The sequence below is a fragment of the Plecotus auritus genome, assembly GCF_963455305.1.
Source record: "Plecotus auritus genome assembly, chromosome: 7".
Taxonomy (NCBI): Eukaryota; Metazoa; Chordata; class Mammalia; order Chiroptera; family Vespertilionidae; genus Plecotus; species Plecotus auritus.
In genome coordinates this window covers 34,040,584-34,182,306 of record NC_137774.1, presented here as the reverse complement: position 1 = coordinate 34,182,306, position 141,723 = coordinate 34,040,584, and the positions used below count along the sequence as shown (strand labels likewise).

General features: G+C 45.0%; 5 protein-coding genes across 11 annotated transcripts in view; 4 read left to right on the top strand and 1 right to left on the bottom strand.

Moving 5' to 3' along the window:
* The window catches only part of PHF12 (PHD finger protein 12), a 42,918-nt gene extending 31,302 nt beyond the window's left edge, over positions 1-11,616 (top strand). For both annotated transcript variants that reach the window (XM_080679051.1, XM_080679052.1), the window contains 8 exons: positions 3,223-3,381; positions 3,989-4,787; positions 5,975-6,100; positions 6,763-6,906; positions 7,822-7,920; positions 8,872-8,954; positions 9,869-10,007; positions 10,356-11,616. In XM_080679051.1, coding sequence (XP_080535177.1) covers positions 3,223-3,381; positions 3,989-4,787; positions 5,975-6,100; positions 6,763-6,906; positions 7,822-7,920; positions 8,872-8,954; positions 9,869-10,007; positions 10,356-10,690 — 1,884 coding nt within the window. In that variant the 3' untranslated portion in view covers positions 10,691-11,616. The remainder of the gene's footprint in view (positions 1-3,222; positions 3,382-3,988; positions 4,788-5,974; positions 6,101-6,762; positions 6,907-7,821; positions 7,921-8,871; positions 8,955-9,868; positions 10,008-10,355) is intronic.
* A 3,172-nt stretch (positions 11,617-14,788) lies between these two features.
* DHRS13 (dehydrogenase/reductase 13) lies at positions 14,789-19,655 on the top strand. Its single transcript, XM_080682227.1, has 5 exons — positions 14,789-15,122; positions 15,213-15,331; positions 16,518-16,641; positions 16,836-17,147; positions 18,503-19,655. The coding sequence occupies exons 1-5, from the start codon at positions 14,804-14,806 to the stop codon at positions 18,952-18,954; spliced, it is 1,326 nt and encodes a 441-aa protein (XP_080538353.1). The 5' UTR covers positions 14,789-14,803; the 3' UTR covers positions 18,955-19,655.
* A 64-nt stretch (positions 19,656-19,719) lies between these two features.
* Positions 19,720-37,421, top strand: FLOT2 (flotillin 2). Of its 4 annotated transcripts, XM_080682230.1 has the most exons (12): positions 19,731-19,934; positions 26,061-26,142; positions 29,386-29,476; positions 31,419-31,509; positions 32,479-32,602; positions 33,037-33,155; positions 33,422-33,535; positions 33,637-33,756; positions 33,845-34,059; positions 34,462-34,645; positions 35,164-35,313; positions 35,427-37,421. In XM_080682230.1, the coding sequence occupies exons 4-12, from the start codon at positions 31,435-31,437 to the stop codon at positions 35,463-35,465; spliced, it is 1,140 nt and encodes a 379-aa protein (XP_080538356.1). In that variant the 5' UTR covers positions 19,731-19,934; positions 26,061-26,142; positions 29,386-29,476; positions 31,419-31,434; the 3' UTR covers positions 35,466-37,421. The 4 variants fall into 4 exon arrangements, with proteins under 4 accessions (XP_080538354.1, XP_080538355.1, XP_080538356.1 ...); XM_080682228.1 differs by lacking the exon at positions 29,386-29,476 and having other exon boundaries at positions 19,720-19,934; XM_080682229.1 differs by lacking the exon at positions 31,419-31,509 and having other exon boundaries at positions 19,720-19,934.
* A 17,218-nt stretch (positions 37,422-54,639) lies between these two features.
* ERAL1 (Era like 12S mitochondrial rRNA chaperone 1) lies at positions 54,640-58,803 on the bottom strand. Its single transcript, XM_080680892.1, has 10 exons — positions 58,495-58,803; positions 57,437-57,564; positions 57,244-57,321; positions 56,787-56,833; positions 56,564-56,625; positions 56,285-56,397; positions 55,945-56,193; positions 55,660-55,809; positions 55,462-55,542; positions 54,640-55,349 (listed from the first exon to the last, which is right to left on the bottom strand). Exons 1-10 carry the CDS (start codon positions 58,781-58,783, stop codon positions 55,182-55,184), a joined length of 1,365 nt encoding a protein of 454 aa, XP_080537018.1. The 5' UTR covers positions 58,784-58,803; the 3' UTR covers positions 54,640-55,181.
* Positions 58,804-66,947: 8,144 nt separating this feature from the next.
* On the top strand, positions 66,948-140,527 carry FAM222B (family with sequence similarity 222 member B). Of its 3 annotated transcripts, none has more exons than XM_080677618.1 (3): positions 66,948-67,071; positions 128,248-128,369; positions 136,085-140,527. In XM_080677618.1, exons 2-3 carry the CDS (start codon positions 128,288-128,290, stop codon positions 137,689-137,691), a joined length of 1,689 nt encoding a protein of 562 aa, XP_080533744.1. In that variant the 5' UTR covers positions 66,948-67,071; positions 128,248-128,287; the 3' UTR covers positions 137,692-140,527. The 3 variants fall into 3 exon arrangements, with proteins under 3 accessions (XP_080533744.1, XP_080533746.1, XP_080533745.1); XM_080677620.1 differs by having other exon boundaries at positions 67,057-67,071; positions 136,197-140,527; XM_080677619.1 differs by lacking the exon at positions 66,948-67,071 and adding an exon at positions 90,679-90,929.
* Positions 140,528-141,723: the final 1,196 nt, after the last annotated feature.

Below are 141,723 nucleotides of genomic sequence, written 5' to 3'. Positions count from 1 at the left end.
ATGGCCCCTTTCCTAGAGCTGTCATGAGGTGAAGGTGGGGTGATTAAGCAGAGGGCCATGTGGAAAGTGAGCACTCCCAACTGAGGAACTTAGGAGGGGAAAATGTCCAAAGGAAAGTTAAATCTCTTTTCCCAGGCTGCTGTTGTGCCTGTTAATATATTAGCAATACATTTTATGTACTTAACAATTATGAAAGTGTATCCACAGAGATTGACAGAAATTTTCTGTGTTGAAGAGTATTTGGTAGTGTTGAGGCCGGTTCTAATAAACCATTCAATCCCCTCATTCATTTAATTTAGAGAGCCCAACACTATATATAAACTGATGTTTCTCTTTTGAAATAATCCCAGACTGTCATATGTATCAATAGGAACCAGAAGTTCTCAAATATGGCCACTTGGGGGCAGCCATACTTTAAAATCACACCACTCCTGCCCTGGCTGATGGTGTAGCTCAGTTGGTTGTCCCATGGACTGAAAGGTTGCCGGTTCTATTCCTGGTCCAGGCACATAGCTAGATTGAGGGTACAGGAGGCAACCGATTGACGTTTCTCTCATACATATTCCACCCCCCCTTCCTGTCCCTCCCTTAACCTCGCTCTAAAATTAGTAAAAACAGCCCTAACCAGTTTTGCTCTGTGGATAGAGCGTCTGCCTGCGAACCAAAGGGTCCTAGGTTCAGTTCCAGTCAAGGGCACATACCTCCATTGCAGGCTTCTCCCTGGCCCAGGCCCTGGTCAGGGCTCGTGCAGGAGGCAACCAATAGATGTGTTTCTCACATTGATATTTCTGTCTTTCCCTCTCTCTTCCACTCTCTCTAAAAATCAATAGAAAAATATCCTCGGGTGAGGATTTAAAAATAATAATAATAAATAAAATAAAATTAGTAAAAACATATCCTCTGGTGAGGATTTTTTTTAAAAAATCATACCCATTTCCAGTAGATGTCAGCACCAGCAAGATGTTAATTGTTGCAAGTTGGATAACAAACTCTTAACTGTGTAAATATTTATACTTCAGTGGAAACACAAGTTTTCCAAAATTAAATTAGGTGTTTTCAGTTGAGGGTAAGATATATTACAGGTGACAAGCCTCATACCTTAGTTATACAGATCTAGGAAAAATCTGGACTATAATTCACCATATAGATATGGAAGAGAGCCTGGCTACCAAAATGAACAGGCCAAGAGGCCGTGATAAAACCCTGTCGTTTTATAATGTTCCCTTTTTAAAATGTTTCCCTATTCTTGAAGAAAATCCAAGGGTACAAATTTTCTGAAAAGCATTTTGTAATTGGACAATTTGAGAGTGAAATAAGGACAGGGAGCCCTAGCTGGGTGGCTCAGTTGGTTGGAGCTTCCTGCCATACATCAAAAGGTTGCAGTTTCAGTTCCATTCAGGCCACATTCCTAGCTTGTGGGCTCAATCTCTGGTTGGGGCACATACGGGAAGCTACTGATCAGTGTTTCTTTCTCTCTCTTTCTCTCTCTTTCTCTCTCTCTCTCTCTCTCTCTCTCTCTCTCTTTCTCTCTTTCTCTCTCTCTCTCCCTCTCTCTCTCTCTCTCTCTCTCTCTCTCTCTCCCCCTCCCTCTCTCTCCCTCTCCCTCTCTCCCCTCTTTCCCCTGCCTTCTCTAAAGTCAATAAAAACATATCCTCAAATGAGGGTTTATAATAGTAATAAAATAAGCCCTAGCTGGTTTGGCTCAGTGGATAGAGCATCAGCCTGTGGACTGAAGGGTCCCAGGTTTGATTCCAGTTGAGGGAACATGCCCAGGTTGTGGGCTCAATCCCCAGTAGGGGGCATGCAGAAGTCAGCCAATCAATGATTCTCTCTCATCGTTGATGTTTCTATCTCTCTCTCCCTCTTCATTCCTCTCTGAAATCAATAAAAATAAATAAATAAAATTAAAATAACAATAATAAGGACAGGCAACCATTTGGGGCTTTTCTTCCCTTATCCTCCCTTAGAACCTGCTCACGAAATCTCTTGGTTCTCCCAAAATATTTAACAAATCTACCAGATGCTTTTACATCTCTGCCTTAGGTACTACTTCGCTACCCTATTCCCCCTTGGTCTGCCTGGAAGTTCCTTCTTAACTGCCTTCCTATAAAATCTCTAATCCCAAGTTTCTGTCCCCCAGGTAGAAATAAGCACTCTTCTCCATGTTTTTTTTGTGGTTGTTTTTTGTTTTTTTTTTAATTTCTTTATTAATTAAGGTATTACATGTGTCCTTATTCCCCGATTATCCCCCCCAATCCCCCCACTCATGCCCTTACCCCCTGTTGTCTGTGTCCATTGGTTAGGCTTATATGCATGCATACAAGTCCTTTGGTTGATCTCTCCCCCTTACCCCCACCCTCCCCTACCTTCCCTTAGGTTTGACATTCTGATCAATGATTCTCTCCTTCTCCATGTTTTTAATAACTATTTAGACATGCCTTTATTCTAGGATCCATTACATTGTATTATAATGTTTCTGTGTTTATCTTCCCTACTAGACTGTGAGCTCCTTGAGGGCAAGTCTTAAGTTTTGTTCATCTGGATCTCTAGGAATTGGCACAGTGCCCAGACTCAGGAGATGCTCAATAAATGTTGGTTGAATGTATGAATGATTCTTTGCTTGTGTGGCTCTTTCATTCTTACATGGTGTGATTCAGAGTGTGTCTTCTGTTTGTGCAACAAAGAGGTCTTCAGTTGTTTTATGAGTCATGAATGAATGAAAAAAACTGACATTGATTGCTTATCTGGAGCCAGGCCTCATGCTGAGCATGTCTACTGTGAATGTGACCTCATTTTAACTTTTTATCTCTTCAGATATTGTTTACTTACTTTCCAAACTTTATCCTAAGCAATAAGAGCCAAGGGTACCACTCTGGAGCCCTGTTTGGTGTCAGTCTTCCACTTTTTAGACCAAAGCAGAAGGCAGTATGCAGTGATTTCTGGCTTCCTCAGTCCTTAGACCTTAATGAAGAAAAGTGGAGGGCATGCCTGCTGGTTCCAGTTTTGTGCCTTCTCAAGCTAGTGTGCATATGTGTTAGGCAAAGAGAGGGTGGCATAGAGCAGTTGCTGCCCACCAAGCCACCTTATCCTCAATGAACCCCAGAGTGGATGATGGTCCCCTGGGCATCAGCACCAAGGACAGAAGAGCATGGTCAGAGCAGAATCAACTGGTCATGTTGGCACCATCTCCCTCTCCTTCCTCCTTCTATCTGTTGTGAACAGGTTCCTGATGCTATAAAATCTCAATACCAGTTTCCACCCCCACTCATTGCACCCGCGGCCATTCGGGATGGGGAGCTGATCTGCAATGGGATCCCTGAGGAATCACAGATGCACCTTTTGAACTCTGAGCACTTAGCCACCCAGGCAGAGCAGCAAGAGGTGAGTGAAGGCAGGGCTGGGATTCCAAATCTAATCTTCCATCCCACTGCAGCTGTTATGGAAATAGCCTCAGTGTCATTCCCATCCCCGTCTTCTACAACCCCACCCACCCCTACTCTCACCCCCCAAGAGTTGAATATTTCAGGGAGAACCTCTGGCTCAGATCTTGAGGCAAGTAAGAGAACTACAGAGTCAACTGGTCTGCTTCTCTCCATCCGTCTCCCAAAGCACTATGAGATGGGCAAAACTGTCTTGTAGAAAGACCTCAGTAGACCCATAGAGAGGCTAGGTGATAGTGCTGGACACACAGCCGATGTTTAGGGTACTTGCTGAATATTGGTCACAAGGTGAGCCTTAGGGGCAAAACCAGAACGGGAATCCCAAGCTCTGCTGACCAGGGTGTTGTCTGCCGAGTGTACCAACAAGTCTTGCTTGGGAATGGAAATGGAATCCTATCAGGAGTCAAGCACACCCTTTCTGGGCATTCGCAATGGGACCTCGGAAACAGTGTTTATCAGCTCTGCTGTAGCCCTGGCCACTGTGGCAGGAAGGACCAGCGCCTCCCAGGCCTCTTACCCTCCTCTCCTCTCCTCTCCTTCCATTACAGTGGCTCTGTAGTGTTGTTGCGCTCCAGTGCAGCATATTGAAACATTTATCTGCTAAGCAGATGCCTTCGCATTGGGACTCTGAACAGACAGAGAAGGCTGATATTAAGCCTGTTATTGTGACTGACAGCTCAATCACCACCTCCCTGCAAACAGCTGACAAGGCACCTACTACACCTTCCCACTATCCCCTGTCGTGCCCCTCAGGGATTAGCACCCAGAATTCCCTGAGCTGCTCTCCACCCCACCAACCCCCGGCCCTAGAGGACATCAGCTGCAGTTCTTGTGCGGAAAAATCCAAGAAAGCCCCCTGTGGGACTGCCAACGGGCCAGTGAACACAGAGGTGAAAGCCAATGGCCCACACCTCTACAGCAGCCCCACTGATTCCACGGACCCCCGGCGACTTCCAGGCGCCAACACCCCCCTACCAGGCCTCTCACACCGGCAAGGCTGGCCCCGGCCCCTCACACCACCAGCGGCTGGGGGGCTTCAGAACCACACCGTCGGCATCATTGTGAAGACAGAGAATGCCACTGGCCCCAGCTCTTGCCCCCAGAGGAGTTTGGTTCCTGTCCCAAGCCTGCCCCCTTCCATTCCCAGCTCTTGTGCCAGCATCGAGAACACCAGCACTTTGCAAAGAAAGACTGTCCAATCACAGATAGGACCTCCGTTGACAGATTCAAGGCCACTGGGCTCACCCCCAAATGCCACCCGGGTGCTCACTCCCCCCCAAGCAGCAGGAGACAGTATCTTGGCCACAGGAGCCAGCCAAAGTTTCTGCTCACCAGCGCCATCTTCAGGTGAGTGCTACTCAGCCTTAGGGTGATTTGGAGAAATTTTATGCTCTTCCTGACAAATAAGCTTCAAAAAAAATCTGTGAATATTTCAGAGTGCTTTGATCTCTGTATTATTTGTCCTTCCCCCATTTCTGTGATGGAAGAGAAAGTACATGTTAACTTATCTTCATCTATTCAGTGGGACTGCTTAGGCTCTGAAAGCTTAAGTGATTTCTTTAAGGTGATCTAACAAGTCAGTGGCAGGATTGGAACTACAGCCTGGGTCTCCTGATTCCACCTTCCTACTGGTCTTCTGCCTGTTTTGTCCCATCACCCTAGAGGAAGGCAGCATGTGCTCCAAAACCATTGTGGTCAGCCTGAGGCTCTGAGTGATAGCCTCTGGTTCACAATCCACACCAGAGATTAGATTCTCAGAGCCAGGTTATTTTGAAGGAACTTCCATGTCAGGGAAAGCAGGGCTAGAAAGGAACACTGCCTTTAGAATTGCTGCAGAGTGGGATGGCCATAGAGGTAGTTCTGGCCCAAAAGCTTGCCCTCATGTCCATACTTGACCTAGTGTGGACCTGCACTCTCAGCTATCTCCAGTCAGCACTTGGGACCTCGAGGTTGCTGACCCCAGCATCTGAACCAGGTATCAGATGCTGCTGAAACCCCCTGTGGGCTCTCCTGTCTGAACTGAAGCTGGCCTCCGTAGTCAGCTGGAAGTCTTGGTAACAAGGTGTCTGTGACTTCTCTGCATGGGGCCTCTGATCCCAGGGTGGCCCCTCTTCTCAGGCTTTTTTCCTGGCTCTGTTTATTTCAGTACCAACCTGGATAGATTTTGCACCTGTGAGTCAGACTTCAGTAGGCAGGAGTTTTAGGCGCAGGCACCACTTATTTAAATGAGTAGAGGTAACAAGGAGGTAGTCATGGCTCAGAAAATGAAGTTACCCCACCACATTCCCCAGAGCAGTAAATTTCACTGGTTCTCAGTTCTCTGGAGCCTTCTGCATGCCTGGGTGCATTGTTGTTCCATCTGCCCTTCCTCACCACACGTTTTTAGCTCTAGGAGTTCCAGAGCCTATGGGGTGAGAATCGAGAAGGGAACATCACCTTGGGTCCGAAATCCAGACCTGTCTCGGCAGTGGGGGATTGTACCGGTGGGTTTCCCTCAGGCGACGTAAGTAACAGTCTTCCTGCTCCGTCCCCAGATGGCAAGGTCAGCCCCGGCACGTTATCCATAGGAAGCGCTTTAACCGTACCCTCTTTCCCAGCCAACTCTACTGCCATGGTGGACCTCACCAACTCACTTCGAGCATTTATGGATGTCAATGGAGGTGAGTGAAAAAGCTGCTGCTCTGCCACCAGCTGCCATGGTGAAAGTGCTGTCCCTACGCAGCATTCAGCTCATTTCAAAAAAGGGCAGAAGGGATGTCTGATCTCAGGGCTGGAGAGGGGAGTGGTGTAGGAAAGAAAGCCCCTTCTATCTCTGCCTTATGCATATACACATAATCAAAGGTGAAGAGAGAACAGAACCAAGCTGGCCAGTGAGAAAAGAAGAAAATCACTATAGGCAGATCACTGGACTTACAGAATAAAATCAGGAGGCATCTCGCTCCCAAAATCAAGGAGAAGCAGGGCAGACTCGATCTCTGTAAACAGAGAGTGGTAGAAATCCAAGCTCCAATATCAGACGTCCAGGCCCTTCCCCCTGCACAGGCAAATGGTTTATCTTGTTCTACCTTTCTAGGACCACTTTACCTAAAATCCAGCTACCCAGTGGCAGGAGGCATCTGTATAGTCTGCGCTGGGGCTCTCTCACTGCAAATGGCTAGTGAGGTGCCCAGCCAAGATCCTTGTATCACTTTGTGCTATTTTTTAAAAAAAAAGCTCTTGGCTGGATTTTAGAAATGCTGCACTATTTGCTCGGTAACCTTAGCCTACTTCTCATTCCATTTCCTCCTCAGCTGCTTTTTTAATCTTTCTCTTTGGTTAATAGAAATCGAGATAAATATGCTGGACGAGAAGCTGATCAAGTTTCTGGCCTTGCAGAGAATACATCAGCTTTTCCCCTCCCGGGTCCAAACTTCACCGGGCAGTGTCGGGGCACATCCACTGGCTTCTGGAGGGCACCACACAGAAGGTGCGCATGCACACCTGCCACCACACCACGCCGTCAGACCTCTCTGTGTGAATGGCCATCTCCCCTCCATGGAAATCTTCAGTGTGTGCCTTTAATAGGCTTAATAAAGCACCATGGTTGTTGTTTTTCTCAGAAAACATACAAAATGGCACCCACAGCTTTCAGCTCAGACTCCAGGAAGTACACTATAACTTTCTTTCATACATATCTACTCTGAGACTCAGAAAGCAGCTACAAGTGTCTTTGGGTGTATGTAGTGTTTTCTGCTCAATTGCTGTCAAATATTCAAGTTAGAAGAATTTCCCAAAAGGTGAGAAACAGAATAACAGTTGGGCTAGCCTCCTGGAAATCCTTCCCAAGAGGTTAACTCTGCTTAGGATACCCCTTTGAGCATTAGCTGTTAAAAGTTTGGTCCCCAGACAGCAGCAACAGCAGCATCTACGAACTTGTTAGAAATGCAGAGCTTTGGCGCCACCTTAGACCTACAAAATCATAATCTGCATTTTAACAAGATTCTAGGCAATTCATATGCACCTTAAAGTTTGAGAGATATTGGTCTGTGCCCTTTTTTGCACAACCTCCCTATAAGACCAGCTAGTTATCCCTGACAAACCAACCAGCAGCCAAGAGCTCATAAAGTACTATCATCCTTAAATTCTGTGACCATTGTCAAAGCTCTTGTCCTTCTTACCCCATGTGAGGACTGCTGTGTGTGGGACAGAGAGCCTCACCCTGAAGCAGCCCAGTGTTAGACGTGAATTTGTAAAGTTTACTCATCCAGTGGGATTATATTCTTCAGGCCATGCGCCAAAGGTCCAGGTTCTGTTAATGTTTGAGCCATAGGTTCTGTTGGTTTGCACTTGAGTGCCAGGTTCTGAGTTTCTGAATAACCCTATCCCTGTGTTTGTCTTGTAGTGCAAAGAAAGGAGGTACAGGCCCGAGCTGTGTTCTACCCTCTCTTAGGGTTGGGAGGAGCTGTGAACATGTGTTACCGAACCCTCTACATCGGGACAGGTGAGCCAGCTGGGAGGTGCTGAGTCTGTTCAGCCCTAAAGACTAACACTCTTACCCTCAAAGGCTAGAAAGGGGCAGACTGGTTTTAACTTGATGGATGTCCCAACCAGAGGGGCTAAGAAAGGAGACCATCAGCTGCTTGTCTTCCCTGTTCTCAGGCCCTTGTGCTTTGTGCCCAGTGTGACATCAGGAGAGGTAAAAGTTCTGACTGCTGCTCAGTGAGGCATTGAAACACTGAAAGAAAATACCCAAGGAGAGAGCAAATGCTTTCTCCCTGGAGGTCTTGGAAAAAGTTATGGGGCTCACATATACCTGAGCTTTAGTTAGCCCTCTATCTTATACAGAGGTACAGACAGATCAGCCCCCAGCCTAGACATTTCCCTTCTTTCAGGTGATATGATTTATAGGCCCTGCACCACATGTTGTGTTCTCATGAAAACATCCCATCCTCGCCCTAGCCAGTTTGGCTCAGTGGATAGAATGTTGGCCTGTGGACTGACACTCCAGTCAAGGGCACATGCCCAGGGTTGTGGGCTCAGTCCTCAGTAGGGGGCATGCAGGAGGCAGCCAATCAATGATTCTCTCTCATCATTGATGTTTCTATCTCTCCCTCTTCCTTTCTCTCTGAAATCAATAAAAAATACACTTTAAAAAATTAAAAGAAAATATTGCATCCTCTTCAGTAGCTCACTGTACCCATCTGGGCAGCAGCCATATGTTCTAAAACAGATCAGCTTGCAAAGACAACTGTTCTTTAGCAAGAGGTTGAAAAGACATCAGCTTTAGTTTAAAAATACAAGGAGAGGGCCCTGAGCTACCTGTCCCTCAGGGTCTCCTAGTGCCTGCCCAAAAGCTAACGCCCTCCCCCCATCACCACCACCACCTTCCCCACACATGCACCTAACAATTTGTTCTCTGCCCGCCTTTTCCTCTATTACTGTCACCTTGCAGGAGCTGACATGGACGTGTGCCTTACAAACTATGGTCACTGTAACTACGTGTCCGGGAAACACGCCTGCATATTCTACGATGAGGTGAGGGGTGTAGATGGGGTAGGAGGGAGCTCTCCCCACCTGAGGCATCTCCCAGGCACTGGGTTTTTGTTCAGTGCCCTGGGTGAAAAGAAGGGGATGGGGGTCTTCTTTTCCCTCCCCGTCATCTGGGGAGGAGAAGAGTCTTGGTGTGAAAAGGGCATTCTACCATGGCCATCTGCTCCCCAGGAGCAGGGCTACCATATCTCCTGAGGTTGATCACAGGCTCAGCTGAGGTGGGGGGAGGGGTGGGGCTAAGCAGGAAAAGGGAATAGTATAGAAAGAAGCCAAGCCCTCTCAGTGCAACCCTGTGAGTTTCATCATCTCATATGCCCGTGATTTCAACAGGAGCCAGTGCTGAGGAGGCAGAAAAAAGGAGTGAGGAGAGGGAGGGTCTAAGAAGGAAGGCTTCCCTGAAGGGGTGAATCTTTTTTGTTTGTGTTTATATGTTTTTGTTTTTTATTTTGAGAGTATATTAAAGCTGGGGACAGTGAAACAAGGAAGGGCTTAGGACAGAAGAAGCTACAGGAGAGAGCCTAGGCAAATCTGCTTTGGCTCTGGAAAGTCAGAGAAAAGGGGGTCTTAGAGGTTCAGGGGTTTAGTCTGGGACTAACTGACACTGCCCATTGCACCCCTGGTTGCAGGTCTCGTGGGGGTCCCTTAGAGTTTAGGAGATGCATGCTTGTGGGAGAAGGAGAGGAGAGAGGGAAAGGCAAGAGCTTGTTCCTGGGAGGGAGAGCACATAGGAGGTGAATTTTGAGCCCCAATCAAAAAGTGCAGGGAAGGGGGGGCACGATTGGGAAAGAAAGAGAGCTCCCCAGGTAGAGCAGCACAGCCTTCTCCATATGTCCTCTCTCCCCTTAGCCCCAGGCCCCACGCAGCAGACCACACATCTTATCTTCCCTCCTCCTCCTCAGAATACCAAACATTATGAGCTGTTAAACTACAGTGAGCACGGGACAACGGTGGACAATGTGCTGTATTCATGTGACTTCTCTGAGAAGACCCCGCCAACTCCCCCAAGCAGTATTGTTGCCAAAGTGCAGAGTGTCATCAGTAAGTTGGAGCAGAGGCCTGTGGCCATGAAGCCTGCCATTTTTGGACACATTTTCTAAGGCTCTGTCATGGTGGCTCAGGCTTGCTGCCAGTGATGTGCTGTCTCTTGCCTTCCTGGCTGCACTGGCCACGTGCTTACTCCTGGGCCCAGGGAGGGCCATGGAGAACCAAGTGCCGTGCACCCACTTATGTGTACAGCACTTCAGACTTGACCAGTCCTTTCTGAGCATCCCTCACCCCAGTCATGCAGCATTTAAAATGGGGAGGTACAGAGGTCCATCTGGCAAACAGCCCAGATGGTTGGACTGCTCACTGTTCCTCTCTGGTGACCATCCCCTTTTTCCCCAGGGCGCCGCCGGCACCAGAAACAGGATGAAGAGCCAAGTGAGGAGGCACCCATGATGAGTTCCCAGGCCCAGGGGCCACAACGGAGACCCTGCAACTGCAAAGCCAGCAGCTCGAGCTTGATTGGGGGCAGTGGAGCCGGCTGGGAAGGCACGGCCTTACTGCACCATGGCAGCTACATCAAGCTGGGGTGTCTGCAGTTTGTCTTCAGCATCACTGAGTTTGCGACCAAACAGCCCAAAGGCGATGCCAGTCTGTTGCAAGATGGGGTCTTGGCCGAGAAGCTCTCTCTCAAGCCCCACCAGGGCCCTGTGTTGCGCTCCAACTCCGTTCCCTAGGACTGGTGGCTACCCCATCACCCGCCTCACCCACCCCAAGACTCCTGCAATGCAAAAATGTACACAAACCAAGCCCGGGTTTTTTCTATACTCCACCAGAAACCCTTCAACTACAATCTTTGCATGACATGAAGAAAACCTTTTGACTGTTTTTTAAAATCCTTTTTCTTTTCTCAAGTTCTAGGGGGCATTTGCACATATATTTGTACTCAACATTTCATGGAAAAGCGGCAGACCCGAGCTGAGGAACAGCGTGGGCAGGGAGGGGAAGGCCAATGGTCTGGACACTTCCTCCAACACAAAACCGTTCCCCACCCACCTGCTCCCTCCCCCTCGCCCGCCGTTGTAAAATAATCAGAAACTTGTTCTATTTTGTGGCAGTGACAATAGTTTTATATTAAAAGAAAAAATACAGTTTTCATACAGCAAAATCTATACAATATCATTGTTTTATTTAATATAAAGATCGCTACCCACCCTCCTTCCATGGTTCCCACCCTCCAAGTTATTTTCCCTTTCTGCAGCGGTTGCACTACAGGTAGCTACTGTGTATTATGGACAAATGAGAAATGAATCCTTTTTCTGGCTGTCCATCTATTTTATTTCGAATAAGGAAAAGTGTATTTGGATTTTGTGTAAATACATCTAGTGATGACATTTTTTCAATGTTTTTAAAAACTGTGTACAGTACTACATGTGGTAGAGCGTTTTCTTCAAATTGTCTATTGTAGCAAAAACGTTTTTTGTCGTAAACCTGTTTTGTCTCCTTTTTTTGTTCTCTTGCCACTTCTCTCCTCTTCCTCCCACCCTTGGCTCCCTCCTCTTCTCCTACCCCACAACTAGTACCAATGTACATAGTAATTGTAATGTTTTAGACTTTACAGAAACTTTCCTGTATTCTGTATATAAAAAAACAAAAATACTTCAAATTATGTTTTCTGCCTGTCTGTCCTACCTGTCATCATACTTGGAAGGGACCCTCCCTGAGATCTTGGTCCCACAGTCTCATTGAACAAGTCACATTTCTCAAGGGAAATCAGGAGAGGGGAGGTGTTGTAGGAAAGTGAGCCTACGGTGCACAGGGAGCAGAAATGGAAGCTTAGGGGTGCATCCGCTAAGGGGAGCTGTTGTATGACTTTGTGGGTGACTCAGAGTTTAGAGGGTTTGATTATTTGACATGATCAGATTCTGCAAGATTCTAAGAATGTTCAGGCCCCTGCTCCTATTGGCTCCAAAACCAAGGCATTAAAACAAGCTGGCATGAGTGAGACCTCTGCATTCTGGTCTAGAAGCTTTAATCTAGAGAGTTGAGGCTGTCTTTAGTTCCAATTATTTGCTATCAAGCTTTATTCATCTATTCTGGGAGGTCATAACACCTGGTTTTGTCCTTTCCCTGTCACCTTAGCTGGGCATGGAGCAAGTCAAGTACCACTTGACCCTCTGTGCCTGAATCTTGGTCTAGCTGACTTACTATGAGCAGTTAAAGCAGATGTGGCCCCTGTGTCTTAGAATGTAGTGTGGAGCAGTTTGTTGATTCAAATGTCTCTGGGGAAACATGAAAAATGAGAAGCCCAGTCTCTAACCCCGGCTGTGCCACTGTTTATATGACTGCATTCACTACTTCTCCACAGCAGCAATTCCTCAGAAGAGTGCATTACCTTAATTCTAAGGCCCTGAGCCCCCTTATTAAACCAAATTCCATCCTTTCCTCTTTGAAGGCCTTACATGAGAAACTTTTATCAGGAAGTTTTTCCTAAAGACAGTCTCCCAGCCCTGGCCAGATGGCTCAGTTGGTTAGAGCTTTGTCCTGATACATCAAGATTGCAGGTTTGATCCCAGGTCAAGGCACATACAAGAATCAACCAATGAATGCATAAGTAAATGGGACAACAAATCAGTGTTTCTCTACCTCCCTCTGTCTCTCTCTAAATAGTCAATAAATAGCCTGGCCAGCATGGCTCAGTGGTTGAGTGTCAATCTATGAACCAGGAGATCACAGTCCAATTCCTGGTCAGGGCACATGCTAGTGTTGTGGGCTCGATCTCCAGTGTGGGGCATGTAGGAGGCAGCCAATTAATGATTCTCATCATTGATGTTTCTATCTCTCCCTCTCTGAAATCAATCAAAATATATGAAAAAGGAAAGTCAATAAATTAAAGACAGTCTCTGACTCAGCTGAAGAGCATCTATGTGTCTGTCCCAACACTATTCAAGTTAGGTGGCCTGTTGGCCTGTCAGGATCTTGCTTCGGGGTTGGAGAAGGCACTTGTGTCCTTAATATTCCATCCCCAGAAATGGAGCGGACTGACAATTCTTCGGGGCGGCGGGGAGGGGAGGGTTTGGGAAGAGATTGGACAAAGATCTGATATGCATGTATGCAGTACCTATGGATGCGACAGTGGGGTGGCGAGGGCCTGGGGTGGGGTGGGAACCGGGTGGAGGGAAGCTATGGGGGGAAAAAAGAGGGACATCTGTAATCTGAACAATAAAGATTTAAAAAAATATATTCCATCCCCAGCCTCATCCCACAGCATCTACAATTGAACCATGAATCCACAGTTTGGCTAAATAGGAAACTTGCCTGAATCTGAAGTCTGACCCAGGCTTCCACCTACCTGTCTAGCTTTGGCCCTGCCCTAATGGGCCTCCTGAACTCCGGCCTAAGGGAAGAAACATATCTTGTTCAACTCCATCTTTCCAAGGCTAACCATACTGCTGGCACACCGTAAGTGCCAAACAATGGATACTAAATTGTACTGGATTTCTCAGGCAATGTCCTTTCTCCTGGCAAGTCACCTGGCCAGGAGTACCCTTACCCTTGCCTCCCTAGCTGTTCCCACCCACCTTGCCGTCAAAGTCACTTCTTCCATTGAATGATGGAGTACCCATTTCTACCACCTGTGAGAACCATTCTATGGAGAATTTCCTCCTGGAAGTCAGATAAATACTACACTCTCTCTTCCTACTTCCCTTCAGAATTGGAGGGGGTGGGGAGCAGAGACAGAAAGATATAGACAGCTAAGGAAAGTGAATCCTGACAGCCCTTAACTGATGTGCCATGCTGAACACTGTATCACCTCCTTTGCCTTCTATGGGAAGAATCCGAGGAGCTGAGAATGGGTTATGAGGATATGAATGGAAGTACTTATTTATGGTGGATAAGGTATCCAGGATGGAACTTGCTTTCAGATATAAGAATATTCATGTACGAAGGCCTCTTCAGAGGGAACAATTCTTACACACTGCCACCCAGAGGGCTCACACACACCCTGTTAGCCTTCCTGCAAGCCTTCAGTTATAGGGCACCACACAAAGGACAGGTACATATGATATTCATTCAAGCACACACACACACACACAGAGAGAGACTACAGATGCATGCACATGCCTGGAGGGGCTCTCAGCAACATGGACACAAACACATAAAAGATGCACACACAAAGGATCCAGCCCTGGCCGGGTAGCTCAGTTGGTTAGAACGTGGTACCCATATGCCAAGGATATGGGTTCCATCACTGGTCAGAGGGGAGTCAACCAAAGAGTACATGAATGAGTGGAACAACAAATTGATGTTTTTCTCCCTCCCTCTCCTTCTAAAAGGAGGGCGGCCCTGGCAGGCTAGGCTCAGTGAATAGAGTGTAGGCCCACGGACTGAAGAATCCTGGGTTGGATTCCGGTCAAGGACACATATCTTGGTTGCAGGCTCCATTCCTGTCCCTGGTGGGGGTGTTTGGGGGAGACAACCAATTGATGTGTCTCTGTCACATCTATATTTCTCTCTGTGTCTCTCCCCTCCCTTCCACTCTCTAAAAAAATCAATGGAAAAAAAAATAGAAAAATTAACATAAATAATAAATAAAAGGAACTGGGGGGAAAATCACAGAGGATCCAGAGGTACAACTTGAAGAGTGTTTCCAGAGCCCATGGGTACATTATATAGCCAGAAAATTCATTCACACAGGGTATGTGGCTGCATGTACAGACCTAGAGGGCACCCACACCCGCATCTAGAACGAGTTCATGCAGGCACACACCTAGAGGGCGCTCCCAGGGCCCAAATGTACACAGGCACCTTGGTGTTCACACAAACACACATCCAGAGGACACAGACGCATGCCTAGGGGGCGCTCGCAGGGCCCACGCACGCACACACCCCTGCCCTGCCTGCCGCCAGTCTTCCCCTCCACCTCCGCCTTCCGGAGATCCTCGCGGCGCCCTTCCAAGCCAGTGCGGGCTGGTCGGCAGCTGCCAGGCGGCGATCCAGGGTGGCACGGGCCTGGGCGGGAGCCCGAAGGCGCGGCCGGCATGGAGGCGCTGCTGCTGGGCGCGGGATTGCTGCTGGGCGCCTACGTGCTTGTCTACTACAACCTGGTGAAGGCCCCGCCCTGCGGCGGCATCCTGAGCCTGCGGGGCCGCACCGCAGTGGTAACGGGTGAGTGCAGGCAGGCGGGTGGCGAGGGGCCGGAGCGGCAGGGGGCGATGGCCCGCCTGGCTCAGCTGGGCTCCCGCCCGCCCTCCGCAGGCGCCAACAGCGGCATCGGGAAGATGACGGCACTGGAGCTGGCGCGCCGAGGAGCTCGTGTGGTGCTGGCCTGCCGGAGCCGGGAGCGCGGCGAGGCGGCAGCCTTTGACCTTCGCCAGGTGCGGGAAGGAAGGGGTGGGTGGGACATCGAACAGAGGACCGAGACTTCGGGAGACAGTGGGGTGAGCAAAGTGGCTCCGGGGGATCCAGTCCAGAGAGGAGAGAGTTCGGCTCAGTTCTTTACGTGCGAAAGAGGGAGCGCACAGGTGCTCTAGTCACACAGGAAAGAGGCACAGACCCAAGCTAGAGAGTGGACTTCCTGAAGTAATTGCTGTTTTAAGACGTTTAAGGACTGGTAGAAGTTACATTAATGAAAAACAGTAGGGAAGGGAACTGCATATGCCAAGGCCCTGAGGCAAGAAAACGGGTCTAATTTAAGAAACTGGGCGGGGGGGGGGGGGCGGGAATGAGGCTGGAGCATCGGGAAGTACGGAAGAAAGAAGCAAAATGAAGGGGTTAGGGCCAGGTTTAGGAGGCCCTTATAGACCTTATTGAGGGGCTCAGATTTTATAGGATGGGCAGTAGAGATCCAATGAAGGGCCCTCAGCAGGCACCAACCTTTGGTGTCAGTGTGATGTCTAGACTGGAGCGGGCAAGAGGTTTGAAAGGAGAACAATAGGAAGTCTACTGTAGATTTTAGGGTAAGGTAGAGGGGACAATAATAATAACACAGTAATAGCAAGTACCTACATAGTGCTGTGTGCCAGGGACTATTCTACGTATTTTACATATATTAACTCATTTAATCCTCACAACTCTATGATACAGGCACTATTATTCTTCCCATTTCACGGTGAGAGAACTGAGACACAGAGAGATTATCTTGCCCAAGGTCACACTTGAGTAAAAAGCATAGTCAAGATTTACATCCTGACCTGGCCAGTTGTTCAGTGGTTAGAGTGTCGGCCCATGGTTTTGATTCCTGGTCAAGGGTATGTGCCTCAGTTGCAGGTTCAATCCTGGTCGGGGCAAGCAGGAGGCAGTGAATCAATGTGTCTCTCTTGCATCAAGGTTTCTCTCTCTCATCCCTCCCTTCCACTATCTCTAAAAATCAATGGAAAAAATATCCTCACCTCTTGGGTGAGGATTTAAAAAAAATTACATCCAGAGTCTACACTCTTATTCATATTACTCTAATGCATAGGGGCAGATCTTAGTAATAGTAGGAGGTAGACTCTCAGAATTTGGTGTCTGGGGAGAGGAGAGAGGTATCTGGTAACAAGCCCAGCCCTTGCCACTCCACAGGAGAGTGGGAACAATGAAGTCATCTTCATGGCCTTGGACTTGGCCAGTCTGGCCTCAGTGCGGGCCTTTGCTACTGCCTTCCTGAGGTCTGAGCCACGGCTGGACATCCTCATCCACAATGCTGGTGAGATGCAGGCCCTAAGGGGAGTGGGAGGTGAAGGGGGGTTGTTGGAGGGGCAGCCATCCCTTCCAGCCAGGCATTGCTGGGGGTCAATGGATATGTGGAAGGATGTCCCCTACCACCATCTCACAGATGGGGCCACCAAGGCCTATGGGGATCACTCCAGAGCAATTGCTCACACCTAGTCCCTACCCCAGGGATCAGTTCCTGCGGACAGACCCGTGAGCCCTTTAACCTGCTTCTGCGAGTAAACCACATCGGCCCCTTCCTGCTGACACACCTGCTGCTGCCCCGGCTGAAGACATGCACCCCTAGCCGCGTGGTGGTGGTAGCCTCAGCTGCCCACCGGCGAGGGCGCCTTGACTTCACACGCCTGGACCGCCCGGTGGTAGGCTGGCAGCAGGAGCTGCGAGCATATGCCGACAGTAAACTGGCCAATGTATTGTTTGCCAGGGAGCTCGCCACACAGCTTGAGGGCACTGGCGTCACCTGCTATGCAGCTCACCCAGGTAAGGCCTGGCTCTTTGGCTGTTTTGATTCCCTCTCCCCATCCCTGCTCCCCCAGCCTCTCTTTGAGCTACAGGATCTCAGAGCAGGACCCAAGCATGGTCCAAGGAGAGACTTGTTCTTTACTGATCTTGAAACCAGGCTCTTTTTGTCTGGGTTCTTGCTCTCCTACCACAGGTTGGATGCTGACTACTGGGTAGGGTGTGGCCATGAATAAGGCCCAGGTTCTCACCCCAAGGAGCCATCTATATGACTGAACTGACTATAATATGATGATAATAGCTAATGATCATTCTTTCAAGAAGCATTTACTGAGTACCTACTATGTTCCAGGCATTAATCTCAGTGCTGGGAATATAGCAGTGAACCGAACAAAGTAAACTCTATCATTGTAGAGTTTAGGGGAAGGAGAAACCACTAATAAATATATACAATGGCAGATGGTGATAAAGTGCTATGGAGAAAGATAAGACAGGTTAAGGGGAATATGAAATGACGGGGTGCTATTTTATCTATGGCAGTCAAGGAAAATATACCTGAGAAGGTAACACTTGAATAGAGGCCCAAAGGAGATGAGAGAATGAGCCATGTGGCTTTCTAGGGAGAAGAGTGTAAAGAACAGAGCAAATAGCAAGTAAATGGCCCGGGGGCAGAAGTGCCTGATGTGCTTGAGAAAGACCAGGGAGCCTGGTGTGGCTAGAACAGAGTGAGAAGGGGAAAGTGGCCAGCGATGTGGTACAGAGATGGGCTGGGCCATCTAGGGTCTGGAGGTCCCCTGTAAGCATTTTGGCTTTTACTCTGAATGAGTTAACTGGTGAATAAGACCTACCCTGCCTTTAGGGAGCAGGTTACTGGAGAACAAAATCTGCCCTACCCATATTACCATACTGCATTCTAGATAGTCATTGCCCGTGGCTAATTAGTAATTACAATCATGACAATAATAATCACAACTAGTAATTATAATAGTGAAAATAATAATCACAACTAATCTTTATCAAGCCTTGATTACACTCCATATCTCTAGTGTCCAAAAGTGTGGCTGGTCTACCATAGGTGTTAATAAATGTTTGCTGGTTAAACAAAGGAAGATGGAGACAGAGTTGTACCTCACAGGGGACACAACATGAGCTAAATCTGGGAGATGGGGATGTACAAGAAGTTTGGATGGAGGAGAGGCATGTTGCTGGAAATGAGTGAGGTCACCTTGTAAGGGCCCTGAATGCCCAGTAAATACTACCCTGGTTTCCCTGGAACTGGAGTCTGTTCCCCACTCCCTTCTAGCCCTTTTCTCACAGTTCTGACCCTGGGCCCTCACCCACTGTACTCCCCACTCCTTCCTTTCTCCTGTTCACAGGGCCTGTGAACTCAGATCTGTTCCTGCGTCATGTTCCTGGATGGCTGCGCCCACTTTTGCACCCACTGGCTTGGCTGGTGCTCCGGACACCAGGAGGGGGTGCCCAGACGCCCCTGTACTGCGCTCTACAGGAGGGCATTGAGCCCCTCAGTGGAAGATACTTTGCCAACTGCCATGTGGAGGAGGTGCCTCCAGCTGCCAGAGACGACCGAGCAGCTCACCGGCTGTGGGAGGCCAGCAAAAGGCTGGCAGGGCTTGGACTGGGAGAGGATGCTGAATCTGATGAAGACCCCCACCCTGAGGACTCAGGGACCCCATCTTCTCTGAGCAGCCCCCACCCTGAGGAGCCCACAGTTTCTGAACCCTATCCCAGCCCTCAGAACTCACCAGACTTGTCTAAGGTCACACACCGAATTTGGGTTAAAGCTGAACCTGAGCCCCAAGCTTCTTAATCCCCCGGCAGGGATGCTTGCTATGGCACTTGGTGGCCCTGAAAAACCTTAGCTGTGTCGGTCCTTGGCCTGGCCATTGAGGAGTTTGCAATTTTTACCTCCATGGTTACTTTCTGGGGCTTCAAGGTATGACCTGGACAGCTTTTTTCCTGGTAGAAGGAAATATAGGTGATTATTTCTTCCTGAGAATGACAGCCAAGTTTGAGAAGCTGTGTGTGTGTGTGTGTGTGTGTGTGTGCGCGCGCGCGCGCGCGCGTGCGCGCGCACATGTGTGTAGTGTGCCAGACAGACACTGCTTCTCAGGAATTTGAATGTCTTATTTGTAAGCCCCACCCTCAGTGACGCTGAGCAGCTCTGGATGAAGGCCAGGGAATTTGTCACTTGATGTGCTGCCAATATTGGGAATTACTGAACTGGTGGCAACCACATAGCTAGATGGTCAAATTATCCCCGTTTTTCAGAAACGAGGTTAGGGAGCAGAGGTAAGGGACTCGCCCAAGGTCTCACAGCTAGGAAGAATAAGGACTAAGATTTGAACCCAGGTCTGGCTCCAGGGCCAGCTGCTGTAAGGTGGTTCTGGAGAGGTGAGGCAGGGCAGGGCGATTGTTATCTGGGCACCTCGTGGGAGTAGAGGGACGCTTTCCGGGTGCGTTAGGGCTGGGCCCCGCCATCCCGACCCGCGTGCAATAAAGCGCGTTGCCTACCCAGGCTGAGCGCCTCGCCGCCTCCCACCGAGCCGGCCCCGCCCTCCGCCGCCCCACTTCCGGCGGGGCCGCGACCGCGGAGGGGCGCTGGTGGGCAGGCGGCGGCCGCTGTGGGTGGCGCGATTGGCTGGGCGCGGCCCGCGGTGCGGTGGGAGCGGAGTGCGGGCTGCCTACTGCTGTCCGTCCAGGTCTCTGCGGCCCCTGGGGGCCTTCGTCCCGTCGGTGCCATGGGCAATTGCCACACGGTGGGGCCCAACGAGGCGCTGGTGGTTTCAGGTGAGGGGACAGCGAGAGAGGTGGGGCTGGGGCGCCCAGTGCGGACGGTGTTGGGGCTGGGGCACCCAGTGCGGACGGTGTTGGGGGTCGAGTGGCGCTGTGCCTGAAAAGGTGGATGAGGAGGGGTCTCGGGCTGGGGAGCGACGGGGAAGAGTAGGCCAGGGAAGGCCCCCGAGGGTAGAGGGCAGTGCCGCGGGGAGACGAGGTCGGGACCCCGAGAATCGGGCCTGAGTCTACTGCGCTCCGGGCGGCACCCGAGACCTTCCCGGAGAATCCCCCATACACCTTCGGTGCTCGGCGCCCACCAGGGCTCCTCCCCTACAGCGTGTTGTTTCCATGTTTATCCCCTCCTTTCTCCGCCTCCTCTCTAGACACGTCCCCCCTCCGTGGCCTTGGGGGGAGGGGAGGCGGAGATCCCGAACTGAAGCTGTGGGGTTCCGAGAGGGAGAGGAACAGCGGTTTGGCTGAATTCCAGCGCCCGGGACTTGGGGTGGGTCGCGCAGCTCTGAAGAGCAGGTGCCTACGTGGGGAGAGAGGCCCTGGGACACATCATTTCTCCGGGCACTCGGAGACCCGTTAATCCCCAGCAGGCTGGGGCTTGCTGGGGTTTCCTGGCATTGAGCTGGGTGCGGCCTCTACAGGTTGAGAAATCGGGTTCTGGTTTGTGCTGTCCCTGTTGCAAAATGCTGCAAGCTCCAGAATTTCTGTGCGCTTAGGTGGGGCTTGGAGACTCCGCAGTATTAGGGGAGGGGAGAGGTATTTTGTCTTAAGGCTGCCTTTTAAATTGTATATTTGGGTTTCTTGGAAGGTGGCTGAAGCCTTTCAAGGCACTAGCTTGTACAGCAGCCCTCGATTGCAGGTGCTAGGGAGGGTCCGTTGTTCCTGACACCTTGGAGGCCTCATGTCTTACTTTCCACTCTCAATGCCGATTTTAAGCCTGTGCACAGAGTTTTACAGCTGTCTACAGGAGGTAGAAGCGGGTAGGCTAAGCCAGGTATTATAGCTGCCCACCTTTGGGAAAGATTGATAAATCCATTGAAAACTTTTACCCCAGAACATGGCTTCTGGCACAGTCTGGATCTTAAAATCAGTCTCTTCACTGGGTAGGAAATCCCCCCTCTCCCTGAGAGGGCTCTTACTCCTGTAGGGGGAGATAAGATTATTTTTATTAATTTCAGAGAAGCAGAGAGAAGAGAAGATAGAAATGTCAATGATGAGAGAGAATCATTAATTGGCTGCCTCCTGCACGCCCCCTACTGGACACGCCCCCTATTGGAGATGGGGCCTGCAACCCTGTGCATGTGCCCTTGACTGGAATCGAACCTAGGACTCTTTGGTTCGCAGGCCGACACTCTATCCACTGAGCCAAAGCAGCTAGGGCGACTGAGGCCAAATTTGCACCTACTTCTGTAAGACCTGGACTAGCCTCCCAGCCCCCACTCCTAAAGAAGGTTTTAGAACCCGAATCTGCATTATGGGTTTTTTTTTTCTTTTAAATATGTTTTTATTGGTTTTTAGAGAGGAAGGGAGGGAGAGGGATAGAGAGAAACATCGATGAGAGAGAAACAGAAACTTCATAGATCGTCTGCCTCCTACACACCCCCTACTGGATATCGAGCCTGCAACCTGGGTATGAGCCCTGACCGGAAGTCAGATTGGTGACCCCTTAGTTCATGGATGGATGCCCAACCACTGATCCACACCAGCCGGACTTCTTTTTTTTTTTTTCATAGATTTTTTTTTTAAGAGAGAAAAGTATTAACTTGTTGTTCCAGCCATTTATGCATACACTGGTTGATTCTTGTATGTACCATGACTGGGAACTGAACCCACAGCCTTGGCTTATCGGGACAATCCTTTAACCAACTGAGCTACTTCGTTTCTCTTGTGAGTTTCTTTCTGGAAGCCTGGTCTCTGAGCTAAGGAGATAAAAGCTCCAATCTTCTTTGGAGAGGGGTGAAAGGAACCCCTGAGATAGACTGCTCTGTACCTTCCAGTTGTCAGAAACGAGGTCCTCTTGCCAGAGGCAGATGCAGTGCTAATTTGGAAGCTATTTTAGGGGTGGGGAAAGGAGGCTATGCTGAGAATTGAGGGTGCTGGAGTCAAAGAAGGGTGCGAGAGAAGAGGGAAAGATGATGCCTAGCATAATAGTACCTTGGGATTTGAAGTGATCAAACTGAGATGCAGCTCTCTCTTGCACGTGGACTCCCAGGAGAAAGGAGTGACTACTCCCAGCCCCGCCCCACCTGGTTACTTGGCTTGTATCTAAGTCCAGGAGCATCTCACAAACTCTAGTTTCAGAAGAAGGAGGCTGATATATCTCATGGTCATCTTCTTCACCTGAGAAGTCTGGAGGTTCTTCTGATTGTCTAACCTTCCTCCTCCATTCTATAATATAAAACCTTTTACTTTATTTCTGTTTTGGGATTTTTGAAAGGGGAATCCAAATACCGTACATAATTCTCTCATCTCCATAATAGGTCAGAGTTTCTTAACCTGGGATTGTGGATAGAATGTAGACGTCTGTACATTTGGATGGGGAGAAAAGTGCATTTATATTTAGTGTCTCCTATGATTATGAATGTCAGTGACAGTCCATAATGGTATTAGCAGATACTTTCTTACTAAACTGCATTTGTTGTAATACCTTAACAATCATTTATGGCCCAGCTGGCATGGCTCAGTGGTTGAGTGTCGACCTTTGAACCAGGAGGTCGAGGTTCCATTTCAGGTCAGGGCACATACCCGGATTTCTGGGCTGGATCCCCAGTGTGGGGCATGCAGGAGGCAGCTGATCAATGATTCTCTCGTCATTGATGTTTCTTTTTTTTTTTTTCATCATTGATGTTTCTATCTCTCCCTCTCCCTTTCTCTCTGATATCAATAAAAATATTTTTAAATCATTTATGTTCATCACTACTTTGAAATTAAGCCAATTATTAGATCTACCATAGACCTTATTTAATGTATTACACTATCACACATATTACTATGTATTATATGTCCCACTATACCACATATTTGGTGGTTTTAATATTTTTATAACTTAATATAATTTGTTTCTTATGAATTTTATTTTATGCATTTATGAACATTCCAGCATTGCTGGACTCCTAAGGATGTTTGTGGCTCAAAAAAAGGCTAAATCCCCCTTGTAGAGTATGGTTTTTCTAGACTAATAAGAAGGAGAAAGTGGGAGAGGGAAGGATAGGAAGGGAAGGGGTTTCCCTGAGAGGGCAGAATGTGTCTGGGGAGGGGCTAAGAGTGGGGTGGAGGTTATCTAGGGGTGTTTTGTTATTCTTCAGCTTGGTGAAGGATAGACAAAGAAAGCAAGTTGGTTTAGAAAAAGTGAGATAAAATTAGGGAGAACTTTCAGGTCTCAAGCAGTGGGAATTAGGACAGGCAAGGAAGGGACACCTAAGTGTTCTCTTTTGGGAATGGTGCTCAGGCTCAGTGTGAGCAGGAAGCAGGGAGGAAGATGCCTTCCAGAAGAGGAGGCTTCTGGGGACGGGGTAGTCTGGCAACCCCAGCTTCCTGTTGTTGCTACCCCTGGGAACCTGGCCATGTTGCTCTTGGCCAAGGCCCAGCTTGAGCTGTGTGTGGCGGCCTGCTCCCAAGGTCAAAGACTGAGTTAAAGGTAAAGGGTTGACATCCCCTAACCGTCACCCCAGACCTCCCCCTAGCCCACCCTACCACCACTACCGCCTCCCCAGCACATGGAGAAGTGCCCTGGAGCTGGCTGGAGGCAGCCAGGCCCCAGCCCCCACCAGGCCAGAAGAAGTGAAACAAGCTGTGATTTTTGACCTTCTTCCAATTTCATTGGATCCTGAGATGGTTTAGGTTTCAGATTGACTGCTTGTCCTTAGAAGCCTCCTATACCCCACTCCCCAGGGCAGAGAAGCCTGCAATAGCTTCCATTGAACAGCAGCCCTGTGAACAGGTATTTGCACCACAAAGAAACAGAGACCTAAGACCTCCTCTTCCTACCTCTACTCACATGTGGGCTGATCTTCGCTCCCTGGACCTCTGGCCCAGCTACTTGCCCACTGTGCACAGCAGCAGCCCCAGGAAACGGATTTGGCTGTTTTGTGAGCAGTCTCAGATGCCAGTTCATGAACCTGCAGGCCCTCTGCACTCCTGGAGACTTTGTTCCTTCACCTCCACTCATCCAAAACTTCTCTCCAGTTTGAGGTTCTCTCCGTTGTGTCTGTTTTGGTTGCTTCACCACTCACCCAAACCTGGACTGTAGAGCTACACCAGTATGGTATCCAGTAGCCACAAATGGCTACTTCAATTTAATCAATTAAATTAAAATTCATTTCCTCAGTTGGAGCAGCCACATTTCAAATGCTCAATAGCCACCTGTGGCTAGGGGCTGCCATTGTTCACAGTGCAGCTACAGAACCTTTCCACTTACACAGGAAGTTCTCTAGGAGTTATCCCTCAACGTCAGCCACTGCACGAGGCTTCGGCCCAATCTCCCTGACCCCAGCATCTTCCTCCTTGTGCAAAGGAGTGTTTCTAAAATGCAAATGTAATTTTATATTCATAAAACTAAAAATAGGGTGTGTGTTTTTAATTTATTGATTTTTGAGAGAGAGAGGGAGGGAGAGGAGAAAGAGAGGGAAACATCAGTTTGTTATTCCTCTTTTTCTTTTTTTTTTTTTTTTTTTTTTTTTTTGTTATTCCTCTTTTTCATGCATTCATTGGTTGATTCTTGTATGGGCCCTGACTGGGGATTGAACCCAAAACCTTGGCATATAGGGACTACGCTGTAACCAAATGAGCTACCCGGCCAGGGCTTGTTGCTCCCCAGTTTAAATCTCTTTGTGGCCCCCCATCTCTCCCTCTCTCTCTCTCACTCTTTCTCTCTCTCTCTCTCTCTCTCTCTCTCTCTTAAACACACACACACACACAGCTCCTTGGCCTGATACCTGAGACACTCTGTGATCTGCCCTCCCCCATCACCAGCTTGTCCCTTGCTATGTGTCCTCATAGACACTGTTACTCAGCTACAGGAAACTATCCCTGATCCTTGACCTTGGGAGGCAAATACCCTAAGGCTTTCCTTAAAACCCCAGTTTGTGAACATAGGCATCCACTGACTTTTTTCCCCAATCATATTTCCTTTGTTTTGTTTTTTTAATAAACAATCACATTTCCTTTGAATCATGTTTCCTGTACATTTCTTTTCACTACACGTGAACTGCCCCTCCAGCTTTTACGCAAGTTTTCTTGAACTTGAGTAATTTTGGCATTTGCTGGAGGGTTTACAACAAGAATTTCAGGAATCGATTTTTCTCATTTTCTGTACAGTGAGCATGCCGAACATGTCCACAGCATGAATCTGGGTCCAGGCCAGATTCATATTCTGTTTAGTTGGTACATAGTTTCCAGGAGCACTTTCTTTTTAGACCTTTTCCCTTTATCTTCACTCTTCCCATTGGTACCATGAATTGGCCTTTGTTTTGAGGTCTTGCCTTCTCTATCTGCTCCCACAAGAGGAACAAAGTCACTCTGAACCCCTGGGAATATAGGAGCAGCCTCACCGAGATGTGTCTGCCAGGCTTGAGCAAGGCTCCCACCTTGGCTCGAGTCTCCCTCCCTCCCAGCAATCTCCCAGTGTGTGAGGGGTAGGGGACTGCATTCCCTCCCTATCTGCACCTGCCCTGATAATAGGTGAATTGCATGGCATTACAATCATCTAAAAAAAAAAGTAGGTCCCTCCTCCTAGTCTTATCTCCTTCAAGATGGGACTTATCACCTTCATTTCTATTCCTAGCAGAGAAAATACTCTACTTCTTTGCTAAATGAATGGCTGACTGAAAGATGAAAGCTTTTGCTGCTCATCCCTGCCCATTGACCTCTCCTGTTCTCTGAAAGCACATATGTTCTGATCTACTCATTGGATATCCTCCTTTTTATGCAAACTGCCTATCTACCTAACTAGATTCCAAGACCCTTAAGGGCATGTCTCCCATTTATGTGTAACCTCAGCCAGCACCTGGCACTCAAAATGCGATTTAAGTGTCTGAGCAGGTAAAGGCCCAGGGTTGCTGTTGGAGGAATTGGGGATAGACAAACCCAAGAGCTGATTGACCAGCAATGTTTTGCTTTGTTCTCCAGGGGGCTGTTGTGGTTCGGACTATAAACAGTATGTGTTTGGCGGCTGGGCCTGGGCCTGGTGGTGTATCTCTGACACTCAGAGGTAAGGACCTGGGGGCTCAGGGAAACTGGCATCCTGGTGGGCAAGGGAGAGAGGGTTTTCAGCTTTCCCCTGTCTCCCCACAGATCAGATAGAGCATCTGCCATTTGCCACATTTCATTCTGGGGGTGGGAGTCTCCAGAGAAGCAGGCAGGATGGGTTGCACAGGGATGCTGGAGGTCTTATCCATCGGCACCTCCTCCTTAGTGGGTGTACTTTTTTCCATTGGAGGCCTCGCTCTGGCCCAGAGAATTCAGGGTTCTGCCCAGGCAGAATCCTAATGCCCTAATTTTAGCTCAAAGTTACTTGTGAAGCTTTAATTCTACACCCTATTCAGAGTGAGTCTAGGGAGGGAGAGAAAGCTGAAGAGACCCCTAACATGCACCCTCACCTTTACGGACCCTGGGAAATGCAGGCAAACGCTAAATAGCAGAGAATACATGTCCAGTCTGAAGTGGCTCTCGAATAGCAGTGGGTTAGAGACAGGAGTGGAGATCTAAGGAATTAGTGCCAGGGTGGGCAAGCCAGGTCTGGACTTCCTAAATCAGTATGGAAAGACTAGAGGAAGGGATATTTCAGCTCCCCAGAGGAACTATCATAAGGCTATACCTTCTGGCTCCTCCAGAGCCCCTGGCAGGGCCAGATTCAACCTGGACCTTTCCTGCTACCCTCACTGCCACCACCTTTCCGCTATCACCCCCTCCTGGCTATAGGCTATCAGGGGAGGGACCCAGATCCTTCCAGGCCAGGACCCAGGCCAGAAGGGCAGCAGAGCTTTGACGGCACGGGCATGTGGGGGAGGGGGTGTCATCCTGGAGATTCCAGTGGAAATCCCCCTCCACCCCAGCCCCACCAGGCAGCAGATAGAAGTCCCATGGCTTCACTGAGCTGCCAGAGCCTGAGGTTCCAGGGAGTCTGAAAATGTCAGCTAGGATCCAGGGCATGGGAAGCATGTCACAATTTTTAAACTTCACTGATTGCCCTGTAACCCCTCCCACTTTCCCATCTCTCCCCTCACTTTGCTCTGCCTGAGTGGGATTCTGGGGGACTCTTCTGGCTCAAGGCCAAAAGCATCAGGGAGCAATCAATACTGGTCACGGCTTCCTCTCAGGAGGCTCATGGGCACTTTTGAGTGGGCCAGTTGCCCTGTCAGAAACCAGGGGTTGTCCTCTCCAGAGACACTGCCACCCCATATGCCCTGCAGTCCTGGGACAACAGAGTGTCCTGTCCAAGCACCTCAGTGTACAGCGAGGTCCAGAGAACTTGCAGCTTGCCCAGAGATGGGTCCTGCATGGGCAGCCACTGCTAAGGCAACAACTCTGCAGCTCTGTCCCCCACTCCCGCTCCTTGCTCCAGGGATCAGAACCCCAAGACTGAGCCAGGCTTCTCTGATGGCAGGTTTGGAAGTGAGGGGTGGAAGATCTTGTACCTTGTCCTAGGAAACCAATCTCACACAGCCAGGCTCAGCATTCTCCCTCTTGTCCCACTTGCTGGGCAGTCTGAGTCTGCAGCCCCTCTCCTTCTTGGGCCCTATTCTGGGGGTGCCTCTTTCCCCAACCCCTAGCCTGCTTGGGGGACATCGCTACAAACCCAGGCCTTTATTTCCCTAGACCAGAAGGAGCCTCTCAGGTCAGAGGAGAGGCTGCTAACCCAGCCCGGATCCTCAGCCTCCTTTTCGAGGTACTTTCCACAGCTGTCCTACACGTCACCCACTCTCGGTGTCAGCTGTCTTCTCCAGGCTCTGTGAAGTCCCTTCTGCTGCACTTTGCTGCCACGTCCCATATTATCATGATATAGGCGGCTCTCTCCTTACCTGGGCGATTCCTCCACCTCTGGCATCTGAGCTGCAGCCTCCTGTCTTCCCTCTTTCCCTCCCTCCTTCCTTCCCTCCTTCCTTCCCATCCTGCTATCTCCCTCTCTCCTCCTTCCCCAGAAGAGAGCTTGGTGGTTTCCTGTCTGAGCCAGGTCAAGAGTTCTCTCCAGCCTTAGGGTGCTAGTGGTAGGAGCTTGAAAGAAGGCAGCCTTTGCACACTGCATGGCCAGAACCCCCAGGGTGGCATGTGAGAGTTGAGGTGAGGGTTTCCCATTACCCCAAACTACTTGCTTCTGTTCCTTCAGCCTCAGTCTCTGTCCTCCCTTCCTCTGGTTCAAGGCAACCTTCCACGCTGTCCACAGACTGGCCTCTGCCTAGACCACTTCCCTATACACATTTGCACACACACGCTGCCCTGGGGAGGCCCAAGTAGCCCAAATAGGGTGGGCCAAGTGGCTTAGAGGCGCCTTGTTTTCTTTACCGTGACTCTTCCCTGCCTGTGCCCAACATTGGAAATTCCAAAGTGAATTGCTCTGTCATCTCCCAGTTGTCCCTGTGAATATTCCGGCAGGGGCACACTTTCTCCCCCAGCCTTCCTTGACACCTGCACCCCCAAATCAGAAAATCCAAATTTTTCTTTGGACTTTTCTGGCCCTAAATTTTTTTTTTTAATCCTCACCTAAGGATATTTTTCCCATTGGTTTTCAGACAGAGTAAAAGGGAGGAGGGGGTAGGGGAAGAGAGAGGGAGAGAGAGCGATTGGTTCCCTGTTGCACACGCCCCAACTGGGGTGGGGATCAAACCCACAACTGAGGTACATGCCTTTGACCAGGAATTGAACCCGAGACCCTTTGGTCCGAGCCAAGGGCCAGTACGCTAACCACTGAGCAACCGGCCAGGGTCCTAAATTGCCTTCTTAGTGATATGTAGCACAGACCTTGAGCTTGTGTGCCCCAAGCAGAATTGGGTATTTGCTGTGGCTCATTAAACCCCAGAATGACCTCCCTCTCCCAGTTTCTGGAAACACAGGTTTGCCTGTGTTTGGAGTGTGGAGCTGAGGCTAAGTCTCCCTGATCATGCCAGAAATCTCCCGGGGAGCAGGTGGTGAGCAGCCCAGGTGCCCTGTGCACAGGCCTCCTGACCTCAGATCATAGGTCCAGGGCATCAACAGGCTCTTTTCCCAGCCCAGCAGCAACTCCTTGGAAGAGTATGGGGGCTAGAGAAGAGACCCAGAGGTGTCAGGCCAGCAAATGGGTGTCTTTGTCCCCCTACAGCCCTAGGCTGAGCTGGCAGTGGGGGGCTGAAGTATGGAGAGCTACCCTGCCCCCAGGCATCAGGCATCGGTGCTTATCTAGTAACCACTGTGTGTGTTTGCTGTGTCCCCTCCTACCCCTTCCTGCCCCTGCCTCTCCCCACCCCCGGCTGCTCCTCAGACTGTCTCTGGAGGTTATGACCATCCTGTGTCGCTGTGAGAATATTGAGACGTCGGAGGGGGTCCCGCTATTCGTAACAGGGGTTGCACAGGTAATAACCCACCTGCTTCCTCCTCTGTGTCTAACCTTCTCTCTTCCTGCCCTGTGGGGCCTGGCAGGCAGGACAAATGGACTGCCCTCCCGAGAGTGGGCCTCTCTCCTCTCTGTTCCCACCTCTGCTGGTCTGAGTACCAGGATAGAGCCCTGTAGAATCCCAGCTCCCTTGCCCTCACCCACTGGGGCTGCTAGTGGGGAAAGAACAACGGATTCTGGAATCTCTGTCAAAGTCTGCCAGTTGGTGTCCTTGGATGAAAGCCTAAATTGGGAGTGAGTTGAGGCAGGAGACACAGGCCCTTACGTGATAGAGCTGGGCTGTCTGGGTTGGGTGGGTTCAGTCCTATCTACAGCTGATGAAGTCCTGGTCCTCCAGGTACCACAGAGCCCCTTGCTAGCCTCTTCTCCAGGCTGACGCCCTAGTGTCAAGCCCTAGCCCCCCTCCTTGCAAGGCCAGAAGATAGGTCTCATGGGGAGTTCTATTCACCCAGCCCCTTTGACCCCTTCAATCTTCTTGACAGGCCTGAGCAAAAAGAGCCTTGGCCGTTCCCTACCCCTAATGCTTTGTTGAGAGGCCCTTGAGCAGATCTCTTGTCACCAGGCTTTGTTTTCCCATCTGTGAAATGGATGGGGAGAATCATGTCCTCTCTGTGCCATGTAGGGATATTGGAAAGGCAAGTGAAACAATATGAGGGCACTTTGGGGATTTTGGAAAAAGAGTGCTAGAGAAACCCAAGCTTTATTATGAATATGTGTTTACTCTGAAAAGCAAGTAACCTGGTGTCTCCCTCTTCATTGCCACGTAGCTGTAGCTGATGGAATTCATCCCTCAGCCAGGGCATTTAGTAACTGCAAGTGCTCTCTTTGTCATGAGCAGTTCCCATTACAAGAAGAGACCTAAGTGTCATCTTACCCATCCCCTTCCCTCTGCATGATATTGCCCTTCAGCCTTTGCAGGCAAAAACTGTACCACTACTCCCTTCCTCACCCACCCTGCCATCTCTAATTGGGAAGGGGACCGCCCATCTCACTTGCCCCTTTTAGCCGTGGGAGGGCAGGCTTCAGCACAGAGGCCTGAGGAGCTCAGAGCCCTTTAGGCAGGGCCCTGGCCTGCCTCACCTCCTGTCTAAAGCAGCCCACCTGCCTCCAAATCCACTACTCTGCTTGATATAACTGCAAATGCTTAGGTCCTTTTTAAACGGGTGATGTGGACCCTTGAGGCCTCAGATTGTCTGGGTAGAACAAGCCTTTCTAGCACTTTTTGGCCAGGAAGCTCTAGTGTGGCCCCATTCCCAACTTGACCACCTGGGCCCAACCCCAGAGGGTAAGCTTCACCTCATAGTCTGCTGGCAGGCGGAGAGACCAGGCAGGGCTTCCCTGGCAAGGGGCAGATGCAGGATCCCCTCATCATGGCCAGCAGTGGGTACTCCCAGCCAGCCAGACCAGCAAGCAGAGCCTTGTAGGCAGCCTCCCGGGGCATCCTGGAGTGCTGAGCACACCCGGGACAGGTGAGGCCCCGGGGAAGGTTCAGATGGCACCGTGAACAACCTACACAGCACAGCCTGGAGTACCAGTGCTTACTTGCTCTCCTGGGATATACACACACAGCTGCTCCTGGACTCTCCCCAGCCTAGACCACCACAACCACTTCTCTGCTTCCTTTTCCCACTCTTTAAGCCAGGCTGATTTCAGCAGAGGCAGTATACACAGGAATAGCACACTCACACTCCCCCTGCAGGCACCTGCATCACCCTGCCCTGCCTCCCCACCCACCCCCTTCACACATACTGCCAGCCACGACCCCTTGGGGATCCTCCCCACCCTTCTCTGCACAGGACCGCTGGCCAATCCCAGCCGGAGCAGTGAGGTATTGGACTCTTCCCCCACACCCCAGGCCCTGGGCCCCCAGACCCATGCCCCTGTTTTGCATTTCTTGGCAGGATTTCCCTAGAGATTATGACGTTGCAGCCCCGCTGCGAGGACGTAGAGACGGCCGAGGGGGTAGCTTTAACTGTGACGGGTGTCGCCCAGGTATAGTAACTCAGCAGCCCTGCGCATGACCGTTGAGCTGCCTCATCCTGTGCTGGGATTTGGGGGGGAGGAGAAGACAACAGCCAGGGGCATTCTCTCTCCAGCACCACTACCCCCGCCCCCCTTCCAAAAGAGGGTCATCGCCACTGGAACGTGCTCTCTTGGCCCCTTGGCCACCCAGCAGAACTAACGGACACCCCTTTTCTCCTCAGCGGGCCCGTGAGGGACAGAACCAGTGCTGAGGGCTCCTGTCGCACTAACCCCATCCCATTCTTTGCAGGTGTCGCAACTGCCAAGCCCCAGAATCCAGGCCCTTCCCTGTTCCCTGGGTAGGGGGCTGGAGGTGTGGGGACCAGAGGATGAGGTCATGTCAGGCAGGCTCTGGAGTCGGAGACTGTTATGTTCCCAACTTGGTGCCTGGGTGAGGGGCTTCCTGCCCTAGTCCCCCTCTCAACTTCACAGAGCAGAGAGAATCAACAGTGCTGTAGGCCTCTGGTGTGGGGGTTGTTGGCTTAGTATCTCAGGAAGGGTTTGGGTGGCACCCCCTGGACCTACCCCCTGCCCTATCTAGGCTCTCTTTCCTAGTGTGTCTGTCTCTGTCCCTATTGTTCATTGTCCTTTTGGCATTCTCTACCCCTCAGTCTTCAGGTCTCCCACCTGTGGGGAGCCTGCAAGGGAGAAATTGGCTAATGAGGGACAAGCACGTGGACTGGAAGGGTGCGGGGACAAGTCCCACATGCCCAGGAGAGAGGCCACATCAGGGCCTGGGCTGCCAATAAGGATGAAATTTCTCAATGTGAGAATTCTTGTGTGCTATCCCCACTAGAGGCCTCAGACAGACTCCACCCCCGCCCCCAGACCAGGACTGAAAAAGGAGGGGAGGGACATAGCCACCATCCTCCACACTGGGTCTGGAGCCTCCATCTGCTCCCTTCATCCTGGCTCAGGCACCTTTGTGCCCACTGGCAGGTGAAGATCATGACGGAGAAGGAACTTCTGGCTGTGGCCTGCGAGCAGTTCCTGGGCAAGAATGTGCAGGACATCAAGAATGTCGTCCTGCAGACCCTGGAGGGGCACCTGCGCTCCATCCTCGGTGAGACCCTGCCCAGCCCAGGGACCCCTCTGCTGCCCTGAGGAGCATCACAGGGCCCCAAACCAGGGCCAGGGAGGGGGCGGGGGTTCTGTCAGACCACCAAGGTTTCTAGATGAAAAGCTGAAACATTTTTCCTCAAGTATTTCGTTTCAGAACTTCAGGTGACTTGAGTGAAGGGGAGGGCATTGAGTGAAGGGTGGGGGGGTGAGGGGCTGCCAGTCTGATCAGGCACCTAGTGCTGCTTAGAACACTTTTCTTCATCCAGCCTGGACTCTGCAGAAGGAGGCTTGGCGCTAAGCAGTTAAGAAGAAACCAGGAAGACCCAGCTCAGACTGCACAACTCTGCATATACTCAGACCTCTACTTGCATGCCTCCTCCCTTTCCTAGCTGGCTAGGTCCCTGGGGAGCCAGCCCATGATCCTTCTGCCCCCAGGCACCCTGACTGTGGAGCAGATTTATCAGGACCGGGACCAGTTTGCCAAGCTGGTGCGGGAGGTGGCAGCCCCTGACGTTGGCCGCATGGGCATCGAGATCCTCAGCTTTACCATCAAGGTGCGGTTGAGGGGAAAACTGTAGTCCCCTAAATCTGGGAGTGGGGGACTTGGCAGGAGGGGAATCTTTGTGCTTATAACTATCCCTAGGGAGAGTATTGTCCCAATATGCCAAGGTTACGGGTTTGATCTCTCAGGGCACATACAAGAAGCAACCAATGAATGCATAAATAAGTCGAACAACAAATCAGTGTTTCTCTCTCAAATCAATTAAAAAAATGCTTAGAAACTGTTCAAGGGATGACTCCCTCTACCTTCCCTCCCCAGGATGTGTATGACAAAGTGGACTATCTGAGCTCCCTGGGCAAGACGCAGACTGCTGTTGTACAGAGAGATGCTGACATCGGGGTGGCTGAGGCCGAGCGGGATGCAGGCATCCGGGTATGTGGATTCTCCTTCCCGCCCCCAGGAACAGGGAACTCAGGGGTGGTGGGACCATGGTTTCTCAGAGGACCCTCAGCACATGCCCCTCCTGATCCCAGGAAGCCGAGTGCAAGAGGGAGATGCTGGACGTGAAGTTCATGGCAGACACCAAAATCGCTGACTCCAAGCGAGCCTTCGAGCTGCAGAAGTCAGCCTTCAGTGAGGAAGTCAATGTCAAGGTGAGGAGCCATAGGGCACCTGGGTTGGGGCTTAGGACTCAAGACTTGGCAACTAGCCTCTGACATGCTAACCACACTTCTGCCGCAGACAGCTGAGGCCCAGCTGGCCTATGAGCTACAAGGGGCCCGCGAGCAGCAGAAGATTCGGCAAGAAGAGATTGAGATTGAGGTTGTGCAGCGTAAGAAGCAGATTGCAGTGGAGACACAGGAGATCCTGCGCACAGACAAGGAGCTCATTGCCACAGTGCGCCGCCCCGCTGAGGCAGAGGCACACCGCATGCAGCAGATAGCCGAGGGCGAAAAGTGAGTGCTCTGGGCGGCGGGCTGGCGGCAGTCAGGCTCCTCTGCCGTGCACGCACTCCCCCGCTCTCCTGACCACAGTTTAGAAGCCAGTACTCCTCCATCCTGTTCACTCACTGTGAAGAACATGGCTTTATTGTTAGGAGAACTGAATTAGATAAAGGAGGTTTGAGGGCCTGGAATGGTGCTTGACACAGCATCCTGGTTAATATCCTCTTCTGTTTGCATCTGGAAGCCCATACCTCTCCCTGGCCTGAGCCAGAATGCCAGGGCACCCCCTTCACGGGTCCCCCACCCTGATACCACCTGCCAGAGCAGAGGGCTTGAGGGTTTGCCTACCCCTAGACAAGGCTTGAGGGACCCTTAGTACATCCCACTGATCCTGCCGCACCTGGACTCCCTCAGGGTGAAGCAAGTCCTTTTGGCTCAGGCAGAGGCTGAGAAGATCCGAAAAATTGGTGAGGCGGAAGCAGCAGTCATCGAGGCAATGGGCAAGGCAGAGGCTGAGCGGATGAAGCTCAAGGCTGAGGCCTACCAGAAATATGGGGACTCAGCCAAGATGGCCATGGTGCTGGAGGCCCTGCCCCAGGTGAGGCTCCCACCTAGGCTGGGACTAGCTGGGCAAGTGCAGGAATTTCTCTGGGCTTTGTCAGGAACACAGCGACAGACTGGCTAGAAAAATTAAGTGGGGGCCCTGACTGGTTTGGCTCAGTGGATAGAGCATCGGCCTGCGCACTGAAAGGTCCCAGGTTCGATTCCAGTCAAGGGTATGTACCTTGGTTGCGGGCACATACCCAGTAGGAGGTGTGCAAGAGGCAGCTGATCGATGTTTCTCTCTCATCGATGTTTCTAACTCTCTATCCCTCTCCCTTCCAATCTGTAAAAAATCAATAAAATATATTTTAAAAATAAATAAATAGAAAAATTAAATGGGGGAGTATTCAGCAGGAGGAGGAACCCTACAACAGGCATCCAGAGTATGGCTTTCAAATAAGGGCCACCCAGGCTGCTTGGGGGTTTAGGTGAGATGGGGAGGGGAGAGATGCTGGGCAGGGCAAGTGGGCGGAGTCAGAACCAACCAAACTTTCCTCTCACCCAACCTGCTAGATTGCTGCCAAAGTCGCAGCCCCATTGACCAAAGTCGATGAGATTGTGGTCCTCACCGGGGACAATAATAAGGTGACATCAGAAGTGAACCGACTGCTGGCCGAGCTGCCTGCCTCCGTGCATGCCCTCACAGGCGTGGACCTATCCAAGGTGTGTACTTTGCTCGCTGTGATGAGGTTGCCTGGGTAGCCTACTGGACTGACCTATGTGGAACGGTTGTGGGCCCCAGAGCCATGGCCTCATGGCGTCTCCCATCCTTACAGATACCCCTGATCCAGAAGGCCACCGGTGTACAGGTGTGAGGCTCCCGAAGAACCCACACCCTTCAGCAGCTGCCCGCTCCTCCCTCCAGCACCTGTTTCAATACTGCAGGAACAACGGGAATGTTACTGACTCTGGTGCCTTATTTGTAGGGACCAGAATTGCTGCGTGTTCAGGCCTTCTCTGGCTGTCGTCCCTTCTCCTGTCTGTCTCCTTCCTCCTCTTCTTTACCCCACACCCTCACATTCACTGCCATATTTATCTGGTGTGTCTCTTCCACCCTCATCTTCCTGTACATATGCCTCTTCCTTTGTCTGTTTATCTTTTTCTCTCCCTCTTTCCTCCCACCCATCCTTTACACACATGTAATTTAAGCTAAAGATGTTTATTATAATCACTGTCTGTCTGTAAGGGGTGGCCCTGCTGCTCTTCAGAATCCTGGTGCCTTGAAGTTCTCTGTGCATCCTCCCTGTGGCCTTGTCCAGACCTCAGCATGGGTGCAGGGGGTCTGGGTAGAATGGCCACCTGCCCCTCTCCTGGCCTGGTTTTCCAGCCCTAAACCCTTCCCTGGGAAACCCCAGCCTCACTCACTCTAGCCCCTCCAGGCTAGATAGCAGTGGTCTACAGACCCAGGCCATTGCCCTTCACTTCACACCTCCCCAACCCCAGGTCTGCTCTCATACCTTACCTTTCTACCCCATGCCAGGGGCACAGAAGCAAGGCCTCCTGTCTATAACAGCTCTCAGTTAACTACTGCCTTAGGAGGCCCCTGCTTGTGCTCAGGGAAGTCCCCCTCGTGGACATGTCCCTGCTGGAGTGAGGCTTGGTCCCAACTTTGCTAAGTCTTTCTGGGATCAGGGTCTAGCCCTGTTGGGGACTAGAAAGTTCTGTAGACCCTCTTCCTGCTAGGGCTGCTCTGTTATGGGTATGAGGCCAGACCCTTCCAGTGGGCAAGGCTGTGCCAACCCTGTACAGAATTGAGTGCTGTAGACTGGCCAGACTTCATACTCTTTGTGCCATCTTTCTTCCTGGCCAGAATGATAGGATCCCAGCCATGGGAGCAGCCCAGCCCTCTGTCTCCTTGCTCTAGTGGAGGCAGAGAGGCCCAAGGGCCAAGCACCCAGGGGTGCTGTGGATGTCCTGTGGTCCCAGTCCCCCACCCCTGGCACGGGCCCTGCCCCAGCCTATGTAGCTGTTCCTGCATGTGGATGCTGCATGTTTGGTCTGGGGCTTGGATGCTGCACTGCCCCACTGCCTATCCCTTCTGGTAAAATAAAGATCTGTTATGCCAATGCCCTATATTGTGTCTTCTGTGAGGGGAGAGACTGGGAACCAAGAACTAACAGATACCCCACCCATATACACCTTCAGCCTGAAGGCTATACTTTGTCTTTCCCACCCTAGCCACTTGAGGGCATCAGCACACTTGCTGTGTCCCCAATAGTATCCTGAGACAGGGCAGCCATTGGCCCAGCTGCTGAGGCTAGACCTGAGCTCTGGGAGGCCCGGCTCCATTTCAGGCAGAAGAAGAGGGACTCTCGGGTCCACTGTATCTCTCTGCCCATCCTGAGCCCCACTCAGTAATGGAGTCCACTTCTCAGGCTTAAGAGCATGAACTCTGGAGTTAGGCTGCTTGGGTTTAAATTTTAGCTCAGTTATTTATTACCTATGTCATCTTGAACAAGTAACTTCATCTTTCTGGGCTTCAATATTCTTATTCATTTTACAAATTTATCTAACGCTTGCTATGTTCCAGGTATTGTCCTAGATGCTGAGGAGACTGCAATGAACAGAACAAATCCATAGCTTTTAGAGCTTGCACTCAAGTGGGGGAAACGAAATAAGAAAAATTAAATACGTATACAATATGTTACATGATGGTATGTACTAAGAAAAAAATAAAACTCTGAAAGAACTAGAAAGTTTGGGAGGGTGTTGAAATTTTAGGGTGTTGAAGACCTATTTGAGAAATAAAGGTTAAAACTACATGTATTGTCAAACAATTTCTCTATACCTCTTATTTTAAATCCCAAAGGTGACATCTCTGAAAATAAAACATTTTTCAATTAAAAGGTAAAAGAATAAGCATGCAGATATGTGAGGGGCAGAGCTTCCCAACCAAAGACCTCCAAGATGGGAGTGTGTCTGTCATGATCAAAGAACAGCAAGGAGGTCAGTGTGTTTGGAAGTGATGAGTGAACGAGCAGCAGGGAGGGTGGCAGTACATGAGGTCAAGATGGAAATGTGGAACCTTACTGTAATGGCATATTTGGGTCAATTACTCTCAGATGGGAAACGACTGAAGGTTTTTGAAAGAGGTGTGATGTGCTCTGACATATTTAAAAAGATCATTCTGCCCTAGCCAGTTTGGCTCAGTGGATGGAGTGTCAGCTTGCAGACCAAAGGATCCTGGGTTCAATTCCAGTCAAGGGCACGTACCTCGGATGCAGGCTCCTCCCTGGTCCAGGCCCTGGTCAGGGCTCATGCAGGAGGCAATCAATGTGTCTCTCTCACATTGATGTTTCTGTCTTTCCCTCTCTCTTATTCATTTTACAAATTTATCAATGGAAAATTATCTCACATTGATGTTTTTCTCTGTGTTTCTCTCTCTCTCCCTTTGGGTGAGGATTAACAAAAAATAATAATAATAAAAAGATCATTCTAAACACTGTGAAGATTTGTCTTCAAGGAAAAGAGACACGGTAACTGGTTTGGCTCAGTGGATAGAGCGTCGGCCTGCCGACTGAAGGGTCCCAGGTTCAATTCCGGTCAAGGGCATGTACCTTGATTGCAGGCACATCCCCAGTAGGGGGTGTGCAAGAGGCAGTTGATCAATGTTTCTCTCTCATCAATGTTTCTAACTCTCTATCCCCTCTCCCTTCCTCTCTGTAAAAAATCAATAAAATATATTTTTTTAAAAAAAGGAAAAAAGACCAATCTTTTTTAAAAATGGTCCTAGAACAACTGAATCTGTATGAAGGAAAAATTTAATCACAACCCCCACCTCCATAAACAAAAACTAGTTTGAGATGGATCATAGACCTAAAGTCAAAACTCAAATTACAAAGCTTATAAAATAATGGGAATGTCTTTATGACCTTGGCATAGGCAAGATTTCTTGTGGGGGTGGGGGGAAGAAGACCATTAAAGACGAAATTGATAAATAAGAGCATATAATTAAGTCTGTTCATCAAAAGAACTTAAGCCCAGCAGGCGTGGCTCAGTGGCTGAGCTTTGACCTATGAACCAGGGGGTGATGGTTTGATTCTGGTCAGAGCATATGCCCGGGTTGCAGGCTCTATCCCCAGTGTGGGGCGTACAGGAGGCACCCAATCAATGATTCTCTCTCATCATTGATGTTTCTATCTCTCTCTCCCTCTCCCTTCCTCTCTGAAATCAATAAAAATATATTAAAAATAAAGTACATAAATAAATAAATACATAGAAACTTAAAAAGGCAAGTGCAGTCAGAAAAAATATTTACAAGCATATATCTGATAAAGGACTTGCATCCCATAATACCAAAACACCCCAATAAGAACATTGCTCTAAACACCCTCCTGAGAATAGATGAAAAGGGGTAAGCGAGGCAGCAGGGAGACCAGCTGCTTATCACCAGTATTGCAATAATACAGGTGAATATGATGGCCACTGACCAATGCGGATGGTGGAGAAGCACTCAGATTCTGTATATATTTTGAACTAAGCAGAATTGCTGACATACTGGATATGAGAGAAAAAATGAAATTTAAAAAAATGCCTTCAAGATGCCATATTCATGAATTTGAAGACTCAGTATTGCAAAGATAATAACTCTCCCCAATTGGTCTATAGGTTCAATACAATCCCAATCAAAATTCCAAGAGAGTTTTAATTGGCAAACTAATTATGGGCAGTTGCTCTTCAAGCCTTCCTGCTCTCTTTCCCTCTCTGAGAGTGTACTTTCGCTTTAATAAATCTTGCCACTGCCACTTGAACTCCTAAAAAAACAAAAAACAAAAAAACTAATTATGAAAGTTATAGGGAATTGCCAAAGGACCAAGAATAAGCAAGACAAACTTGAAAAAGAGCAAAGTTGGAGGATTTAACTATTAGTATCAAGACTTAAAGTTTTAGCCGAAACCGGTTTGGCTCAGTGGATAGAGCGTCGGCCTGCGGACTGAAGGGTCCCGGGTTCGATTCCGGTCAAGGGCATGTACCTTGGTTGCGGGCACATCCTCAGTGGGAGGTGTGCAGGAGGCAGCTGATCGATGTTTCTCTCTCATCGATGTTTCTAGCTCTCTATCCCTCTCCCTTCCTCTCTGTGAAATATCAATAAAATATATATTTAAAAAAAAAAAAAAAGACTTAAAGTTTTAGTCATTAAGCCCTAGCTGGTTTGGCTTAGTGGATAGAGCATCAGCCTGCGGACTGAAGGGTCCCTGGTTTGATTCCAGACTAAGGGCACATGCCTGGGTTGCAGGCTTGATCCCCAGTAGGGGCCATGCAGGAAGCAGCCAATGGGTGATTCTCATCATTGATGTTTCTCTCTCTCTCCCTCTCCTTTCCTCTCTGAAATCAATAAAAATATATTTTTTAAAAAGTTTTAGTCATTAAGACAGTGTGATTGATCTTGGCACACAGTAGACCAATGGAATAGGATGAAGAGTCCAAAAATACACTTGTTTTAAGACAAAAGTGACAATGTAGAGCTATGTGGAAAGAGTAGTCTTTTCAATAAGATACTGGATATCTGGGGGGTGGGGAGCTCTTGCCCATGAACCTCACATTGTACACAAAATCAATTCCAGATCAATTCTAGATCTAAATGTGGAAAGTAAAATAACAAAACATGTAGAAAATAACAGAATATATTTATGAACTTATGGTAAGCAAAGACTTTTTAAAACAATATGAAAATCAGTAACTACAAAAGAAAAGATTGGTAAGACATTAATCTCCAGGGAGCTTTGCTAAGCAAAAAAAGCTAATCCCAAAATGTGGCATACTATATGATTCCATTTATATAACTTTTTTATTTTTTAATTGCAGTACAATATACAGAATAATAGCCAAATGATAGGCTCAAGCCCTACACAGAATGGCCAAGGGATGTATGAAGATGTGTTTGGAAGACTGTATTTTGCAAAAGATAGTAGCAACAATATCTTCTGTTCCACCTGTTCCTCTTACAATGTGACTTTGACTTCCAATTAGAAGCAGAGCCTGTGCCGCCTTCCCTTGAAACTGAGTGGATTTTTTTTTTTTTAAATAAATATTTTATTGGTTTTTTACAGAGAGGAAGGTAGAGGGATAGAAAGTTAGAAACATCGATGAGAGAGAAACATCGATCAGCTGCCTCCTGCACACCTCCCACTGGGGATGTGCCCGCAACCAAGGTACATGCCCTTGACCGGAATCGAACCCGGGACCCTTCAGTCCGCAAGCCGACGCTCTATCCACTGAGCCAAACCGGTCAGGGCGAAACTGAGTGGATTTTGTGACTATTTACATCATTAAAATATAGTAGATGCTATGTGACTTCTGAGGCTAGACCATGACAATGTAGCTTCTAACCACTATGTAAGCAGTCTGACTGTTCTGAGGTCCCTGTGCTGTGAGGAAGCCCGAGCAGATAGACACACAGGCCCTGAGTTATATGAAGAGAGAGAGAGAGAGTGAAAGAGAGAGAGAGAGAGAGATGCCTGGCCAGCCCCCAGCTCTTCCAACCCCTATCTGACAGACCTCAAGCCAATTGGGCCCAGCCTACCTCCTGAAATCCTGCCCCCTGAAATGGTGAGAGAGTTTAAGTTTCCATGTTTGGGGATGATTTATCACATAGCAATGGATGATGGAAATAACTTGCATAACTTCATTAGTCATCAGGGAAATGCAAATTAAAACCAAGATAAGATATCACTACACACCCACCAGGGTGACTAAAATGGAGAAGAGTAACAATACCAAGTGTAGATGAGGCTGTGGAGCAATTGGAACTTTCATGCACTGCTGGTAAAAATGTGTGCTGATACAACCACTTTGGAAATCTGTTTGACAGAATGTAGTACAGCTGAACATAGCATAGGTTTTGACCCAACCATTCCACTTCCAGCAGAAATATACATACATATATGCACAAGAGTATTCATAGCAGCATTATGAATAATGACCCTGAAATTCAAACAACCCAAATGTTTACCAATAGTAGAATGAATACAGTGTAGTATAATCAGGAAATTAAATACTATACAGTAGCCCTGGCTGAGTAGCTCAGCTGATTAGAGTGTTGACCCAATACACCAGAGCTGTGGGTTTGTCCCCCGTCAGGGCAAGTAAGTGGATGAACACATAAATGGAACAAAAAAATCGGTGTTTCTCTCTCTCTCATCTCTGTAAAAATCACTCAATAAGTAAAAAAGAAGCCCTAGCCAGTTTATCTCAGTGGATAGCGCGTCAGCCTGCAGACTGAAGGGTCTCGGGTTCAACTCAGGTCAAGGGGCACATACCTCAGTTGCAGGTTCCCTTGCCCTGATCCAGGTGCATCCAGGAAGCAACCAATCGATGTGTCTCTCACTTTTTTTTTTTTTAAATATATTTTATTGATATTTTACAGAGAGGAAGGGAGAGGGATAGAGAGCTAGAAACATCGATGAGAGAGAAACATCAATCAGCTGCCTCCTGCACACCTCCCACCGGGGATGTGCCCGCAACCAAGGTACATGCCCTTGACCAGAATCGAACCCGGGACCCTTCAGTCCGCAAGCCAACGCTCTATCCACTGAGCCAAACCGGTTTCGGCTGTGTCTCTCACTTTAATCTCTCTTCCTCTCCCTCCCACTCTCTCTAAAAATCAATGGAAAAATATCCTTGGGTGAGGATTAACAAAAAAATAAAAGTAAAAAAGAAGTTAAATAAATAAGTACTACACAGTAATGAAAATAAACAAATTACTGATACATACAACAACTTGAATGAATCTCAAAATGGCCTTAGCCAGTTTGGCTGGGTGGATAGAGCGTCAGCCTATGAACTGAAGGGTCCTGGGTTCCATTGCACTCAAGGGCACATGCCCGGGTTGTGGGCTTGATCTCCAGTATGGGGTGTGCAGGAGACAGTCGATCAATGATTCTCTTTCATCATTGATGCTTCTGTCTCCCTCTCCCTTCCTCTCTGAGTTCAAAAAAATATATTTTTTAAAAATTGTTCTTCTAATATAATAATATTCAATTTGCAAAATTTTTTTAAAAAAATGAATCTCAAAATGTTGAGAGAAAGAAGCCAGACCAAAAAAAAAATAATATATTATGATCTGTCAGTTGTGGCTCAGTGGTTGAGCATCGACCTATGAACCAGGAGGTCACCGTTCGATTCCCTGTCAGGGCACATGCCTGGGTTGTGGGCTCAATCCCCAGTAGGGGTTTGCAGGAGGTGGCTGATCAATGATTCTCTCTTTGCATTGATGTTTCTATCTCTTTTCCTCTCCCTTCCTCTCTGAAATCAATAAAAAACATATTTTTAAAAAATAATACATTGTGTATCAGTCCATTATATAAAGTCAAAAAAAGCAGGTAAAGCTAATTTATGGCATTAGAAGTCAAGATAGAAGGTCATCTTTGGAGAGAAAGAGGGTCATGACCAAGAGAGGACACAGGAGGCTCCTGGGAATGTCTGGGAATGTGCTGGCAAGTTTTCTTTTTTGATCTGGGTGGTTCTTACATGGTGTGTTCACTTTGTGATAATTCACTTATGAGTTGTGTACTTTTTGAATGTATGTTGTACTTCAATAAAAAGTTAACTCAAAAATAAATTGCCACATGAAATATTACTTGGGCCCTAACCAGTTTGGCTCAGTGGATAGAGCGTCAACCTGCGGACTGAAAGGTCCCAGGTTCAATTCCGGTCAAGGGCATGTACCTTGGTTGCGGGCACATCCCCAGTAGGAGGTGTGCAGGAGGCAGCTGATCGATGTTTCTCTCTCATCGATGTTTCTAACTCTCTATCCCTCTCCCTTCCTCTCTGTAAAAAGTCAATAAAATATATTTTTTTTAAAAAAAGAACTATTACTTGGTCATAAAAAAAATGAATCTTACTATTTGAGACAGCCTGGATGGACTTAGAGAGTATTATGCTAAATGAAATAAGTCAGACAGAGAAAGACAAATACCATATGATTTCACTTATATGTGGAATCTAAAGAACAAAATAAATGAACAAACAAAATTGAAACAGGCCCGGCCAGTGTTGCTCAGTGGTTGAGCATTGACCTATGAACCAGGAGGTCACAGTTCAATTCCCAGTCAGGGCACATGCCCGGGTTGTGGGTTCAATCCATAGTGTAGGGCATGCAGGAGGCAGCTGATCAATGATTCTCTCTCATCATTGATGCTTCTATCTCTCCCTCTCCCTTTCTCTCTGAAATCAATAAAAAATATATTTTTTTAAAATTGAAACAGATTTATAGATACAGAGAACAGATTGATAGTTGCCAGAGGTGAGAGGGGATAGGGTACTGGGTAAAAAAAGATTAAACTATTAAGAAGTACAGCCCAACCCTGACCAGTTTGGCTCAGTGGATAGAGCGTCGGCCTGCGGACTCAAGGGTCCCAGGTTCAATTTTGGTCAAGGGCATGTACCTTGGTTGCGGGCACATCCCCAGTAGGGGGTGTGCAGGAGGCAGCTGATTGATGTTTCTCTCTCATCAATGTTTCTAACTCTCTCTCCCTCTCCCTTCCTCTCTAAAAAAATCAATAAAACATATTTAAAAAAAAAAAAAAAAAGAAGAAGTACAGCCCAGCTGGTGTGGCTCAGTGGTTGAACGTTGCCCTATGAACCAAGAGGTCCCCAGTTCAATTCCTGGTCAGGGCACATGCCTGGGTTTGGGGCTTGATCCCCGGAGGGGGGGAGGCATGTGGGAGGCAGCCGATCTCAGTGATTCTCTCTCATCATTGATGTTTCTATCTCTCTCTCCCTTTTCCTTCCTCTCTGAAATCAATTAAATAGAGGGCAATAGCTCTCAGGGTTGACTCATGGATTAAATGAGTACAACATATATATCATTTTAGTAATCAGTTGGAAGATAAAATTAAAATTTTAAAAAATGCCTGCAAGAGGGCTTTATACTAGTAAGCTGGCTGGCTACCAAGCAAATAATATCAGCTAATACATGCTAACTGCTCACAGAGTGCCATGCTTGAAGCTAATATGAACTCTGTCATTTAGTTATTATAATAACTATACACAGCCCAGGCTCAATTCTTGAACCTCAATCACTGAGCCACACCAGCAGGGCCTCTATTTTATAAAACGAGGAAACTGAGAAGCATGGAAGTGAAGGAACTTGCCCAAGGTCACACAGTGTCTGAGCCAATACCAGTACTGGAAGCCAGACTCCAAGACTCTGAGGTTCCTGTTCTTTTATATATATATATATATATATATATATATATATATATATATATATATATATATTTTATTGATATTTCACAGAGAGGAAGGGAGAGGGATAGAGAGCCAGAAACATCGATGAGAGAGAAACATCGATCAGCTGCCTCCTGCACACCTCCCACTGGGGATGTGCCCGCAACCAAGTTACATGCCCTTGACCGGAATCGAACCCGGGACCCTTCAGTCCGCAGGCCGACGCTCTATCCACTGAGCCAAACCGGTTTCGGCCCTGTTCTTTTTATTATCATTATTATTTTATTGATTGATGAGAGAGAGAGAGAGAGAGAGAGAGAGAGAGAGAGACATTGTTCCACTTATCTATGCACTCATTGCTTGTTTCTTGTGACCTGACCAGAGATTGAACCCACAACCTTGGCATATCAGGACAAAGCTCTAACCAACTGAGCTACCAGGGCCCTGAGACTCCTACTCTTTTTACTACTTTCTGTTGACCGTCAGGAAAGGGAGGCCTGGGTAGCTGCATGGGGTCCAACTAGGAGGTGGTCCTAGTTAGCCTTAATGTCAGGGACAATGGCTAACCAGAGGAAATGATCAGAGGGGCCTGGGAAAGGCAGCCTGCAAGAAAACAGGCAGGAGCCTTGCTGAAAGAGGCTTGAAGGATGCTGGAGAGAAGGGGGCAGTAATTTGGGAGTGGAGGGAAGGGGTGACGCACCCGCATTAAAGCCAATGGACTCTGAGAATGAAGCGAACCAGGCCTCCATCCCCAGCGTCTGGAACCAGTCTCAGGAAGGGGGACGGTGGAGTACAGAGCCTCTTGTCTAAGCCCTTAGAGGCCTGCCCGGGGACCTAGGATGAGGCACAAGAGTGTTCAGACTGGGCTCCTGGAGGGCACAGGTAATGCTGCTCCCCCACTTCCTTGTGCTCATGGCTCCAACCTTGAGAACTGGGTATGAGGGATACAGGGTCTACCTCCCTTCTCTGTTCTTTCTAATCTCTGGGCCTCAGGCCCAGCACAGAGCTGGTTAAAGGCCCTGGAGCCTTTGCCTGAAAGAGTGTGGGGGCAGGGAACTGTCACAAGGAACCTTGTCTGGCCTGATAATCCAGGCGGCCTATCTCTTCCACAGCAGCTGTGGAGCAGACAGGTTGTCCTGGCAGGGAGGGTGGGTGGTAAGGGCCTGGCTGATGGCGGGAAGGATTTGAGGAGAGAGAGACACCCAGGCTCCCTGGGGATACTTTCCCATCTAATAGCTACCTTTAGGACTGTGCATGGAGACTGGACAGGCCAGGCTGGAGTCTGGCTGGACATGGGGATTCCCACACTGACCCAGAGAACAGGAACTGGGAGCTAATGAACAGACTTAGGGAGATGTTAACTGAAAAAGCTCTGTTTCTGACTCAATATGTGCCCAGGCAGATATGCACTATCATGTACATCTGCACAGGTATGTGCGTGAGCACACATGCCCATGGGTACATGCCCCACTGGGAAGGACAAGTAGGAAAAGCCCTCTGCAAAGCCAGGACAGAAGGAGCTAGGCATTTGTTGAGTTCCTGTAAAATATGAGCCAGGCTCTAGGTTAGAATGTTTCACCTGTACTATCTTATTTTATGTACACAAATGTACACAACAGTCGTTGAAAATAAGGCATTTTAAGCCCATTTTACTGATAAGGAAGACAGAACTCCAAGAGCAGGGCAGGGTGCAGGGCCCGGGCCCACTCTGCAGGTAGTAGTGGAGCCCTGGCTCTGACAGATCCGAAGCTGTGCTTTCCCCTTCTGGCTCTGAGTCTGTCCTGGGCAGATGGTCTAGAAGAAAAGCAAGAACTCTTTTTTTTTAAATATATTTTATTGGTTTTTTACAGAGAGGAAGGGAGAGGGATAGAGAGTTAGAAACATCGATGAGAGAGAAACATCAATCAGCTGACTCCTGCACACCCCCCACTGAGGACGTGCCCACAACCAAGGTACATGCCCTTGACCGGAATCGAACCTGGGACCCTTCAGTCCGCAGGCCGACGCTCTATCCACTGAGCCAAACCGGTTTCGGCAAAAGCAAGAACTCTTAAGGCACAACCCCTGAACCAGAAAGGCTGAGGCTCGCTCTGCTGGTTCAAGCCAAAGATGGCCTGGGATTCCAGGGCATGTGAGCTCCATGTGAGGGCCTGGCTCACAAGCTGCAGGAAGTTAGAGGAAAGAGAGGGGGTTGTTGTTTGGTTGGAGTTGGCCAAGAGCAGTTTGTGGAAAAGGTTTTAAAAGGAGTCAGACAGGTGGGAGGACGCAAGGCAGTGGAAGCAAGGATGGAATTCTTGCATCCTGCAGTAGCTCCCCACACTTTCTTTCATTGACTCTTCCCAAGGATCTTGTGATTTTGCCATCCCCATTTGAGAGTGAGGAAACTGAGACTAAGAGAGATGGAGTAAACAATACACTCAGAAGCACATTACTGGTAAGTAGCAAAACTCAGGTCTGATTCCATTGCCTCTGAAACAAAGGCCCCACAGAGCCCTGGCTGGTTTTGCTCAGTGGTTAGAGTGTCGGCCCACAGACTGAAGGGTTGTGGATTTGATTTCGATCAAGGGCATGTAACTCAACTGCAGGCAACCAATTGATGTGTTGATGTGTTTCTCTCACATTATGTTTCTGTGTTTCCCCCTTCCTTCCACTCCCTAAAAATCAATGGAGAAGGTATCCTCAGGTGAGGATTGACTAAAAACTAATTAAAAGCCCCTCAGAGACACACACACAAAATCAACTTCATTCAGAGCAGGTCTGTGCACAGAACCTGCGGTGGAGAGTCTGGAGAGTAGAGCTGTGGTGCTGCCTCTTTTTCTTTCTTTCTTTTTTCAAAATATATTTTTATTGATTTCAGAGAGGAAGGGAAAGAGAGAAAGAAAGAAAGAGAGAGAGAAACATCAATGATGAGAGAGAATCATTGATCAGCTGCCTCCTGCACACCCCACACTTTGGAGACTGATGGACATTGGCAAAGCCCCCAAGGGCCCCACTGCATCCGGGTTCATTGCTCAACATGTGCACTTGCTCATGGGGCCAAAAGGCATAGAGAGTGTTAAAGCACTTGAGCACATGTTGCCCCTGTCTGCAGGGTTGGCATCTATTCAATGTAAGGCATCCTCTGAGCACCTCCCAGAATAAAGCCCACGAAGGGTGCTGGAGCCACAGAAAGTAATCAGACAAGGTGTAGCTCATGGAGTATTAGAGACAAATAAGGACCGGTGAATTCTCACAGGGTAATGAGGAAAACAGAGCAGGTCAAAGTCTGGATACAGAGGGGCAAGTATCAGGGCAGGTTAGAAGCTTCATAGACTGGACATGATGAAACAAAAATGGGGATAAAGCTGGGATAAAAGGCAATCACCAGCAGTTGTCTCTGACAAACCCCCTAGATCTCAAGCTCCCATCTATCGCCTGGGAGGAAAAGATTAGAACAGTTTTCCAGCTTTTCTTTTTCCACACCTCTTAAGCTGCTAGGACCTGGCTCTTGTTTCGGGACTCCTGTATCTAAAGCAAAACAGGAGAGCAAGAACCTCCCAGAACTTCTCAAAGTCCGCAGTTCCAGGATGAGTTTTGCTGCTGATTGGGCTATGAGTGAGACATTGAATATTATTTAGCCTTTTTCATGTTTGCCAACTTCACGAAACTTAATAAAGCAACCAAGAAGAAATTAAGAGTAATTTTATTATAATAAAAACAAACAAAATGGAGGCATGCCCTTCCTCTCGGGAGTATGCCTGCCTTTCCCTTCCCTTTCTTTCTCCCCCAGGAGCACTACTTTCGCCGTTCTCTCTCCTAAGCTCCAAAGGCTCTCTTTTGCCTCTGTAACTTGTTTCCTGAGCCCATTTCTTACAGAGAGGAAGGAAGAGGGATAGAGAGTTAGAAACATCGATGAGAGAGAAACATCAGTCAGCTGCCTCCTGCACACCCCCTACTGGGGACGTGCCCGCAACCAAGGTACATGCCCTTGACCGGAATCGAACCTGGGACCTTTCAGTCCGCAGGCTGATGCTCTATCCACTAAGCCAAACCGGTTTCGGCAAGAGCCCAATTCTTCTCGGGCTCACTTTTACTACCTCTGTGACTTTCTAAATGAACTTTTTCTTATCATTTGGGGGGGGGGGGAAAGAGTAATTTTACTCAACCAATAGGAAATTAGGAGTAATTTTACTAGCTTAACCTATTCTTTTTTTTTTTTTAATATATTTTATTGATATTTTACAGAGAGGAAGGGAGAGGGATAGAGAGTTAGAAACATCGATGAGAGAGAAACATCGATCAGCTGCCTCCCGCACACCCCCCACTGGGGATGTGCCCGCAACCAAGGTACATGCCCTTGACCGGAATCGAACCCGGGACCCTTCAGTCCGCAGGCCGACGCTCTATCCACTGAGCCAAACCGGTTTTGGCTTAACCTATTCTTTTTAAAAAATATTTTTTTATTGATTTTCGAGAGGAAGGGAGCCATGCCTCACCCTGGGGATTGAGCCCACAACCCGGGCATGTGCCCTTAACCGGAATTGAACCTGGGCCCTTTCAGTTTGCAGGCCGACGCTCTATCCACTGAGCCAAACTATTTTTTTTTCTTTTTCTTTAAATACATTTTATTGATATTTTACAGAGAGGAAGGGAGAGGGATAGAGAGTTAGAAACATCGATGAGAGAGAAACATCGATCAGCTGCCTCCTGCACACCTCCTACTGGGGATGTGCCCGCAACCAAGGTACATGCCCTTGACTGGAATCAAACCTGGGACCCTTCAGTCCGCAAGCCGACACTCTATCCACTGAACCAAACCGGCCAGGGCTGAACATATCTTTTTTAATGAGCATCACCATGTGTTGTGTGTCTATGTGGGCATCATACATGTGTTTTACACATTAAGTGTGTGTCTGTGTATCTGTGGGCATATGCTGTTGCCTTCCTGTTCCTCTTAGGGACCTAGGTTCCCTGATGCTGAGAGGTAGAGGGAACACTGAAGCATTGAATGATTCTTTCCCCTTCAGTTTCTTCTTCTATATAAACGAGGGACTTGAACTCCATGATTTTGAAGGACTCTAACTTCATCACTTGCCACATAGTTTAAGGACTTCATTCAAAAGCCTGGTGGATTTTGCTCAGTGGTTAGAGCATTGGCTCATTGACCGAAGGGTTGCAGGTTCAATTCCTGGTCCAGGGCACATACCTGGGTTGTAGGTTCGATCCCCAGCCCTGGTCAGCAGGAGGAAACCCCCACTGTGTCTCTCTCCCATTCAAGTTTCTCTCTCTCTCTCTCTGTCTTCCTTTCTCCCTCCCTTCTACTCTCTAAAACAGCAGTCGCCAACCTTTTGGACCTCACGGGCCAGCAGTGGTCTGTGGACCACCGGTTGGCAACCGCTGCTCTAAAAATCAATAGAAATTATATTCTTGGGTGAGGATTTAAAAAAAGTCTAAATAAGAGTCAAGGACTAAAAGTTGCAATGGAAAGGACTAGAATTAGACTTGAGAAGGATAAGGTCCCAGACTAGTCCACCCTGGCCTCAGGAGAGTCATGCAGCTCCTAGTCTGAAGTAAAAGCTCTTAGATTGCAAGGCTGAACCCAAGGTCCCCACCCCTATGCTAGGCACGCAAAGGGTAGAGGCTCCACATGACTTGGAGAAAGGAAGGACTCCCATCCTAACCCCCCTTAGGGCTCTAAGGAGGCACAGGGATTAGAAAGCAGCCATCAGGAGATGGCGGGAAGTGTCCTCAGGTCCTACTGTGGCCCCTACTGGCTCTTGATAAGCAGAAAAGCCCCCACCCTGATAACCACAAGTCTGCTTATCAGGGCCCCCAGACCACCCCACCCAGGCTCACTCTCCTCCAGTCCACACCCTGATCACAGCCCCTCCACCCCAGCCAGGGGCCACAGCCACAGACCTCTGGTTGGCTGAGATATTGTTCTTCTCTACCGCCAGGACCCCTGGGTTCTGTCCATGCTCACCTTTGGAGGTCAAGCAGAAGCTAGACAGTGAATGACATAAAGTTTAGCCCTAATGCATGAAGCCTTTACTCTGGTAAAGGAGCTTGAACTATCTGTGGAGTCTCTGAGTAGGAGGGGTCACAGGACAAGAAAGGGGGTCACAGGGAGGCAAGAATAGACATAGTTCCTCACTTGGTTAGAGCACCTGGGTTTACAAAGGTTTCTCACACTTATTTCTCAATTAATTCTTACAACTTAGTGAAGTGGCACTTTGCCCCCAGTCACATGCTCATGAGAGAGAAAAGGAGGGAAGAAAACTGACATTGGTTCTCTACATGGTAGGCTCTGATCTGGTTTTGAAATGAATGCTGTTAAAAAAAAAAAAATTCAACCAAGTAAATGTGAAGGTCCAGTTGGCTTTAAGGGATTCATGAATCCCATCTAGCAACTAGAAAGGCTCTCTAAGGGATTGTACAAAATAAAAGGTTTTTATAGGAAGAAGAGTAGAGCAAGGGAGCTAGTAACAAAGGAATATTTGGGGGCCTTGACTTTTTGGGGGGGAAGGGAGAATGAGAAGGGGTTTTATCATGCAGATTGCCTCTTCTTTCCATGGGGGATGGAGAGGGCTCACATGACAGATTACCTTACTAATGCATGACCAGGAAATTCCAGACTGATTATTATATTTCTGGGAAAGGTCGAAACTTCAATTATATCAGCTAATCTAGGTTTGCTATCATGGGCTTTTAGCACAGTGACATCATTTTGGGCTGGTGATTTTCTCTAAACAGTGCTCATATCAGCCTGGCAATCATGAGGTGGGTATGGATAGCTCCCATTTTATATTTGAGGAAACTGAAGCTGAGGGAACTTGGTCCAAAGTCACAGAGATGGGTGCAGTAGAGTTGGAACTGTCACTCAAGGCCTGTTACCTCTAAACCTGGGCTCTCTCAATGGCCTTGACCTGCTTTCAAGAATATTTCATGTACCCTGGCCGGGTGGCTCAGTTGACTGGAGTGCTGTCCTGTGCACCAAAAAGTTATGGGCTCAATTCCCAGTCAGGGCACATACCTAGGTTGTGGTTTCAATCCCCATTTGGGCTGTGTATGGGAGGCAACTGATAGATGTTTCTCACATCCATATTTCTCTCTCTCTCCCTCTTCCTCTCTAAAAATCAGTAAGAAAACATATCCTCGGGTGAGGATTGTAAAAAAAATAAATAAACAAATAAGAATCTTCTAGCCTGGCTGAGGTGTCTCAGTGGTTGGGCATCGATCTATGAACCAGGAGGTCACGGTTTGATTCCCGGTCAGGGCACATGCCCAGGTTGCAGGCCCAATCCCCAGTGAGGGTGTGCAGGAGGCAATCAATGATTCTCTCTCATCATTGGTGTTTCTATCTCTCTCTCCCTCTCTGAAATCAATAAGAATAATTTAAATTAAAAAAGAATATTCTATAAGCTTTCAGATGTTCAACAACAGGCCTCACCTGTGGCCTTCAGTGACCCTGTGGGAAGAGGGTGAAGTAGGAATTAACTTGCTTGAACCCCTTCTGTGGGCTGGCACTAGCATTGTGTTAAGTGTTTTACTAGTAGCTAATCACCTGCTCTCTGTGAACTGGGGACTGTTATTATTGCTATTTACAAAGGAGAACAGGGACAGTCCAAGAGAGAAAATGACTTGCCTGAGAGAGCAACACCTTAGTCCATCTGCCTTCCCAGGTCAAAGTCTCTCTTCTCCCCCACATTACATTGGGTTCAGTTCCATGTCAGTCATTTGACATGAATGTCTAGTCCCTACTCTGTGGTAGAGATACATTAGTGAATAAATAAGACCCTCATAATTATTTACTTAATGCAAATAATCATACAAATAAATGAGCCCATAACTGGGGGATTTAACTAACCAGTGAAGACTTCCCTGAAGAGGTGACCCTTAGACATCTGAAGTGGGAATAGGAGCTAACTAGACAAGAAAGGAGGGAAGATCATGCCAACCAGGGAAAAACATGCATCAAGGTTCTGTGGCATCAGCCAAAACCGGTTTGGCTCAGTGGATAGAGTGTCAGCCTGCGGACTGAAGGGTCCCGGGTTCGATTCCGGTCAGGGGCATGTAACTTGGTTGCGGGCACATCCCCAGTAGGAGGTGTGCAAGAGGCAGCTGATCGATGTTTCTCTCTCATCGATGTTTCTGACTATCTATCCCTCTTCCTTCCTCTCTGTAAAAAAATCAATAAAATATATTAAAAAAAAACAAACAAACAAGGTTCTGTGGCATCAGGAACTAGAACACCTCCAAGGAACCAGAAGGTTGGGTCTCTCCTCCCACTCCCCATCCTGGCCTCATCTTCCCCTGCAGAGAAGGAGTGTAACTGCCTCCTAGAACACAGACCAGATTGTCTAGGATAGGAAAAATGGAAGAAGCAGATGTGTGTCCCCCAAGAATTGGGTCTAATAGAAGCCTTGCTTTGAGGAGTCTCTACCCCGGGAGTCTCATCTTCCCCAGAGGCAGAGAACCAAATACTGTCAGGCTCCTACTCTAAGTGCCTTGATCTTGGAAGAACAGACCCCTTATGTGGGCTCTCACAAGAGTTTGGGATTCAGCTGCCTTCAAATTTCCCAGCAGGGCACATACCTAGAGGACCTTGCCATGGCAGAGGTGGGCAAGGGGTCTGCCTGCCTAGGTCTGGCCTCCTTGGGCTCAGCATAAAAGTAGACAGGGACCTAGGGACTGAAATTTAGGCCAGAGCATGTCCCAGGAATCTAGAGATCCAGCTGTAAGGACCCTCCCTACCTTACAGAGATTCAACTAACAGTCCCATAAAAAAACAAAACTAAACTAAAAACCTCCACCAGCAATTCTAATAAGCCCTGAAAAATGGGGTGAGGCTGTTCTTTCTCCTCCCTGGCCCAGCAGATAGATGACTAGCTTTATGGGATGAGAGTAAAGAGTGGATCCTAGGCTTAGCAAGGTCCATAAGAATATGTGAGAAAGGGCGTAATATGGAGAGGGGCCAGTGTCCTTCCTTCCAAGGTGTTCAGCAGGGAAAGGGTTAAGAGGCAGGGCCTTCCCCAGGGCAAAGTGCCCCACCCAGGGGAGGGGCCAGTAGATTAAAAGGCAAGCACTTGGAGTAGAGGCAGGGACAGGGTGTCTCTTCCTCTCCAGCCTGCAGTTCCTGCTCTAGGTAAGTGCCCCTCCTTTGGGTCTGTGTGTTGGTCTGACCAGAGGCAACCTTCTGTCTCAGACTTAACGCTGGTGCTGGGTCCCTAAGGCGATCTCAGTTAAGTCCTTGCCCTGCAGAATTCCCTGGGCCAGTGCCCTTCCCCATACCCACATGGGAAGCTCTTGACTACAGAATCAAAATGCTAGGCGAGGAGCTGTGGAGCAAGAACAGGGGAGCTCTGAGTGTCCTGACCTGTCCTGCTCTACCCCCAGGCCCTGACTTCCCCTGCTGCAGCGCTCTCTAAGCCATGCTTCCTGTGACCCCTGCAGGGCCCTGGCTGGGATATCATCATATACTGTAAGTTTGCAATGAGACACTACAGTATAGATGATGTACTAGTCCGGGCACCCTCAGCTCTGGAGCCTGATGAGAAGGGCAGAGGATGCTACAAGCCCATCTCGCTTACCCATCAGCCTGTCACAGCCTGCCTACGGACAGGGCACTTGGGAATGGCGAGGAAACCGTTACCATTACTGAGTTTAGTAATGGTAACGGTTCTCTTGCTGCACCCAGAAAACGTGCCAAGAAGAGACCTCAGAACCCTGGAGCAGACGACTGGAAGGGAGGGAGACTCCAGCTCAGACAACAGGGTGGGGGTGAGGGAATGGGTAAGTTTTCTCTTTTCTGTTCTAAAAAAATAAAGGTGAGAAGCAGAATGCTTGTCTTTTAACTTTATTAGCATCCAAGAATGGGGAGAATGATGGGGTGGCAGGTAACAAGGACTTGGGGGGGAACAGGTGGGAGGCACTATCTCACTCAGGACACATGGGTCCTAATGTGACTTCAAGGTGGAGGATCTGAGAGGGGAGGAAAAAGATCTCCTTTCTGGGGGGTGGGGGCAGCTGGGGAGAGGTCAATGGGGGAAAAAGGAGACTTATGTAATACTTTTAACGATAAAGAATTAAAAAAAAAAAAAGATCTCTCTGCTAACCACTGGCAACTCAGGGAGAAACTCTGGGCCCAATGACAGGAGGAAGCAGGTGGCACTGCTCCTACCAACGGGCCAACTTCTAGACCAAAGTACCTGTGTCCCCAGTGAGAGGAATTACCTGGGGACTGAGCTAAGATAGGTTCCTTCCTCCAACACAAGACATGGCTGGGCAGGGGCTGCGCAGACTAGGCCAGCCAGAGTTAGCCAGTCAGTCAGTATCCATGCCCCTCACTAGTCTCTGCAGGTTCCAGGCAGGGACAATTCTGGTCAGTAGCTCCTGCCAGAAGCATGGGCTGCGATAGCAGAGGGTGGTCCATCGAAGAGCTTCACAGAGAGGCGTAGCTGAACATCACAGAGAAAGATGTTCATGAGGTCTCGGCCCGCCTCATCTGCAATCCGGGAGATCAGGCTCCCCTTTGGACCAATCAGGATCCTCTGAGGGTGGAATAAAAGAGAGGAACTGAGCCTGCTCTCAGGGCTCCCAATCAGGGAGAGAACCCCTGCCTAATAGAGCCTTACTCTCTCCTCCAAGCCCAGCCCTGCTTACCACATGTGATTCTTTGGGCACCAGAAGCCTCTGTACGATCACCAGCTGCCCACTTGGCCCTTCCTCCCACACAATTGTTTTCTGCACAAGGAAACATTAGTCAGACGGGTCCATACCCCTACCTCTCTGGGACCCAGCTGTCCTGCTCTGAGTGTGCAGCTGGTGGAGAGCCCCCAGAGCCTTTCACCGGGCCTGTACCTGCTGCACACTGTAGGGCATCTCCTGGGGCAGGTGCTCTAGGAGTTTCTCTCGGATGATGTTGGAGCAGATCTCCTCAGGTGTCTGGCTAGTGAGGACTTCACTATGGAACTCCCAGGGCCCTGGCCGGGCCTGTGCCAGGAGGTATTGCTGTGGGTACAGAGGGAGTAGGTGAGCATCTCAGTTCCAACCAGGACTTTCCTATTCACTCTCACTTCCAATAGGAACTCTGAGGCTTGTCTTCACATGGTGGAAGCCAAAGGCCAGGCTATGGCCACGACTGACCTTTAGTATTTTCACATCCTCCTGGCTTAGGGCTGACAACATGAAGATCTCTTGGAAGTGGGGCCAGCCAATCTGCCGAGGGCCTCTAACAGACTGTGTGTTTGGGTTCTTAGCTGCTGGGCTGGGGCAATTGATGCCTGGCTGTGACCCGAAGGCCTGCCTTATCTTGAGCTTCTTGCCATTGACCACCCCTTCAGCGAGGGCTGCCGTGAGCTCCAGGAGAACTGATTTCTGCTTTAGGCAATCTACCTGGGCATGGGGGATGAGCAGAGGGTGTGTGGTCAGCCAGGTGGGGGCCTTGAAGGAAAATAAACCTCTTCCTCAGATATGTGGTGCTCACCTTGTTCATGACAAGGATGCTGGGGACTTGGGAGAACTGGGTCAAGCACTGGAGCACTTGGGGGCTGAGCTGGTTCCGAGTCCACTTGTCAGAGACATCCACAAGAACAATAACTGGAAGAAGTTGGAAGGGTGGGGAGAACAAAGATATGACCACTCTTTCCCTCATCCCCCAAAACTTCCAATGCATGAGCTCTGGCCAACCCCATCTCCCAAACTATCAGGAATGAGAGGCCACAACAGTGAAAACTGGGCTTCAGATTCCCATCTTGAGCCTAACCCAGATCAGCAGATTCCATGCTCTTCCATGGATCTTCCAACAAAGAGAGCTCCAGATTGTGCCTGAGAGACAAACATATATAAGTCAGGAAGGGCCTTATGACTGATTTACTCCTGATGAGGGATGGGGTGTGATAAGGGGGTTTTCCAGCCCCTATGATGGAATTTCCCCACCCACTCTTCAATACATTTCCCGCTATAACTCTTGTTTCCATAACAATTACCTTTTTTTTTCAACAGGGCTGATCAGGCCAGGTGTGTCAAGTAGAATCTAAAATCAGAAAAGAAGGTTTCTCAGACCCCCTGCCCTGAGGAGGAAATATTATTATTTGGAGTGAGAGAAAGGCCACCCTTGATGTCAGGAGCCTGCTTCCCCTACCTCCTGCCCCCCACTTCTTGGCCAAGCTGACTAGATATTTACCCTCTAACTTTGCTGAAATTGTAGATGGGATCCAGGAAGATGATGACTGTGATTATACAGAAGATTAGTAGGCAGTAAAGAGAAAATGAGACCTTTCTGACTACATGCCAGAGGGGAAAGGTACAGAGAGAACTGCTCCAGACCTTAATGAAGAGGAGACCCTTTTCACTCACAGAAGTGAGTCTAAACATCATTTTTTCAGGTCTAACACTAAGGGAGGCCCTTTTAGCTTCACCCTTTGTCCTGTTGCAGGTACCCACCACCTGAGCCTCTTCCTCAGTGATGACCCCCAGAGCCTGGCAGCGAGTAGTGTGAACCTTCTTGGAGACAGGAAACACCTGGACAGAAACAAAGAAGTTTCAAGTGAGGTCCCAGGTCCCTTTAAAACAATACATGGAGAGATGAAAAGTAGGGGCGGGGGGAAGAAGAGGGGGTGTCAAGGATGTAGCATACTTTTCGGCCCAGCAGCTGGTTGGAGAGTGTTGACTTTCCTGCATTCGGGGCACCCAGAATGGCCACTCTTAGGACACGGGGATTCGCAGGCATGTTGGGAGGATGAGCCAAGAGGAGATTCTGCTCATCTGTATGTGGGGGCAGGAGGGGAGTGAGAGAGAGTACAATCTGGATCCTGTCAGGCACAAAGTCCTACCCACCCACAAAGGGAGTAGGGATACAAGATTAGGTACCAGGTTGAAGCTGAGACGTGGCTTTGAGACTTTGTCCATTAATTAGTTTATATGACTTTATCAAGTCCTCTAACTTCTCTAAATTCCTTAGATTTCTCATATGTAAAATGAAGATGATATTAACGATACCTACTTCTAACCTTCTTTAGACAATTAGAAATTGTGTAAAACCACTCAGCACAATCCCTGGCACTTAATACTCAATTACTAAAAACAAACAAAACTCAGTTACTGTGTGGAACTACACTGTGTGGTTGTGCCTGTAAATATATGTACATGAGAATGCAGATAGACCAGATAAAGCCAGACTTCCCTCCAGCCCTGACAGTCACACCTTCCTAAGGGTGTGATGAAGGCTCTGAAAGCATTCTGAGTCTTTTTGTATCAGCTTCTTGTGACCTTGCATTGCAATGACCAGTTTATGTGTCCAGACTCCCTACCAGATCTAGTCTATACCACTCCCTACCAGAACAGAGGGTGCTATTTCCCAGGTGTAGTTCAGTGTCTTGCCAAGTACAGGGGGTACTTATTGGATCGAGTCAGCTTCCCACGTGGGGTCAGAGAGCTACAACTCTGCCTAGCCTGTGGTCCTTCAATCTCGTGCTTTGTGAGTGTTTCTGGTTGTGACCAGATGGGTTCCCTCTGGCTTCCAAACTCTTAGATCCCCTCTGAGATCCTTCACTGCTCCTGTCTCTCGAGGCCTTATGTTGTTTTCTATAACACAGGGCCAAAAATAATATCCCCAGATCGAGGGTTTTCCCCGATACGGTACTTTAAGTGATAAAAACCGTGACAGTCTCGGGCAAATCTATCTGAGCCCTTTACCTCTGTACATGGACACGGCGGGGACGCGAGGAGTCAACGTTAACGAACTGTCGGGCTGAGAGAGTCCGAGGAAGCGATCCAGGGCCGAGTTCGGGCCATAACGCCTAGAAGCTGAGGCCAAGAGGGGACCAGAGGAAGTGGCGCCTGCGACACAGGACACGCACCTCCGCTGACAGCCCCAAAGTGACGGGAACCGGGTCGCCCACTCCCTCGCGGCGACAGGGCCCAGCTGCCAAAACCCTAACACTGCTGGAAAGAGCGCAGCCCCGCGCCGGCCGGGGGCAGCCATTACAGCCGCAAAGCACTCCGGGAATTGACCGGGAACTCCCCTACGATTGGACAGAACGGCAAGAAGGCGAGCGAATGGAGAGAGCTACATTGGCCCACAGAGGGGAGGCACCAGCGTGGAGGGGGTGCGGGAGAACTACTCAGGAAACTGGCCGAGACCCAGAAAAGGGAAAAGTAATTATTTAGAGTGTGAGCATGATGATCGTTTTTGGAATCCTATACACATCGTCTTTTCTTTTCTGCCAGGTTTATAAAAGGCCCTTCTAGCCCAGTCTCCTGAAAGACTACATCTCCCACAAGGCCAAGCGGCAGAAATCGTTCTCTTAGCGACAGATTTCACCCAGCTGGAGAAACCCGCGCACCGAAGGAGTAGTGGTAGTGGCGAGGCAGCCGGCACTGTTCCACCGGACTCCGTAAGGGTCGTTTTAGCCCTCTCCAGTCTCAGGCTTGCAGGATCCTCTCCCGGTTCCACATGTCTAGCGGTCGGGAGCGGCCTCCGGCAGTCTTCACTTTCACTGCATGCGAGCCTCCTGTAAGGAGTGATGCGTGGGTCGGTGTTCCTGATGAGCAGCTCTCCCAATTTCCCTGCTGTAAACCTCAGCTACTATCTCCTCCCTGGAGTCCTTCCATTCTGGAGAAAAGGCAAAGGGTCTGCAAAAGGAGAAGAAGCTGTTTAGTAATCTAGGATCTCCCAGACTGCGTTAGCAGCCTGAAGAACTTGATTTACCTTGGCCGATTTGTGGCCTAAAGCCCCCTTCATCCTTTGAAGTTTCTCAATCAGACTCTTGAAATGGAGAGATAACTGTTGCGGGAATTGAAGGGGATGGGAATTCATTGAGTATATACTATATACAGGCCCTGTCAGGATTCCGGGGATACACCAATAAACAAAACAGACAAAATTCTTCCATCACTTGTATCCTGGGGGCTGTGTGTGTGTGATGTTAGTGACCTGATAGGAACAGTTCCGTAGAGTGATCTGGGTAAAAGCCTAAACAGAGTGGGTTTAAGAGAAAATGAGAGGGGAGGAATTAAGGATAGCCAGAATATATATAAAACTCTTCCCAGAGGAGCAGAGCAGAAGGGAGTGGTAACAGACGAGGGGAGAAAGGAGTAGGGTTAAGAGACAGTTTTCTTTTCTTTTTAAGATGGGCGATTTTGTTTGTTCATAGCAACGACCCAGTAGAGAGGGAAAAATTGATGATACAGGACAGAGAGGAGAGAATTATTGGAAGATGGTGAGAACCAGCTGGCTAGGCTGCTGTTGTAGGAATGGAGGCTGAGTGTCCAGAGAAGCTGAGTGACACAGGATTGACAGAGCCAGGGCAGCCAAGTACACTGATGGTTTGCACATGGCACCAGGTTCTAGCTTTCAGGCTGCCTGCTCTATTAGTGGAAGAAACAGCTTTTTGGGAACATGATATTCTGGATGTTCTTTGGGCACCCATATGCCCAAAAAGCAAGATGCCACTAAATACAATACAGCCAGCACTCAGGAAAATACGAAATCTTTCATGGACAGTAAGGTGAAATGTATTTTAGCTGAAATTAAGGTGAAGGGAAATTACAGGTTAAACAGTGAACGAAGAGTTTAATTACATAAATGCAAAATTACTCAAAGAACACATATTAAATACTACAGTTCTGGCAATAGATAGTACTATGGAAGAATCCCAGGGAAGATTAAAAAAATTAGGGGAGCCGAAACCGGTTTGGTTCAGTGGATAGAGCGTCAGCCTGCGGACAGAAAGGTCCCAGGTTCGATTCCGTCAAGGGCATGTACCTTGGTTGCAGGAACGTCCCCAGTAGGGGGTGTGCAGGAGGCAGCTGATCCATGTTTCTCTCATCGATGTTTCTAACTCTCTATCCCTCTCCCTTCCTCTCTGTAAAAAATCAATAAAATATATTTTTAAAAAATTAGGGGAAATGAGTCAAAGTGCCTTGTTAATTCTCTTCTTTCCCAGAAATTTTCCCTCAAATGATATTGTGGAAGAATTTTATATTTTGTGAGATTAGGAGAGGCTCATCAAATGAAACAGGCTGTCTGGGTTCATATCTCAGTTTGACACTTACAAGTTTAAACTTTTCAGGTGTCAGTTTCCTCATCTGTAAAATGAAGATGATAATAAAAATATATGTTCATGTGAATCTAGGATTTAACATAATATAGGCTGTTAATAAATGTTCATATGTTAAGGCTAAATGTTTTGCACCTTCAGAAACCTTTTTCCATAAATTTCTTTTCTGTATGGACAATTTATCTCTGTACTTTATTCATGTCAGCATTTTTAAAATTGCTTAATTGCTTTCATCTGAAAAGCAAAAAAACCCTCTCTGATTCCAAATCCTGTTCCAAATAGGTGTCATTTTATCTTACTAAAATAGTGCAGTGATGATAGTGGAAAGATTTAAGGGGATAGATTTGGACGGAGATGGTGCCTAAAACTCTCCTATGGCCCCCTCTTCCAACTAGATTAATCCAAAATCCTTGCATACATTGAGCCCTTATTCCTAAGGCTTCAGCCACATTAGCTTTCCATCTCTTAAATATACTAAACTCATTTCTGCCTCAGGGTCTTCAGGGTCTTTGATCTTACCAACCTCCTCATGGCCCCAGTCTGACCAAGTCACTCCCAGTCCCACTTTTTTGTCACTCAATTCAAGTGAAATTTTTTCAGCTGAGTTGAATTTTTTCAGTCCCCAATTGCCTGGTATTCTTTTTCTTGCAGGCCTTTCAATAGACTGTTCCTTACAAGATTGGTTAAATTTTCTCATAGGGCCGAAACCGGTTTGGCTCAATGGATAGAGCGTCGGCCTGCGGACTGAAGGGTCCCGGGTTCGATTCCAGTCAAGGGCATGTACCTTGGTTGCGGGCACATCCCCAGTGAGAGGTGTGCAGGAGGCAGCTGATCAATGTTTCTCTCTCATCGATGTTTCTAGCTCTCTATCCCTCTCCCTTCCTCTCTGTAAAAAATCAATAAAATATATTTAAAAAAATGTTTTCTCATAGGACCTTTCTTCCCTCCTGACAAGGCCGTTTATAATATGGTGAATAAGCACACAGGTTATTGAACCAAACATCCTAGATTTGATTCTCAGCTCCACTATTTTTTTAAAATATATTTTGATTTTTTACAGAGAGGAAGGGAGAGGGATAGAGAGTAAGAAACACCAATGAGAGAGAAACATCGATCAGTTGCCTCCTGCACACTCCCTACTGGGTATGTGCCCGCAACCAAGGTACATGCTCTTGACCGGAATCGAACCCAGGACCCTTGAGTCCGCAGGCCGTCGCTCTATCCACTGAGCCAAACCAGTTAGGGGTCAGCTCCATTATTTATTGTATGACCTGGGGAAGTAACTTCTATCTATTTCAGTTTCCTCATATTTTAAAATAGGAATAATGGGCCCTGGCCGGTTTGGCTCAGTGGATAGAGCGTCGGCCTGCGGACTCAAGGGTCCTGGGTTTGATTCCGGTCAAGAGCATGTACCTTGGTTGCGGGCACATACCTAGTAGGGAGTGTGCAGGAGGCAACTGATCGATGTTTCTCTCTCATCGATGTTTCTTACTCTCTATCCCTCTCCCTTCCTCTCTGTAAAAAAAAAAAAAATCAATAAAATATTAAAAATAAATAAATAAAATAGGGATAATGATAGTATGCTGATAGGGTTGTTATTATTACAAGAATTGATATGTGTAAAGTGCTTAGAATAGTGCTTGGCACATAGTAAATGCTATGTAAGTGTTTGCTGTTATTGTATGTCCTCTACTAGATTATAAGTTCTATGAATATAAGGAATATATATTTCACTACTGTAGTGCCTGCACTTAGACCAGTGTCTTGTACAGAGTGGGTACTCAATAGATTTTTGTTCAGTGAGTGAATAAGTTACATCTTTCTCTGGATTGGCTCTCCCTTTGTGGCATCAACATGTTTGCAGCAGTTCAGGCTATTACATCTTCTCATATCTAGTCTTAGTGGGAAAGAACAACAGACTTTCTCAGAAAGAAAATTCTCCTTGTGCATTTTTGGCTCTGTCTGGGTTATGTGCCCATCCCTGAAACAATATCTGTAACTTAGGAAATGTTATGTGCTGATTGACTTAGGTCTGGGTTCTGTGTTTATCCACATGGTCTGAAAGTGGAGTAAGGGTGGTTTCTCTGAATGATTTTCATTAGATATAGTGAATGAATGCTTGGCAGGAAAAAAAAAAACATTCCACTATTCTGCCCTTGGTAATAAATTTAATTAGGGAAATGGCTCAGGAGACTGTTATGGTTCAAATATAAGAAGATATGCTGCCCTAGCCGGTTTGGCTCAGTGGATAGAGTATTGGCCTGCGAACTGAAAGATCCCAGGTTTGATTCCGGTCAAGGGCACATGCCTGGGTTGTGGGCTCGATCCCCAGTAGGGGGTGTGCAGGAGGCAGCTGACCAGTGATTCTCTCTCATCATGGATGTTTCTATTTCTCTCTCCCTCTTCCTTCCTCTCTGAAATCAATAAAAATGTATTTTTAAAAAAAAGAAGATATGCTGTCGCCCGGCCAGTGTGACTTAGTGGTTGAACTTTGACCTATGAACAAGGAGGTCATGGTTCGATTCCCGGTCAGGGCACATGACTGGGTTGCGGGCATATCCCCAGTGTGGGGCGTGCAGGAGGCAGCCAATCAATGATTCTCTATAATGATTGATGTTCTATCTCTCCCTCTCCCTTCCTCTCTGAAATAAAATAATATTTTTTTAAAAAGAAAATAGCCCTGATGGGTTAGGCTCAGTGGATAGAGTGTCAGCCTGTGGACTGAAGGATCCGACGTTCAATTCTGGTCAGGGCACATGACTTGGTTGCGGGCATATCCCCAGTAGGGGGTGTGCAGGAGGCAGCTGATCCGTGTTTCTCTCTCATTGATGTTTCTAACTCTCTAGCCCTCTCTCTTCCTCTCAGTAAAAAATAAATTAAAAAAAATTTTTTTTAAAAGTAAGAAAATAGGCTGTCATACAGATTTCAACAGGTCTTCCTGGGGGCTGTATGTGGTGTTGAGATTGGGAAGGTATAGTTCCCAGAAGCTTCAGGGTCTGCTATGGCCTTCTTTTCAGTCATCCATTGTGCCGAGCCAGCTCAGCCAGGTTCGGTGAGCCTGAGAGGGGGCGGTGAAGGATTAAAAAAAGACAAAGGAGAACAAAGCTGGGTCTGGGTGGGACGCTGTCCTCTCTGACAGAGAGGCAGAGCCACAGCCTGTAAGCCGTCTCTATTTTATAGCCAAATTCCACCAGGCAAAGTAAGGGCATGGTTACAATGTTCTCGTGGGTTTCAAATATATTCAATTACATGCACCTGAACTCTATCAAGCCCACATCACTCAGACACGTGGGACCACATGTTTGGACCATAGGTTCAAGGTTAAAACTATAGCTTTTGGCTATAATTGTGCTGGGAGGGCTTTGCCCTCCAGGCTGGGACTTGCACATGGCAATGAGAGGACTGTGTCCTCTCATTAGTCTGAGGCTTGAACCTGTCCAAACACTGTAGCCGGTCTCCACAATCCATTCATCAGAACATAATGTCTATATTAATTCTTCCTCCTTTCTGACTTTGCAATTCCCCTAAGGTGCCAAATGTGCTCTCATTCAAAAGGGTAATATGTTGCAAGTAATGACAACTCTTCTAAGCCAGAAGCTAGCCTCTGGAATTGATCCAGAGCCATACCCACAAGATGTCCTGTCTATTGCCCATCACCCTGTGCTGTTAGCTGTTGTATTTTACTCTACATAGCCTATATAATAAAAGACTAATATGTAAATTGTTCCCTGGACCAGGAGTTCAACTGGGAGTTTGACCAGGGGGAGGAGCCAGCCAGCCAACCCCCCCCCCCCCCCCCCCCGTGAGCCCTCTCCTAGGCCTGCCGGAGCCCACTCGTGCACGAATTCATGCACTGGGCCTCTAGTGTCAAGGTATAATTGTGTAGGTGGGAGGCAATTCATACAAGAGATCTGTACCTTTTTAAAAATATATTTTTTATTGATTTCAGAGAGGAAGAGAGAGGGAGAGATAGAAACATCAATGATGAGAGAGAATTATTGATTGGCTGCCTCATGCACACCCCTTACTAGGGATCCAGCTGGCAACCCAGGCATGTGCCCTGACCTGGAATAGAACCAGTGACTTCTTGGTGCATGGGTGGACACTCAACCACTGAGCAACACTGGCCAGGAAATAAAAACATTTATAACAAAACAAAATACGCAATACCTGACTAGCTGGGGGCACTGACCTCTTTTCCCCTTAATCAGGGGTGGGGAACATCTGGCCGGCGGGCCATATAAGTCCCGTGAAACCATTTGGTCTGGCCCTGCCAAGGTGCTATCAGTGGGTTAATTAAATGTTTGACCAAATATAGCAGGTTAATTTTTAAGATGATAATTTTGTATGACCCCTGAATGATGTTATAAATATCCAAATGGCCCTTGGCAGAAAAAAGGTTCCCCACCCCTGCCTTAGATTGTCAAATAAATGACAGCAGCCAACACAACAATAACAACTCGGTGTGAATGAATCAAAATTATACCTATTTTTTTTGTCAGATTGGCAGAAAAATATATTTTTTGGTGTGCTGCGTAATTTTAATAGTTTGTGTGCTGTGAGATGAAAAAGGTTGAAAATCTCTGCTCTTGGGCCTATTCTGGCTTCTTTCCAAAATAAGGAAAACTTTCCTTAATCTTAGATTAAAAGTTCAAACATTCATCCTGGGACCAGGACTAGAAGTAGAGAGAATTTAACACCATTCACAGAAAAAAAAAGGAACTTCTTTTTTTCTTCTTAATTTTTTACCTCCTGACATTATATCTTGGTCCCTATCTTTCCAAGCTCTGAATTGTAGAGGGACACTGGGTTAGAGGTGTGATGGAAGAGTCATAGTGCTAAGGAGAGTTTAGTCTTTTTTTTTTTTTTTTTTTAATATATTTGTATTGATTTCAGAGAGGAAGGCGAGGGAAAGATAGAAACCTCAATGATGAGAATCATTGATCGGCTGCCTCCTGCAGCCCCCTACTGGGGAGAATATCAAGCCCACAACCCGGGCATATACCCTTGACTGGAATTGAGCCTGTGAGCCTTCAGTCTGCAGGCCCACATTCTATCCACTGAGCCAAACCCGCTAGGGTCAGAGCTTAGTCTTGTACTCTTCTTCCCTTGGACTGTAGTGCATTGCCTGCAGCTTTCAAATTTGTGTTGTTGAATTCCAAGGACTCAACTGAGCCTAGACTCTTGTTGGGTGATGCCAAGGCAGCACAGTTGTCTAGGGGCTGATAGTTGGGCCTCCTTCAACTAAAGATCTAGTTTTCCTTTACCAGTTTGCAAAAGGTTCAGGCTCTACAGTGAGAGCTGGAGAGTACGGGATAATTAGCCTGCAAGTCCCTCAGTAGCACATATGAGATGCCTAGAACATTTTTTCTTTTTTTTAAAAAAATATATTTTATTGATTTTTAGAGAGGAAGGGATAGAGAGATAGAAACATCAATGATGAAAGAGAATCATTGATTGGCTGCCTGCTGCATGCCTCCTACTGGGGATCAAGCCCGCAACCCAGGCATGTGCCCTTGGCCAGAATCGAACCTGGGACCCTTCAGTGCGCAGGCTGATGCTCTATCCATTGAACCAAACCAGCTAGGGCCCTAGAAAATTTTCGTCCAATAAATAGTATGTGCTTGATAACCGGACTCAACTTAGCAGTGTCCCAGTGTATTCTAGGTGCAGTCGCCTCCTAGACAAGTGTACTCTGGGATGTCAAAGTTGCCTTTTATACAATTATCCACGATGCATTCTAGATGTGCTCATCTTGAAAGAAACCTAAACTTACCAGTGCTCCCCTCAGAGCACCTGAATTCAGGTCTTTAGGTGCGAATGGGATCCAGAATCCTGAAAGTGCCATTAAGTCTATAGCCCTTAAGGGTCCGAACGTTTAGTAACCTAGGCAAAGTATTTTAGAGGCCTCCATCCCGGGGCAGCCGCCTAAGCCCCTAAGCTTGACAAGTCCTCGAGGCCAGCGGCCATATTTACCTGAGACCTAGGGCTTCAGGGCATCAGGCACTGAGTAAGGCGCCCCCGAAGCGCACTACGCAGGCGCAGGCGGCCCGTGAAGGCCCCGGCACTCTAGGCTGCGCAGGCGTAGGAGCGGCTGCCGGCGAGTCCCGACGGCGGCGGCGGCGGCGACTGAGGGGCCGGGGCGTGGAGCGGCGGTGGCGGCGGCGGGCGGCAGCGGAGCAGCCATGAGGGCCGGGCCCAGTCACCGACAGTGAGTGGTGATGGAAGGAGGGAAGGGGTGGCCTGGTGGAAGGATACTCTGACTTGGGGGGTGGCGGTGGGCTCTGCCTGTCGGAAGGAAAGGGGCGTGGGGGAGGGACAGTTTGAGGTAATGACGGGAGAATATGGGGCACGGGTGGGCAGATCGCTATCTCCAGGACTGGACAGCTTTGTGGAGGAAATGGGGTGCGCGTTGCAAAGTGAAGGAGCTTACGGACAGGGCCAGTGTCCCGCGCTCCCCCGTTTGTCATCGTCCCTTCCCCCAGGAGCTTTCTCTGTCGCCTCTCCCTTTCCGCTTCTTTCAGAGAATGGTCGCGGGGGGAGGGTGGTGGAGGATGAAAGCCCTACTGGAGCTGAAGAAGCCAACTCTGATCCTGGCAGGGAAGGGCCGGTCGCCCGGAACATTAGGCTGCTCTGGTAGGGGATGGAAACCGGGAGCCCTCTGTTTAAAGCTGGCAGGGATCTAGAGAAAAGAGCTAGGGGCTTAGAGTTCGACAGGTTCCAACCCACGTCCACCACTGATTAAAGTTGATAGATCATCTTGGGCAGGTCCCACTTAGCATTTCTGAACCTCTGGAAGGTGTAGTGACATAATGGACTATTGTGAGCATCACGTATATAATTGAGATTGTAAGAACTAAGCTGATCTTACTATATCACTGACAATATTACTGGATTTTAGACTTTACTGTTATTAATGGAATGACTAATTTCTTTGTCAAGGTGAAGTGTATTGTTTGTAAAACCTCAGTAGGCACATATGTGTTTTCTACTTAGGCACAGCAGGTCATGTGCAGAAATACCAGTTTGTTCTGTGATGTGACAAATTAGTCAGCAGACTTATGTAGGAAAAATACCATACTCGGGCATTTTTACAAGCTCCTTGCCCAAGAGGAAGGAAATAGAGAATGGAGGCCCAATATATTAAACGCTTTCTGAACATAGTTCATTCAGGTTTGTTCCCTCATAACACAGTTGCTACTAATGTGTTTTACTATGAGTTGAGAAAACTAGTTTGAGACAATCTGGAAGGGCTGCACAGTGAGGGATGTGCATATACAATTTGTTATTTTTAAATTATTAAAAACTTTTCTTTGCAAAGGAGTCTGCTTGCCCAGGTCCCTGTCTCTATTTTGGAAGTCAGATAAGCATATACTAGTAGCAGCTTTTCAATTCCACTTTCTGTTACTCTGCCTGTGGACCCTCTCGGGTGGAGTGTCTCAGAGAAAGATAGAGGCAGCTGTACATGAGCCCAGGAGGTGGCTGACTGGTTCGTTCTGATGGGGTGAAGGAGCGCACTCCTGAAGTTGTGTTGTTCTTACTGTTTAGGGTAGGCAAATCAGAGGACCGAGTTAAACTGTGTGCTTGCCGAGGAAGAAGATGGCTTTCCGGCCACATCTTTTGAAAGAGGTGAAACTCTTCAAAAGAATGAAAAGAGACCTGTGCTTGCCCTAACCGGTTTGGCTCAGTGGATAGAGCGTCGGCCTGCGGACTCAAGGGTCCCAGGTTCGATTCCAGTCAAGGGCATGTACCTTGGTTGTGGGCACATCCCCAGTAGGGGGTGTGCAGGAGGCAGCTGATGGATGTTTCTAACTATCCCTCTCCTTCCTCTCTGTAAAAAATCAATAAAATATATTTTTTAAAAAAAAGAAAGAAAAGAGACCTATGCTTCAGCTTTGTTGGCTCTAAAGATTGAGAGCCTGAAATGGTGAGGCCTTTTGGAAATTAGTGAGTGATGTGTCTTTCGTCTGAGCCAAGGTAGGGATCGGCGACTGTACTAGATCTTTGAAGATTCACAGATAAGAAAAATGAGCTATTTTATAGGAATGAGGAAAATGAACTCTAGTTGTCTATAACTTCTCTATCTGGTAAAATGTGTTTTGCTTCTCTTTCCTGGAAATGCATAGTCATATATCATTTTTAACTCTTTGCTCTCCCAATATATTATTTGTCCATAATATGATTATCTTTTTTTTAGGATAGTTTGAAAAAGCAGCCAGCATGGCTCAGTAGTTGAGCACTGACCTATGAACCAGGAGGTCATAGTTCAGTTCCAGTCAACGCACATGCCTGGGGTGTGGACTCGATTCCTAGTGTGGGTCGTGTAGGAGGCAGCTGATTAGTGATTCTCTCTCATCATTGATGTTTCTCTCTCTCTCCCTCTCCCTTCCTCTCTGAAATCAATAAAAATATATTTAAAAAAGTAAAACCTATAAAAAAGCAAGCATTTGTTACTGTTGTCATAAGTCATTTACAGAACACAAATTTATTCTGTCTTTGACCACCACATGGAAGATGAAGTAGAAGTACAAAATGTTAGAGCTGGCCTAGCCATCTTATTTTTAATAATTGGACATCTATTTTTAATTTTGGTAATGCATTTTCCCTCTATTGGAAATTTCCATCAGCTCAAATAAGTTCATAAATGCCATTTGTGTTACGTTAAAATGGTAGAGGTTTGTTCAGCTGTGATGAGAATTTCCTGTCCTTTCTTCCTCCTTCTATTCTCTTTCCTATTTGTGGTTACTTTTTTTTTTAATAATATATTTTATTGTTTTTTTTTACAGAGAGGAAGAGAGAAGGAGAGAGTTAGAAACATCTATGATAGAGAAACATCAATGAGTTGCCTCCTGCACACCCCCTGCTGGGGGTATGCACGCAACCAAGGTACATGCCCTTGACCGGAATCGAACCTGGGACCCTTGAGTCCGCAGGCCAACACTCTATCCACTGAGCCAAACTGGTTAGGGCTATTTGTGGTTACTTTTATGTAATAGGTGACTTTACTAAATGAGGAGTCTTCCCCGGGGGCAGAGAAAGGTGATGGTCAGTGCTGGGATTGTCTGTTTTGTGAGCAGTCTGTCTAAAGTGGGGACAGTAAGGGCTTCCCATGCACCCCTGACATAGCAAGGGCTAAAATAAAAGGAATAAGGTTTACTAGTTCATTTTTAGTCTAATAAAATGAATCATTTTTCTTAAAGAAGCATCTCCTGCCTCAGGGAAAACTTACTTTTTATTATTATTTTTAAAAAAATATATATTTCTTCTTCCTTTTTTTAATTGTTTAAAGTATACATATAGCATTACATATGTCTCCTTTTTCCCCCATTGACCTCTCCCCCACCCCAGCCCCTCCGCCACCCTCACCCCTGCAGCACATGCCCTCACCTCCATAGTGTCTGTGTTCATTGGTTATGCTTATATGCATGCATGCATACATACAAGTCCTTTGGTTGATTTCTTACCCCCCTTAAAATATATTTTTATTGATTTCAGAGAGGAAGGGAGAGGGAGATAGAAACATCAATGATGAGAGAGAATCATTTATCTGCTGCCTCCTGCACGCCCTCTACTGGGAATGTGCCCTGACTGGGAATTGAATCTTAACCTTAATTGTAACCTCCTGGCTCATAGGTCAACTGAGCCACACTGGCTGGGCCTTTTATTTATGCATTCATTGTTTGATTCTTGTATGCGCTCTGAGGATTGAACCCACAGCCTTGGTATATCGGGCAGCCTTGGTGTATCGGTATGACACTAATCATCTGAGCTACCTGGCCAGGGCTCAGAGAAAACTTTTTAAACCTATATAAAAACAAAATTATGGTGTTTTTCTCCTTCTTTTTTCCACTGAGCATATTTACTTGCAGATAGAATCTCTGTTTCTTAAAAGCCTTCTGATTTTGCCACCCATTCCTTAACTAAAGTCTGTTGTGATATTTTCACAGCTGCTAATTAATAATAGAGCACAAAGGTTTCTGTGTTTGCTTTATCATTTGTTTTGGTTCTTGGTAGAGTGCTAATAGCTTTAAAGGAGGATGGGAAGATGTTAAAAAGGAAGAGTAAAGAGAGTGGATTTAATTTAGTGAATTTGTAGGTTGGATCTGATGTTTGGAGGTTAAAGGATTCAAGAATGAACGGATGGGCCCTGACCTGGTGGCTTAGTTGATTGGAGCGTCATCCGGTACACCAAAAGGTTTTGGGTTTGATCCCAGGTTGGGGTGCATGTGGAGGCAACTAATTGATGTTTCTCTCTCACATCAGTGTTTCTCTCTCTTCCTCTTTCTCTCAAATCAATAAACATATCCTTGGGTGGTGATTAACCCAAAAATGAATGAACTTACGGTTTAGAGTAGCCTCCTGAGAAACCGAGGGTTTGCTTACCAGTGTTTTAGTACAGTAGTTGTTATACAGTAATTGCTTATTAAATATTTGATGAATGGAAAAATGGTAACAGTATGTATCATAATCAGTGAACTTGGGTTCAAATCTTTTGCAACTTTGTGTATCTTTGAATAAGCTTACCTATATGTGTGTTTTTTTAAAAAATATATATTTTATTGATTTTTACAGAAAGGAAGGGAGAGGGATAGAGAGCTAGAAACATCAATGAGAGAGAAACATCGATCAGCTGCCTCCTGCACACCCCGCACTGGGGATGTGCCCACAACCAAGGTACATGCCCTTGACTGGAATCGAACCTGGGACCCTTCAGTCCGTAGGCTGATGCTCTATCCACTGAGCCAGACCAGTTAGGGCTTACCTATATGTTTTTACCTCAGTTTCCTTATCTTTAAATGAAGATAATTTTTTAAAGGATTTTTTAAATTGATTTTTAGAGAGAGAAGAAGGGAGATGGAGAGAAACATAGAAGTGAGAGCCAAATATCTATCAGCTGCCTCCTGCACATCCCCTAACTGGGGATTGAGTCCGGAAACCTGTCCCCCTCCCGCATGTGTCCTGACTGGGAATCGAACTGGAAGCCTGTCAGTGCATTGAACGATGCCCAGCCAACTGAGTCACAGTTTGAAGATAATAATTACTTACTTCAGGGGGTTGTTGCAAAGGTTAAGTGTGTTAATACATATCAAGTGTTTAGAATATACCTTGTACTTATTATATGCTAATTATTACTAGTGTTTATTGGATACACTTTCTCTTTGTGCCCAAATTTATGCTGACCAAAGATGATTATGATATAGCCCCTGCCCCTTGGGGGTTCACAGTCTAGTGGAGGAAAAAGAAATACTATACAAAATAATTCTAATAGAATATAATACCTTACTTCATCAAACTTGTGCTGCCAGTGATTGTAAGGCTCACAATTATTTTACATACCACTAAGAAAGAAGAAATGCCGCTAATGAGACTTGGCATGCCATCAGTTATAAGATGCTTCCTTTTTTTTTTTTTTTTTTTTCAGAGAAATGTGGGGGAGGGGAGTGTGTCTTGGAATTGATGAAATACAGTAAGCTTTCTACTAGAGGGAGGTACAACTTGTTGTGTGTTGATGAAAGGCTGGGTGCAGCTATTGTTTGAAAAGGCCTCCTGCATTGAACCTGCATGATAGGCCCTCACAGTGAATAAGGAAGATAGGGCATTCTAAGCAGATAGTAAAGTCTGAAAATGGGAAGGGAGAGGGCATTATTGATGTGTAGCACTGTATCAGGACAGGCAGGAGGAGGAAATGAGCTAAGACTTTGGCAGAGTAACATTGTATAATGCAGCAGAAGAGGACAGGAAGCTTAGAACATGAGCCTAATTCTTGGATTTAAACTCAAATATTATAGCAACTCTAAAAAGATGATTCTAAGTAATAAATTGGTAAGTGAGTGTGAGAAGCAAAGTGGCGAGTGGAAGGGCTGCAGCTCTACAGCTGACCAGAGAGGGAAATAAGTGTGAAGTCACTGTACTCTTGGTGAGAAGTGATTGCTTTCTCAGCAGAGAAGTGTCTAATATTTTTTTCTTTTCACTGCCTATCAAGGTCTTGATTATGCCCCTTTCAGAGTTTTGTAACTTAGAGTGAAAAGGAATACAACTCGAGGAAAAATGCTAAATTTTCTTTATTAAAGATGCATTTAAATACAAGGGGGGTAATAAGTTACCGTATTTGATGACTCAATTATAAAATTGTAGTTTGGTACAGCATTGGATTGTACTGTTTAATGAAAAAATATAGGTCATTTAAGAAGTGATATAAAACAGTCATTAATTTTCTGGTAACTAAAGCTGAAGCTGGTGGGGGGAAATATGAACAACTAGAATTAAGATAAGCATGAATTCAAATTCATAAATTACCAGTGAGCCAAAACTAGGCTTGAATCTCTTTGGACTCTGATTTAATTGAAAAGTGTTGGGAGCTAATCCTTTTAGCAATCAAATTCAGCAGGCATTTAAGTGCCTACTATGTGTTGGGCATTGTGCTATGCAATGGGATATGAAAACCCTTGTTTTTATTTTTATTTTATTTTTTTAAATATATTTTATTGATATTTTACAGAGAGGAAGGAAGAGGGATAGAGAGTTAGAAACATCGATCAGCTGCCTCTTGCACACCCCCTACTGGGGATGTGCCCGCAACCAAGGTACATGCCCTTGACCGGAATCGAACCTGGGACCTTTCAGTCCGCAGGCCGACGCTCTATCCACTGAGCCAAACCAGTTTTGGCGAAAACCCTTGTTTTTAAAGAGCTCACATTTTAATTGGAGACTAACCAATTAAAGCGATTATGAGTCAGTACAGTAAATGCTATTCTAGAGATCTGAACTAAGTGTTACAGGAACATTGGTTCTGTGTGGTGTGGGGAGAAGGTTGGAGAAGTCTTCCTGGAGAGAGTCAGTAGGGTCTTGATGGATGAATACAACACGTTCAGATCACTATTTAAGACAAGTAACACTGTTAAGTGTGGAAGTTAGATTTAAAAAGCTGAATTTGGCTGCAGGGAGAGTAGTTAGTGAGACTGGTGTAATGATCACTTGAGAAGATATTGAAGATCTCAATTACATTGGTAATGGTGGAGTTGTAGGTAAAAGCTTTTTAGGAAACCGACTAGAAGGATCTTACTGACTTTATATTGGGTAGTATGTAAGGGAAAAGGAGTTGTCAAAGATGGATTTGAAATGGTTTGCTTGGCAAATAAGTGGATGGTGATGTCATTAATCAAGGTAGGGAATTCAGGAGTAAGAAGCCATAACATTTGAGGGAAAATCAGTTTGATTTTGGTATATTAGATTTGAGGTGTCTAGGAAATCTAGGAAGAAATGTTCAATAGGTTTCTGGATATTTGGGAAGGTTTAGAATGGAGATGCAGATAGCATCATAAAAAAAATGGGTGAGCCTTAACCGGTTTGACTCAGTGGATAGAGCATTGGCCTGAGGACTGAAGGGTCCCAGGTTCAATTCTGGTCAAGGGCATGTATCTTGGTTGTGGGCACATCCCCAATAGGGGGTGTTCAGGAGGCAGCTAATTGATGTTTCTCTCTCATCGATGTTTCTAACTCTCTATCCCTCTCCCTTCCTCTCTGTAAAAAATCAATAAAATATATATTTTTAAAAAAGGGTGAAATATTTGAATGATTTCAGAAAATATATATGGATGGCAAATAAGCACACAAACAGGAAATGTGCTCAACATCTTAGTAATTAGAGAAATGCAAATTAAGATCATAATAAGATATGCCATTAGAATGGCTGAAAAACAACAAAAGAAGAAAACTGACTAGACTATGGACTGGTGAGGGTATGGAGCAACTGGAACTTCGGAAAACATTCTGGTAGTTTCTTATAAAGTAAAACAAACATTTAGCATATGACCCAAGTATTTACCCAAATGAAAGGACAACTTATTACACAAAAACCTGTCTGGGAATGTTTATAGGAGCTTTATTGTACTCACCAAAAACTGGAAACTGAATGTCCCTCAACTCAGAATAACCAACTATGATATACTCATACAGTGGAATACTATTCATCCATAAAAAGGAACTATTCATATATGCCACGACATAAATGAATCTCAAATGCATGTGGTAAGTGAAAGAAACAAAACTCAAAAGGCTACTCACTGTATGATGGAATTGCTGTGATATTTTAGAAAACTCAAAACTATGGGGACAATGAAGCACAACTCAATGATTACATCTGCTTAAGGATAGGTGGAGTGTTAGACTGCACATGAGGAAATTTTTTTGGGGGGCGGTGATGAAACTCCTCTGTATCTTGATTTGGTTATACAACTTTATGCCTTTATTAGAACTCTTAGAACCAAACACTGAAAAATGAATTTTACTGTGTAAAATTAAAAAATAAAAAGTCTAAGGGTGCAAGAAGGAGATTTTAAAGAATTCCAGAAATGTGATTTCCTAAAATATTTGAATTTTTAGCTTAGTTTTATTTTTTTGGATATATTTCCCCTCCTCCTCCCCCCCCCCCCCCCACTGATTTTTTTAGAGAGTGGAAGGGATGGTATGGGGGAGAGGCAGAGAGAGAGAGGAGAGAGAGAAACATAGATGTGAGAGAGATACATCAATTAGTTGCCTCCCACTTGCACCCTGACCTGGGTGGGGAACAAACCCCCAACCCAGGCAAATGCCCTTGACTAGGAATTGAACCCCAGACCCTTCAGTGCATGGGCTGATGCTCTTAAGTATTTACTTAAATGAAAGGACAGCCTATGACACAAAAACCTGTATGTGAATGTTTACAGTAGCTTTATTTGTACTCACCAAAAACTGGAAACTGAATGTTCTTCAACTTAGAATGGACTAACCAACTGTGATATATTCATACAATGGAATACTATTCAACCTAAAAGGGAACTATTCATGTATGCAATGACATAAATGAATCTCATATGCATTATGGTAAGTGAAAGAAACCAAACTCAAAAGGCTACTCACTGAGCCATGCTGATATTTTAAAGAATTTAAAAGATACATAGTGAAAAGTTTCTGAGTGCAAATTTTAGATCCTTTAGAATTTTTTAATTTTACTTTGAAATACAGTTGTGTGCTCTGATTTGTAAGACTTAAAGAATACTTTGCCAGTTATTTTATACTTTAGTTGTTAAGCTTGCTTATTGCCAACTATTGTGCTACTTAGCTTTTCTTCCCTACTCTCTTACTGTCCTAGGACACTACTGTGTCACCTAAAGATGTGTTCTCCACTTCAGTGCATGAAAAAGTATTCGCTAGTGAGATTAAGTTAATTGGAGGGTATGTTGATCTCATCCAAAGTCTAGCCAAGCTATCTGTTCTTCCAGAGGTTACTTAATGGACTGAAACTTGGACATTTAGAATATTGTGGCAGGAGACATCCTTAATATTCTTAGAGATTGTGTATTATAGCTTCCAGGTGAGTGTGGATTTTCAGATTTGGGAAGACATTGAGAAAATTAGCTGTGACTTTTAGGGAGCTGGACCAGGTGCAGTATTGATTAACAGCATTTCCCCCTCTGCTTGGCATCTGCTTCCCTCTGCTATTGCTTCTCATGAGAGACAATTTGAACTTTTTGCTAGTGTTTCTGGATCATGTCTCTTCTCTCTCTTTTTTTTTTTTTTTCACAAGTACCCTGATTTTCCATTAGTTCTCAAATTTCTAAGTAAGGACTTTTATTTAGTAAAGTAAGATCCTTCCCTTTTAGTAGAGAATTGTTGGGTGTCTGGATATCTGGTTGGGTTCCTGTGTCTCACTTAAATATCTGTTTGTTCTTGATAAATTATTATTTAAGTTGATCTCTAGTCCTTTAATTTATTTCCCCCCACCTTTCTCACAAAAGCTATAAAGTGGAAATTGTCTTTACTTCTTTCTTCCACACCTACAGAGTTTACTTTATTCATATTCACATTAGCCTTTCCTTTTTTGCTATACTGTGTTTAAAAAAAAATTTTTTTTTTTATTGTCCTAGCTTGTTTGGCTCAGTGGATAGAGTGTCAGCCCGCAGACTGCAGGGTTCCAGGGTCAATTCTGGTCAAGGGCACACGCCCAGGTTGCAGGCTCCATCCCCAGTAGGGGGCGTGCAGGAGGCAGCCAAGTGATGATTCTCTCTCATTGATGTTTCTTTTTTCTTTTTTTAAATATATTTTATTGATATTTTACAGAGAGGAAGGAAGAGGGATAGAGAGCTAGAAACATCGATGAGAGGGAAACATCGATCAGCTGCCTCCTGCACACCTCCCACTGGGGATGTGCCCACAACCAAGGTACATGCCCTTGACCGGAATCGAACCCGGGACCTCTCAGTTCACAGGCTGATGCTCTATCCACTGAGCAAAACCGGTTTTGGCTCTCATCGATGTTTCTGTCTCTCTCTCCCTCTCCCTTTCTCTCTCTCTGAAATCAATAAAAATGTTTTTATTGATTTTACGTAACCTGGGCATATACCCCAACCAGGAATTAAACTGGCGACCTTTCAGTGCTCCAGCTAGCTGAGCCACACCAGCCAGGGCTAGTTACATATTTTTGTCGAAGTGTTAAAATATTTTAATATTTTTGTATCATCATTTTAGATGGATTCCTGTTCTCTAAAAATCTACTTTAACTAGGGCTGTGAGCAATATACCTACAATGCTGAGTGAGATTGTTTTTAAGAGTTAGGTCCCTGGTCTTGGAAAAGCAGACAGGTTTGACCTTGATCTTGCCATAGATGCAGTTTTCTCAGCTGTCAAATGAGGATAACAGGACCAGTTTAGCTCAGTGAGTAGTTGTGAGGCATGACTGTTAATAAAAATAATTGTAAAACACTTTGGCAAGTGTGATATAAATGCTAAGTAATAGTTCTTTATTGGGATGTTGTGAAAATTAGCAACATGCTGTTTGTTAGAGGCCTTAAGTTCTTTTTGAGAAAAGTGATGTATTTTTATAAATATAGTTCAGCATTTGGGTAAAGATATTGCTACCCTAATTTCTAGAATGTAACAATTATGGATTCATAATAAAACAATTTTTTATTAAAGAGAATACTTCCAAAAGATTTTTTTATAATATCACTTTGGAGGATTCAAATCACTAGAGTTTTTACCATCTTGGCCTTTTGGTTCGTTATGCCAGTTATAATGCTGAATGTTTAAAGGACTGGTGGGTTGATTTATTATCTATATTTAAAGCATCACAGCCAATCAGTAGAACCACTTACAAAAAAGCATTGAAAAGGACTTTTAATTTATTTTAGGCGACACATATAGACACCTAGGTGATGGTTGTAATTAGGCTTTGATGAGGGACATGGTGCCATTACAAGCAAAGCTAGCACTTCTTGTTCCATACCTGAGTCTAAATATAGAATGGGTGATGTGGTGCACTTAAAAAATGCTTGATATTTGAATCTCATGAACTAAAATTTTCTCAGCTTCTAAAGTGGCATTAACAATAGAGAAAAATTGGGATGTGGTTCTTTTGATGTATAAAACCGATAAAAAACTGAAATGGTTAAGCAGTAGTCTGCTGACATGCTCAGAACTTGAACTCGCTCAGTTGAGATCTTATGTATTGTATTTTCTTTCTTTTTTTAAAATAGTATTTTTATTGATTTAATTAATTAATTAATTAATTAATTAATTAATTTTTTAAAATATATTTTATTGATATTTTACAGAGAGGAAGGGAGAGGGATAGAGAGCTAGAAATATCGATGAGAGAGAAACATTGATCAGCTGCCTCCTGCACACCTCCCACTGGGGATGTGCCTGCAACCAAGGTACATGCCCTTGACTGGAATCGAACCTGGGACCCTTCAGTCGCAGGCGGACGCTCTATCCACTGAGCCAAACCGGTTTCAGCTTTTATTGATTTTAGAGAGGAAGGGAGAGGGAGAGAGTGATAGAAACAGATTGAGCCCACAACCTAGGCATGTGCCCTGACCAGGAATCAAACCGTGACTTCCTGGTTCATAGGTCAACGTTCAACCACTGGGCCACACCGGCTGGGCTGTATTCTATTTTTTTTCTTTCTTAAAAAAATATATTTTTATTGATTTCAGAGAGGAAGGGAGACAGAGAAAGAGATAGAAACATCAATGATGAGAGAGAACTATTGATTGGCTGCCTTCTGCACGCCCCCCCACCAGGGATCAAGCTCACAACCTGGGCGTGTGTCCTTGACTGGAATCAAACCTGGGACCCTTCAGTCTGCAGGCTGATGCTCTATCCACTGAGCAAAACTGGCTAGGGCTGTGTTGTATTTTTTAAAAAATATATTTTATTATTTTTTTACAGAGAGGAAGGGAGAGGGATAGAGAGTTAGAAACATGGATGAGAGAGAAACATCGATGAGAGAGAAACATCGATCAGCTGTCTCCTGCACACCTCCTACTGGGGATGTGCCCGCAACCAAGGTACATGCCCTTGACTGGAATCGAACCTGGGACCCTTCAGTCCGCAGGCCGACACTCTATCCACTGAGCCAAACCGGTTAGAACTGTATTATATTTTCAATAGGGACCTGTGTATTGCTGATTTTAGAACAAGTGACATGAAGTTCTTAGCTTTACATAGGTTGAAATTGAATTTTTTTTCTGGAATTTAAGTTCTTTCACAATCCATTATCTTTTTGTATCAAGGACAAGTAAAAGGCTTAGGTTTCTTTTCCTCTTTGATGGGAAGACTAGCTTTGCAGTACCAGGCATTATTTGCTTTTATTTTGCATTTGGTGACTTATAAAGGGGTCCCTGAATGGCCTGCTTCCATAATAAAGACAGTTGAGTAAGCTTCTTTTTGGAGGTGCATTACTTCTATGGTTGTATATTTAGACTTGACATTACTTGCTTCCATCATCTGCCATGTTCATTGTGCACCAGCTTCAGCTGTTCTATGTTATAGGTAATGATTCATTTATATATATATTTCATGTCATCCTTGTTGTGCAGGAGCCATACTAATCTTTTCTGTATCATTCCAATTTTAGTATATTTGCTGGCTGAATTCATATTTTGATTTTAGTTCCTTTGGATTTGGTTTGCAGTTTTCTTGTATCCATTCTACTTAACAGTTTTCTTCCCAGATTAGGTGTTTCACAAAACTTAAATCCTAAATATTTTTAGGAATGTATTGTTTATGCTAGGCACCCTTATCTCCCCCCCTCAACTTTATTAAAGTATAACTGACAAAGTAGTAAGATATTTAAAGTGTATAATATGATTTTAAGCACCCATATCTATTTTTGTTTTATTCATTAATCAGTAGCCAAGATTTCTCTGGATGCTTACAGTTGGCAATACTATCAAGTCAAAAATACCTTTAGGACTGTATGGAGAAAGTACTTTCCACCACTTCCTAACAATGTGGAATATATGTAATATTTGACCTTACATATTTCTTCTATGACTACTAATTAATGCCCTTTGAAAATTTCCTTCTTTGGTTATATCCTTTTTTTAATTGACTTGTAAAAGTTCTTTGTATTTTTGTTGCCATCAACTCTTCTTCGTAAATGTTGTAAAGATTCTTTAAGGCTGTGAATAAGAAGTGAGAAAGCAGGTGATTGCATCAACTACTTATGCAATGTGGTATTTGTTTAAAATGTTTGCCTTGGTTATTTGAGCAATGGTAAGCTTCTTTTGTCTCCCTCCTTCCAAAGATGCATAGAAAAGCTCCTTCTGTCTGAAGTAAAGTGTTGGCTCTGTATTGGTTATAATTTGCTTTTCTGGCTGGCAAAGCCTTCTTTTTGTTTTCTGTCTTCTGACAGATTATAGGATTGTGGGGAAACAGCGTCCAGGGCTTTTTCAGGAACTGTGCCATTTTATCTACAGGAGAAGCCATTGGCTTTGGCGCTAGAAGAGAATTGGCTCTGTATTTAAAGATGCCAAATCATACTTGATTCACAAGTTTGCTGTCTCATTTTGTATGTGTTTGAAACTTTTTTAGGATGTTGGCTTTTAGTTTTTCTACCATGTATACCCCATCAGTGTGAGAAATTAACTTGTTCCTTCTCGCCAACTCCCCACCCCTGACACCCACAATCTAATCCACTAAGGGTTTAACTGATAAACCAGAATTAAAGCTCAAAGTCACCATAAGGGCAATGGTAACATCTGTGTGGTCTATTTTTCCCTAATCCTCAAATGAATTATTTAGGTGTGGAAATGATTTGCCAACCAACATGTCTCTTTATACAGGCTTTTCAAAGGCAAGAGTGAAATTTAATTATCAGAGTACTTCTCTTTCCTAACTTGGAAACTTAATTTGTATAAGGCAGAGTACATTTAGGAAACTTCTATTTATTCATTTACCCTTGACACACACTTTTTATTTTATTTTTTAAATGTTTTTTTTTTTTTTTTTATTGATTTTTGTTTTGAGAGAGAGAGGAAGGGAGAGGTAGAGAGATAGAAACATTGATTGGCTGCCTGCTGCATGCCTCCTACTGGGGATTGAGCCTGCAACCTCGGGCATGTGACCTGACTGTAATCGAACCATGACCTCTTGTTTCCTGGGTCAATGCTCAACCACTGAACCACACCGGCCGGGCTGTCACACTCCTTTTAGGTGGGTGTAGCATAATTTATCCTGATTTCAAGTGAGAATTTTTATCATCATGTAAGCAGTCTTAACTCCAGTTGTATGTTACCTTCAAACTTTTAATATTGTGTAAAATTGATTTTGAAATCCAGCTAACTACAGATTTTAGCAAATCTTCCCCACCTAGCCCTAGCTGGTTTGGCTCAGTGGATAGAGCCTCTCTGCCTTCGAACTGAAAGGTCCCAGGTTCGATTCCGGCCAAGGGCACACTCGATCCCCAGTAGGGGGCGTGCAGGAGGAAGCCAATCAATGATTCTCTCATCATGTTTCTTTTTTTTTTTTTTATTCCACTTTTTTTTTTTTTTTGAATTTTATTGATTTTTTACAGAGAGGAAGGGAGAGGGATAGAGAGCCAGAAACATCGATGAGAGAGAAACATCGATCAGCTGCCTCCTGCACACCTCCTACTGGGGATGTGCCCGCAACCAAGGTACGTGCCCTTGACCGGAATCGAACCTGGGACCCTTCAATCTGCAGGCCGACGCTCCATCCACTGAGCCAAACCGGTTTCGGCCTCTCATCATGTTTCTATCTCTCTCTCTCCCTCTCCCTTCCTCTCTGAAATCAATAAAAATATTTTAAAAAATCTTTCCCATCCATTAAGGCCTTATATCTTTGTTTTCTATAGATAACAGTTAGGTGTAGGTTATTTTCATTTAGATTAAGGCATGGAAGATTGTTAATAGAATAAGCCAGTTTGGATAAGCTGATTTACCTAGTGTAAATTATTATATGTATGGACATGTGATTTTTTTTTCTCCCTCTGCCAGAAATGCTTCTCCTGTCCTGCCTCAAACTGGCAGTCTTACAAAAGGTGAGGTTTGGTTCTCATGTGCATTCTTTTTTATTTTATTTTTATTGATTTCAGAGAGGAAGGGAGAGGGAGAGAGAGATAGAAACATCAATGGTGAGAATCATTGATTGGCTGCCTCCTGCACTCCCCCTATTGGGGACTGAGCCCACAACCTGGGCATGTGCCCTTGGCCGGAATCGAACCTGGACCTTTCAGTCCGCAGGCAGAGGCTCTATCCACTGAGCCAAACTGGCTAGGGCATCATGTGCATTCTTTGTTATAATTTGCCTCTTTTTAAAATATATTTTATTGATTTTTTACAGAGAGGAAGGGAGAGGGAGAGAGAGTTAGAAACATAGATGAGAGACAAACATCAAGCAGCTGCCTCTTGCACACACACCCCTTACCGGGGATGTGCCCGCAACCAAGGTACATGCCCTTGACCGGAATCGAACCGGGGACCCTTGAGTCCGCAGTCCGACACTCTATCCACTGAGCCAAACTGGTTAGGGCTAATTTGCCTTTTTTAAACTGCTGTGTCTCTTCTCACTAGACTAAGTGCCTTAAAGACAGGGACTGTAACTTTTTCTCCTCTTCTTCTTCTTAGTCATCGTCTGCTTCATCTCCTTCTTCTTCTTTGTCATCTTTGTCTTCTTGGTCGTCTTCGTCTTCTGTCTTTGGAATCTAGTAGAGTTCCTGCTATACAGGAATAAAATAAATACGTGGTGTTGTGAGTGAATGAATGAATAACTTGAACTCTTAAAGACACCGTGAATGGATTTTACACTTCCCTCTAGTGTCTGAAAGAGAAAGTGCAGCCAGTTTAAAAAACTTAAAGGGTGCCTTGCTATATTGAAATAATAGTTCAAAGCATTGCCTTTTTAATTTTTATTTTTCTAAACTGAAATGTTTGTTTTTTTAATTAATTTTAGAGAGAGGAAGGGAGAGGGGGGGAAAGTGAGAGAGAGAGAAACATCAATGATGATAGAGAATCATTAATCGGCTGCCTCCTATACGGTCCTTACCAGGAATTGAGCACGCAACCCATGCATGTGCTCTGACCAGGAATTGAACTATGACCTCTTGGGATGCCCAGCCACTTTAACAATTGTGGTTTGTGGTTTTTTTTCAGGTTTTTATGGGGGAAATGCCTTTTTTAAAAAAAATATATTTTATTGATTTTATTGAGAGAGGAAGGGAGAGGGATAGAGAGTTAGAAACATCGATGAGAGAGAAACATCGATCAGCTGCCTCCTGCACACCCCCTACTGGGGATGTACCCGCAACCAAGGTACATGCCCTTGATCGGAATTGAACCTGGGACCCTTCAGTCCACAGGCCGATGCTCTATCCACTGAGCCAAACCGGGTAGGGCCGTGGTTGGCAAACTGCGGCTCGCGAGCTACATGTGGCTCTTTGGCCCCTTGAGTGTGGCTCTTCCACAAAATACCACGGCCTGGGCGAGTCTATTTTGAAGAAGTGGCGTTAGAAGAAGTTTAAGTTTAAAAAATTTGGCTCTCAAAAGAAATTTCAATTGTACTGTTGATATTTGGCTCTGTTGACTAAGGAGTTTGCCGACCACTGGGTAGGGCAAGGGAAATGCCTTTTTAATAGTGTTCAGCTTCTTTATAGATCATTATTACGGTTTTGTCTTTGTTATGCAGAGCTACTAAAAACTATATTTGATTGGAGTAAATTGTCGAGGCACCTGATTTTGCTTTTGTGTTTTGTTTTGTCTTTTGTTAATTCTCACCCGAGGATATTTTTCCATTGATTTTTAGGGAGAGTGGAAGAGAGAGGGAAAGACAGAGAGAAACATCAATATGAGAGAAACACATCAATTGGTTGCCTGCTGCATGAGCCCTGACCTGGGTTCAGTCTGGGGAGGAGCCTGCAACCAAAGTATGTGCCCTTTGGTCCTCAGGCTGACACTCTATCCACTGAGCCAAACTGGGTAGGGCGTTTTTTTTTGTTTTGTTTTTTCTTGGTATAAATGTCATTAGGGAGCCCTGGCCAGTTTGTTCAGTGATTAGAGCATCGTCCTGTGGTTGGATTCCCTATTCCTCCTCCTCCCTCTCCTTCTCTTCTCCCCCTCTCCCTCCCCCCTCCCCCTCCCCTTCCCCTTCCTCCTTCTCCTCCCCTTCCCATTCACCTCCCCCTCCCTTTCCCTCTTCCTTTTAACATCTTTTACTGATTATAAAAATAAGATAGTCTGGCCGGTGTTGCTCGATGGTTAGTGTCGACTTAGGAACCAGGAGGTCACAGTTCGATTCTGGTTAGGGCACATGCCCAGATTGCGAGCTCAATCCCCAGTGTGGGGCACACAGGAGGCAGCCGATCAATGATTCTCTCTCATCATTGATGTTTCTCTCTCTCTCTCTCCTTTTCTCTCTGAAATCAATAAAAAATACATCTTTAAATAAATAAAAATAAGACATGTTCAATATAGAAAGTTTAAAAACTATAAAAATAATCTATAATTGTATTACTCAACAAATTTATTAAAATTACAAAATGAATGCATATTTTTTTATTTTTTAAAAGATCAAATAAAAAATATTAAAAAATTCTCTCCTTTGTTCCTCCCTACCCCTCCTATCTTTCTCTCAGTGGTAACAACTGTTGACTTATTGGTGTATGTATACACGTCCAGATATTTTCTTGGACCCTATAGACATATACCAGGTATACCGGCTAATAATGCGGATTTTTTTCAAAAGATGGGAGTTATACATATGTTGATATATATGCGATTTGATATGTATGCTGTTTTGTTTTGTCTTCACTTTGTATTGGCAACAAGCTTCAAAACTTCATATATCAGCCCTAACCGGTTTGGCTCAGTGGATAGAATGTCAGCTTGAGGACTGAAGGGTCCCAGGTTCGATTCCGGTCAAGGGCATGTACCTTGGTTGTGGGCACATACCCAGTAGGGGGTGTGCAAGAGGCAGCTGATTGATGTTTCTCTCTCATGGATTTTTCTAACTCTCTATCCCTCTCTGTAAAAAATCAATAAAATATATATTTTTTAAAACTTCATATGTCAAATTTTCTGAAGATGTTAACATCATAGATATTTTTACACTTAAAAATGTTGAATTTCGTGCCAAAAAAAGAGCATTTGCGGGAAGTTTTAATTCATTACTTTATTTTGAAGAAAAGTGCTGCTGAATACTTCGGGAAGCTTATGGTGAACATGCTCCATCTCAAGATACTTGTGAACGCTGGTTTAAACGCTTTAAAAGTGATGATTTCAATGTGAAAGACAAAGAACGTCCAGGTCAACCAAAAAAGTTTGAAGACCAACAATTACAAGCATTATTGGATGAAGATGCGTGTCAAACTCAAAAACAACTTGCAGAAAGATTAAACGTTGCTCAGCAAACAATTTCCGATAGTTTACAAGCAATGGGAAAGATTTTAAAGGAAGGAAAATGGGTGCCACATCAACTGAACGAAAGACAAATGGAAAACCGAAAAGTCATCAGTAAAATGTTGCTTCAGTGGCACGAAAGAAAGTCTTTTTTGCACCGAATTGTGACTGGCGATGAAAAGTGGATTTATTTTGAGAATCCGAAATGCACAAAATCATGGGTTGATCCAGGTCAACCATCAACATCGACTCTATAAGTCCATATCGCTTCGGAAAGAAGACAATGTTCTGCATTTGGTGAGATCAGGAAGATGTATTATGAGCTTCTAAAACCAGGTGAAATCATTAATACTGATAGATACAACAAATAATCAATTTGGACCACGCTTTGATCGTGAAATGACCAGAATGTACCAGAAGACACGGCAAAGTAATTTTGCTTCATGATGATGCACCATCACATACTTCAAAACCAGTTAAAGACATGTTAAAAGATCTTGCCTGGGAAGTATTAATCCTGCTATATTCACCAGACCTTGCTACTTCTGATTACCACTTGTTCTGATCGATGGCACTTTCTGAGCAGCACTTCAAAACATAAAAAGAAGTGGAAAATTGGGCCTCTGAATGGTTTGCCTCAAAACAAGAAAAGTTCTATTGGCACAGATCCACAAATTACCTGAAAGATGGGGGAAATGTGTAGCTAGCAATGGACATTACTTTGAATAAAGCACTTTTGATGTTTCTCTTAAAATTATCGTGTTTTCTTGGATTACAAAATCCACATTATTAACCAGTACACCTGGTAGATTTATATGTGATTATTATTATTATTATTATTAAAATCTCAGTGGAGGATTTGTTTTCATTGATCTCTAGAGAGAGAGAGAGACAAAGGGAGAGAGAGAAACATTGATGTGAGAAAGAAACATTGATTGGTTACCTCTTGTACGTGCCCCGACAGGGATTGAACCTTCAACCTAGGTAGGTGCCCTGACTGGGAATCGAACCATTGACCCCTTTGGTGCATGGCATGATACTCCAATCAACTGAACCACACTAGCCAGGGCTGATACTTTAAAACTTTTCGTTGAGATAAAACATACATATAGAAAAGTGTACATAAGTAGACAGCTCAATAAATTTTCACAAATTGAACATACCTATGCAACTGGTTCCCAGATCAAGAAACATTACCAGCCCTCTTGAAGTCCCTCTTATCAGTTTTGTCTGTTATACTGTTGAAGCATAATAAGTACTTAGTAGTGGCAGAGTGAGAACTTGATTACAGGTATTTTATTTTGAAAATGAATTAAGAAAGTTATTAATGATTTCAGCTTTGGTGGCTGTTATGAGAACTTGGTTCATTTAAGTGATTTGAACCATTCTTTTGCTATGAAGTTTACTGGTGTAAGTATTTATTGAGGACTTCACTATGTATTCTTTACTTGGCAAAATTGGGGAGTGAGAATGCCTGGCCATTGTGGCTCAGGGGTTGAGCATCGACCTATGAATCAGGAGGTCACAGTTTGATTCCTGATCAGGGCACATGCCTGGGTTGTGGGCTCCATCCCCAGTGGGGGATGTGCAGGAGGCATCCCGATCAATGGTTCTCTCTCATTGATGTTCCTATCTCTCTCTCCCTCTCCCTTCCTCTCTGAAATCAATAAAAATATATATTTTTTAAAATTGGGGAGGTAGAAGATATAAAGGCAAATATAATACTAGCTCTGATTTACATACAGTCTAACTTAGGAAGACAAATTACATTAGACAACAGAACAATTAAGTACTAAATTGTGTAGTAGTGATTCAAAAAAGGAATAATTGCTGACAGCATCAAAGAAGGCTCCACCAGGGAGGTGGAATTTGAGCTGGGCCTTGGAGAATGGGTAGGATTTAAATGGAATGGTTATAACATTATAAGTCATGGCAAGGAAGTTCGAAATGGATGAACATGATATATAGACAATGAGCAAGCAGAACAATCTGTCTGGTGTGGGGAAAACATGCTGAGGAAAGGTAGAGAATTAAGTTTGATAACATAGGCTAGTGCCAGGTTATAGGACATGTAACAGCCACAGAGTGGAAACTTGGCTGGGTGACATAGGCACCAGTGAGCCATGATATAGCTTAGTGGATAGGAATCTTAGATTTGAAGCCAGAAAACTCAAAACTCACGTTCTTTTTTTTTTTTTTTAAAGAAAATAAATCCTTTTTTAAAAATTGATTTGAGAGAGAGAGGGAAGGGAGAGAGAAATTAATTGTGAAAACTCAAGTTCTAATACTGACTGACATTTCCATTTATCAGCTATGTGCAGCTCTATGACCTAGATCAGATAGTATAACCTCTCTGGACATCAATTTCTTCATATGTAAAAATGGAAAATTTATATTTCATAGGGTTATTATTATGATAAAAATATTTGTGTATATATATATGTATTACTTGACACATATGTGTATGGGCCTTGCATCTAGTAAATGTACAATAAATTGAACTGTTTCTGTCTGTCTTTTTTTTTTAATCCTCACCTGAAGATATTTTTTTCCTTTTTTTTTTTTTAGAGAGAGTGGAGGGGAGGAAAGGAAAGAAAAATAGAGAGAAATGCACCATTTGGTTGCCTTCCATATGCACCCAGACCTGGGCCGCAGGGAATTGAAGTTGCAACCCCCCACCCTCCAGATACTTGCCCTTGACTGGGAATCGAACCCATGACCCTTTCAGTCTGAGGGCTGACCCTCTAACCACTTAGAAAAAACGGCCAGGGGAGTTTCTGTAGTTCTTAAGAAGAGCAAATGGATGAAAGCAGTGGTATATGGAATAAGGGAGCTTAGAGAATAGTTGCCCCCACAGACATATGGTAAGGGTCTCTGTTAGGGTAGTGGTAATAATACAGAAAGGACATTTGCGGGACATGAACAGAATTGGACTTGAATTTCTGTTTAGGCGGAAATGTTTTGGGTGTCCCAGTGATCTTTTCTTAAACAGTTATAATTCCTCTGTGGTTTCTTGTACTGTATAGATACTTTTGGCAAGATGTGTTTGACTTTTTAATTTCCATTAAGATACTTAAAACCCTCTAAGAGTTCCTGGTTTATGTTTTAGAAGAGGATATTAGAAGTTTTATCAGAATTATCCAGTTTTCAATAACATTTGTTTTCATAACTCTTAGACATCAAGAGTACTTACACTATTTTTTTTTTTTTACTTTTTAAAAATGTTTGTTTATTGATTTTAGGGTAAGAGAGAGAGATTTGTTCCACTTATTTATGTACTCATTGGTTGCTTCTTGTATGTGTCCTGATCAGGGATTGAACCCACAACCTTGGCGTATCAGGATGATGCTCTAACCAACCGAGCTGCCTGGCCAGTGCAAGAGTACACTATTTTAAACAGTAGCTTCTTGCAGTATTATTTAGTTATTTTAATATGGAAAATGACAGGGGATTACTAAGTGATATGGAGGAGAGTTATAACTGCTTTGTGCTCTTGAGAATTTTTGTTTTAGTTCAGGAGAAGATGGGAAGGGGCTGGACTCACCTGCTAACTAACCTGGCAGACTTTTGTGGGCAGAATTTAAAATAAAATAAAAATCTCACATTTGGTTTTTTACATATGGACCTTAATAAGCTAGCCTATGAGACACCATTGAGGTTCCTCTATAAATCTTAAGCCACAGTTTTTAATTTGGTTAGGAAAAATATCAGGCTTAAAAATGGGTGTTTTCAGCTCCTTTTCCATCTTCCAAGAAGATGGAGTTTATATATATGAAATGCTTTGAGCTCCATATAAGAAAGGCCTACTTGCCCAGCTGGCATGGCTCAGTGGTTGAGTGTTGACCTATGAACCAGGAGGTCATAGTTCGATCCTCAGTGTGGGGTGTGCAGGAGGCAGCCAATCAATGATTCTCTCTCATCATTGATGTTTCTATCTCTCTCTGCCTCTCCCTTCCTCACTGAAATCAATAAAAATATGTTTGTTTGTTTTTTAAATAAAAGGCTACTTAAATTTAAAGTATTTTGTTGTAGTGTATTATTATTATTATTATTATTATTATTATTATTATTATTATTGTAGTAGTAGTACTTGGGGAACTAAGGGGGATTGTAGTCATTTAGATATGTAATACTAGTTGCCAGAACTCTGTGGACGAAAATGATCATATTGGTAATAGGTGGCTTTTCCCGATACCCGTTTTTCTTATATCTTAAGTGAGCCCCACTATGCCTAAGAAAATATCCTACAATCCTTAGCATATTCTATTCCAGCAGTGTTATGTCCCTGACGTTGGCATTTGTGATTGATGTATTGATGCAACCTGCCAGCTATGCCGCGGCCTGCCAATTGCTGAGAGTTTTTCTCATATTAGGTGTATGGCTTGAACAAGACTTAAGAGGTTTGTTTCCTGGTTTTACTGAAACCTGCTAAGGGAGTGGTTAGCTTGGGTTTAATGGAATGTAGATGTCTTGTGTCTGAACTGGGTCAACTGTGTGTGTTTTTGGTGTTTCTTTTTTGTAGATGATTTAATGTATTCCTCTCTTCCCACCACCAACATACCTTCCAGATACATACCTTCCCAATATGCCCCTCACCCCTTAATTTCTGCGGCACGGCAATCTGTAGTTTCAGACAGGGTGGATTGATTGATGTGTGCAGCTGATATGCAAACCTAAATCTATACACCGTAATGAGTGGTTGATTAGTCTGAGAAAAGAAGGGCGAGGCATATAGACCTGCATTTTTTTTTTTACTGTCGGTTGTCACCAGGTGGCTATTGCTGTGGAAGTCTGAGGCACTCTAGGGTACCACCTGGATGGTTAGCTTAGGTTTACCCAGGCAGAGAGTGGGCAGGGGAGCGGGGGAAGGGGTGAGGCATCACTTGGCTCAGCTACGGGATACTAGACTCCGAGCTTTGAGGTGGGGGCCCAGAGAGGTGGGGGCAGCTCTAACAAAGAGGAGCCGGGCCCGGGCCGGGGCCGCAGGTAGTTGGCCTATCCCCGGCAGCTGACCTCCCAGTGGGCCTCCCCAGTTGGCTGCTTTGCGAGTCGCTCTGCTGGCTCCCTGGCTCGCCATTGGTTGTGAGGACGGGAGGGGGCTCCTGGAGGGCCGGGATGGAGTTGAGGGGGCGGGGCTGGCTTCCGGCGGCGAAGCTGGGCTAGCGGTCGCAGACTGGGGGAGGGGGTGCCGGCGCTCCTCGGAGTGCTGCGCTCGGAGAGCCAGGCACCCGGAGCAGCCGCCCCCTCCCCCGCCAAGACCACTGGAAGCCCCTTCTCTTTCATCCTCTCGGGGCGGGGCGTGGAGTGTTGAGCTACCCCAGGCGGGCGGGGCGGAGCCCGGAGCCCCACCGAGCGCTGCAGAGCGAACCTCACCTCCCTTCTAGGGGTCAAGGTGTGTGTGTGTGTGTGTGTGTGTTTTCTAACGCAACCCCGACTTCTGCAGACTTAACCTTGAGGGGAAATGGAATGGGAAATAAGAGCTCCGCGTCCCATCAGTTTATTTTGATTTTCTAATTCTACCCTTCATTCTTTCCCTCCCTTCATTCCACCCCTGCGGCAGGGTAAGGAGATTCAGGACTCATCTCTTACTGATGTGTCGATGTCGGTCGCGTAGTAAAATAACAGAGAGAGAAAAAAGGAGCCTTTCTTATATGGCATCTGATGCAGTGAACCGCAAAAAAAAGAAAGAGAAGCTAGGAGTGTGTTTTTGGAACTGTACTGCATCCTTGTCCATTAAAAGCTGTCTTCACCATTTTCCTTCTTGGGACTACCTTAATCAGCAAAAACTATCTGAAAAGGCAGAAGGTGCTCGTGGAAAGAGGGAGAGCCCCCGTCAATTGGTGGTTAAAGGAAATTCTGATAGTGATTGATTAACTCTGCTAAAGTCTCTTCCCGAGTACATTTTCACCGGCTTTGTGTAGTACTAAACCCTGTTGGAGACTCCTGGCTAGAGGGAGCAAACTTACCTTGCGGTACTGAAAACTTGTCTTATCTGTTTCTCCACCGGTCTGTTTCTTATATCCATAGGTTCTCAGAGGAATTAGTTTTGGCTGTCAAAAACCAAAATCAAACTTTAAAAAATACCCAGATGAATTTTAATTCGTTTATTTTTTAAAGCCTCTTCCTCCCAACTTTATGAATTTTAATGACTGTATTACAATTGATATTATATTTTTCTCTTTTGAGTTCTTTTGCTTCTACAACTTATGGGTCCCTTCTTTCTGAAGGATGCAGCGCTCAGCCTCAGCCAAAATCAGGAATCCTTTATAGGTTTTTAATGGAGAGGAAAGTTATTAGTTGATGATAGAAAACCTCAAATTTTTGATAGAAACAAAGGATGTGTGAATTTGTGTGTCGTCTGCATGTCTGTGTTGAGTGGCAATTTTATGGTAAACTTGTTTTAACTGGGCATTTTCACCAAAGGTGTTTAGACCAGATTTATGTTAATGTTGATTAGCTAGAATGTCTGAAGGGATAAATCTCAATTTTTGGTCAGCACTTTGATAAAAAAAATTTTTTTGAAGATCGAATTGCCTTTATTAAAACAATTCATGAATTGGGCAACATCCCATTTAGCAACTAGAAGGACATTCCTGGGTAAATATTAATTGAAGTGATTGAGAGTTCATTTTTGAAATTTAGGTTTAGTTTTCAGAGACTGTTCTAACTGGAGTTTAGTGTTGACAGAATTGATATGTTGCAGGTATTTTACAGTTTTAGCTGGATTAATGTTTTCTCTTTGCATGGATTTATTGGATCTCTAACCAATAAGGAGCAGTTTAGAAAGCAAGTATTATAAAGAATAGGGATGATGAGATAGGAAACCCAACTCAGTTGTGAAAACTTATTAGGGATCAGAAAACTTATACTTTAAAAAAATTCTCAAGTAGACTTAGTATAGAATTGTGCAAAAAAAATAGATTCACAATAAACCTTTGTTGGATTTGGGGTTTTTAGTTTATTACCAATTTATCCCTTCAAACTCCATGAATAATATTTAAATTGAAAGACAAAGAGGATCTCTTACCTAATGTTACTGAGAATGAACCTTTAAAAATCACTGATTTAATCTTTGACAGCTAGCCTGGTACAAAATGAAATGCAATTTAGCTAAGCTATAGCAAGCTGAGGAAGTGACAAAAACCACTTGGTGGCCATATTAAAGCATATACCACCAGTTCATTTTGCTTCTACCGGAAAACAGGTTGCCATCCTATTTGATATCTATTCTAGGTGGTTTTTTCTTTGTCTACCCATAGGTGATGTTATAATGCACTTAGCTCACTTCATTTTTAAAAAATTTATTGATTTGAGAGAGAGATGAAGGGCGAGAGAAAGAGAGACAGACAGACACATGGATTTGTTGTTCCACTTATTTATGCATTCATTGGTTGATTCTTGTATGTGCCCTGACCCGGGATCAAACCCACAACCTTGATGTATCAGGATGACACTATAACCAACTGGATGAACTACCTGACCAAGGCTCCTCACCTACTTTTTAAATATTTGTTTTCTTGGTTAATTTTTGTAATTAGTATTTTGCATGGTGCAGTGATTTCCCCAAAGAATTTTCCCCCAGGAGACAAAAGGCTATGTATAGAGCTAATAGGTGTATCTACACTGATCTTCAAATGTCACTTAAGGGAGATGGAAATTTGCAGATTTGGTCCTCTGCAAGGAAACATGAAGCTGTGACTTCTCGTATCTCTTAAGTTGAAGGGGCATGCTGCTGCTGAGGTTAAAGTAGCTGCTTTAATTTTCTTTAGTAGTCTGTTTCTATCCATTCTGCTTATTTTTGTGAGTTACATTTTGGAATGTGTTAAGAAAAGGGGTCCTATGTTTTCTCTAAAGGGAGACTCAACTCAATCCCCCATTCACATCCGAAGTATAAAATGATCCCCTTAAGAAGATGAAGGAAAGATTGGGCCCTTGGCGTTGTTTGATTCTTATAATAATTAGTTTGAGTGTTACCAGATTTGGAATTGGGTAAAGCTTGTTCAAGGTGAGAAAATATTAGAGGTGAAAAGACCTGGGAATGCTGCTATATAAGAGACTTATTTAGAGACAATGAATGTATTCATGTGGAGATAGTTTGTAGCTGTTCAGCTTTGTCAGGTGTCTGAGAATATTTTGTGTGTGTTTAAACACAACCCCCTCTCCCAGGGGTTGATTCTTGGCAGCTGAGTCTTATGAGGAAGTTGTTTGCTGTGAGTCTGAATCCAGAGAGTAGAGGACTTGGTGGAGTCTGTTATCTGTTTATGACCCAGATAAGCATGTGGAATTGGTTGCTGGTGAATTACTGAACTCTTCCTAATGAATGGTTGCTAGGCAAAGTGCATCTCAATCAGTTTAATCCTCAATAGTTTACAGGTCTGCTCTTGTTGAGGGCCAGGATGGTCTTTCTAATGATATTGCCCTTTAAGAATCCTTTTGGATGTGCATATACTAGTATGTTGCTCAGTGGCTTTAAAAAAAAAAAAAAAAAAAGGACTAGAACAATTTAGGGAGATCACTTTATTCATTTACTTACCTTTTGGTAATGTGGATCAGCATTGTCATTAACATCTCTCCTGGATCAAGTGGTAATGGATGGGGGTTTGCTCTCCAATATTAAGATTCCACTGTGTTTGATTGTCTTCTGTTTTGTAACTAGTAAGGCAATGAACTAACACGTTCATTGTTAGTTGAAAACAGGCCAGTGATAACACTGCCCTTGGGTCTAGATGGATGGAAAATAGGACACAGTAAACAATTGAGGGCATAAATAATGAATCTTCCAACTGAGCCCTGGGAGAATGAAGGAGATTATCCTTAGAGCTGTTCAATCTGGCAGTGAAAAGGAAAGAGTCCACTGAATTAATTATCCTGTGTTTGATACTGCACATATTATGGGATTGTAAGAGCCATTCAAAACACAGTTGCCTTTTAAATATAAACTTTGAACCCATCTTTTTGTTCATTTTGATTTTTAAAACCAAACACACAAGTTAAATTGTTCATTTATTTTTAGAATCCACGCCTTTGCTCTCTCCCCCAAATTTGTTCTATATGTTAGCATTCTAACAAATACCGGTCAGTCCTTATATTTGGCCAGGTCTTAGAATTTTTTTTTTTAAAATATATTTTATTGATATTTTTACAGAGAGGAAGGGAGAGGGATAGAGAGCCAGAAACATCCATGAGAGAGAAACACCGATCAGCTGCCTCTTGCACACCCCCCACTGGGGATGTGCCCACAACCAAGGTACATGCCCCCGACCGGAATCGAACCCGGGACCCTTCAGTCCGCAGGCCGACGCTCTATCCACTGAGCTAAACCGGTTTTGGCCAGGTCTTAGAATTTTTATTAGAGATTTCATTATCTGTAAATATAAAGGGTAATAGAAGAAAAAAGAGAAGCCTGAGGTGGTTTAAAGGAATTCTTTGGTACCTTGAGTACATAGTATACTTTTAAATTAAATGTGGGCCTAAAGAGTATCTTACCTAATAATAGAGAAACATGTAAATTGACCGTACCTCCGCTATGGCCACAGCCAATCAGTGAGTTTGCAAATTAACCCAACAAAGATGGAAGTTAATTTGCATACATACCTGGGTGCTGGGAACCTCCTCGGCACCCAGGTCACTCCCAGCCGGCCATCGGAGGGGCGGGGGGGCCCCCTTCCCAAGCCTAAAGCCTGGGGCGGAAACTTTAGGCTTGGGCAGGGGCCGAGCCTGGGATTGGAGGGAAGGGGAAAAAACTCAATGGAAACATACCCTCAGATGAGGATAAAAAGAAAAATAAAGAAAGAAATGTCATATCCTATGGAAGACACATCTTCAAAATGCCTAAAGAAAGTTGTCATTTTTTCATGGTGAAGTGACTGGAGTCCATGTTGATGAAAACACCTTGGTGGCTGCGGTGACTGTCAGTGGCTGCAGCAGCGGGATGATGGGGCTGGCGCCTTCCCCTGATCAGCCCGGTCGCCTCCCGAAAATGGAGGCCAGACTGCGGCTTAGGCCCGCTCCCAATGGGGAGCGGGCCTAAGCCATCAGTAGGACATCCCCTGAGGGCTCCCAGTATGTGAGAGGGGGCAGGCTGGGCTGAGGGACCCCTCCCCAGTGCACAAATTTCATGCACCGGACCCCTGGTACTATGTAATAAAAGAGTAATATGCAAATTGACCATCACTCCAACACATAAGATGGCTGCCCCCATGTGGACACAGATGGCCACCACAAGATGGCTAGCAGGGGAGGGCAGTTGGGAGGGACCAGGCCTGCAAGGGAGGGCAGTTGTGGGCAATCAGGCCAGCAGGGGAGGGCAGTTGGGAGGGACCAGGCCTGCAAGGGAGGGCAGTTGGGGGCGATCAAGCCTGCAGGGGTGGGCAGTTAGGGGTGACCAGGCCGGCAGAGGAGGGAAGTTGGGGGCAACTGGGCCTGCAGGGAAGGGCAGTTGTGGGGGGGGGCCCAGGCCTGCAGGGGAGAGCAGTTGGGGGGACCAGGCCTGCAGGGGAGGGCAGTTAGGGGTGACCAGGCCTGCAGGGGAGGGCAGTTAGGGGCAAACAGGCTGGCAGGGGAGCAGTTAGGCATCAATCAGGCTGGCAGGGAAGTGGTTAGGGGGGTGATCAGGCTGGCAGGCAGAAGCAGTTAGGGGCAATCAGGAAGGCAGGCAGGCGAGCAGTTGGGAGCCAGCAGTCCTGGATTGTGAGAGGAATGTCCGACTGCCCGTTTAGGCCCGATCCTACCGGGATCAGGCCTAAACAGGCAGTCGGACATCCTTCGAGGGGTCCCAGATTGGAGAGGGTGCAGGCTGGGCTGAGGGACACCTCCCCCCCCCCTGTGAACGAATTTTATGCACCGGGCCTCTAGTAATTATATAACAACTCACAAAAAGTTAAGGTTAAGACAAGAGTTTCTTCAGCCCAAGAATCATTTTCAGTGTTAACATCAGTATTTTTACTTTTGGGTTTATTTTTATTCAGTGAATTAAATAAGCAGTCTCTTGTGGTCTCACCTTTTCACTAAGGTAGGCAAAACTAATGCCCTGAGAATGCCCAAATAATAATGATTTGGTAGTAAAGCCACTGCCAGAGCCAAAGTCTCTGAATTCTTCCCTTTTCTGAATTTCTAATGTATTTAGGTTTTTTTTCTCCAAGAACTCCTTTTAGGATTCCTATTTGAAACTAGTATCCCAGTGTACGGATTTGTGTACATTGAAAGGAAATTAATTAGAAGAAATATTTTCATATTGCTATTCGCCCTTTCTCTATAATAGCAGTATCAACCAAATTCACGATTGACAATGACAGATGGAAACATGTGTGTGATTGGCGCCAGCGAGAGTTTTATATGTATCCCGCATGCGCCAGTCAAGTTAGCCTTTTGTATATATAGATAAACTTACTTAATTAGACCTGCTTTCTGATTTAGCTAAACTTTTTCCAGCCCAGTGAAGCACCCCAACTTCTTTTTCAGGTAATTGTCAGCAACACAGCAGTAAATATCAACACGAAGCAGATTATTATTGTAGATCACGCAGGGAGAACAAAGGGTTAAATATTTAACTGTAGCAGTATTTGACTATGTTCTGTGCAGTGAGAAAACCTGAAGTAATTTTAAAGTTCCACCATTTCTTCTTTTCAGTGGGGTCAAGTTTCTAAACTTTTAAAATCTCCATGGTCTTGCTTATGAAAAGAAAATAGGATTCTACTCAGTCTCCTATCTGCCTACTCCAGGACTTCTGTGAGGATTAAATGAGATGAGGCACGAGAAAATGCCTCACAAACATTTGGTCTCTCTCTCCTGACAAGCTGTTTTTATATTTCTAGTGGTGAAGGGAATTCAAAGACCAAAATGCCATTATCAATCAAGAGAGGGAGGAAGGTTCAGGATGAAGTATTGGAGGAATAAAAGACGTGTAAAAAAAGACCAAATTGAAATGTTATTATATTTGGTGCTGATGGATCCCAGGGAGGGATCATTGGATTGTTTAGATCAAATTTTAGGATTGAGTTTGTTAAATTTCAGCCTAGCCTGAAAGGGAAGAGGGTATCTTTGCCAGCATATGTGCAGAACTCTAGTTAAGGGTTCATTCCCGATCAGATATAGTCAGTTTTTCATTATTCATGCAGAAGGACAAACAGGCAAAGTATAGGCAGGTAAAAACTAAAGATATTCCTAGTCCACATTTTTAAGCAATAGTTTTAACTTCCTCTACTTTTCAACTAGGATTTTCTAGCTGAACAAACTGATTAGAGATGTTTCTTTGGTCACTCAAGAGACCAATAAGCAAGATAGCCACACACAAGCTTGGATTTCAGTTAGTTTCTTAATCATCAGAAGTAGTATATAACTCAGTATTAGACCTAGAAAAGTTCAGCTAAGTTTAGTAACCTTCGGACAGTTTGTTTTACTTAATATTTTATTACTTAACCCTTGTTACCTAATTACACTGAGTTCCTATGGTGAATTGAGATCTTCCAAGTAAATCATAAATAAATTACTAGTAGTTCTTGAGACTGGTATATCTTCTTTGTTGGCTTCTTCTGGCCCCACAGTATATGCAAATCATTCATCATGTTGGTGAGCTGTAGATAGCCAAGTCAAAGAACTATTATGAAAGCAAACCCCTCTTTTTTTTTTCTTTAAAAAAACAAACAAACAGAAACATCAATGATGAGAGAGAATCATTCATCAGCTACCTCCTGCACACCCCACCCACACTGGGGATCTAGCCCGCAACCCAGGCATATGCCCTGACCAGGAATCAAACCGTGACCTCCTGGTTCATAGATTGATGCTCAACCACTGAGCCAAACCTCTCTTCTTTAAAAAAAAAATTTTTTTTTAATTTATTGGTTTAAGGGAGATAGAGAGAAAGAGAAACATTGGATTTGTTGCTCCACTTATTTATGGTGTCATTGGTTGCTTCTTATTGTACCTTGACTGGAGGTTAAACCTGAAACCTTGGCATATGGAGATCACACTCAACCAACTGAGCTACCTGGCCGGGGCACCCCTACCCCCGCCCCCTTTATTTAAATTGATTTTAGAGAGAAAGACAGACAGACAGATATTGATTTGTTTTTTTACTTATTTATTTATTCATTGGTTGATTCTTGTATGTGCCCTGACCAGGAATTGAACCTGAAACCTTGGGGTATCAGGAGGATGCTCTAACCAACTGAGGTACCAGGGCCACAAACCCCTCTTCTTATACTGAGCTGTAAGTACTCTAATGATGAGGGCTGTTGGCCAAAATGAAATCTATTTAGAAGTCAGATTCTGCTTAAAGAAGTACTGTAAGCTATAAATTCAAACCTAGCTCAGGGTTTTTTTGGTTGTTGTTAATCCTGGGGATATTTTTTCCTTTTTTTTTTAAGAGAGAGTACAAGGGAGGGAGGGGGAAAGAAAGAGAAACATCATTGGAGAGACACATTGATCTGTTGCCTCCTGATTGGGGCAGGGGATTGAAGCTGCAACCCAGGTATGTGCCCATGACTCGGAATCCAACCCACGACCCTTGGGTGTGTGGTTCGGCGCTCTAACCACTGAGCACAAAGGCCAGGACTGAGGTTGTTATTGATTTTAGAGAGGGAGGAAGGGAGAGGGATAAAGATAGAAACATCGATGAGAGAGAAACATTGATTGGCTGTCTCCTGCATGCCCCCTACTGAGGATCGAGCTGGCAGCCCAGGCATGTGCCCTGACCCAGAATCGAACCAGTGACCTCTTGGTCATGGGTCAACGCTCAACCATTGAGCCATACCAGCTGGGCTGAGGATTTTTTTTAAGTGCTATTTGGTGGGGAAATGTTGCCCCTCTCTCTCAACTGAATTATTACATAGTTTTAAAAGGCAAGGTTTCATGGTCAGTTGCTACTTCTTTGCACTCACCAAAGTGATTTGGAGGATCAGTTACGGATCTAAGTGAAAATCAGGTTTTATGCTACTTGCAGAATTGAAATGATTTAGCCAGCATCCCTATTGCTTAATAGGGAGGAGAAGCATAAGCATTATTAACCATAACTTAAATTTATTTTTTTCTCCCAAAACCTTCTACCATTGGCATTTCATTTATCACTTGTTATGTAAAGGATAGGACTTAATCTATTTTGAAATGAAAGGGGTCTCAAGACTACAGAAGTTAAAGGGCAGCTTATCCCAGGTCACAGTATGTCAATGGAAAAGTCACTTTTCCTGGGTTCCTGAATGGGCCTCTGTATTTCCCAGCTATTCAACTGGAAGTGGTTTTACTATTGTGAAGACATTAACTTTTTAGCTGTGAAGGTACTGGTTTGGCTTTTGCTTATCTTATTCTCGCAGAATCTCTTTCATTCAACAGAAAACGGGAGCAGTGGATTAATGAAGAATCTATATCTTGGTTTTAACCTGTTCTGCCAGGTGTTACTGTGCATTCACTAAAGTGCTTTAGAAAAGATTTTAGTACTTAGGCTTTTAGGCTTTATTCAATCCCTGTGAGGTATGGTGCAGTTAGAATGTGATACTGTGTTAGAACATCTTCCCAGAGAGACTAAAGGAACCTTTCCTTTTAAGAAAAGTCCTTTGCCTATTTCCATAGTCAGAGGCAAAATTAAATTGGAACAATGAAAAAAGAGACTTAAAAATTCAACAGTTGAGTGGTTGTCTTTTCTAGGGACACAAAGTACTAACAAAATCAAATTTCTTAGGTAGTGCCCTAATAAACTTGGGAGCTTGTACATTTAGAAACAGTGCCTCACTGTCTGTGGTTCCCAGCAACAAGTGTTTCCTGGGATTCCATTTACACATACAATTGTGGATATTGGGTCCATGCCACACATATTACCTTTATACTAACACAGTGAACATAACACTCTGGAGAAGCATATGAACAAAAGTGATAAAGTAGTGATAAATATTTCCTTGTTACCAAAAAAATTAAATAAATAAGTTGCAACGAGTTGCTCTTTCAGCAAGCTGTATTTAAAAATATATATATATATTTTATTGATTTTTTTACAGAGAGGAAGGGAGAGGGATAGAGAGTTAGAAACATCGATGAGAGAGAAACATCGATCAGCTGCCTCCTGCACACCCCCCACTGGGGATGTGCCCGCAACCAAGGTACGTGCCCTTGACCGGAATTGAACCTGGGACCTTTCAGTCTGCAGGCTGACGCTCTATCCACTGAGCCAAACCGGTTTCGGCAGCAAGCTGTATTTTAATTTTTGCCTCTTCTCTAGGATGAACAAATATTCCAACTGAAATGTGTTGTGTTTATCATTCATATAGCATGTTTTGGGGAGATTGTTCCTTAGGGCACCTAGAAGTGAGAGGCTGGTACAACTTCAGCCTGCACATCAACTTTGTAGCTCTCTAAAATACTCTATTATCTCCCTCAATTCCCCCCCCCCCCCCCCCACGTCCACACCTACTCATCTCTTGGCTTCCCACAACTGGTTATGAAAGTTCCATTGCTCAACTATGGAAATGCTATTCTTTTTCAGAGTTGCATCTAACAGCAATCTTTGGTTGTGTGCAGGCTTACATTACTTTGTTGCATTATTCCTTAAAGAGTATTTCTGTATTACAGAAACAAGATTCCACTCTTTAAAACAAATTGATAAATTGCTTTTTATTAATTGTACTAGAGGCCTGGTGCACGAAATTCGTGCACGGGGGTGTGTGTCCCTCAGCCCAGCCTGCACCCTCTCCAATCTGGGATCCCTCGAGGGATATCCAACTGCCCGTGTAGGCCCGATCCCACCTACACGGGCAGTCGGACATCCCTCTCACAATCCTAGGACTGCTGGCTCCCAACTGCTCGCCTGCCTGCCTTCCTGATTGCCCCTAACAGCTTCTGCCTGCTAGTCTGATCACCCCCTAACTACTCCCCTGCCAGCCTGATTGATGCCTAACTGCTCCCCTGCCAGCCTGTTTGCCCCCAACTTCCCTCCTCTGCCATCCTGGTCACCCCTAACTGCCATCCCCTGCAGGCTTGATCGTCCCCAACTGCCCTCCCCTGCTGGCCATCTTGTGGCAGCCATCTTGTGTCCACATGGGGGCAGGATCTTTGACCACATGGGGGCAGCCATCTTGTGTGTTGGAGTGATGGTCAGTCTGCATATTCTTTCATTAGATAGGATATTTCACACTTTAAATTGATGCACAGACTTCAACATTTATATGACAGTTATATTTAAGGCACAAATATGGGTTATAAGGGACAATCCAAGTGTTATCGACAACTTTATTTCCAATAGACATGGTGCTACCAGATCTTCGTTTATATTTGGGATATCCATCAATATTTCCAATGGTTGCATTTTGAAATTCTTTTGGATATCCCTTTGAACATTCTCCATTTTCCATACATAGACTATTTGGATTTTGTATTCCACATGGTCTATGTACCATATTTGATTTTACAATTTGAAAAAGTCGAGGATACTGGTCTTCATCCAGAATTTCTGCCCTAACTATATGGTCAATGTCATCTTCCGTTCGTAATTTGGACTCACTATCTAATATCAATAATATGTGAGCGTGAGGCAGTCCACATTTCTGAAATTCAATGACATGAATTTTAGCTATTACTTTGCCAAATAAATGGAACTTACATATATAATTTAAAAGAGCATTCAGCTTAATATTAAAAACTCTGGCTACCAAGTCAGGTCTGTTTTCAACTTTTTGCCAGCGTTGTAAATTGTTTGTAATATCTGCCCATTTGGGGTTGCATGTCATGGTTATGAATAAATCGGGCTTGCCATACTTGGTTACACTTGCCATAGCATTCTGATATCACTGCTGCATATTTCTGGGACTACCCTCAAAAGATGATGAAAGTATTATCATTTTACCAATCAGCACATTGTCATTTTCAGATCTAGATTTGAGATAATCCATCAAACCACTATATTTTTCAATTCTCAACTTAGATTGGTTTGCTTTAATGAAATTTATCTGATTGGCCTCCGTTTTTGAATATGAATCCACAATAAACTGTTAACTTTCCTGCATTTAAAATAGGATTGAACGTGTCCCTCACAGAGAGATGAAATCCATAATACTGCATTTGTGTGACTCGTGTCCTTACATTTTGTCTAGTATTATTGTTGAGTACACTGTTGTCTCTGAGTCTTAATGCAATATCTGTTCCCCAGCCTTTTTCACCATGTGGAAAAAGAATAGGATATGTCATTGCATCTAATGTAGGAAACAGGATACTGATTTGTTTCATTTTAGTGGCACTTGGATTATTGGGATCTGGTTTACAGTGAATGAGCAAGTCCCTTTCAAAAGGAGGTTCTCCATCTTCATTTCTGAATATGACAGCAACTCAGTTACATGGGGAGAATTATATCTCCCTGAGTCACTGTTACAATCGTATTTAATTGCTATAGTTACTTCCGTGGGAGCTATACCTTTTGCTGCTGCTTCAGATTGGGCTACCTCATGTAACATCTTGTACGATTTTGTTAATTCATTTATTTCATGCATGAGGTTGTTGATGTTGATCATGAGTCTTTCTGAGCAGCCCTGGTTTTCTGGCATTGCTAATCTTTTACTTGTCGCTTCATCTGTATCCAAAATATAGAGTTGAGCAAACTTCTGAGAAACACCATCCGAAGGATGTAAAGTTCCAGTACAGTGATAAACTTGTCCATGTATTCTAAAACAGTATGGCCCATATCCTGATGGCGATGCAATATTTGCACCCATGGAAGCAAAAGCAAAAGAACTATTTATGGAACGAATATTTTCCATGAAATTTTTACTGTCAGAATCTTCGTTTGTCATTAATCTTTTTAAATATGCTGGGTATTCTGGGAAATTTATATCATTTGGACAGACTTTACCTTTGCTACAACATCGAGTAAATTTTCCATCAGATGGTTTTGCATCGGAGAAATTTAGTGATAGGCAAAATTGACATCTAACAGTCATTCCACCACAACTATGTTCTAGAATTGCATCCTCATGTACTCCATTTTCAATGAGAAGGCAATTCCTACCAGTATTGGTAGTACTTGTTGATGACTGTTCTTTGGACATATTCTGTCGACACTGCCGCCTTCTTTCAAGTTCAGAGGCACGTTGATCTTTAGACGTTTTCTGTCGATGACGCCAGCTTCTTTCAGCTTCAGAGCGACGTTTTTCCAATAGCTGCTCTTCAGATGCATTCTGTTGCAGGTGCCGCCTTCTTTCAAGATCAGAAGCACTTTGGTCTTCAGACATTTTCTGTCGATAACGCCGGCTTCTTTTGGCTGCAGAGCTACCTTGTATCAATAGTAGATGTTTAGACATAGTACCACCTCCCTGCTGTCAGGTGAATGAGAGTCCTGGCTGTCAGGTGGCAGGGAGCTGTCTGACCAACGGCCAATTCTCTAGGGGTGGGACTTCCTCCTCCCTGCTGTCAGATGGCTGTTTGACCAATGGCTGATTCTGTGGGCGTGGGACTTCTTCCTCCCTGCTGTCAGAGTCTGGGCCAGCACAAACTGGGACACAGCATCAAGTCCCCCTGCGCCAGAAGACCCAGAGTCAACTCCCCGCCCACTTATGTGTCCCCTGGACACAATATCCAGCCTCATGGAGGGGCTGACAGGACATGCCAGAGGCTGGGGAGCAGTGAGGCTGGATCTGCCACTGGAGTGGGCGGATCCCGCCTGTCCACTTGGTCCCCACGACCCCTGGCCGGGCCTATAGGCCCAAACACTCCAGCCTCGCTGCTCAGCCCCAGACACTCCAGAGGCGGCAGAGCAGCCAGGCTTGATCTGCTACCTGAGTGGGCACATCCCATGTGACCCCTGGGGACACCCCAGGCGCCTCCCAGCCGGACACCCCAAGCTGCCTCCGCTGGTGGCGGGGATCGGTGCGTGGGGGCCTGGCTGCCTCCCAGCTGCACACCTGCCTCCGCTGGAGGCGGGGATCGGTGCATGAGGGCCTGGCCACCTCCCAGCCGCACACCCTGGGGCTGCCTCCACTGGCGGTGGGGATGGGTGCGTGAGGGCGCGAGTGCTTCCCAGCCGGATTGTGGGACTCCAGCGGGGCTGAGAGCACTGGGCGCCGCCATCTTGTGGCTATGGGCACCGCCATTTTTGTAGCGGAGTGACGGTTAATTTGCATATTACTCTTTTATTAGATAGGACAAGTCTTTAAGAGTTAAACTTGAAATGAAAAGAGAAAAAAAAACGTATATTAGTTATAGTTTGCTTTTTAAAAATCTGTTATGTAATTGAAAGCTGTGCTGCTGCCCGGCCAGTGTGGTTCAGTGCTTGAGCATAGACCCATGAACCAGGGAGTCACGATTCAGTTCCCAGTCAGGTCACATGCCTGGTTGCCAGCTCCATCCCCAGTAGTGGGTGTGCAGGAAGTAGCCAGTCAGTAATTCCTCTCATTAGTGATGTTTCTCTCTCCCCCCCTTCCTCCCTCTCTCTGAAATCAATAAAAAGTATTTAAAACAAATATTTTTTAAAAAGCTGTACTGCTGTCTTGCACATAAACTAGCAGATAAACCATGGAGAAACTACAGTTGCTCAGTGAGGACCACTCTGACTATGCTATTTAAAATTGTTACCCTATCCAGTATTCCTCATCATCTTACAGTTCTTTTTTTTAAATTTTTTATTGTTCAAAGTATTACATATGTCCCCTTTTTCTCCCCATTGTCCTCTCCCAGCCTGCCTCTGCCCCCCAGCTCCGGCCTCCACCCCCTCGCTTTGTCTGTGTCCATCTCCGCGCCCCCCCCCCCCCATAGCATTTATCACAGTCTACTTAACCTGTTCATTAAGTTTATCTGACTTGCCCACTCTACCCCATGTAAAAATGGAAGCACTGTGAAGACAAAGTTTTGTCTGTTTTGCTCATTGCTGAGTCCCTATTTCCTGGAGCATTGTCTTGCTACATAATAGGTGCTCAATAACTACTGGTATGAATTAATTGGAGAGGTATTCTTTAGTACAGCGGTCGCCAACCAGTGGTCCGAGAACCACTGGTGGTCCGTGAGGTCCAAAAGGTTGGCAATCGCTGCTTTGGGTAGGTGTCTGGGGATTAGAATTGGAGTGTATGGGAAGAGATTATTGTCTTCCTAGAGCTATTAGTAAGTTAGGGATCAGATTACTTAACTAGTTTAAGGGAAAGAAAAAAACTCAAGGCATTGGGATTAATTGGTTTATCTTAAAGAAATGATAGGCATTTTATAGTATGCATATATGAAGGAACATTATATAAAGATAGATGACTATCTTTTATTCACTTTGAAGGGGACAAAGGAAGTTCCTGAACAATGAATATAAAACACTCAGAAGAGGCCCTGGCCAGGTAGCTCAGTTGGTTAGAGTATTGTCCTGATATACCAAGGTTGCGGGTTCAATCCCCAGTCAGGGCATATACACAAATCAACCATTGAATGCATAAGTGGAGCAACAAATCATTCTCTCTCTCTCTCTCTCTCTCTCTCTCTCTCTCTCTCTCAATCAATACTTAAAAAAAAAAGACATGCAGAAGAATTTCCTGATTTTTAAAAAATAAATTTTTATTGATTTCAGAGAGTAAGGGAGAAAGGGGAGAGAGAACTAGAAACATCAATGATAAGAGAGAATCATTGATAGGGTGCCTCCTGCACATCCCCTACTGGGGATCAAGCCTGCAACTTGGGAAAGTGCACTTGACTGGAATTGAACCCAGGACCTTTCAGTCTGCAGGCTGATGCTCTATCCACTGAGCCAAACTAGCTAGAGCTGATTTCAATAATAAATACTGGAAGGGGTGAATAAGGGGGATGGTTTCTTGAAATGGATTTTCAACTCTGGCACCATTGTGGAGGCAGCAGTGAGAAGGAAAAGAGCACAGAGCCAGGGATCAGAAAACCTGGTTATAGTCTAGGCACTTAATAGCTTTTCCTGGTTTATCTGTGAAATTGAGACTAATGGTACCTGCTCTGACTGTCTCTCCTGGGACTTTTGAAAATATCAAGTGTGAGAATCAATGTGAAAGCGCTTTAAAAATTGTAAAGGTCTCTACAAATGTAAGCAGTTATTAATGACTTTACAAAACCACCTTTGTAAGTGATTTAGATTCATGGAATCTGGAAGTTGGATTTAGAAGCTATCTAATCCATCTTCTTAGCTACTGAAAATAAACTCTTTTTCATAATTTTTAAAAATATTTTTAAATTGATTTCAGAGAGGAAGGGAGAGGGAGAGGGAGAGGGGGAGGGGGAGAGAGAGAGAGAGAGAGAGAAAGAGTAAAGAAACATCAATGATGAGAGAAAATCATTGATTGGCTACCTCCTGCACACCCCCTACTGGAGATCAAGCCCGCAACCTGGGCATGTGCCTTGCCTGGGAATTGAACAGTGATCTCCTAGTTCATAGACTGATGCTCAACCACTGAGCCACACCAGCCAGGCTTTTTCATCCTTTTTTTTTTTTTCAAATCCTCACCCCAGGATATTTTTTCCATTGATTTTTAGAGAGTGGAAGGGAGAGGGAGAGACAGAGAGAAACACCAATGTGAGAGATACACATCGATTGTTTTCTTCCTGCATGCTCCCAATCAGGGCCGGAGCCTGCATCTGAGGTACGTGCCCTTGACCAGAATCGAACCTGAGACTCTTCAGTTCGCAGGCCGATGCTCTATCCACTGAGACAAACCAGCTAGGGCTCATCATTCTTAATGAATGGTCATTGCTTTTGCTTCAGCTTTTCTAATGCTATGCCACTGTTGAACAAGTTCAATTTTGTTCACCTAAAATTGCCTTTCTTTATACTTTATTAACCTATTCTGATGTCTGGAGTTCAATGATAAAGCTATTTCCTCCTTTGTATAACAGTTCTCTTATGACATCCTTATTTGAGATCATCATCTCTCACCTTTAAATTACTATAGCCAATTAACTGACTTTTGCCATTTCTTATTTATCTTTGACATATCCAGAAGATTTATTTAAAATAGACATCTTATCATGTTATTCTTCTTAAAATCTGTCCCTATCTCCCCATGGCTTCAGGATAAAATCTGAAATTAGCTAATAATAGATATAACTACCATCATTGAGCATAGGCACTGTACTAAGCAATTTATAATTTCACTAGAGGCCTGGTGCACAAATCCATGCACTGGTGGGGTCCTTCAGCCTGGACTGTGCCCTCTCACAATCTGGGACCCCTGGGGGGGATGTAGTAGTGTGTGAAGCAGCAGGCAGCTGGGAGGAGCTCAAGCTTGGGCCAATGCCGTGCCGCTCCCACTTATAGCGGCCCCACTGCACCTGCTGCCGACACTTGGTAAGTTTGCTGAGTGGCGCTTCCTGTGTTGAGCGTCTGCCCCCTGGTGGTCAGTGCGAGTCATAATGACCAGTCAAACGATCGAATGGTCGAATAGTCGCTTAGGGTTTTATATATATTGATTTAATCATCACAATTACTCTGTAATGTGTTTTGCTGATTAAATGGTCATAACATTGAGCTATTAATGTTCTAGTCCAGGCGTCCTCTACGGCCCGCAGGCCACATGCGGCGCGCCAAGGACATTTATCCGGCCCGCCGGGTGCCGCTGCCTGTCCTGCTTAGCAGCCAACTCGTCCCGGGCCCGCAGTGCGCACAGGAATTTGTTCATAGTTTTCTTTTTAAACTATAGTCCGGCCCTCCAACGGTCTGAGGGACAGTGAACTGGCCCCCTGTTTAAAAAGTTTGAGGAGCCCTAAACGGTTTGGCTCAGTGGATAGAGCGTCAGCCTGTGGACTCAAGGGTCCCGGGTTCGATTCTGGTCAAGGGCATGTGCCTTGGTTGTGGTCACATCCCCAGTGGGGGGTGTGCAGGAGGCAGCTGATTGATCTTTCTCTCTCATCGATGTTTCCAACTCTCTCCCTCTCCCTTCCTCTCTGTAAAAAATCAATAAAATATATTTAAAAAAAAAAAAGTTTGAGGACCCCTGTTCTAGTCTGTCCATCTATATATATAAAAGCCTAAGTGACCATCACAACCAAACAGACAACTGAACAGGCTGCATGGGGCGACTAGGTTGGCAGGGGGGTTAGTGAGGGGCGACCAAACGACCGAGCAGCAGGCTGCATGGTGCGACCAGGCTGGCAGAGTGGGGCAGTGAGAGGTGACCATGCCAGCGGGGGGGGGGGCAGTTGGGGGCAAACAGGCTGGCAGGGGGGGCAGTTGGGGGTGACCAGGCCAGCAGGGGTGGCAGTTAGGGGCAATCAGGCAGGCAGGCAGTTGAGCAGTTAGGAGCCAGTTGTCCCGGATTGTGAGAGGGATGTCCAACTGCTAGTTTAGGCCTGATTCTGGGGATCGGGCCTAAACTTGCAGTTGGACATCCCCCATGGGGTCCCGGATTGGAAAGGGTGCAGGCTGGGCTGAGGGGACCTCCTCCCCCCATGCACGAATTTCATGCACCGGGCCTCTCGTCTAATATGAAATAAAAGGCTCTTTATAATTTGGCACATCAAACTCATCCTCCAGGTTTAGTACCAACATCCTACCTACTCTCTGTAACAGACCACTTGTGGTTCCCCAAACATGCCATTTAGTTTCACAACTGCAGGGCTTTCATTTTGCTAGTTTTCTGTGCCTAGAGTGCTTATCCCACTCAATTTGTTAAATTCTTTTTTTTTTTTTTCTATTTGTTAAATTCTTGCTTGGCCTTCAGTGACCCATAATGTTGTTCTCTCTTCTCTCTCACTGTACTCTGGAAGTATTTATTTCATTATTTGAGTTTTCAAACAACTTAACTCACTTTTTCTTTTCTTTTGAATTTGTATTGATTTCAGAGAGGAAGGGAGAGGGAGAGAGAGATAGAAACATTAATGATGAGAGGTTGAGCCCACAACCTGGGCATGTGCCCTACTAGGAATCAAACTGTGACCTCTTGGTTCATAGGTCAGCGCTCAGTCATTAAGCCACGCCGGCCAGGCTGTACTTGCTTTTTTCTCTTTTACCTTGTGTCACCTCAGCGAGGTACCTGTCTCCTGCCCACTTTACAGGTCACTTGTGATATAAAGACCACAAGACAAATGGTTTCCTAAAACTCCACAATACTCTTAGGAGTCATAGTCCTTTGGTCTGTAGACACAGTTAAAAAAGCAGAGAGTCTGATACTAAATTCCAGGGAAAAGGGCACAGTTCTTGTCCAGAATTAAAAACAAATGATTTATACAGCAGGAATCTACTAACTCCAAAGTCAATTCAGAAGTGATTTAATCTTTGCTATTGAAACAGATCAACAATGTCATTTGCCTGTCTAAAAGTAGATGCCCTGGAATCTCTTAGAAGAAAGTAAATTATTAATGTAATTGTAGTTCCTGGCCTTGCATAATGTCTTCTTACATGCTGGTGGCACAGGGCACATCTAGTACATAGTATTAGGGTATGTAGATAAGGCCACATTACCTTACTTAGGTTGTCAAGGGGACATTTAACAATTCTCAGCAACCCACTGCCTTAATGGGCTTGATTGTTAAAATTCATTTTTCTCTAAGGAAGCACTGCTTAATGATTTTCCTCTTGGCCCAACATTCTGGGCATTAGCTGGAATTGCTGAGTGATTTACAGTGGAGAGACCATGAAAACAATTTCTTATTTGTCCACAAATTATCATTAGCAGTTTCATTTTCAGATTGAAGGAGCAGGAAAAGTGGGCTCTTCACCAGTTGCAGCTTCCCTCTGATGAGAGTGTTAGTTCAATTATGCCTAATTAACTTTTATTACAGCTAGTGGTGATAATTACTTGCAAGTCAGTTTTTGGCCAGTTATACCAAGGCTGAAGTATGAACTTGATGGATTTTAATAACCAGAAAGACACTGACATGTTTTATACCCTCCCTACACTGCAGTTGATTTCTTTTTCCATACCTCTTTTAGATAGGTCAAAGAATTATAAAAATTAATCTTAGTTAAAACATATTGTTCTTTTGAAGAGCTGTATAGGATCATATTTTATTTTGTGTGTTTTTTTTTTATTGTTTAAATTATTACAAATAGTAGTACATATGTCTCCTTTCTTCCCCCCATTGACCTTCCCCCGGCCTCCCCTACCCCCCGGCACATGCTCTCACCCCGCCCCGCCCAGTGTCTTGCGTCCATTGGTTATGCTTATATGCATGCATACAAGTCCTTCGGTTGATCTCTTACCTCCCCCCCACCAATGCTCCCCAGCCTTCCCACTGTAATTTGATAGTTTGTTTGATGCTTCTCTGCCTCTGTATCTTTTTGTTCATCAGGTTATAATTTTCTTTATTATCCATAAATTAGTGCTATCATGTGGTATTTTTCTTTCACTGACTGGCTTATTTCACTTAGCATAATGCTTTCCAGTTCCATCCATGCTGCTGCAAATGGTAAGAATTCCTTCTTTTTTATAGTAGCGTAGTATTCCATTGTGTAGATGTACCATAGTTTTCTAATCCACTCATCTGCTGATGGGCATTTAGGCTGTTTCCAAATCTTAGCTATTATAAATTGTGCTGCTATGAACATAGGGGTGCATATATCCTTTCTGATTGGTGTTTCTGTTTCTTAGGATATATTCCTAGAAGTAGTATTACTAGGTCAAATGGTAGTTCCATTTTTAACTTTTTGAGGAAACTCCATACTGTTTTCCACAGTGGCTGCACCAGTCTGCATTCCCACCAGCAGTGAAGGAGGGTTCCTTTTTTTCCGCATTCTCTCCAGCACTTGTCGTTTGTTGATTTGTTGATGATAGCCATTCTGACAGGTGTGAGGCAGTACCTCATTGTTGTTTTGATTTGCATCTCTCGGATGATTAGTGACTTGGAGCATGTTTTCATATGTCCGTTGGCTTTCTGAATGTCCTCTTTCGAAAAGTGTCTATTTAGGTCCTTTGCCCATTTTTTGATTGTATTGTTTATCTTCCTTTTGTCAAGTTGTATGAGTTCCCTGTAAATGTTGGAGATTAAACCCTTATCAGAGATAACATTGGCAAATATGTTCTCCCATGCAGTGGGCTTTCTTGTTGTTTTTTTTGATGGTTTCTTTTGCTGTGCAGAAGCTTTTTATTTTGATGTGGTCCCATTTGTTTATTTTCTCCTTAGTCTCTCTTGCCCTAGGAAATGTCTGTAAAGATAATGCCACGATATATGTCTGCAATTTTGCTGCCTATGGAGTCTTGTAGGATTTTTATGGTTTCCCGTCTTACATTCAAGTCCTTTAGCCATTTTGAGTTTGTTTTTGTGTATGTTGTAAGTTGGTGATCTAGTTTCATTTTTTTGCATGTATCTGATCAAATTTCCCAGCACCATTTATTAAATAGACTGTTTTGACTCCATTGTATGCTCTTGCCTCCTTTGTCAAATATTAATTGAGTATAATGGCTTGGGTCAAATTCTGGGTTCTCTATTCTGTTCCATTGGTCTGTATGTCTGTTCTTGTGCCAGTACCAGGCAGTTTTGAGAACCGTGGCTTGGTAATATAGCTTGATATCTGGTATTGTGATCCCTCCAACTTTGTTCTTCTTTCTCAGGATAGCTGTGGCTATTCAGGGTCATTTTTTATTCCAGATGAATTTTTGGAGAGTTTGTTCTAGATCTTTGAAATATGCCATTGGTATTTTAATAGGTATTGCATTGAATCCATATAGATTGCTTTAGGTAGTATGGACATTTTCTTATTATTATTATTATTTTTAAAACATATTTTATTGATATTTTACAGAGAGGAAGGGAGAGGGATAGAGAGCTAGAAACATCGATGAGAGAGAAACATCGATCAGCTGCCTCCTGCACACCCCCCACTGGGGGTGTGCCCGCAACCCAGGTATATGCCCTTGACCGGAATCGAACCCGGGACCCCTCAGTCCGCAGGCCGACACTCTATCCACTGAGCCAAACCGGTTTTGGCAGTATGGACATTTTAATGATGTTGATTCTACCAACCCATGAACATGGTATGTTCTTCCATTTGTTTATGTCTTCCTCTATCTCTTTTTTCAATGTCCTGTAGTTTTCCGAGTACAGGTCTTTTATGTCCTTAGTTAAGTTTATTCCTAGCTATCTTAATTTTTTTGGTGCAATGGTAAATGGGATTGTTGTGTTTTTTTTTTCATTTCTCTTTCTGTGAATTCATTATTGGTATATAAAAAGGCCATAGATTTCTGGGTGTTAATTTTGTATCCTGCTACATTGCCAAATTCATTTATTAGGTCTAGTAGTTTTTTGATGGAGTCTTTGGGGTTTTCTATGTATAGTATCATGTCATCTGCAAGTAAGGACAGTTTTGCTTCTTATTTTCCAATTTGGATGCCTTTTATTTCTTCTTGTCTGATTGCTATGGCTAGTACTTCCAGTACTATGTCGAACAGGAGTGGTGAAAGTGGGCATCCCTGTCTTGTTCCTGTTCTTAGGGGAAATGAGTTTAGTTTTTGGCCATTGAGTATGATGTTGGCTGTAGGTTTGTCATATAGGGCTTTTATTATGTTGAGGTATGATCCCTCTATTCCCACTTTGCTGAGAGTTTTTATCAAGAAAGGGTGTTTTCTTATCCACTCAGCTACCCTATGTCTTTTGATTGGGGCATTCAATCCATTTACATTTAAAGTTATTATTGATAGGTACTTGTTTGTCGCCATTTTTATTCTTTTTTTTTTTTTAATATATTTTATTGATATTTCACAGAGAGGAAGGGAGAGGGATAGAGAGCCAGAAACATCGACGAGAGAGAAACATCGATCAGCCGCCTCCTGCACACATCCCACTGAGGATGTGCCCGCAACCAAGGTACACGCCCCTGACCGGAATCGAACCCAGGACCCTTCAGTCCACAGGCCGACGCTCTATCCACTGAGCCAAACCGGTTTCGGCTGCCATTTTTATTCTTTATGCCTGTGTTCCTTCTTTGCTTCCTATTTCTTCTTTTTACAGCAGAGCCTTTAACATTTCTTGCATTGCTGGTTTGGTGGTGATAAACTCCCTTAGTCCTTTTTTGTCTGTGAAGCTCCTGATTTCACCCTCAATTTTGATTGATAGCCTTCTGGGTACAGTATTCTTGGATTCAGACCCTGCCTTTGCATGACTTTGTATATTTCATTCCATTCCCTCTGGCCTGATGTGTTTCTGTTGAGAAATCAGTCGCTAGTCTGATGCGGGATCCTTCGTAGGTAACTTTCTGTTTCTCTCTGCCGCTTTTAAGATTCTTACTTTGCCAATTTAATTATAATGTGCCTTGGCATCGGTCTTTTGGGGTTCATTTTGTTTGGGACTCTGTGAGCTTCTTGGATTTGTGTGAGTTTTTTCTTCCCTGTATCAGGGAAGTTTTCTGTCATTATTTCTTCAAACAGGTTTTCTATTCCTTGCTCAGTTTCCTCTCCTTTTGGTACCTTTATTATGAGGATATTGTTTCGTTTCGTGTAGTCTCAAAGTTCCCTTAGGCTGTCCTCCTGTTTTTTTAAGTTTTTTTTCTAGAAGTTGCTCTGCTTGGGTATTTTTTCCTACCTTGTCTTTTAGCTTACTGATGCGGTCCTCCGCTTCTTCTAGTGTACTGTTGATGCTTTCTATTGAGTTCTTTATTGCAGTGATGTCATTTTTCATTTCCTCTTGATCCTTCTTCATTTACTCTTGGTTCTTACACATGTTGTTGAATTTGTCTTCCAACCTTTTCAGCAACCTTATGACCATTTCTCTGAATTCTTTGTCTGATATATTGCTTGCCTCCATTTCGTTTACTTCCTTTTCTGGTGATGCCTCCTTTTCTTTCGTATGCAGGCTGTTTCTTTGTCTCCCCATGATCTCTCCTCTCCAGGTGTCTGGTTATATAGTTCTCTCCTGTGTTGACTTAAAAGCACAAAATACCACACAACAAGGCACAAGGCACTGAACACAAATGTATTCACGATACTAATAGCCCCAAATAAAGGTGACCACCAGAGAAAAGAGAATTAGGGGGTTAAAAAAAAAAGAGTGCAAAAATGATATTGAGAAAAGGAAAAAAAGTAAGAGAGAAAAGAGAGAGAATAAAAAAGAAGGGGGAAAAACTATTTATATGGGGAGAAAACTTCAATAGAGCAACAACTAATCAAAAAATATGCAGCCGAAACCGGTTTGGCTCAGTGGATAAAGCGTCGGCCTGTGGACTGAGGGGTCCCGGGTTCGATTCCGGTCAAGGGCATGTGCATTGGTTGCGGGCACATCCCCAGTGGGAGGTGTGCAGGAGGCAGCTGATCGATGTTTCTGTCTCATCGATGTTTCTAGCTCTCTGTCCCTCTCCCTTCCTCTCTGTAAAAGAAAATCAATAAAATATATTTAAAAAAAAATATATGCAAACAACACCCAGATATGAATGCAAACTACAAACAACAACTAATAACAAGCAAGGAGAGAAAAAACAGAAGCAGAAAAAAAGAGAAACAATCGCACAAACAAACAAATCAATCTAACCAACAATCAAACAACAACAATAGGACAGAGAGAAGGGCAAAACAAAATAAAACAAAAAAACATAAAAAAAACAACAAAAAACAAAAAAGAGGAAGAGAGAAAAAAATTTTGGATAGTGAAGAAAGAGAAGAGAAGTGTGTATGGACTTGGAGCAGGGGATCAGAAATTAGATATATAGTAGGATGAATTTTTATATCGATATGTAAGTAGGATGAATTTTTAACGGTAAAAAGAAGGAATAGGGAAAATCTAAAGCAGGAATAGGGTAAGAGAAACAGGACAACAAAAGGGGAAAAGTGAGGAAGAGAGTGTTGGCATAAAGGTAAATTTGAGATAGAGTAAAATGATGCTAAAAAAAAAATGAAAATGGCATGTAGAACAATAATCCCAAAATAAAATAAAGAGAAAACAAAATGAAACTTAAAGGTAAAATAATAATACTGATTAAAAATAAACATATAATAATTAAAAAGGTAAAACCAAGTGAGAAAAAAAGAAAAATATTTAGTTTCTTAAGTAAAAGATAAAAAATAAAAATGTGCAGTAGTGAAGGTCATTCACTTCCTCTACTGTTCTGTTTGGCACACCTGTTTCTTGTCAGGTAGTCAGGACAGAATTGAAATTACCTGTGTTCCACTGCTCTCCTCTGTGTGTAAGCCAGTGGTTGGCAAACTCCTTAGTCAACAGAGCCAAATATCAACAGTACAACGATTGAAATTTCTTTTGAGAGCCAAATTTTTAAAAAAATATATTTTATTGATTTTTTACAGAGAGGAAGGGAGAGGGATAGAGAGTTAGAAACATCGATGAGAGAGAAACATTGATCAGCTGCCTCTTGCACACCTCCCACTGGGGATGTGCCCGCAACCAAGGTACGTGCCCTTGACCGGAATCGAACCTGGGACCCTTCAGTCCGCAGACTGACGCTCTATCCACTGAGCCAAACCGGTTTTGGCAAGAGCCAAATTTTTTAAACTTAAACTTCTCCTAATGACACTTCTTCAAAATAGACTCGCCCAGGCTGTGGTATTTTGTGGAAGAGCCACACTCAAGGAGCCAAAGAGCCGCATGTGGCTCGAGAGCCGCAGTTTGCCGACCATGGTCGTAAGCCACAATCTTGTTTCAAGCAGGCAGTATTTCTTGTTTCTTAGCCTGCCTGTAGTTGTATTTACACAAGAATCAATTTGTGATTCAACCCCTGGGTGACAGTGTTTCTGTATTCATATCCGGGCTATAAGTCCTCTCTACACAATATTTACATTTTGTTTTCCCTGTCGCACTTAATACTGGTTTGGGGGAGTGGACTGCCCCAGAGCTGGTTTTCTGATCGTTTCTCCCCGCTCTGATCCCCAGGTTCCACAAAACCAACTTTCCCCTGCAGTGTCTGAGATTGTTTTTAATTGAGTGATCCTATGTACTGGGCTTAGCAATCAAAAGCAGGGATTTAAAGAGAAAAAAGAGCCAGAGTAAGCACGCAAACTCACAACTTTTTTTGCCCCAGCACTGTGCGCAACTCTGTGCACATCTTTTTCCCCTGGCAGAGTGCAGCCAGTATACTGGTAAAACTTAAGGCTACCTTTTTGTGCCCAGCGCAGCTATGGGTTGATTCCTCAAGTTCCCTTCTGCCAGCAGCCCTGTGGACCACCTTCCACATTCGTGGACTACGCTGGTCCCAACAACCGCAGATTTTGTGGGGCGCAGACTTCCTCTGAACCTCTAGAACAGGGGTGGGCAAACTTTTTGACTCGAGGGCCACAACGGGTTCTTAAACTGGACCGGAGGGCCGGAACAAAAGCATGGATCGCAGACCTCACCTTTCTATTTTATTTTGTTTTTATTTAGTTTTTAATATATTTCTTTTATTGATTTCAGAGAGGGAGAGAGATAGAAACATCAATGATGAGAGAGAATCATTGATTGGCTGCTCCTGCATGCCCTCTACTGGGGATCGAGCCTGCAACCCGGGCACATTCCCCTGGCTGGAATTGAACCCAGGACCCTTCAGTCCGCAGGCTGACACTCTATCCACTGAGCCAAACCAGCTAAGGCGGATGATATTTTAAAAGAATCTATTAGGCCCTGACCGGTTTGGCTCAGTGGATAGAGCATCGGCCTGCGGACTCAAGGGTCCCAGGTTCGATTCCGGTCAAGGGCATGTACCTTGGTTGCGGGCACATCCCCAGTGGGGAGTGCGCAGGACGCAGCTGATTGATGTTTCTCTCATCGATGTTTCAAACTCTCTATCTCTCTCCCTTCCTCTCTGTAAAAAAAAATCAATAAAATATATATTTTTAAAAAAAGAATCTATTAGGAACAACCTTTCTGGCTTTTTATATTCTGAGATCATACCCTTGAATTCATTGCTGCTTATCATAGGAGAATAGACTGAGATGGAACTAAATGTCATTCATAGCAACATGTGCTTATTGTAAGATTATGATAATTGGCAAGGTGCAGTTTAGTCTTCTGCTTGCATTTGAAATTCCCTTCAAAGTACAAAAGAAAACTTTGTTTTGGAGTACTTTCAAAATCAGTAGGACACTAAGAATTCGTGGATATGTACAGTGGTGAGGTGATTGTTGGGTGGGAGGTTGGAGTGGGTGGGTGGAGGTGGAAGAGGGCACAAAGGGGATAAATGGTGATGGAAAATTAAAGTCATTAGGACACTGAAAACACATTTCTTTAGCTCTATAGGAATTTCATGATGTTATTTTAATCCTATATAATAAAGAGCAATATGCTAATTAGACCGGGCGGCGGAACGACCTTCCGGAATGACCAGTAGGTGGGGATTGGGGCTGCAAGGCAGCTGGGGCCACGACGGCCAAGCCCCTTGCATGAATTTCATACATCGGGCCTCTAGTAGTTATATCTTTGGAAACAATCCCTGCTAGGTGGAGAAAGAGGAAGGGAGGGAAGGGAAGTAGTTTATCTTCTTCTGAAGATGACAGAATCCCTTTGCCATTTCCCTTCAAACATTCCTTCAAGATTGTTGTTTGATGGTTACCCTGAAATGTAAATGAGCTTGTAAGCAGAATCTTCTCCTTAACTTGCAATAGATTGAAGTTGATTTCAACTGGGACTGTTCTTAGATCTCCATGTGACTTGGTGCTTTCATTTCAGATGCTCACATTAGTGTCCTTTGTTGCTAGGCTCTCTTCCCGAGGACTGATCAATCTCCTGCGATAGCTTCATGTATGGCAATGCATTTTAAGAGCCTGTTTTTGTTAGTATTTATTTAAAGTAAGGGAAGAAAATTCATGGCTGCTTGGAGAAGAGCCATAATATACTTGGTCCTTCTAAAACTTCTGTGGTCTCACTAAATAGGAAAGAAGAGGAAAGGGTAAGTGATAAATATCATCCTTATACTTCAAAGCTCTTCATTGATTGTTACTGAAAATCTTTCTGCTGTTGAGTAACCAAGAACCTGCCTGCCAGCTGCTGTTGGTGTGAAAATGGAGAAGCTAGTTATAGTTGGTGCTTTTCCAGAAGTCTGGAGATAAAGCTTATGATGTTATTTGAAACTTTTTGAATAGTAAGAGAAAAAGAGTGTCAAACTCCATTACACTCCAGAAGATATAACGAGGCTTTCCTTTATAGCATAGGGGAATTTGCGTGGCACTTGCTTAGGTTCAGGATGTGTTTATTTTTTAAATATATTTTTATTGATTTCAGAGAGAAATGGAGAGGGAGAGAGAGGTAGAAACTTCAATGATGAGAGAGAATCATTGATCAGCTGCCTCCTGCATGCCCCACACTGGAGATTGAGCCCACAACCGGACATGTTCCCTGACTGGGAATCAAACCATGACCTCCTGGTTCATAGGTCAACGCTCAACCATTGAGCCATACCAGCTGGGCCAGGATGTGTGTTTAGAAGGAAGGGACTTGAAAAACTTAAATCATGAACATGAATGTAATTAAGACGTTACTGAATATTAGACCTGAAGAAAAGATAGTTATTAATAGCGCCTTCTTCAGGATAGACATTTCTTTTGGAACCTTTCTAAAGGTGAAATTCACCATCTTTAAAGTAAGAGGGTTGCACTAATGCCACTCAGTAGAAGCATTGCCAGAGCAAAGTGGAGGTTGGGAGAAAATTTGAAGTATAGGCACTGGAGAAAATTTTATTCATCTACGTGTTGAAAAGAAACTGGAAGTTAAAGAAGCAGAAAGATACAGGAAACCTAATTTTAGTGGCAAGAACCCCAGTGTTAGCACTCAACAATTCAGAGATAAGTCACCTGCATTAAGTAAAGTGAGAATGGTTATCAATAGACCACTCTCTCCAACTCTTCTTAGTGATCTGTAATCCCTCCCACCTTGTTTTCCAGATTTAAACACTTGCTACCTTGTTTGATTTTTTTCTTAATAAAATTTTTCGAAACAATCTCAAATTTATAGAAAAGTTATAAGTACATTACAAATAATAATTTTTTTTTCTTAAATCACTTGAGAGTAAGTTGCTCATCTAATGCTTCATTATCCCTGAATATGTTAGTGTTTACTAGTAACTTCTACAGACAAGGACATTGTCCAACATTACCTCAATATAACCATCAGAATCAGAAAGTTAACATTGATACATTACTATCATATAATTCTCAGACCATACCCCCCTCAGATGTTGCCAGTTGTACCAGTAATAATCCTTTATTGCAAAAAGAACCCAGTTCAAAATCACACATTGTATTTATTTGTTGTGTCTTCTTGGTCTCCTTCAATCTGTGGCATGTTTTTAACCGGGAGGTATATCTCCGCTGCAGAGGCCTCCTGTGAGAAGCAATGGATACCAGCCCCACACCAGACACCCAGCCCAAGGTTCCAGAGCTAGTAAGAGAAGTCCCAGTAACTTCAGCCTGTAAAAACCAGCAGGGATTATGGCTGAGTGTCAAGGAGGCTGCTGGAGTCCCAGGCAGTTCCTCTTAAAGGGCCAGCACATGAACATATACCATCCTGCTCCCCCTGAGCTCCAGCGCTGGGCATCAGCATTGTGCATTGTGGGAACCAGGGACATACGGGGAGGAACTGGATTGTGTGGAATCGGGGTAGGAACTCAGGGCTGGCTTTCTCCCAGACGGGTTGCTCGCAGGGGTCATTGTTCCTGTGCTGGGACCTCTCATGTCGCAGAGCTAACTAGCAGCCGTATATGAGTTTCCATTAGTCTGGCTCACACTGTTCGTTCCATCCTGGTGATTGCCTGAAATCCCACCCCGTCCAATTTGCAGCCCCACTCAAACTGTTGGCAGTGGCTTTTCCAGCCTGCCTTGCTTCACAGCTTGGCCCCGCCTGGGTTACTTCCATGTCCAATTACAAGTAGCAGTTGTCTTCAGATCGCTCTGTAGCCCCTGCCAGGTGGCCCCAGGCAGTGGCTGACTTTGCACCTCCTGGGAGGCCCCAGAGCCAGTGCACCCAGTGCACAGCTTCAGATCATAGCAGATTACAACTCTACATACCCACAAATGACACGCTCAAGGGGCAGACTCAGTGAGCACTAAAACCCCACTGAAGCAAATCATGCTCCATAGGGTTGTCTCCTGTACAACAGCTCTTCCATTGTAATTGCAGCTGGTTGGTCCTCACAGCCAATTGGTCTGAGGTCAACCCCTCCCAGTGATACCAACAGCAATCAAGGCTCAATTATAATAAGACTGTGCACATAGCCAGCACAGGCTAGAGTACCCAACTCAGGTGACTGGGGAGGCTGAGCCACTGGACCCTACAGGATACCTGCTACACAAGGCCAATCTACCAATTCCAGAACACATAGCAGCTCTACCTATTACATAGAAACAAACACAGGGAAGCAGTCAAAATGCAAGACAAAGAAACATGTCACAAATGAAAAAACTGAAGAAATCTCCAGAAAAAAAAAGAAGTAAATGAAATGTAAGCAAGCAAACTACTGGATACAGCGTTCAAAACAATGGTTATAAGTTTGCTCAAGGATCTTAATGAGAGCTTCAAGGAACTCACTGAGAGCTTCAAGGGACTTAGTGAGACTTTCAAGGATCTTTTTTTTTTTTTTTTTAAAACATATTTTATTGATATTTTACAGAGAGGAAGGGAGAGGGATAGAGAGCTAGAAACATCGATGAGAGAGAAACATCGATCAGCTGCCTCCTGCACACCCCCCACTGGGGATGTGCCCGCAACCCAGGTACATGCCCTTGACCGGAATTGAACCCAGGACCCTTCAGTCCGCAGGCCGACGCTCTGTCCACTGAGCCAAACGGGTTTTGGCAACTTTCAAGGATCTTAGTGAGAATTTCAAATACATGAGAAAGGACCAGTCAGAAATTAACCACATACTAACTGAAATAAAGAATAATTTACAGGAATTCAACAGTAGAATAGAGGATTCCGAAAATCAAATCTGCAATTTGGAATATAAGGAAGCAAAAAACACCCACCAGAAGAGCAAAAAGAGTAAAAAAAAAAAAAAGAATCCAAAAATATGAAGACAGAGGAGAAACCATGATGGCGGCATAGGTAAACACCTATACTGCTGCCTCGCACAACAATTTCAAAACTGCAACTGGAAGACAGAGCGCACATCATCCAGAACCACCGGAAAGCTGGCTGAGTGGAAATTCTACAACTAGAAGGAAAGATAAAAGGACACTGTGACGCAGAGGATCTGTGGAGGACAGGTGCAGAGACCCGCGCACACAGAAAGGGTGGGCGGCTGAATACGCGGCTGGCAGACTCGCGGCACTCAGAGACTCGCGGCACTCAGAGACTCACGGTGCTTGGAGACTGCGGACAATGGGCAGCAAGCACGCGGCTAGCTTCCTCGTTCGGGAGGGAAACAAAATCTCCCGACTGCACTGAAATCCAGTTCCGGGTGAGACTTTGAGTACCCAGACTCATTCGGGGAGAAACTGGACTGTCTGGCAGCAGGCGAAACTCAGGGCAGCCTTCTCTCAGAGGTGCATGCAGCCATTGCCGCGGGACACTGAGACACAGGGGCCTTGTATGGTGGGGCTGACGGGAAACCAAGGCTGTCTGCTCAGCCCTGAGATACCGCCCCATCCAAGCTGAGCACAGAAGCTCTCCCATGGAGACACAGCTGATCCTCACAGCCAATTGGCCTGGAGGTCAACTCCCCCCCGGTGATACTAACAACAATCTAGGCTTAACTACAACAAGACTGCACACACACCCCACAAAGGGGCACATCAAGAGTGTCCACCTCAGGTAACTGGGGAGGCTGAGCCACTGGGCCCTTCTAGGACACCCAGCACACAAAGCCACTCCATCAACTCATGGAAGTAGCCAAAATGCAGAGACAAAGAGGCAGATCACAAATGAAGGAAATGGAGGAAAGTAAATGACTGGATATAGAGTTCAAAACCACGGTTATAAGGTTATTCAAGAATTTCCTAGAAAAGGCCAATAAATTTAATGAGACCCTTGAGGATATGAAAAAGGATCAACTAGAAATTAAGCATACACTGACTGAAATAAAAAATATTATACAGAGACTAAAAGCAGACTAGAGGAACGCAAGAATCAAGTCCAAGATTTGAAATACAAAGAAGCAAAAAACACTCAGCCGGAAAAGCAAAAACAAAAAAGAATCCAAAAAGTTGAAGATAGTGTAAGAAGCCTCTGGGACAACTTCAAGCGTACCAGCATCAGAATTATGGGGGTGCCAGAAGAAGAGAGAGAGCAAGATACTGAAAACCTATTTGAAGAAATAGTGATAGAAAACTTCCCCCACCTGGTGAAAGAAATAGACTTACAAGCCCAGGAAGCGCAGAGAACCCCAAACAAAAGGAATCCAAAGAGGACCACACCAAGACTCATCATAATTAAAATGCCAAGAGCAAAAGACAAAGAGAGAATCTTAAAAGCAGCAAAAGAAAAACAGTTAGTTACCTACAAGGGAGCACCCATACGACTGTCAGCTGATTTCTCAACAGAAACTATGCAGGCCAGACGGGAGTGGCAAGAAATATTCAAAGTGATGAATAGCAAGAACCTACAACCAAGATTACTCTACCCAGCAAAGCTATCATTCAGAATTGAAGATCAGATAAAGAGCTTCACAGATAAGAAAAAGCTAGAGGAGTTTATCACCACCAAACCAGAATTATATGAAATGCTGAAAGGTATTCTTTAAGAAGAGGAAGAGGAAGAAGGAGATAAGGATGGAGGTTATGAACAACAAATACGTATCTATCAACAAGTGAATCTAAAAACCAAGAGAATAAAAAATCTGATGAGCCCTAACCGGTTTGGCTCAGTGGATAGGGCGTCGGCTTGCGGACTGAAAGAACCCAGGTTCGATTCCGGTCAAGGGCATGTACCTTGGTTGCGGGCACATCCCCAGTAGTGGGTGTGCAGGAGGCAGCTGATCGATGTTTCTCTCTCATTGATGTTTCTAACTCTCTATCCCTCTCTCTTCCTCTCTGTAAAAAATCAATAAAATATATTTTTTAAAAATCTGATGAACAGTATTAACTGGTGAATATAATAGAATCAGGGGCATAGAAAGGGAGTGGACTGACAATTCTTGGGGGAAAAGGGGAGTGGGGGGTTGCGGGAAGAGACTGGACAAAAAGCATACACCTATGGGATGAGGACAGTGGTGGGGAGGTAAGGGCAGAGGGTGGGGTAGGAACCGGGTGGAGGGGCGCTATGGGGGGAAAAAAGAGGAACAATTGTAATAATCTGAACAATAAAGATTTATTAAATTAAAAAAAAATATGAAGACAGTGCAAGGAGCCTCTGGGACAACTTCAGGTGTACTGACATTCGCATTACGGGGATGCCAAAAGGAGAAGAGAGGGAGCAAGAAATTAAAAACCTGTTTGAAGAAATAATGACAGAAAACTTCCCCTACCTGGTGAAAGAAATAGACTTACAAGTCCAGGAAGTGCAGAGAGTCCCAAACAGAAGGAACTCAAAGTGGCCCACAACAAGACACATCATAATTAAAATGCCAAGGGTTAAAGACAAAAGAGAGCATCTTAAAAGTAGCAAGAGAAAAGCAGTTAGTTACTTACAAGGGAGTGCCCATATGGCTGTTGGCTGATTTCTCAACAGAAACTTTGCAGGCCAAAAGGGAGTGGCCAGAAATATTCAAAGTGATGAATAGTAAGGACCGATAACCAAGATTACCCAGCAAAGCTCTCATTTTGACTTGAAGGTCAGATAAAGAGCTCCACAGACAAGAAAAAGCTAAAGGAGTTCATCACCACCAAACCAGTATTACATGAAATGTTGAAGGGTATTCTTTAAGAAGAGGAAGAAGTAAAAGAAGAAATAAAAAATATGAGCAATAAAATGGCAATAAATACATATCTATCAGCAATTGAATCTAAAAATCAAAATAAACTAACAAGGAATCTAATGAACAAAATTAACTGATGAATAAAATAGAATCAGAGGCATTGAATCTCAGAGAGTGGGGTCGGGGGGCAGGAAGAGATTAACCAAAGATCTTATATACATACTAGAGGCCCGTTGCATGAAGATTCATGCAATAGGCCTTCCTTCCCCTGGCTGCCAGCACCTGTTTTCCTCCAGCACCCAGGACCCAGGCCTTCGCTCTGGCCGCAGCAGAGAAGCCAAGCCTTGAGGCTAGGCTTCTCCACTCAGGCCACAGTGAGGCCGCAGCAGAGAAGCCAAGCCTTTTCAGTCTTCAGCCTTTGCGCTGGGCCTGTGTATGCAAATTAGCCCGCCATCTTTGATGGATTAATTTGCATACTCCTGATTGGCTGGTGGGTGTCGGGTATGGTCAATTTGCATATTTCTCTTTTATTAGTGTAGATATGCATTAACTATGGACCTAGACAATAGGGTGGTGAAGGCCTGGGGTAGGGTGGGAACCGGGTAGAGGGGTAAAATGGGGGGGGCATCTTGGATTTTGATAGATTAGGATAGTGATAGTCAACATTTAAATAGTGTTCACTACATGTCTAGTACCAGTATCCTAAGCACTTGATTATATTAACATTAAACCTATTGAATCCTCACAATTCCAGGAAGCAGGCACATTTTGTAGATGAAATTGTCTTCCCCAATGTCACACAGCTAGTAAGTAGCAGAGCTGGGATTCAAAGCCAGAATCTTATCTTAACCACTTTGATATAGTCCTCTTGTTAATCCAGATTTCTAAAGGTGATTTGAGCTGCAGTTGACATTTATCTTTACAGGCATACCTCAGGTTCAGTTCCAGACCACAGCAATAAAGCAAATAGCACAAAAAAGTAAATTGCATGTATTTTTTTTTGTTTCCTAATGCATATAAAACTTATGCTTACATTATACTGTAGACTGTGAAGTACACAATAATAGCATTATGTCTAAAAAATGTACATACTTCAATTTAAAAATACTTTATTGCTAAAAAGTGCCAACCATTATCTGAGCCTGTTGGAAAAATGGCACTAATAAACTTGCTTAATGCAGGGTTGCCACAAATCTTCAAAAATTTTTTTCTACTTTATTTTAGAGAGGAAGGGAGGGGGAGAGAAACATTGATGTGAGAAAGAAATATTGATTGGTTGCCTCCTGCATGCCCCCTACTGGGGATTGAGTTGTAACCCGGGGCATGTGCCCTACCCAGGAATGGAACCTCAACGTCTGGGTGCATAGGAGGGCGCCCAACCAACTGAGCCACACCAGCCAGGGCCAAACCTTTGATTTGTTGGGGGGTGTGGGGCAATATCTGTGAGTCAAAATAGAGCAAAGTGCAATAAAACAAAGTATGTTTATCTGTGGATTTTCCCCTTTCGAAAACTCTTTATAAGACACTGATTTGCCCTTGCCACCCAGTGTTACTTCTTTGGCTCTGTTGGTTTTATGTTTAAGAAATGAAAGCTAATTCGAATATTATCGTAAACTAGATACAGTAGTCAGTCTCTTGTTTAAGAGGCAGCTGATAGATGACTCTATCTCATCGATGTTTGCACACATCAAAATTTAATACATATATAAGAGATTATGGTGGTCATTTATAGATTGGTTCCTTCTAAAAATTACAGGGAGAGAGTGTTATCTGCAAGACTGCTGAGTGAATGTGTTCTTTGTACTTTCATCATTACAGCGTCTCAGTTATCCAGATGAAGTACAAGGCCTGGAGGTGGGAGTGTGCTCCGCTCCTTCGAGGACCTGCAAGGAGAACACTGTGGCTAGAAATAGAGTCAGCAAGAGGGGAATGGGGGTTAGAAGATGAGGTCAGAGTCCTAGCCAGTTTGGCTCAATGGATAGAGTGTCGGTGTGCAGACCAAAGGGTCCTGGGTTCGATTCTGGTCAAGGGCAGGTACCTTGGTTGCAGGCTCCTCCCCAGCCTGGGTCCCGGTCAAGGCCCGTGTAACCAATTGATGTGTTTCACATCAATGTTTCTCTCTGTCTTTCCTTCTCTCTTCCACTCTCCCTAAAAAATCAATGGAAAAATATCCTCTGGCGAGGATTAATCAAAAAAAAAAAAAAGGAAGAAGAAGATGAGGTCAGAGATGTAGGAGTGACAGAGTATGGAAGGCTTTATGGGCATGTTAGGATTTGTATTCTAAATGAGATGGGAAGTTATTGGAGATTTTTGAGCTGATAAGATTTCCAATTTAAAAAATTAATTACTCTGGCTGCTGTGTGGAGAATAGATTGGGTTACAGGAGCAAGTGGGGGTGGGTGGACAGAGAGACCATGAAGAAGACTATTGTAGTCCAGGCTATAGATGATGAGATGACATATGAAATTATTACCTATCTCCAAGAAAGGTTGGGAGACCTAATTAAGAAAACATCACTAGAGTCCTTCATACAGCCCATTTCACAATATTAGTCTCTAGTATTTGTTAATTCCCTTCCTTTCCTTGGAGTTTGCGTTCAGCTGTATTAGGACCATAGGGGACAGGTTATTAGGTAGAGATCAGCATTCACAAGGAATGGGATTCTGAGCAGTACCTCAGTCATTTGATCCCAAGAGGAGACTTTATTCTTGGCATACTGTTCATTCTGTTATCCTACCTACCAGAGGCCTAAAAAGACTGAATCTGTGCCAGAACTCTTGGGCGGCTCTGTTCTCATTTAGGCATTCAATCTTTAGTTCTTTCTGCAGTTGCTATCTTAGCCACAGTTTGAGCAGCCTCTTTTACAAAGTATCTTTTCAGCTACCTGGACTTGCAAGCTGGAGCTCTCTGATACTCATCATGACAGGGTAATTTCACATACCTGAGAGGGCCCTCTAAGAAAAAGAAAGGTTTTGTGGTCTTTAACATTTGAGCTTTTCCTCCACTCTTATATTATGATGTAAAGCCTTAATATGCCACCTTGACTTCTGGGTTTTGCAGTATGAGAAAAAAATTTCATGTGGTTTAGTACATTATACTTCTTTGGGAAAAACTTGGTCCTTGGTGTACAGGTAACTTGCTTAGCATTGTTGACAAGGTTTCCTTCCCCGCTAAAGTCCACCTCAATGACTGCTTGCTTGAGCTGTGTATATCTTATTGGTAGACAGCACTGATGAAACAATGCCATCTTGACATAATGTCAGGATTGCCTGCCCTCTGGCCGCCTACTACTTCCTTAATTGGGATGCAGTACAATTTTGGGGTGGGGTGGGGTCCAGGAGGTCTAATTGTGTCACAGGCATTAGGAAAAGTGAATCACCAGAAACTTACAAACAGAATTTGCTTTAACAGTAGTTAATTGTGTCTCCTATCTCCTAGGATATTTTGCTTTCTCTTCCTTTTAAAAGTGAGTTTAGGTTACTGGAGTGTCACAAGTGAAAATTGGGATGCTTTTGCAATTCAAGTACTGTACTGCCTCTGGAAATGACTGACTACCCCTGTTCCAAACCAACCATGTATATAGACTAAGCCACGCCCTATGAGGACCAGCTGTCTTTAGGAACACTGTTCTATTTTCAGAGAGAAATCATTTTCCCCTTCACCTCAGTAAGAATGTGCCCTAGCCTTGCTGCTGGGGCACAGATGAGAGCCAGCGTGCCATTCGTTTGGCAGCCCCGTGGCCTTTCCAAAAGCCCATGATAGAGAGAGGCAGCCTATAGGAAATTGAAATGCTAAATGAGTGCATCTAGAGCTTGTGAGCATAAAAGACCTTACAGATGCGCCTGTGTTTTTCATTTAATTATGTGAATAGGTAGATTTTCTTTTCCCCACCCACTCATCTGTGCTGACTGAAATATTTTATCCTTAGTAATAGTTTGGAGCAAATTGTTGCTACAGATAAGAACATAGATATATTTTCTGCCAACATGCTAATTAAATTGCTTATCTATCTAAACTTGGGCCTGTGCTGCTCATATCAGATGTCCCTGCTATCTTCCTTGAGTGAGTTGCCTTGTGTTCCATGACCTTGTTTTTTTGTTCATTACAGTGTGAGTGACTGCCCCATGTTGTGTTGATGCCGGTCTGCCATGCTAGCCTGTCTACCAGGGCCAGGTGACCTGTCCTTTCAGCTTCTTTCTCACACGCAGATGAACACTGGACTTCAGAAATGTAAGTAATCTGGATCCCAGGGAAGGATGTGATCCTTTATTTTGACCCTACATTTGAGCTGTTGCAGAGAGGTACATTGACTGTGGACTTTGATATCTTCAAGATATTCTTCAATACAGACAAAAGAAAGCAATTGCAAAAACTTGTCAGCAATGTGAGATACCTTTGATCAGAGAGATCCTCTAAAATACTAGAATTTCCCAGTGTATAGCATCTTAATTTTAATTGTTGCTGATATCTCTCTTGAGCGCTATAAGGAGTTTCACAGGAGATATATAATCACCCTTTAAAAAAGTATCTCAAATTGAATCCCCATGAGGAATTAAATGAAAACACACAGTTCAGATTACTTATTATATCTCAGAAACAAACTATTTACACTGTTCTGTTGTTTTGAACTCTCTGAGTACTCTCTACCATGGAAACAGACAATTCCCTTTGGCTTTGCTGTCTGCCTTCTGAGCCAGTGACCTCAGTTCACAGCAAGTAAAGAAGCTTCCGCCTTCAGAGGGATAAAGAGCTAGCTTTCTCAGTCTTTCTGGTGTATTCCTGCTAATATACTTCCCACATGATTGAGCTTTTGAGAATTGTCTGTTAGATTTTTGTCTCTAATTGGCTTGAATTGGGGCTTTGTACTTCATGCTTTCCCAGATTACTACCTTCTATCCTTGAACTGCATGAATGTGTAAGGAAATGATTCTATTCCTGGCTCATTACTATGTACAGTATCTTCAAGTGTCAAAATGGCCCTAAATTTGGAATAGACTTTCCTTTTAGAGCAAAAAGGGGAAATCAATGAAACATCTACACTTCCCCTTTAATAGAAAAGGTGCTTGAGCACCTTATCTGAATCCTTTATGATAGGGTTCTGTACAGGGCCAGAGAGCAAATGTTTTAGGCTTTGTGGGCCATGGTCTCTGTTGCATCGACTCAGCTCTGCTATTGTAGGGCAAAGGCAGCTGTAGACAATATGTAAACAATGCATGTGACTGTGTTCCAGTAAAACTTTTAATTAAAAACAGCAGCTGGATTTTGGCCCACAGACTATAGTTTACTGACCCTGCTCTATGAGATCATCTTCAGAAGTTAAAATAATCTAGCTTCTGACTTCCTTTCTTTGAGGAAGAGTAAGACTCAGAGCCTGGCTAGTTCTAGGATTTGGCCAATGAATCCAACTTGTATAATGACAAATCTGAAGGTGACCGTCTTTCTTCTGCAATAGGCAAGCTCTGCTGTGCCATCTTTCCCCCCAGCCTTTCTCTTCATAAGTGATGATGGGTGATGAAGTTGTATGTGCTCCCTGGCCACCCAAATCTCCATGCTAACTGCATTGTGACTGGTTATGGGCTTCCAGAGGACACAACTAGAAAAGGAGTATACTTGGAAGCATACAATAAGATGATAGAGAGCAGTTCACTGTCTTCTACATTCCTTAACTTACTTTGACAGCTTCACCTAGAGATGTGATATCAAGGGATGAGCCATTTGGGAGGAAAGGCAAATTGGCAGCTTTATCTTGGATGCTGACATTGAGATCTCCACTTTTCTTTTTCCTCAAAGCAGCTCCTAAGTAGCCTCTGCCAACCACTGTCCCTAGTCTATACTGGAGAATTGAGATATCCTTCTTTCCTGGTTTCAGACTCACCAGTCCATTTGGGGGACAGTGTATTTGAATTCCTTTGACTCTCTTGTTGCTATCCTTAACTAAATCCACACCTTTGCAGAGGAGAAATCTTATTGGTATTTTTAAGCCTCCTTGCTTTCTTCTCTCCTCTCCCAAAAGGTATAAAAAAAAAAAGAAAAAGAAAAATCTTGACTTATAGCTGTTAGTGTTAAATATCTACAGTTACGGTGAGATAGAGCATAAGATGTCTTCTTTAGGAACCAACAGCTAAAGAGCTGCTTAGAACCCAAGCTTACCAGTTATAGAAACCTTAAAACCAGTTTTGTGACTTGTAATTCAGCTTTTCCCTACACCCATTCTTAGAAGGGTCTTCTAAGTTCCTAGAAACACAGAGCTTGGTATCTGGTGGGGTGGGGATGAGATACGGATGTTGATAGCTTACTGTGCTTTATGTTGTAAGAGTCAGCTCAAGGCAAGAGAATTGGATCAGGAGTCAGGATATGTGGCTTCTTGGCCCAGCACTATAAGTCACCTGGCTAATCACTTTTTCCCAGGCTTGAGCCACCACATGTATAGATAGAGTCACAGGATTGATTCCTTCTAACTCCACATTTTCTCTTCTCCCCTTCCTGTTTGGTGTGTGTAGGAGAATGTAATGTGTTTCCCATCCTAGATGTATAATTTGCCATAGGGCAGGCTGGATAAAAGAAATATTGGTTTGGTGTGGGTCCTGTACTTGGTAGAGGACCAGAGTTAGGGTTAGGTGGATGCCTTCCTAGAGCTTTTCTAGATTATATATATTCCATGATGTCACTTGCTTTGAGAGTCCTAGCCATTTTGGAATTCTGTACTTGGAAATTTGTTTTCCTCTGACCCATCTTCTCCTAATCACCCAGAAAAACGTGTTTTTGAACATTTTTTCTTTATTAACTCCAAGCTCAGTTTATGGTCAGGTATATAGTAGTGGCTCAATAAATATTTTTGAATGAATGGCTGAAATGATCAAAAGACCTTGGTTTGCCCTAGCCGGTTTGGCTCAGTGGATAGAGCGTCAGCCTGCGGACTGAAAGGTCCCAGGTTCGATTCTGGTCAAGGTCACGTGCCTGGGTTGTGGGCTTTATCCCCAGTGTGGGGTGTGCATGAGGCAGCCAATCAGTGATTCTCTCTCATCATTGATGTTTCTGTCTCTCTCTCCCTCTCCCTTCCTTTCTAAAATCAGTAAAAATATATTTTTTAAAAAGACCTTGGTTTTCAAATCGTCTTTTAGATAATAACTTTGACCTATTTTATAGCAGTTTTAGAGCTGGAACAAATGTCAAAATTCTTTTACTGCTTCTTAGTATGTCTATCTGCCCCCTAGTGGAAGGGTCTGGAAATTGTTAATTGGCCCAAATGATTGAATAAACTCAGAAATATCAGCAATATTAACTAACATCTGTTCATCTGTTGAGTTGATAACCATGTGCCAGGTACTATCTTGAGTTTTTTATTTTATTTTATTTTTTCCATCACCATATATCTCCTCTATCCCCTCTTCCAACTCCACTCACTCCCCTCCTACAATCACCACACTGTTGAGCATTTTTAAAATATATATACATTTTTTAATACTTTTTATTGATTTCAGAGAGGAAGGGAGAGGGATAGAGAGATAGAAACATCAATGATGAGAGAGAATCATTGATCAACTGCCTACTGCACACCTTCTACTGGGGATTGAGCCTGCAACCCAGGCATATGCCCTTGACCGGAGTCGAACTGGAGACCCTTCAGTCCGCAGGCTGACGCTCTATCCACTGAGCCAAATCGGCTAGGGCCTGTTGAGTATTTTCATATTTTTTTTTAAATATATTTTTATTGATTTCAGAGAGGAAGGGAGAGGGAGGGAAAGATAGAAACATCAATGATGAGAGAAAATCATGGATCGGCTTCTTCCTGCACTCCCCATACTGGGGACCGAGCCCGCAACTCAGACATGTGCCCCTGACCGGAATCGAACCCAGAACCCTTCAGTCCACAGGCCAATGCTCTATTCACTGAGCCAAGCCAGCTAGGGCCTGTTGAGTATTTTTATATATGTTATTATTCATTCCTCAATAATTCCGTATGGGAGACACTCCTATCTTTCTTTTAAGGATGAGGCACAGAGTGTTTGCCACTTGCCAACATGACATTACAGTTCAGTGACGGGGCTGGAACTAACACTCGGGTCAGGTTCCAAAGCTTGCATTAGAAATACACTGCTTGTGCTGCTCCACCTATAGATGGAGGTTTCTGCTGTATATGCCACCCATGTCATCTGACCTTCAAAATAGAAGGATACATAGGGAGGTCCCTGTGGGGAAGCTGTATTCAAGCAGATTTAAGTGCTTTCGGCTACATTTAACTCTCAGACTCAAGTCCAGGGTGTCCTGCAGTTGGAGCTTCCTTTGTCAGGTTACTTTGTCCTATCTTTGGACAGACTTAGCCAAAACTGATATCCTTGAATAATAAATATCGACAGCCATTGTTCCTGTCCACAGACTATTTTCCCATTCATTGGATCTCTTGATCTTAGTAATCCTGTGAAGCAGGACAGTAGATATCATATACCTGTTGGTTATAAATGAGGAATGACCTGAGACTGGGTAGTTAGATGATAAAGTCAGTAGATGAATCTGGATCTCTCTTTTTTTCTAACCACATATTCCCTACTCTTTATACTGCCTCATATCTTGATTAATGACTCAGTTGGCATTTGATATATAAGTAATTTGCTTACAAAGCTGTGGTATCTGTGTTAGCTGTGCACTTAAGATGTTATAGAAGAAAGAGAGACTCCAGGATGCCTGTGTGTGAGGACTGAGATAAAAAGTATTGAGAGCTGGCTAGAGTGGCTCGGTGGTTGAGCGTCTACATATGAACCAGGAAGTGATGGTTCAATTCCCAGTCAGGCCATATGCCTGGGTTGTGGGCTTAATCCCCAGTATAGGGCTTGCAGGAGGCAGCCAATCAATGATTCTCTCTCATCACTGATGTTTTCTTTCTCTCCCTCTCCCTTTCTCTCTGAAATCAATAAAAAAATATATTTTTAAAAAGTATTGTAAAGAACTTTACCTTATTTATTTATTTATTTATTATTATTATTTTAGAACTTGACCTTTTTTAAAGGGTTGGGCTTAAGTCTGATAAGTGAAGTGGTTGGTACTGAATTCCCAGAATATGGCCTCTTGTCCAATATACTCATCTCATCCTTGAGATTCTTCCTTAGTAAAAATACTGTAGCCTGTGTCTCCCCTCCCCTCCCATGCATTACTTCCCTTTGATTCTTGTCCCTTTATTTGACTACCCCCATCACTGCTGTCAACATCAGTGGAGGCAGGACAAGAAGAACTAATTAGCCTTGGCCTGTGTGGAAAAAAAGAACTAATCAATGTCAGTGTCATACTCCTGAATGCGTTCCTTCTGCCTCTGCTAGAAAAAAACAACAACCTGAGAGTTGGTACTGACTTGAAAAAAGGAACTCTATTGATCTCCAGTCAGGGTACATACAAGAATCAACCAATGAATGCATGAATAAGTGGAACAAATCCATGGCTTGCACCCTCTCTCTTATCTTCTTCCTTATTCCTTCTTCCTTCTTCCTTCTTTCTTCTTTCTTCTTCTCCCTCCCTCCTCCACCCCACCTTCTCCCCCCTCCATCTCTCTCTCTCTCTTTCTCAAAATAAATAAATAAATAAAATTTAAAAAGGAACTCTGTTATTCAACAAACCCAACTGTATTCCTCTCTCTTGGCTTTCAAGGAGAAAAGCCCACTAACATGGAGGAGAGCCCAGGGGCAGACCGTTATTTCCTGTCTGAACTAAAACTCAATAGCTTCAAACTCGCATTCCTCAGCCCATTTGTTCAGTCAGGCAGTCCCTATACTGATGGCACTTAACAAGTATTTGCTACATATCTGCTCTAGCTAAGACACTGAGCTAGGAGTGTTACATGATTTTGACCAGTTAGACAGACACCTAAGTCCAGTGGCTGACCAGGTCAGTTTCTAATGGAAGTCTGGTACCTTGAGTTTAGGAACTATCTCTCAGTGATTCTAGGCTTTTTTTTATTTTTATGTCTTATTGTCAAGGAGAATGTAAGAAGGGTCAGAAAATGGCTCCACTTTAGGGAGACTGAAGCCCATTAACCCTTTGTACGCTATAAGCGTCTATAGATGCAATTAAATTCAACATATCATGGCGTGTGGAGATGGTTTCCGGTTTGGATGCGTGGCAGTTAAGGGACAGTGACCTACGAAAAGCAGAACTCAAACTCTGCTCTCAGAGCTTTGACCCTCCTCAGCAGCTAGTGCTACCTAGTGGATGGGAAAGATTTCTGAGCCTCTCTGCCTTCCTCTCCTTCCTACCCCAGTTGTCACCATCACATTGATCATTTTAAGATGTTCATGAAATCTGTCATCTTACAGACATTTCCTTTATGGGTAGAGCATTTATTCGGTAAATAAAGCAGACCCTTAAATATGTTTGCCTGTTCAAGGCATTGTTCCAGTATTTGAAAGCATTAAGCCTTTTCCTTTCTGTACTCTTTTTGCTAAGTTCTACCTTCTTGAGTGTGGACCCGAATTCTCTGCCCATCCTAGACTTGAGCTTTCTTTTCCTGCTTCCAAGAGCAGCAGTTTCTAAGCAGTTGCTGCCAACTAACCAGCAATGTCACCAAAGGATGGCAGCTGTGCCCTCTTCTTTAGCACACTCACTAGCCTACTTCTCTTCCAGATGCCCAGTGTCACGATTTTCAAATAAGGTCTTCTTGAGCCAAGCCAGCTGAAGTCACAAGCCCAGCATTCAGTCAGCCTAGTCCCTGCTCTGTATGGCTGCCTTCTGCAAGGGGAGGAAGTAGGGAGGGAATCTGCTAGCTGAGCCTAGGTTCCCAGCCAAGCCCCCTTCCTTCTGCTTTGGGCAGTTTGTGTACTTAGTCACTCAGCAAGCCTTTATTAAGCACCTTCTGTGTAAACTCAGGGGAGACCCTCCCTCAGAGACTGGGGTAACAGAGCAGAGACCCCTTGCAGGAGCCTGGCATCCTGAAAGAGCTCTTGTTCTTAGAACCTTTTCCTTTTTGACTGGAAGCACAACATCCGCTGGAGCCCCCTGATGGGAGGCAACTGGAGATGGGAACAAAGAGACTGTTAACATTAATGAGGTGCATTGAGTGGGTAATTCCGCAGTCTCCAAAGGAAGTCAGATTTTTCCTCTTTCATTTTGGAAAGTGACAGCTGACAAGGGCCGAATACAGACTATTTTTGGCTCTCAGGACTTAAAAGATTCTCTGAATCCTTTCTTCTCAAATTCCCTCTCTGCTGCCCTGTCATTATTGTCACTCCCCTCAAGGAAATAAAGCCTTTTGATCTTTACCCAGTCATGCTGAAAGTAAGCTGTAAACAAAAGTGAACTTGTGACATGGGATGGGAGAGGGATGTTGGCAGCTTATTCCTCTGCTCCTAAAAAAGAAGCATCCTGTATACTGTGCCAGGATGCCCACCCAATGGGCATGACGCCCCAGCTGCAATGCTAAGGAGAAAGCTGATGCCTCACTGGCCACTGCAGATGGAAGAGTAGTCACTCTGGCTGCCCCCTTTACCAGGATGTCCTAGGGAAAAGGACTGAGTGCTCTCACAAGCAGCTCTGCTTAGAATCAGCAATGCCCAGGCCAGCATGGGCTGGTAGGAACTTGGAGAGAGCTCAATGTAGAAGAACAACTCTGTGAGAATTGGCCAGCTTCTGTCTCTGCCAGATACTGGACTTTTGAAAGTTGCTCTGCTATTTCTGTCTTTAGTGATGTCATTTGTAAAACAAGCATCATGATAGTACTTGCTTCCTAAAGCAGTAGCAACTATTCGTTGAGATAGCCTGCCGCTTAGCACAAGACCTGGCCCATTATAAGTACTGATGGGGCCTGAGGCTGGGTCTGACTTCAAGGCTAGGGAGACAACTTAGTTAGCCCCTCACCTCCCCCACCTTTTACACCCTCAAAAGGGGAATCTAGAAGGCTGGTTGGCTTGGCACTGATGAGCTCCCTCTCCTTCTTTGCTCTCCTTCCCCTTCTCTCTCTCTAGGGGACACTACACAGAAAATGAGAACTGCTCACTATCCTACCCCAGCCGAATTGGACGCGTATGCTAAGAAGGTCGCAAACAACCCACTGACTATAAAAATCTTCCCCAACAGTGTGAAGGTTCCCCAGCGGAAACACGTTCGTCGTACTGTGAACGGCCTCGACACATCAGCCCAGCGCTACAGCCCCTACCCGACTCAGGCTGCCACCAAGGCAGGCCTGCTTGCCATTGTCAAAGTGCCAGCCAAAAGCATACTCAAGGACTTTGACGGCACCCGAGCCCGGTTGCTCCCTGAGGCCATCATGAACCCCCCAGTGGTGCCCTATGCTACTGTGGCACCCAGCACTTTAGCCCACCCCCAGGCCCAGGCTCTGGCCCGCCAGCAGGCTCTGCAGCATGCACAGACCCTGGCCCATGCCCCTCCCCAGACGCTGCAGCACCCTCAGGGTATCCCGCCACCCCAGGTGCTGCCCCATCCTCAGAGCCTCCAGCAGCCTCAGGGCCTGGGCCACCCTCAGCCCATGGCCCAAACCCAGGGCTTGGTCCACCCTCAGGGTCTGTCTCACCAAGGTCTCCAGCATCCCCCCAGTTCCTTGTTGCATGGAGGCCGGAAGATGCCAGACTCAGATGCCCCCCCGAATGTGACCGTGTCTACCTCAACTATCCCCCTTTCAATGGCGGCCACTCTGCAGCACAGCCAGCCCCCGGACCTGAGCAGCATTGTGCACCAGATCAACCAGTTTTGCCAGACGAGGGCAGGCATCAGCACTACCTCAGTGTGTGAGGGCCAGATCGCCAACCCCAGCCCCATTAGTCGCAGTCTGCTCATCAATGCAAGCACCCGGGTGTCGACCCACAGCATCCCCACACCAATGCCTTCATGTGTGGTCAATCCCATGGAGCACACCCACGCGGCCACAGCCGCATTGCCTGCTGCAGGCCCTGTCAACCTGCCCACGGGCATCTCTCGAGCCCCCACTGGCTATCCTAACGACCTCAAGCCAGTTGCCTGGAACCAGCATCAGCTGGCCCACCTACAACAGATGTGCAGTGAGGCTGGTGGGACGCCGGCCCCTGGTCTGACAGGCAAGCATGCAACAGGACGTGAGTTGGCAGGGCCTGGCTTTGTGGGCAAGGCCCCTGCCTACCCGCAGGAACTCTGCCTGGCACAGTCCTTCCATTTGAAGCCACCCATGGAGAAGCCAACCCCATCCCCACCAGTCAACGGCCTGGCAGCCCCACTGGCCTACCCCAATGGTCACTACTTCCAACCCCTGTGGAACAACATTCTGCCCACTCCCAATAGCGACAGCTCAGGGTCTCAGGACCTCACCATGCCGTTCCACGGTGGGCAGCCCACGGGTGCACCCCTCGACTGTGCGGCGGCTGCTGGGGCCCACTACCGAGCAGGGACCGGGGGCGGTCCGGTGGCAAGCCAGAACAGCTTGATGCAAACAGTGGATTACCTAAGTGGGGATTTCCAGCAGGCCTGCTTCCGAGAACAGAGCCTGGCCATGCTAAACAAGGCTCATCGAGCCCCTGGCAGCCGAGCCCCTGATCCCACAGATAGTCGAAGTCTTCATATTCAGCACCCTGGATATAGATAGGTAGTCCCGGTGCCCTCCACAAGCTATACATCATACACCCCCTCCTAGGTTTAGTCTTACTTTTGAGTAATTGGATAGTTTCAAATTTTCACTGCTCCAATGTGATCATCCTTAGATTTCTAAGAAAGGGAATTTAGTGGGATCTATATGAGGACAGAGGGGGATTCCCTGTGCCCTCATTCTCTCCCCTCCACCAGCCCTAGCAGTTTTTGGATTTATGTTAGGACCTAATCCCAATCCCAGGCTTTTTTCTTCACTGCCTGGCTGTCAGTCCTATGCCATGTCCATCTCCCTTCCCCCCCTTGCATTTCCCACCAGCCACCTTCTGTCTTTTCCTGCTCTGCCTATTTCCCTTAGGACTGAAGTGAGCTAAGGGCCCTAGGTGAGGTCACTATAGGTGCCCAGCCTCCTAAGCTAGGCCTCTCCCTGTTTTTCTGTCTCTCTCTAGGACTAAAAAGCCAGGCTTCCCAAGTGCTCTGGAAGCTAATTCCTTACTCACCGCAAAGACCTCAAATCAAAACTGACCAGTCTTCATCTCTTCTCAGCCTCTCTTCATTCCTTAAGGCGTTTATGTCTACATTGATCCCAGAGCCAATGAACTTACCCTTGCCATACTTCTCAAGGGCATCCTGCAGGCACTTGGCCGTAGCCTTGAGACATGGGGAAAAAAAATGTGTCTTTGTGTTGGTATCTTTGTCTTTGATTCCCCTTTCCAGCCCTAGAGAAATGCAGTGACCATGCAGCATATCTTTTTCTCACTGTTGCCACTCCTAACTCATCTGCTGCCCTCATTCCCCACCCCCATCCAAAAAACAAGTATAACAAAAAAACTGATTCTACTTGAGGAATTAGGTAGGTAAGGGATGATCACATTGGAGTTTGAAATTAAAAACACCAAAAAAAAACAAGGCTTTTTGGTTCTCTACACTGGCTAAGAATATTGCTCTACACTGTAAGTTTTAAATGTCATGTTTCTGTATGAATGTAGTGTGGCTTTGAGTAGCATTGTGTGCGAGTGGCCCCACAGGTACATACACCTTCTAGACACCTCCTTTCGCAGCCCCTCAGTTTGATGAAGAAAGTAAGAAAAACACAAAGCCTTAAGCTCTTTGAATTCTTCCTTTACCAAATGAGCATGGTTCTAACAGCTGAAGATGGGTGTACATTGGAAACAGCCCCTCTCGCCCCTTGCTCACTCTTCGCTCATACCCACTCCATGCTCAACACATCTAATTCCCAAGAGACAATTAGTTGGCTAGAAATTTAAACTTTTCTGTAACTTTATGTTTCGTTGTAAATTTTTTTGTATCCTCCTGTTAAAGATGCATAGTTGGGCTCTGCCTTTTTTCTCTTTTTCCCCTTAACCAAATAAGCCCTTTTTCCTCTCTTCTCTGGGGAATGTGAGCTGATGGTCTTATTTAAAATTTGGGGGTTTGTTTACTCTATCCACTGTTCTTTAGCCAGAATTCTCTAGTGATCTGAATCAATGTGACTGAAGACCAGTTTTTAAATTATGTGTTGGCAAGTTGCCTTATATTTAAAAATAGAAAAAAAAAAAAAAAAGCCTGATTGTGTTATGCCAAATGATAGCAACATGAAGTCCTAATTTATTGTTCCTGATTGTTTTCCTGACGTCTGTGAACACTGGTACCTCCCTGTTCCTGAGCCCCCAGGAGCACCTATTGCTTCTGGTGCAATACCTTCTCCCAAGGTGTTGGCCACCATCTCACCCAAGGCCCCCTTCCAATTCTTCCTTCTCTGACTTAAATTGAAAGAGCACTACTGTCTCCCCTTGACCCTTGCTTGAGCTCCAAACCAGATATTTTTGCTGTGATTTTTTTCTAATGCCTCTTCCCAAAAGGTGAGCTGCCATTTTAGGAAATTGGACCAGACACCAACTTGGGGGCTTTATATCAAACCTCAAACCCATCTCTTCCTGTGTGGGGGTACAAATCTCTGAAGCTCTCACTCCCACCCCTAATCTGCATGGAAAATGTACTGTGACCCCACCTTCGTCCCCAACTGCCCTTGCCTTTGGTGTGAGATGTTTCCTAGTTCACCCTGAGCTCCTCACCCCTCTGCCAGCCAACCCCCAACCAGCAATAAGAGGCCAAACCAGGGCCTCCTATCTATAATCCCTGCCTCCATCCCACACTGCCCCTAGGGAATACTGTTTCCCTGAGCTGTCCACATACTGTAGCATTCACTCTCCATCTCTCATCTTCTCACCTGTGGTGGTTTATGGGTATGATGGGGTTTTTAAGATTATTATAAACCAGTAAAAAGAAAAGTCACCTTTCAATCTTGTCCTATTTGTTTATAGTGGTTTCTAACGTCTCATTTACTAGAAGGGAAGTAATTTCTCATTTTTAAGAGGGGGACCCCTGTTCATCCCACTCAGAAGCCGTCCCAGTCCATTATTGAAGACCAGGTATTGGGATTGTAAGGAATGAAATTTGGTCAATCCCCAGGTGGTACCCAGGACCTCTCCCTAGGCAGGACACTTAGGACCTTGGTGGGTTAGTATGTCTTCCGTGGAGGTCTGAAGGGTACTGCCACTTTCACTCCAAGGATCATAAGTCACTGAAAAATGGGTAATTTGCTAATAAGCTATTTAAGACTAAACGTCCCTCCCTCCACTTCTCCCACCTCCAACAGGGATTCTGAGGGCCTCTGACAGAGGTGGAGGTAATAAGTGCTATAATCTGTAAAATGAAAAGTAACTCTTGGTGAATCTTACGGGTTTAGTGTTGGAGAACTTTCCCCTTTTTTGTCTGCAGGGGGAAAAAAATCTAATAGAGCTTCTTACAGCCCTAGTTGGTTTGGCTCAATGGATAGAGCATCGGCTTGTGGACTGAAGGGTTCCGGGTTCTGTTTCAGTCAAGGGTACATGCCTGGGTTGTGGGCTTGATCCCCAGTAGGAAGCGTACAGGGGGCAGCCGATCAATGATTCTCATCATTGATGTTTCTTATTTTAAAAAATATATTTTGTTATTTATTTCAGAGAGGAAGAGAGAGATAGAAACATCAACGATGAGAGGGAATCATTGATTGGCTGCCTCCTGCACATTGGACGGAGCCCGCAACCCAGGCATGTGCCCTCAACCAGAATTGAACCCAGGACCCTTGGGTCTGCAGTCCGACGCTCTCTCCACTGAGCCAAACCAGCCAGGGCATCATCATTGATGTTTCTATCTCCCTCTCCCTCTCTGAAGTCAATTATATATGTATAAATAAAACATAAGAGCTACTTACAGTTGACTCTTGAACAATGGGAGTAGAGAAGTTAGAGGTGCCTCTAACTACTCCCATTCCTACATAGTCTAAAATGACTCCAGCCCTAGCAAGTTTGGTTCAGTGGATAGAGCATCAGCCTGCAGACTGAAGGGTCCCAGGTTCAATTCCAGTCAAGGACACATGCCCAGGTTGCAGACTTGTATCCCCAGTAGTGGGCGTGCAGGAGGCAGCCTATCAGTGATTCTCATCATGGATGTTTCTGTCTCTCCCTCTCTGAAGTCAATAAAAATATCTATCTATATAAAAGCCTAAGCAACCATGACAACCGGCTGGTAGCTATGACCTGCACTGAGCACCAGGGGGCAAACACTTACTGCAGGAGCTGGCCCTGGTGGTCAGTGCGCTCCCATAGCCAACCTCCCACAGTCCCTCCCCGATCACCAGCCAGGCGCAGGGACCCCACCCATGCACAAATTTGTGCACTGGGCTTCTAGTGTCAAAATGATTCCAAAGACTTTACTAATAACCTATTGACAGGAAGCCTTACCAATAACAGCTGATTAATGCATATTTTGTATGTTACATGTAGTATATGCTCTATTAAAGTGAGCAAGAGGAAAAATGTTTAAAAATAAAGCAATATATGTACAGTATTTATTGGAAAAAATCCATGTATAAGTGGATTCGTGCAGTTCAAGGGTCAACTAGATTCCCTGGTCCCCCTTTCAGTTGGTTGAACGTCATCCTGTGCACTGAAGAAGGGTTGCCAGGGCACATACCTGAGTTGTGAGTTCG

What these genes read in the sequence shown, in the direction of transcription:
- FLOT2 (XM_080682228.1), top strand. Translation starts at nt 19,886, where the DNA reads ATGGGCAATTGCCACACGGTGGGGCCCAACGAGGCGCTGGTGGTTTCA. An exon ending in CAGATAGCCGAGGGCGAAAA is followed by an intron (nt 34,060 to 34,461) that starts GTGAGTGCTCTG and finishes GGACTCCCTCAG; the next exon opens with GGTGAAGCAAGTCCTTTTGG. An exon ending in CAGGCGTGGACCTATCCAAG is followed by an intron (nt 35,314 to 35,426) that starts GTGTGTACTTTG and finishes CCATCCTTACAG; the next exon opens with ATACCCCTGATCCAGAAGGC.
- ERAL1 (XM_080680892.1), bottom strand. Translation starts at nt 58,783, where the DNA reads ATGGCTGCCCCCGGCCGGCGCGGGGCTGCGCTCTTTCCAGCAGTGTTA. An exon ending in CGCCGTGTCCATGTACAGAG is followed by an intron (nt 57,565 to 58,494) that starts GTAAAGGGCTCA and finishes CCCCACATACAG; the next exon opens with ATGAGCAGAATCTCCTCTTG. An exon ending in GCATCCTTGTCATGAACAAG is followed by an intron (nt 56,194 to 56,284) that starts GTGAGCACCACA and finishes CCCCATGCCCAG; the next exon opens with GTAGATTGCCTAAAGCAGAA.
- FAM222B (XM_080677618.1), top strand. Translation starts at nt 128,288, where the DNA reads ATGCTAGCCTGTCTACCAGGGCCAGGTGACCTGTCCTTTCAGCTTCTT. An exon ending in GAACACTGGACTTCAGAAAT is followed by an intron (nt 128,370 to 136,084) that starts GTAAGTAATCTG and finishes CTCTCTCTCTAG; the next exon opens with GGGACACTACACAGAAAATG.
- DHRS13 (XM_080682227.1), top strand. Translation starts at nt 14,804, where the DNA reads ATGCCTAGGGGGCGCTCGCAGGGCCCACGCACGCACACACCCCTGCCC. An exon ending in CCGCACCGCAGTGGTAACGG is followed by an intron (nt 15,123 to 15,212) that starts GTGAGTGCAGGC and finishes CGCCCTCCGCAG; the next exon opens with GCGCCAACAGCGGCATCGGG. An exon ending in CATCCTCATCCACAATGCTG is followed by an intron (nt 16,642 to 16,835) that starts GTGAGATGCAGG and finishes TCCCTACCCCAG; the next exon opens with GGATCAGTTCCTGCGGACAG.